This window comes from Python bivittatus, unplaced genomic scaffold (assembly GCF_059951505.1).
Source record: "Python bivittatus isolate LINGU-HERP-01145 unplaced genomic scaffold, Pbiv_v1 ctg000700_np1212, whole genome shotgun sequence".
In the NCBI taxonomy this organism is placed as follows: Eukaryota; Metazoa; Chordata; class Lepidosauria; order Squamata; family Pythonidae; genus Python; species Python bivittatus.
In genome coordinates this window covers 69709354-69853532 of record NW_028277098.1, presented here as the reverse complement: position 1 = coordinate 69853532, position 144179 = coordinate 69709354, and the positions used below count along the sequence as shown (strand labels likewise).

At 37.6% G+C, this 144179-nt stretch overlaps 3 protein-coding genes across 7 annotated transcripts in view; all 3 read left to right on the top strand.

Annotated features, from left to right (window-relative positions):
• The window catches only part of DENND2C (DENN domain containing 2C), a 54888-nt gene extending 5940 nt beyond the window's left edge, over positions 1 to 48948 (top strand). For 3 of the 5 annotated variants that reach the window (XM_007429869.3, XM_088153386.1, XM_088153388.1), the window contains exons 2-19: positions 13974 to 14932; positions 19061 to 19209; positions 19533 to 19639; positions 24552 to 24722; positions 28305 to 28401; positions 29025 to 29069; positions 31900 to 32087; positions 34370 to 34479; positions 35495 to 35564; positions 36354 to 36431; positions 38780 to 38920; positions 39178 to 39326; positions 39962 to 40139; positions 40652 to 40693; positions 41663 to 41768; positions 42030 to 42269; positions 43701 to 43787; positions 45293 to 48948. In XM_007429869.3, coding sequence (XP_007429931.2) covers positions 14136 to 14932; positions 19061 to 19209; positions 19533 to 19639; positions 24552 to 24722; positions 28305 to 28401; positions 29025 to 29069; positions 31900 to 32087; positions 34370 to 34479; positions 35495 to 35564; positions 36354 to 36431; positions 38780 to 38920; positions 39178 to 39326; positions 39962 to 40139; positions 40652 to 40693; positions 41663 to 41768; positions 42030 to 42269; positions 43701 to 43787; positions 45293 to 45324 — 2787 coding nt within the window. In that variant the 5' untranslated portion in view covers positions 13974 to 14135 and the 3' untranslated portion in view covers positions 45325 to 48948. Of the gene's footprint in view, positions 1 to 4036; positions 4117 to 13104; positions 13263 to 13973; positions 14933 to 19060; positions 19210 to 19532; positions 19640 to 24551; positions 24723 to 28304; positions 28402 to 29024; positions 29070 to 31899; positions 32088 to 34369; positions 34480 to 35494; positions 35565 to 36353; positions 36432 to 38779; positions 38921 to 39177; positions 39327 to 39961; positions 40140 to 40651; positions 40694 to 41662; positions 41769 to 42029; positions 42270 to 43700; positions 43788 to 45292 lie in introns of those variants that run through there. The other 2 variants (XM_088153387.1, XM_025167728.2) reach the window with 2 other exon arrangements.
• Positions 48949 to 53734: 4786 nt separating this feature from the next.
• Positions 53735 to 61093, top strand: BCAS2 (BCAS2 pre-mRNA processing factor). The gene is made up of 7 exons (XM_088153566.1): positions 53735 to 53921; positions 54017 to 54109; positions 55492 to 55562; positions 55998 to 56159; positions 58003 to 58053; positions 59733 to 59813; positions 60157 to 61093. The coding sequence occupies exons 1-7, from the start codon at positions 53829 to 53831 to the stop codon at positions 60281 to 60283; spliced, it is 678 nt and encodes a 225-aa protein (XP_088009692.1). The 5' UTR covers positions 53735 to 53828; the 3' UTR covers positions 60284 to 61093.
• A 13388-nt stretch (positions 61094 to 74481) lies between these two features.
• TRIM33 (tripartite motif containing 33) lies at positions 74482 to 143887 on the top strand. Its single transcript, XM_088153076.1, has 20 exons — positions 74482 to 75016; positions 94764 to 94882; positions 95021 to 95168; positions 97349 to 97481; positions 99856 to 99972; positions 103926 to 104040; positions 110174 to 110320; positions 117047 to 117164; positions 119935 to 120182; positions 120423 to 120593; positions 121083 to 121283; positions 123430 to 123562; positions 124279 to 124342; positions 127905 to 128064; positions 128530 to 128876; positions 130279 to 130402; positions 136202 to 136276; positions 136650 to 136802; positions 138867 to 138917; positions 139000 to 143887. The coding sequence occupies exons 1-20, from the start codon at positions 74497 to 74499 to the stop codon at positions 139210 to 139212; spliced, it is 3357 nt and encodes a 1118-aa protein (XP_088009202.1). The 5' UTR covers positions 74482 to 74496; the 3' UTR covers positions 139213 to 143887.
• Positions 143888 to 144179: the final 292 nt, after the last annotated feature.

The window sequence follows — 144179 nt, the reverse complement described above, 5'->3', positions numbered from 1 at the left end:
TTGCTTTGTAGTAATTTGGTTCACACATTATGCTTAGCTATAATGTTGTTGTTTGATTTTATCTTCATGTGTTGTGGACCCAGAGATGGTTGTTTGTCAGTAGTGATTTGTTCCTTACATGTTGTGCACACACAGCCATTGTGGTTTATTCAGTAAAATATGTTTATACTATGATTTGGTGCGGTGTGTGAATTCAGTCTGTGTTTGCATGGAGCTTGACCCTTCAGCCGATGATATGGGTGGGTTCCTAGAACAGTCTAAGCTAAAATGTAGTTGGCTAGTCTGTGATACAGTCTGCTGTGTAAACATAACCATGGACTGATTTATCAGGTCTTTGCTCCTCTGCAACACTTTTGGATTGCTTCCTAAATTAGCCTTTTTTGTATCCTACTCATTTTTGCCTGATTGTGCTATTTTTCTGCTTGCTTTGTGATGGAAGCACATTTTTCATAAAGCCTTATACTACAGATACAATACCCACCATGCAGTTCATTTCTTTTGCCAGCTCTGTTATAAAGCCAACTGCTGCTGTGAAACTCTGTGGGCTATCTCACAATTGGTGCCATGGTTACTCATGAGGCACAGTACTTTCTAACAAAAGCCCTTGGCTTTGTCCTGCAATTGAGGAAATGTTAGAATGCCACCAATGAGCCTAGGTCTCTTTTCCGCTCTCTGTAGTAGTTGCAGGCAAGTGTCCATTCTGCTTTAGGTTTAGCCGGACAAAGGTTGGGCTGGCTATTCTTGCCTCTAAGCTAGTGATCTACTTTTAAGAAGGGAGAGTCATGTTTGTTCTCAGTTCCTGTAGAAGAGAGAGGTGAGCCAGCTAACCATGTAGCCCTTACTGCTGATCACAAATGGCTGATATCTAAGCTGCTGTTTTCTCAGCTCAGGATGGGAAGTGGGGCTTCTGGCCCAAGGTTTTGTGTTACAGTCCTGATCAGGTATGGTGTGTTGCTATTGGATGTGCAGTTGTTCTGTGAACACTGAAGGAAAATAAATTTTACTTTGGTCACAACTGGTTGCGATTTTATCACATAGGAGAATTTCTTTCTCACACTCTGGCTTTGAAGACTGAATTTGCAACTCTTTTCCTAACAGAGAGTCAACTTTTTCTTATTGCTGTATTTCTATTCCATCCTAAGAAAACCTGAATGTTTTAACTTTTTGCTTACATCATTCAAACGTTGAAGGTACCATATTTTGGGGAGAAGGGAGAAGAAGATGATAATGCTGCCTGAAGCACATGGTTCAAGTCTCTGGAAGATTCTGCCAACTCAGATCTCCTTCTTCTCTCCTCTCTCCTTGCCTGCTACAATCCCTAGATGAACCACCATGAACAGTAGATTATTTTACATAATCATAATTGTTTTGTCCTCTTTGCATAGAATTGCATGGCCAGAGACAACAGAATAAAGAACTCCTCTACCTTATAACTGTGCAGAAGAGTTTTGAAGAGTATCACTTTTATCATGACCTAGCTGTCAGGTTCCTAGCTCTGGCTAGGTTTGTACAATATGTAGGGTTGAAATGTGGTTGACTAGTTGAAGCTCAGTGTGATATGCAAAAAAATGTAATTAGTTTATGGGTTAACATGTGCTGACTCAGGCAACTACAGTAGTTATTTCAGCAAACCATGGGTTACTGTATTGCATGAGTTCAGTCACTGTGCCATGGTATGACTCAAAGCATTGCTGAAATCTAGTTCTGTAGCAGTAGTCCTACAGCATGCTTACCCATGGTCTATTCAGTTTCTGGGTTCACATGGTGCACTGGATTAATCATTACAGGTTGATATAACACAATAGACTAAAAAGCAATTAGCTAGTGTGTAGCTCTATGAGTTGTACGAATACAGCTTATATCTTGTGAGGCTTGTATTCAGGGACAGTGAATTAACTGTGCAGTGTCTGCAACTGAAACTCCATAGTTCTTTTATTTCATTTCTCTTTGGCTGCCCCCAAAGAAACCCTGCTACAACCCTTCCTTTAGGAATCTTGCCAAGAAGTTGTACTGAATTATCTTAAGTTACTAACACCTGCTTGGAGCCTGATTTTTTTAAAATGAAGAATTAGAAAGGACATTGTGGCATGTTGGAATCCTTTCCATAGAGCAATAGGTTGGCGGACAATGCAGATTAGCCAAGAGGGAAGACAGCAAAGGCCTTGTTGTGAAAGTATTACAACTGGAGAACAAAGTTAAGTACTTATTTCATAGATTTCCACAGGATGGCAGTGCCATTGATTTTTCTTCATTCAGCTTGTTCTGAGGAAGGAGGTGAACATGGGAGGAAAATAAATGTAAGATGTGCTCTCTGTTTTCTTCAGGGAAAATGCTGCAGTATTTCAGGTATAATGGTGTCACTGGGGCAATTTTGTACCTCCAAAAGCCAGCAGATCCTTGGCTATGGGTTGATAGTAGTTGATGACAGCTACATGACAGAATAGGGGATTGAAGAGGGATGAATTCTGGGGGAGGAATAGTGGGATTGAAGCCGAAACCAGCTCCTAATATAGTGTCCTAGATGAATCACTCTTCCTGTTCCACACCTTTTCTGGAGATGAGTGAAACAGGGTGTTTCTAAAGAACTGTGTGTTTACTAACAGTAAATGATATTTTTACATAAACTTCTTATTCCCTCTGACAGATCATCTACATGAAGGAGTCATCATTGAGAGATCTCTTAATGCCTGTAGCTAGTTTGGCTTATGATGAAGGCATAAGTTGCTATTGAAATGTCTTCTAGTTTTCTTTGGTTCAATTCTCAAGATAGTTAGCATAGATTAGAGAACTCTTCACATGTTCTACCTTCTTTCCCACACTCAATATGGTGAAAGTATAATTAAAGTATAGTATATCCGCCCTTTCAATATATCATCAGACTGGTAGTAGAATATCCACCACTGTGAGAATTTTCTGAGTGAATTAGGGAGAGGAGGAAGATTGTGGCTGTGTTCTCATCTAAGCCATGGTTTACTCAGTTATCCCAGTTTTCTGAATTTGCATTAGACTGAACCGTAAACAAACAGTTGTAGTGGTTGGGTTTACACAATAACTTGTACAAGCTAGCCAGCCCCATTTCAGTCTAGCATGTTGTGCAAACACAGGCAGTTTTCCTGTACTCCCTATTTGGGGAGGACGTTTCAGATCTTTGTGGGAAGTAGTTGGTGTGGAATTGTTGCATCTTTTATGAAAAAACTGGGTTATTAAAAGTACCCCCTCCCTTCCATACTGCTATTTTGAGGACCTATATATTTTACCTAGTGGGGCAAATAACAGATGTGGGCCAGATTTACACTTAGAAAATGGCATGTGAGAAAAAGTTTGTCACTTGCCATGATCTGATCCTGTTGTCTCTTCATGTCAGATAGTTTTGAAAAGTGTGTCTAGAGATCTGAATTCTAATAATAGATCTTCAGTTCCTCATCCAGTTTCTTTGGTGTGTGTTTTTTTACTCCCAAATAATGCAAGTATCCATCTCCATGCCTAATCCCTTTTGGTACAGTGCTGAAAGTGTACACATAACCAGGGAGTACATTATAGAATCAGAGTTGAAAGGGGCCATTAAATCTAGCTCCCCAGCTTGGTGCAGGAATCCAAATTAAACTTCCTTAAGAAATGTCTATCCAGTCACTGCTTCAACTCAACCAGCAAAGGAAAACCAACCCTAGATAATTGTTGGCACTGTTAATCTACTGTTAGTATTAGGAAGTTTCTGCTAACATTTAATTGGAATATGCCTTCTTGCACCTTAAATCCCTTATTTTGTATCTTGCGATCTAGGATAATAGAAAACAGGCCAGTCTTTTCTCAAGACATGGGAAGTACACAGAGAACCCCCAAATTAACAACCAGCTTTTGTGGAGGGTGGGCTGAAGAGAAATGGCAAATAATCCACTTTGTTCAAAGATATATCAACTACATCATTGTCAACTCTAATGTTAGCCAGAATTGACAATGAGGAGCAGTTTTACTTTTCCCTACACAGATTTTTCTTTAAATTCCTTCCTGTTCCTATCACCAGGGGAAAAAACATGCCTACACTAATCAGAGGGAGATACAGGCACAAGACCCAATCCTGGAGCCTCATGGGAAAACAGGAAGACATTGGATTCAACGGTTAGTTCTGCCTCAACCCTAGGGCATCCTACAGTATTTGGGTGCTTACTGCTGGCTGTAAATATATGCCCACTGGATTTTCTCTAGGCACATTGGGGGCCTCAAAGCTAGATGGACATCCTGCCCTACTGGCAAGTTTCTTCTCTGCTGTGAAGAAATTCCACCCTAACCTAACTGCCCAAGAAGTTTGCGTTGGTTCTCCAAATCCCAAACAATATACTATCTAGAATGTTTTTTTTGACACTTGGTAACTCAAGGAAAACACTCCTAAACTATTTTTAAATGGAATGCTTTGTAACATAAGTACAACAGATCCAGAGACTGAAATCACAATTTTCAAATTAGAGTAATTTAAATTGGCCAAAATAAAGATATTCCACATTTTTATATACTATTGTATTAGGCTGGGATTTTATTTTGTCTTGTTTTTTAAACCCAGCTCTCTTTAGTGAGAGTAGAGAAAAGGGATGTTGTGTTTTCCCAAGTATCTAAATTTGTATGGTCTTAGAAAGCTTTAAAAAATAACAACATGGATAAGTTTTTGCTAGCACTGCTACAAGCTAAGTTTTATACCTGATTGCTTCCTTGACTTTTTCTTAGCACAATGCAATCTTCATTCAGCTAATTCCTTGTTCTGAAACAATATTAGTCCCTAAGTCCATGTCAGCACTATAACTTGGGGCTGTGCAAATCCTTTGAGAGAACTGTTGCAGAACATGCAGGGGCCTGTACAAACCATTTTTTTTAACTGGTGCACCCAGCTATTTCTGCATGCACGTGTATGTACACAGCTACTTTGCTCTATGTCCTTCCCAGCAAAGTGAAGAGAATGTGCATGCAGAGACAGTAAGGAGCAGCATCTAAGGCAGCTTCACAAGTCTGGAAAAAATGTGGCTAATTTAACAATGTGCTTTTACACATTTCTGTGCATTCTGAAGCACCACTTAAAGCATTTGCACAGCCCTATTTTAAAAGATAACTTGGTTAGGTGGCCTTCTTTGCAGAGACATGACATGTATGTGTATGGATTTGATTTTAGGGGATTCAAATGGAGGACTGAAACATCGGCTGGATTGCTGTCTGGGGTTTCCAGATAGTGAATCCTGCTTGAACTAGTTTCATTAGTCCTTCTTCCTTTTTACAACAAGCAAACATACTTCCTGCATATCTGAGGGGAACCTCCTGCAGAAAAACAAAAATATAGACCGCAACCAAAAGAAATCTATTCCTATTAGTATCCCACTAATTGAGCGGATGTCAGCACTGTAGCCTTCTAGGAGTCATGTTATAGTAAGTACACCCCAGGATGACTTGATGTACCATCTTCAATCATGAGTGTTTAACACAGCCATCTCACTATTCTAATTCAAGCAACTTATTCATTTAACAATTCTTGCCACTTGCAGCTTTAAGAATCATCTCAGAAAATCTTTTTGGTTCTCCTTGCCTGGCTGGTAGAACTGTTTCATAATTTGGAAACAGCTGGAGCCAGCAAGGTTGTTTTTTGACTCATTCATCTTTTGGATTTGATTCCACATTGGCAGCAAATGTTTCTGTAGAATGGTCTTCTAGACTGATACCACCCATTTGAGAATTTAACACTGAGTCTCACTGGGAGCTGAGTATTTATTTATAAATTATACAAGGAATCTTGAAATTGGATGCAGCTATACAAACTAATAAAACCATGTAAAATTACCAAAAAAGCATAGACCAACAAGAGCAACACACTAAATAGCAGCATTAATTTAATACAAAGCCTGAGTAAACATATAGGCCTTCAACTGACACCAATATCTACTAAGACTTGGCATCACCCATCCCTAAACAGAGAAACAATTGCACAGCTGGAGGACTTGTTTCTAGAATGGCCTCTATTGCATGGCCATGGAGCAAATATTTGGCAAAAGTGGCCTGATTTAAATCAGAAACAAGATCTGAGGTCCCTGGCTAGTCAGACAAATGAGATAAATAGATCAGATATTCCCAAATTAGGGGTCAGGAACCCATGGGGGTGGGTGGGTCACAGTTTTTTTAAACCCCATCAGGCTTGTGTAGGCAAAGTAGGAACACTGTCAAAACTTTCTTCAGGTTTCACTCCTCACTTTGCCTGCACCAGCCCAGGCAGTAGTGGACAGTTGTGATACATCAATGCTTAAGAACCCCAGTGAAACATAGTTTAAAATTACTACAAGTTGATGGAATATTTATTTCTTGCTCATATCTGATTCTAATGAAACATTCATTTTATTAATGGGAAGAGCGTTTTAGGGAGTTGTAGTATGCACAAGTTTGAGAACCCCTGGATTTGTATAAATTGTTCTGGTTGCACCATATTTTGCAATATTATACTACCATCAAGCGGAATTATTTATGTTTATTTGTGGTACATATATTGTGGGTAATGATTCTGTTATGAAAGACTGTGGTTAGGAAAAGAATCAGCAGACAACTTTTCTCCAACCTTTGGGTTGCCATAAGCTACCCTTGATGTATTCTTGAATAAAGGAACCTAACTATACATTGGGTGGAAGGTAAATGCAATTTTCAGATAATTCTTTGACAGCATGGTTGAAAGGAGTCTACTACTGTTGTGCAAATTCTTGTCAACTATATCCATGCATTACTCATTTCTTGCTTAATGTCATTTCTGAATCAATTAAAATATAGAGCAAAATCCTTTAGGGAAAGAGATCACAGGTCTTAAGAGCAATTGTTTCCTTGATGGTATAAACTGTTTCCATAATATGCCTTCCTGAAGATATTCCTAAAAAGTAATTTAATCTTCTTAATGCTGTTGGTGTCCTCTTTCAAGTCTTTCTTTGCTGACTAATACTGGAAGTTGCATTTCTAAGGCAAATAACCTGGTAAGATAGATGAGTTGGCTACATTTCACACTCTGTATTTCATTGTTAAAGAAATGGCAGGCAGCTTCCAGAGATGCATTATTGCCTCTAGATTCTCCCTCTTCCTACCTTGACTCTTCCTTTGGGGCAAGAGGCTGGTGATTTGAGGATGCTAAGCAAACTGGAGGAGTTTAGACTTTAATGTAATTTGCTGAACTGGATACAAGACCAATGAATACCTTTGGAGTGGAGGGCCCTCCAAATTCAGAATTACTTTGTATAAATGCTTTGAATTGGGTACATAGCATATGTGTACTCAAAAAAAGCATTCCCAAGGAAATTATGAGACTCACTTGCATTTCCTGAAGTGGGTCTCTCAACCTCAGTTTAAATAATTTTTGTAACTATAGTGAATGGGAGTAGCCTGTTTGATGAGCATTCTCTGCAAGGCATAGTAAGAATTCCCGTGGAACTGAACTTCTAATGGGGGTATAGAAACACTTAGCTTTGTTTTTATTGATGTATCTCCAATAGCAGGAAAACTTTTCTGATCTCAAATATTTAAGAAGACTCAAGGCTGTATTTGGATGAGGCATATCAAAACAATGACTTAGGAATCTCATGTGCTCACAAGCAATCAATTTCTATGAGCTCAGCTGGCTTCTTCAGATACAGTCCAGTACTGTGAGACAATGTGTACTGTGATGGCTGATGCCTTTGTTCTGCTACAGTATTCCACTGCGATAGCAGGATTGCAGCAACCTGGTTTATGTAGGCAAAAAGTACTTTCCCTGGGTGGGCTTGACCTCAGCAATGAGGAGAGCAGCGATATTCAATCATGCTGGCCGTCCTCTAGCTTTGGAACTCCTGGCTTCAGGAAATCAGATTAATTCCTGTTGGGAATTTGTGCATGGAAAACATTTAAAATGTGTTTTGGCTTGCAGTGCTGGAAAGAGGTTAGAAAAAGTACCTGTCACGTGGCATGAGCACTTTCCAACTGCCCTCTCTCCGGCAAAGAGATCAGGAAAGATGCTCTCTTTTTGAGTCCTGGCAATGCTGCAGGGGGACTTTTAAGGGAAAAAAGAAATTCACCTCTGGAACGATCTTTTGAGATTTAAAACATTATTGATATGTCTCTTTTCTTATTACTGATGCTCAGTATCCAACAAAACGTCAAAGATGGGAAATGTGTTTTTTGCAGCACCATGGAATAAACTTGTGCTTGCGCTTAATATATTTTAGATAGCTCAAGACTATCAAGGAAGACAGTGATCTTTTCAAAGATTTTTCAGAGAGAGGGAGGAAAGGAGAGAGAAACTGGGCTCACACACCATGCAAAGTCAAAACTAAACAAACCAAAATTTGGTATAATGTGTTATGTGAACCCAGCAGTGTGATTTATTGGTTAATGTGTGGGGAGAAACCAGCCAGATATATTTTATTTGGTAATCCATGGTTAAAAAAGGCTTAATTAAGCATGTTGTGTGAGCACAGCAAGAATGGGTGAGAAAGTTTATTATGAATGTGGTTTGGAGAATTTTAATCACTGTATAATGTGACTTGGAGACTGTGTTTATAATAATACGTTAGGGACAAATGTGATTGGCTAGCTTGTGGCTCAGTGTGTTGAGTGATTTCAGCCATTGTGGTTAGTTTACAGTTTAGTGTATTGGGTAAACTCATGTAAAATAGATGAGTTCAGTTAACAAAAAGTTTGTATATTGTTGTTTAGCAGCAACTGTTGATTACTTTTTAAAAGTGAAATTGGGAGGGCATAAAGATAACTTAAGAAACTATAAATAGATACAATACATTAAATTACTTCTGAAGCCAGCAATTTAATTCACATTATGATCCAGCTGTTCTTGAAAAAATGCTAACTACTAGTAATCAAAGGAAGGTTCAATATCTGTCTTCATTTTTATCATTTTGCTGTCTTCAGATACCATCAATTGACAATAGTCAGAGAATAGAGACAGGTGTAGTAGTCCAGTTTTCTATTAAGAATATCATGATTATGCAACCATTTGCAGGAGCTTGACACCATTTGAGTTACATGTGGCAGGGGGTTCTGAACACTTAGGTGGTTCAAGGGATTTCTTGATGGAATTTTTCTACTTAGAAGTAAAAGTTGGACATATATAATGAGAAAGATACCCTGCATTCTCTAGGAATGAGATGATCGTTGATAGATTTATTCTTTGCATTTTTGTCTTCAGATTTGATGAACCAAATAGCAGCTTAGTTTACTAAAATAAAAAGTAAAAAGTCAGATGTATGGTCCTTTAGCAGGGATGGACAACTTTTTTTGCAGCCAGGAGCTGCATTATTTTGTTTGTAAATACTTTGGATCTTTATATTAGATACCTACATGAAGCAGGGGATTAAATTCGGTGGGGTAACTCACCTCTTAAAACACGATCTTTCTATGAGCTCGGTGCATAAGGAAGTGGTGCAGTGTAGTCATACTGTCACTGGAGTGGGTGGGAATCAAATTGTTTGCCTGTTTTGGAAGTTTACACATTGCCCATTAAAAGCTTTAAAGAAAAAAAAGAAAGAAAAATTGATTTGGACAGATTAAGGGGAGAATTAGTGCCTAGTTTTTCTTCTTAAACCCTTTTGCACGTACAAAACCCCATTAAAATCATTTTTGCTCTGCCTAATTTGAGGAAATCACACTCGGGTTTGTGACATCTGTGGATTACTCATCCTACTTTAGAAGGTCACTGAATTTTAAGAGATTCCCAAAAACTTTCATAAGGCTGTTGCTATTTGTGATAGCTCAGTCAGTTCTTCTTGAGGGTAACTTCAGGTAGACCTTCTTCCTCCCTAATGGGAGAACTTAAATGCTATCAGAGAAGCAGCCAGTCTGACAGTCTGAATGTGGCCATGTTTAGCCAATATCCTGTATCTTTTTAATCCAGACATTTTACCATAAATTTATTGCCAGTTACAGCATCTGGGTTAAAGAAGTACAAGAGGGTGGCTTTTGATTCTGATTTTGGTAAAAAGCTGTGCATGGGGCAATTAAACATGGTTCCATGATGTGTGTCATTCCCTGTCATTCCCTTCTGTCGGTGTATTGGGTAGACACACCTTGCTGGTTATAGCCACAACCCTCCATTGAAGACTGGCGGAGTTACTGTCTGCTGAGCACCTTACCAGAACAGGATGGTAGACCTTATCAGGACAAAAGTCACCTATTTTGATGACAGCCACAGTTACCTGGTTGGCAAGCCTGTGCAAGTTCAAATACTAGTAGTATTCTATCCATTGGGTGTGGAGGCCCGTGGAGGGTTGTGCCTTGAACAAGAATAGCCAGTATTTCCCTTGAGACAGATTAGAATATGACCATCTTTGAAAACTTTATCACATTTCAAGAGCAACATACTAAAGACATTTAGAGAACTTTGCTTTGAAAAGGAAGTAAATAGCTTTTTGTGAGGCAGTGAATATCTGGGCAGAGTCACTGCTACCTTGTTGTTAGTAAATGCAGTGAAGAGTGGTATATTTGGTCTTCCCTTAAAAGCTAGATGTGCCATTAGACTGATCTGGGCTAATATTGCCTGTACCCAGTGTCTTGAAAAATCTTATAGGAGTTCAAGAAATGTCATTTGGGCAGGAGAAAATGTAGAAGGCATCAATGAAAGTTGATGAGAACCAAAAGATGAACTTCTACATTTAACGAAGACATGTGATAAAGCTTTTCTTTTTTAGAGCTGCTTTAAATTTGGATGCATGTCTACTTCCTCATGTAAAAACAAAAACTTCAGCATGTATAATTTTTCAAAGTAGAAAAAATTTACAGTAGTTCTTCTTTTAATATCAGTCTGCAAAAAATTCCCCCTTCCATGATTTTGTAAGAAGTGGCCTTGCTCACATCATACCCTGACCCATAAATTAGGCAACCACATTTGAGCTGACTATACTGTGCAAATCCATTCCATGTGGTTAGTTCATGATTCTGTTCCTACCGCATGTTAACCCATAGTTTATTGAATTTATCCGATTGCCTGGGTTTACACAACATACTATTGAAAGTGGATGCATTTGTACAACATACTGAGCCAGAAATTAGTTGAGTATATTTTAGCCTAGTGTCTTGTATGAGCAAAATTTGTGTGGTTAATTTGTAGTTCAATGTGTTGTACTAGCCCAGACATTGAGTTGATTAAACCATGGTTCAGTTAACTAAGCATTTTATGTGAATGGAACCAGTTTCGTAATGGAGGTAACAATCATATGACGCCTGCTCTGCAAGTTGGATGAGGACAGTCTCAAAAAGATCCCCAGGATTAGCTAAGTATGTGGGTTGGAAGTGGGAGTCAGAGTCTGGCTTTGAAAAGAGAAGTGACAGACATGGAAGCATTGAGGAAAGGAATCACCATAAAGATCTGAAGCAGACAGGCAACACTAGTTTCTTTTCCTCTTTGTATGAAAATCTTGCATTGTGAGTTAAAAGTTTTTCACATTTGTAAGGTAACTTCGACCCTGGCAGTTGCACTACACTTCTTCTCTTAGGTTTCCAAAATTTTCATGGATCTTTTAGAGATCATTAGCACTTGATGCCAGTCTGCTACTCTGAGGAATGGCCTTGCTGCTGCTCTATAACAAGGCAGAAGGAATGTAAACAAAAGGAATATAGAACAGGGTGTTTCCCTTGATTCCCACTCAAGATGTTTCCAGTCAGGTTTATTTATACTTAATTCTGTGTGGGGCTAGAGAAGAGCAAGAGAGGCTGAACTGTTCATGGGAACAGAACAGTCTGAGAGAGTAAGAACTGCTTCTGTGCTGCCAGGATGAGTGCTGTGAAATTGTGTGGGATCCCTCTGGGTTATGGCAGTGACATTTGGGCAGGCCTGGGGTATCTATAGGGGCTAGCGGTCAAGGGATTCTTTGCTAATTGGAGAGTGCTTCCTGTCACTGAGGACCCTGTTGTTAGATAAGGGCTGGATTTATTGATTTAACAAATTTATATGGCCGTCCAATTAATCATGACATCCTTACAGGATCTTTCCATTTGGAATCCTCATCTCAGTTTCCATCTGTACAAGGGGTTGGCCCATTTTTCATGCAAGGGCTACCTTCAACACCATTTTTGGTCCTCTAAAGGCTGTGGAGGATGTATACAGTGATGTCATCAAGAGCCAAAATATCTGGGCCACTTTTTATCTATTTTGGGGAAGCATCAAGAAACAAAATAAGTATGTTAAGATTTGCAGGGACTAAAATATATGTATTCCTTGTTTTCTTAAAAGGAAAAAAGATAAGTGTAATCTGGGATGGAGCTGACATGGGGCTGGATGAATACATGCAAGCTGGACTATATCAAAGAAAACTATGGCAATACTTTATCTTCTGAAAACTTCAAGAGTGAAGGGCTTTCTTAACTTGCATCTTGGTACAATGTTTCTGCATTTCTCTCTTCAGTTACAGCAGCTTGGGATCTCAGCAAGCAGAAAAAGGAGTGGCAGCAATGACTTTTGTCAGTTGCTGGTTGGCTCATGTAGCAAACCTTGTGGATCCAGAAAATGGGTAAAATCTAGAACTGAATGGTGCTTCAATTCCAAAATGGTGCTTTGGAATATGTCAGACTGCAAGAGTAGTACATGGCCACACTGATTGTGCCAGTATCTCATACTGTTTTTGTCTTTGTGAAACGAAGGTTTCCCCCACTGCGTAGTTAAAATACTATCCAACAGCCTTTGATGCAGCAGAAAACAATAGCAATATATCAACTGCTGCCTTTACTATAAATTCCTATTCTACTTATTCTAGGATGCCATCAAATGGTGGTGTCTTCATTTGCAGCGTGCAGGGCATTTTAAGGAAAGGCATTTGGTGGATTCCCCTGGCTTTGTTTCCTTTCCTTCCTGCAAAGCATTACTGACTGGTGGAAGAATATCCATCAATCATTGTCTTTAATGTAGGATTGGGATGGGGCTGGACAAGAGGCAAGTTTTGACAGATAGATAGGCTAGTGGGTTTAGCCATCTGTCAACCTCACTCCCCACTTTGCACAAGTGTTTTGTGTGGGTGAATTCAAAGAGGGCCAGACTAACAGCTGACCAGTATAGGTGGGAGAAATTGTACAGTGAAGCGATGGAGCCTCTCCATCATGTGAGTCTTATCCTTTCTTTAGAGCCAGACATCCAAGCCAGGAATTAGCTTGGAGAACTAGTTGATACCAGGGAGAGCCCAGTTTGCAAGAGTTGGACATCACAACAAAAGAGAACTTTGTTTGGGATGACATTTTACCCTGAGATCAATGCAGGCCTCTATCAACTTCCAATCTAATAGGTATGAGCTTCCAATCATATGAATTCTGCTGCTGAAGCCTACTGATTTCAACCAAGTAATCTTTCTGCCACTACTCTTTGAATTTCCAAGAAAAGTAGCGGTAACAGTGGCAGAGGTTCTACCTTTTACTTTTGCTCTCAATTTTACTGCAGTTTGATACTCAACTTTACAGGCAGGGAGCTCTCAGTGTGTGAGCCAAATGTAGACTTTGAGGCCACCCAGTTGTGGCTGACTTCCTTTCCCTAGGTCACATCTCCTTATCTACTGTACACTCCTGACTTCACTGAGGTGCTAAATTTCTAGATTTGGGAGTGATGGTGTACATTGATATAAAACCAATTCTGACACAGATATGAAGGCATTGGGCTTCTTTTTCTGTTTTAACATTGTTTTAATAATATGACAAATACCTAATGAGATACACTTAAAATGTATCTGTGTGAATCAGATGAGTGTACATCATACAATTTTGGTTGTTAAAATGCTTGCATTAGCTGCAACTTCTGTCAGATGTATATTTAGTTATAAGGAAAAGCTGCCAAACCTAGGTCTGCTGCTGTGTAGCATAAGTAGAGAGGATCGGAATATTTTTTTATTTGTTTTTAATAAGTGAGTCTTGTGGAATATTAAAAAATAATTGGTTTATTGTGACATTAGCAAATTGGGCCTTCTAGTCTTTTTGATAAATGTTCTTTGTCTCTTTTTCTACAGAATAGCATCAGGATACCCTTCTTTCACTGCAAGAGTTGGATCATTTCACAAACTGGATGTAATTAATGGACAAGGGTTTCACTTTTTGAAACTACTCATCTCTAACATTTATCCAAAGGCAGCATGCTGTGATGGGGCTCTTGTGAGTGTAGCTTGCCTGCCATGCACCCCACAGGGAGTGTAGATACCAGCTTTTCCCGTACAGCCGCGCAAACGTTGTCCCGTAGCCACTGCCGGAACATAAAGCAAAAGATTTCTCAGTGGGAGGGTCGGACAAAAGGGGGCTGCCAGGAAGAAAGGCAGAAACTGAAGGATTTTGGGGTCAAATATGGCCTCAATGGCAGGGAAAAGCCATCGGAATCTGCACATGACAAGAGTATAGAAGGGCTAGCAAATGTTCAGCGTTTAGGTTTAGATTTCTGGGAAAACTCTAATCTCTGCTCTGTGACTGAGGAGGAGGAGGACCGCCCCTTCCAAGAGGTTTCTGGGAACCGTGTAGTGGAGCAACTTTCTAGCAACGTTTTATCCAAAGCAGAGGATACTATAGAATGGCCACGGGAGAGGCTGCCCCCTGGGAATTTCTACACCTCACGGGACCTATGGAAACAGATAGAAACCCTTCCTTCTGATCAAGTAGCATCTGTCGCATTGGACTTAAAAAGGAAACGGGAAAGTTGTGGCTCGACTGAGAAGGAGTTGAATGTAGCTCCAGTAAAGAGCCTGGAGAACATATATTGCGATGTAGAAGTCCAAGAAAGGGAGTCAGCCATCAACCCAGTGCCCAAACCACAGAGGACTTTCCGTTACCATTCTGAGAAGGACCAGGCAGACTTTGCTAATGGAGACCACAGCAATAAGAAGCCATCAGAACATCAGTGTAATGGGAGCTGTCCTGCAACTGCCTCCCATGATTCTGAGCGCAGAGCAGCCAGCAGAGGAATCCGAGGCAGGTCTAAGAGGTGGGTTGTAGCTTGATCTCTTCTGTAGGAACTGGGGATGAATAAGCTGCTTTGTTTGTTACAAGCATTTATTAAGACTGCAGTGCTCGGGAGTAGTAAGTCATTTGTGGAGAAAAATCTATGTATGTGGGGCTCTACATGGGGCTGCCCTTGAAGACACCCAGAAGCTTCATCTGGTCCAGAATGCAGCGGCACGGGCAGTAATGGGCATGCCCATATAACACCTCTGCTTCATGAGCTGCACTGGTTGCCAATTTGCTTCAAGGTGCTGGTCGCTGCCTATAAAGCCCTACATGGCCTGGTTACTTGAGGAACCACCCGCCTCCCACAGTATTTGCCCAGCTGGTTTGATCTGGCAGGGTCGGTGTGCTCCGAGTTCCATCATTTAAACAATGCCATCTTTTGGAACCCTGGAAGTGCGCCTTCTCTATTGCAATGCCTGCTCTCTGGAGTGAGGTCCCCCCACAGTTTTGAATGGCCCCCACCCTACTGCTATTTTGAAAGGCCCTGAAGATGTGGCTTTTTGCCCAGGCCTTTCACGAGGATAATTGATGCCCTTTTTCTTCCTTGTTCCCATCTGGGTTTGTTTTCTCTGCCATCTTTGTTTATTTGTTTTGTGTTTCTTGTGTTGTTAATTGTTTTTAAATGATTTTAACAATTGGTAAACTGCCCAGAGTTGCTGGAAGTTGGGCAGCATATCAATTTAATAAATTATATTATTACTATTACTACTACTACTATTATTATTATTATTTGGTCGCTAAGTGTCGACACTGACTTGATGACACATAATCAATCAATCAGTAAGTCATCCACTTTGGGTCATTTTTCCTCGTACAAACTTCTATGAGGAAACCTGCAGAATTCTGGAGAAAGTACAAACATTTTTACATTTAGAAAATTGCTTCCATTTAATTAGATATTTTGTTTATTGGAGTGGAGTATATGAATGAAGAAAATATTAACTTTTAGCAGTGAAAAACTGTGTAATAACATCCATCCCTGTGGGTGCTTTATAGGATGTGCCTTTATTTTTCAACCTTTGGCATACAAAGTATTGCATTAAAATAGAATTTCAGCCTTGAAAGTAGAAACATTTCATTTGTTGCTGTGTAAGAGGAAGCTATGTGGTCATAAAATTAGGCTTAAAATGGGTAGGCAGTCCCTGATATGACTTTTGAAAGATAAACAAATGTTCATATATCAGATTCAGTATTAATGTATGATGCAGATTATCCTGGTGCAGAAATTTATTTCTTTTTTAAGTGGCATATGTACAATTTATTTCTCAGTGTGCATGGATATCTAATTTGAATACCCAACAGCCCTCAGAAATTGCAGATGTATTTCTACTTTTGGTCATGTGAAATGGAACATGATAAGAACACTATCACTGATGTGGTTCACGTAGTGCACTAAGGACTATTCCCCACTGTTGAGTTAAAGTGCTGTCTGTTCATCCTTGAGTTGGCAGAAAATTATACTGGCATGACGTTTTCTGCCCCTGTTGCCAACCCCTATCTTGTCTCTCTTGTCCACAGTGCTGCCTTAGTTGTGCATATGCAGTGCATTGTAGGCAAAGAGATTGGTTGATTGCTCTGGCTTTGCTATCCTTCCTTTTTTGCATGTCATCACCAGCAAAAAAAAACAACAACCTTCCAGTCACAGTGCTGCAAGAGGTATGGGGCAGGTCTGGCTGCAGCACTCTGACCATCATCTCTAGGTTGATCCCTGTGCTCTTTCTCCTTTACCTTAATCTATCATAATCCAAGTGAAATTAAATTAATTAAATTAAATTAAATTTTAAAAAACCAGGCTGGAGTATAGAGACATGAAGTAGCTGAGTCACAACCAGCGGTTTTACATAGAATATACTGTATCTCCTATTCCTTATTTTTTGTAGGCAACAAATTCTGACTTCCAGATTCCCTCATGCTGTGTTTTGGAGACAACGGGAGTATGGGATTGGTCCTGTTGTTTCAGTTTTGCTGTTCCATCCCTGCACTGAATTGATATGGTCCACAGAGTTAACATACTTACAGTATAATACTGCCAGCCGTACTATTATTTGATTGACTCCTGGTGGAGTGTTGCTATTTAGGGAGGCAACTGCAGAACGGCAGCAGATGAGGCTGCCCAGGAACTGGAGGGGAGGGGATGTGACTGAAACAACCAGTAAATGCCCTTTTCATTTCATTCTTACTGGTTATTTGACTGTTCTCTGACATTATGGATGGCAAAGCATAACAGATGTTACACACATTGTGGCTGCCATTGAAAGCAGTTGGCTTAAGGGGGAAAATGCTGCTGTAACACTGGTACAGTTTAGAATAACTTATGGACTGAGGACAAGATGAAGACAATATCATGGGAACTCAGCAGAAAAAAAATTGCATGGGTGTGTTTGAATAATTGTTAGGTATAAGAAAGTTGTAAGGTGTAATATGGTTTGCTTGATTTTGGCTAAATATATCCTATGAACCGAGCCATTATGGCAGATGTGCTCAACCTCAAACCTCAGGGCTTTATGTGGCCCTTCAAAGTCCTGAATGAGGCCCCAGACACCTTCAAAAGTTCTACCAAAGATTTGTGTTGGAAAGGAAACATTTCAAAATAAAATAAATGATTATGGAGTTCTTGGTGCTCTCTGAGCTCAGTTGTTTGCCTGCAGACATTTCATTACCCAACTAGGCAACATCATCAGAGCACCCTGAGCTGCAAGATATGCTCTTCTAATGAAAATAAACGATTACAAAGAATTACTGGAGAGTGATTGTTTTAGCTAGATTTAACTAAGTAAATTCAAATGTAAATGAAATGAAAACAATTTCCCTTTGTCTTGGTCCCACGTCTTAGCTTTTGGTTTATGGCTGCTGCACACAGTTCAAAAGCCAAGTATGGCTCTCAGTCCAGTCAAAATTGTGCATTCTCAAAACTCTGCAGGTTGTATAATCACATCCTACTATGCAAACCATGATTTAGCATGAAGTGTAAACCCAGTTGCTGTCTCAGAATTAAGGAGGCAGCTGGAGATACATCCTTTCTGTTGCACTCAACTTAATGGCACTTGTTTGAAGTTTAACACAATGTCAATGAAAATAAATCTATATCTCCCCTCATTTGGTAGGGATACTCTAAACAGCAAGGACACAATTTGCAGGAAACATTATTGTGCCCAGTTACTAATTTCAATTTGTTAAATAAAGGAAATTCCTTTGAGTGAAATAATTGTTTATCCAATGTGAAGATTGCCTGGAGTCATTCTGGAATCTGATGATGTACAAAACTTACATACATGCCTCAATACCTCCTACTTTCAACTTGGAAAACCCATTTTATTTTAGATAACTAGATAACTGAATAGTAGTTTTAATGAAAGAAAAAAAACAAATTTCATGAATCACTTGAAGGTTTATTCAGCTGCTCCTAATGCATAGCATGAAATTTGTACAGTTGTAACTAATTTGGGGCAGATGAGCACAAGCATGTCTAACTCTTTACTGGTTTGTGGTCTTTGAGTAAGAGTATAAGAATGAAAGGGATTAGAATTTTCATCTTTCTTCCTTATGCTGGTGCACTTATGATGCAGAAGAGCCTACTCCAACTGGGTGCCCTCAAGAGGAAATTGTCTACAAAAATGTAGGGGACACCAGGTTCAAGAGAGCTATCATATCTAAGATCTCTTCTTTTTCCTGCCTTAGAAGAATAAACATCGAACCAAGTAAAAATTAGGTTTGTTTTAAGGTACTGTTGAGAATCCAGTTTTTGTGGTTTTCAAACTATAGGTCATGGTTTACATTGTATAACTACAGTACTTCCAGTTATGGCTTGGTTAAGTAAATTGTGCTTTAGCACCAAGTAAAATTATCTTTGCTGTCTCCCTTGCCCCTTCCATCCTGCATTGCTGGTAGATGATCGAGAAAGACAGATTTTCCAAAATCATGCACATAATTTTATTTTCTAAAACATTCCAAAAACAATTTTATGCTCAAAATTATTTTAAAATATATTTTAAAAATTCATCTATTTCTAGGTAGCACACTTTAAAAAAAGCTAGGAGATGAATAGCTCTGCTATGCTTTTGCACGTGAGATGTGTGATGATAACATACCCTATTCTTATTTATAGGAAGTCCTTTGAATTTGAGGACATCCAAGGTTATCGAAACCGACTAGCAGCCATCGAGTTCCAAAAGCTTCATGAAGAACTAAACGGCACCACAAGTGTCTGTCTCTATTGCACACAGTCAGAGGACAACCTCTATGAGGATATTATTGGTAAGGTTCCAGGTCCATTTGAAAGAAACAAGAGTCTTCTGGAAGAAAAATATCTGCTATTGCTCAGTTCTAGGGAATTCCAGAATACATATTTGGATCCCCTGTGCTGATGCATTCAAGGATATCTGATGAAGACACATAATTTGTTCATTGGAAAGCAGGGGATTAAGGACAATAATTTGGGGCTTTGCTTTGATTCCTCTGTTTGTCAGTAGCTGGGTGAGACTTGATGCCAGTTTGTGCCTTTGAAAAAATGGAATTGTGAAAGTATATGGTTTGTTTGTCTACCCCATGCTCTGCTTCAAAAGAATTATTTTTCCTAGATCCTGCAAAAGAGAATCTCTACGAGGACATTAAAGTGAAGCCTTTGTGGAGGATCCCATCTATTTGGAAGCTGCCTCCCCCCCGAAATACCTTCAAGTCACCCAAGGTTAATGGATATTTAGTGATTGCTCTGTTTGTCATCTCCAGTTAATATTGGGCTTTCTGCCTGTGCTACACAGGGATTAGGCATTATTGTGCAGAAATCTGAATAAAATTAAGTTGTGTACATTGCTCCATGATTTATAAGTAAACATGTGCACTGTTGTGATGCTGTGGCTTTATTCATACCTGGATCATCACATTGCAGTTGTTCACTGAAGAACATAGAGGTATATAAACTCGCTTTTAAGAGAATGGATGTCCATGAAGCTGATTTAACTTAGTTTGGTTTCTCTTTAATCTGAAAAGAATACTTTGCCCTTCCATGCAGAGAACAAAGCAAAAAAAGGAGAAGGAGAAAATTGTACAGTATGGATAAGTGTTTGTGCATAGGTATTCCTTTTTGGATATCCTATTCAACTCAACCTTATTTGAACATAATGGGAAATGTTATAACGAATGATGTTAAAACAGCAGCTTACTCTGTTGGATAAAAGGAGGGATGAAAGGAGTAGAAAGGGCTGTAGCCTAGTGGTACACAGCATATATATTGCACATGGAAGGCCCCAATGTCAGTCCTTTTCCATCTTCAGGTGGGCCTGAGGAATATCAGCCAGGAGGAGCTCATTCAATATGAGGCAGTTACCTGTATTTCTCTAATGATGTGTGGGCCCGATGCTCTTTTCCCTTGAACTCTATGATTTGGTTTGATTTGATTTATAACCTGCCTTTCTACTCTAGTGAATAATCAAGGCAGCTACAAAATTTTAAAACAACAACAAAACAGAAGGTTAAAAAATTTAAAAGCAATGCTAAAATTAACAGTTTTAAACTCTGGTGAAAGTGATGTATCTTTATAGACCTTCTTAAATACAGTAGAAGGGAGTCCAAATGAACTCTTGAATGCTTTTCTTGGAATGCATTCCACAGCTTAAGAACAATGGAGGAGACAGCATCTGAAGTTGGGCAGCTTCAGAAAAGACTCACCTGCAGAGGTGGTTCATTAGATAGTCAGACCCTAAGTCATTTAGTGTTTCAAAGGGGGATACCAACACTTTAATTGTGCCCTGTGGATAATTGGCCACCAATGCAGATCAGTCAATACATGCATCATGTGATCTGTGTATTCTATGCCAGTTAGCAGTCTAATTGCTGCAATTTGCATTTGATGCAACTCCTGGACACCTTTCAGGAGTGGATCCACATAGATGTAATCCTTCCCAATTACTAGCATAGTTTCCCATCCATTCAACCAACCAACCAACCATTCCTCTTCCCTATCTACTAATGCTTATGTGGCCGATGTTATTGAATTAAATTTTCCAATATCTCTTCCTATTGGCCACACTAGCTGGGGTACTGAGATTTGTTGTTTAGTAACCTTTAGAGAATCAGATGCTGTGTGCCTATTTAGATGGCTGCCTAAACCAGGTTAATATCTATTACCTACCTGCTACTAACCAAATCTACTTACAATGATAGTTCAAAAATATTACATACATACAAACTGATGGTTTGGAGAAAAGGAGATGTTTCCTGGCTGATGAAATGATAATAGCTACTGTTGTTAGTGCCTATTTTCCTATGTTGTTCCTGAAAAAAGAATGAACCACACATTAATTTATAGGTGTTTAATGAAGTACTGACAGCTATCATTTAAAAGGAAGAACTGCTTTAGGCAGAAGCTGTTTTGCACAAAGAAGTCAGAGGTGGGGACATAGATTGTTCTCATGCAACTGCTTACTCTAATCCTAACCCTTTTTTCTTCATGATATTTAAGTCATCTTTTTATGGGTAGTTTAGCCCCAAAGCTGATTGTTGTTTTGTTTCTTTGTGGGATTTGGTTACTTGTTAGGCGTAATCAGATTGGTTTTGATTCTGAGTGACTGCATGAACCATCCTGCCCTATCTGCAATAACAACTTGTAGTTCTCCCAAGGACATTCCTGTAGCCTGTTTGATCCTGTCCATGTATCTAACCTGTTGTCTGCTCCTTCTACTTTCCTTCAATCTGTCAAGCATAATATTTTTTTTAATCCATCACTGACTTGCCTCATATTTTCAAAGTTCTTGAGTTTCTGCTTGCTGTCTAAAGGGAGCAATCCGCCTTTATTTGATCCAGAACTGATTGATTGCAGTCGATGGACTCTTAATAAGCATCTCCAAATCCATAATACAAGTTCCCTATCTTCTTGCTCTTGCTTTTTCTCAGTGTCCAGAATTAACAGGATAGATTAGCACTGGAAAAACTGCTGCAGAAGAAAAAAGCCTTGAATTTAAACTCTGGAGCATAAACTTATATATAGACTTAACTGGCTGCACTCTGTAGTAGGCAGATCTTGCAAATTTTATTTGCAAGAAAGCAGATAATTTAGCCCTGTTGTAGCTGTGGGCTTCTGCTGCAGGCAAGTTCCTGAATATGGGATTAAGTAGAAAGTCACAATTTATTGCCATGCCTGTCTTGAAGTCTTAATAGTATCTGTGGATCTTAAATTATTAGTGTTTTGACTTTTTCATTTGGTTTCAACTTTTTATTTTGGTTCTAATCCAACCGTTCTTAATGTATGCTTACTATATAAGTTACACAGCTATGGGAACAATATGCAACCACGTCTCACTGTTTTCCTTATTTTGAACTGCTATGTTTTCCTCCAGATTCAGTTCTTAGAGTAGCTTCTTGTTCATTAGAAAGTTTCCTCAAAAGAATAACTGGTATGATTGGGCAGAGTGGACGTGCTCCAGGTTCCCTCTATTAAGCAGTGCCATCTGGTGGGACCTAGAAGTGTGCCTTCTCTGTGACAGCATCTGTTGTTTGGAACAACCCCCACCCCACCCCGAGATTCACTCGTCCCCCACCTTGATTGTGTTTAAAACTTGGGTCTTCTTCCAGGCCTTGGGTCGAATGAGTGGTGGTTCTCTTCTTTTTTTGGCTAGGATGGCTGTTTTTTCAGATTTTGGAGGTTCCCACCTTTATCATCTGTATTTTGTTGGCAGTTTTATTGTGCACTGCCCAGAGTCACTGTAAGATTGGGTGGCCTTATAAATTTAATAACATTTAATAATGTTGTGAATGTAACATAAAATAACTCTTTATCTATTTAAATGTTTACCAATTAATGTTAACATATTCTACATTCTGGCATAATCTCCACAAGGTCTTCTCTCCCCATGTATTTTAATGGTGAAATCTTAACCAAAACCTGGTGAAAATTGGGTCAGTAATTTGTTATTTTTGCAACACTGTTTTCCAATCTGTAGATTATACAGTGTTCTTCCATATTTGTTGACATGAATCTGTTAAAACTTTAACTTCCTCTTCTTTTGTGACTTTTTAACGGTTCAGTAGATATTTCATCTGCACCTGGTATTTTCTTATTTGACAGCAGATCTTTGCCTGTCATATCTCATTGTCTCATAGAATTGGTTCTTGAATGCAATCTGTTTGTACAGATATTCCTGTCAATATATAATCTCATTTGTAAAGGATTTCAATATTTATAATATTTCTATTCTGCTTTTGGAGCAAAATCTATGAAATCTCTTCTTTGATTATTCTTGAATGGCCCAACCTTAGTTGTAAGTTTTCTGGTGATTTCTCTGATGCTCTTAAATAGATTCCTCATCTCCTTTTCTTATTATCTTACGCTATTTGTTGACATTCTTGATTGAGATATCTTTCCTTGCCCTTTCTTGGTTGATGCTGAAATTTGCATTCAGTTGTCATATGCCGTTCTTGTTGTTTAAGGCAATAGGGTCCTCCATCTTTCCCTAGTTTTCATGATTGCTTGTGCTGAAAGTCAGCTGGACTTTTTCCTCTGTGAAATTTTTTTCCATTTTAATTTTCCTTTAGTCTCTTATCTCTTCCTGTAGATCTTCATGTTCAGCACTTACCTGGCATAAAAGATACTTTTGTCAAGTTCAGCTCTCAAAGACTGCATCTATGCAGGTTTTTTTTTTTTTTTACAACATTATGAAAATAGTTTGTTATTTCTTTCTTCTGGGATGTTTTTCTACTTCTTAATCTAGCCTACAGAACTGAGATTTCTGGTAATTTCCCATCCAAATACTAATCAGGTCCAATCCTGCTAGTTTCTGAGATCAGCCACATATCTCTATCTGCTGAGGCTTAAACTGATACATTTGACACTAATAATTCCTGGTCTGTTCCATTGTTGTAGTATTTCTTTTTGCATGAAAAAGCTAAAAAGAAGAAACTGTGAGGAATTATGACCTCCATGGGATTTATTATCTTGATCAATCTATTTATACGTCTCCTAAATTTCTCTGTAATTTATAACCTGGCACAGTGGTTGAGGGCCATGATGTGTATAATGATGAATGCACTTCTGGAAGTTACATTTCTTTTCTTTCTCTCTTTTAATTCTAAATAGAATTCATGAGGGAAGGGACAGATTGGAACCATGGTTTACAAGGAGGGCTGATTTAACTTTTTCCTTCATTGCACAGTTCAGACAAAGAGCTCCCATACATTTATTTATTTATTTATTAAACTTGTCTCACTATTACTATACAGTGGTTCTTTAGAGAGAGAGGAGAAAGAGAGATACCCTTATTTCTAAGGCCTTATGTAGCATCACATGTGATTTGGGCCAGAGACCTAATGCAATATATAAAAAGGGAGGGAATGTCTAAGTAAATTTACCTACTGGTGCTGTTCTCTAATCCAAGAATTATTTTGATTCCCTCTGATTTTTAATTATATTTATTGAACATTTTCATATAATAATAACAAATGAAACTTTTTAGACCTTGCTGCTTTCACTCTCCTAAAAACCAGGCAGCCCTTTTGCAGTGTGTTGTATTGTTTTCCAGTTTGTATCTGTTTGTATCAAGTTCAGTAGGGATTGTTTTCTTTGTAAAACATTAGCATTCCTTTTTCCTTCTTTCAATTTTCTTTAGTTTCCCCAGAAGCCACACTTCTTTCACCGTAAAACCTTGGAGCTAAAGAACACACGGATCTGCTTGCGTGGGAAGTTGGCGAAAGATACAACGCTACCTGTTACGTTGACTGAGTGGAAGTTCTTCAAAGCAGGAGAGGCTGGAAGCAGGAAGAGAAAAAATCTTCCCCGGGTGAGGAATGAACCAAAACATTAATACTTAGTTGCTGGGCAAATTCCATTTTCTGTTGTCATTTTCCTCTTCCTACCTCCTCTGTACCAGAGCCTCCTGTTGGGTCATTCCTGTCATTTTTGAGTGAAAAGTGATGCTATTCCTACTTGCTTTCTTAAATAATACGTTACTGCATCACTTAAGTATGAGAGTTGTTGTGAATATCGGATGTTCAGAGATTATTATAGTTTTTCAGAGGTTATTGTATTTTTAATGGTTCTGTTTTTAATTATTTTGTTTGTTTTTCTTTTATTGTGTGTGCTGCCCAGAGTCACAAGCGTGAGATGGGCAGCTATAAAAATTTAACAGAGAGATAGAGAGATAGATTGGTCTACCCTGATCCTCCTGAGCTGGGTGCCCTCCAGATGTGTGGAGATGGCAATTCTTAGAATTCCCTGTCTGGCTGTCATTCAGCTGGCTGAATTGCGGGAGTTGCTATCACACTACATCCAGAAGATCTTGCAGTAACAGTGGCTTGTTACTTCATATGTCCTTTGTTTTGTATTTGTCAGGTTTATGTTCCATTCCTCTGTCATGCCAGTTCGGGGAAGAATATACAAGTCTTTTGTTATATAATCCTTTTTGTCAGTAAAGCTGAGGTGGTCTGGCTAGTCAAAGTGATCTGAAGTTGGATCTACTTAGGCTTCTCTAGTACTTTTATCTCCTGCAGCACAGGTGCCTACCTCTTCTTTATTTTTTGAGAGCTGTGATTCTTTCCCCATCTGCAGTATATATTTGTCTTTACTTTTTTGATATGTGGGGGGAGGTGTGTGGTTGTCTTGTCAGATAGACCATAGTCAATTAACCTTTGTTTAGCTCTACATAAGGCGATTTAAAAAAGCTATTTAAAATTGTTTTGTTTTCAGTCTGAATTCAAGATAATCCTAACAAAATAATTATTGGGGAAACAATATTACTTAAAAAGACCTGAACAGGAAAGTATTTGGAACTGAGTTAAGCTGGAATTACACTTTATTTTTGTTTATCTGGACATCCTGTCCTGCTCTATTTAGATTACCATGCAGGTTCACTAACAAGAAGGCACTGGCAAGATGTGGCAACATGCAGTTAATACACAGTTAAGTTCCCACTTACACTAGGAGTTAATTTTATATTTTTAATAGAAGGGTGTGTTCCTGAGTGAGGATGTTTAAAATGACCTTGAGTTCATTTTATTTTGCTTGGACTTCTTTCTCTTGGGTTGCTTATTCCTGACTCAAGATTTAACTTCCAACTGTTCTATATTTTAAAGCTGCTGAGCAGCTCATTAAGGATGAGACTGTTCAATAAAATTTAAATATAACTTTCCTGATATGCTTCTGGCTGCTCCCTTCTCTGGCTGAATGATTAGCGGAGATGTGCATGTAGGCAAACAGTGGAAAACTGAGAAGCATAATTTACCACTTAGAGTCGTATAGATTTGCCTATTCATTGAAGAAATTGGAAACTTGTCCAGTTGGTGTCTTTTCTATCGATCTTAATATTTTAGTAATTTATAATAATGTACACATGCACTGTCTTTTAAGCAATCTCACAATCATGAAACATCGCAAAGGAAAAGAACTGCAGCTCAGACATCGTGTCTATTTAAGAATTTGAGCAAAAGAAGGTCCCATTTCTGGTTACTAAATGTCAAAAAGCGAAAAGAGTCACATAGTGAGAATTTATTTCCATTATGATAGAAGGAATAGGTGGGCAGAAGGAAAGCTAGTATATAGGCCAAATTTGTTTTCTTTCTAAGTATTGCATATCAATTTTTCTTGGAGCATACAAAGATGATTAATTGAGCCAGGAAGAATTTATAAAAGTCCCATATGAGCATCCTTCCTTAGACAAAATGATCCCCCCAACCACATTCAGAAATGTGAGAGTAATTTATTGAGAGAGGAAGTGCATGTTATTCTCTCATCCTGAACTCATACAACTTGGCCATGATTGCTGGAAGAATGACCAAGCAAGCCAAAAATTCTTCTTCAATTCCAGCATGGAAAATAATGTGTTCTCCAGCACCGTGATATTATACATTCAGCTCTCAGCAGCATTTTCTAGTCATTTTTGAAGCCATTACAAATTTTGCAGCCACCAGAGTTTGCAACAGTCAGCTTAAAACATGTGCAATGGAAACAGACATTTCCAAAGTCTCTGTATGTAAATATATTCCAGAAAGCTTCAGTCTCAGCTCCCTGATATACTTTTACATGGTACCATATATTTCAGACTCCACTTCATTTTTTCATGTTTGACATCTAAAAGTCTGAAAAAGCTCTCAAATCAACCATTTGAAACCAGGGCTGGGAAAATTTGGGAGGAATAGAAAAAAAGCTAAAGGAAGGAATGGAAGAAACACAGAGTTTCTTGCATAGGTGCAGACCTTTCCTAAGGTCAAATGGTATGCCCTGAGCAGCAGACTGGATCTTTGAAATCCCATTTTTTAAAAATTCCACTTAGGTTGCTATGGTCAAGAAAAGAGTTGGAACTAGGAACAGTTTACCTGCTAGCTATCTTCTGCATTTATATATGACTTGCGGTGATGGGAACAACTGGACCCCACCCTGTTGCCTTTGTTTGGAATGCCGAATGCATTCTTGAAGCTGGGCAAGAGAGAACTTGGCCTGCATGCCATTGTCTAAAATAGCAAGTAGTTGAGCAGGAGCCGAGACTGTCAGCAAGTTTTGACTAGACATGTTGTGGCAAAGAACTTTCTGTCTTCTGCCTATGCTTGAGATACTTGACACTTCACATGATGTTTGATGGGCTGGGCAGCTATCACCACTCCTGTTGCGCATGTGGCTGTTTCTTTAGAAATGGTGGAAACCAGCCATCTAAGGAAAAGTGTACTTAAGCAGAGAATTATGCAATTATGCTCTAACAGTTTGTTCTTTACTTTCTATCTGGGCAAATGGCAGCATCTAGCTGACCTTGGCTGATCACAGAAGCTAAGCAGGATTGGTCCTGGTAAATGGGGGAATGCCTGGGAATTCTAGGCTGTTATCTAGATTAAGAAGTTTAAAAAATCCTGGAAAAAAGTTAGTGGCAAATCACTTCCATAATGCTTGTAAGAAAACTGTGTGGATGCAAACACAAGATCAAGCTGAGCTGAAGGACATCTTTAACATAAAATAAGTCTGCACCAAAAAAAAAAAAAAAGCCGTAACTCATGGAGGCAGTGCATTCTCTGCATAGCACCACTGAACCTATCTGCATAAATGTTTTGTTCAGTTTAGCTTTCATCATGGATTAAAATATTTTTGATATCCAGAGTAAAGATGGTGATCAAAAACGGATAGACAAATGATGAGAAGCATAGGTCTGGAGCATGGAGGTCCACTGGATGCTTCTTTAAGTTCATTCTACATTACTAGAATTATGCAGATGAGAACAGCCTTTTCTTCTGAGGCATATATGTTCCCATCAATTTTTCTGTTATAGCTTGGAATAATATTAGCCTGTGTGTAAATGTGATTTGCAGACTTTCTGTTTGGTGTCTGAGTGTTTGTGAAACATATCATCCTTCCTGATGATTGCTTTGTTATTGGATTTCAGCTTGTATTGAAGATACAAGAGATCTTTGATTCCAGACGAGGAAAAAAACGTGTGAAGTTGGTGATGCAGACTGGAAAAGAACTTTCTCCAGCCAGAGGTATAAATGCTGGCCTGAATGCAGTTCTTCTGGTTAATTCATTATTAATTATTCATTATTAACAATTCATTATTGTTAATGAATTCCCATGAGAAATACTATGGATCTATGATTTACTCCTTTTTTATGTATGCTGCCCATTTAGCACAGTATAGAAGTTTTGTTGCTTAAATGAGAAGAGCAAGGTTCCTTGTGGTATTTTGTGTCTGTGCGTATATCTTACCAATAGTACTTCCTGTTCTATATGACTTTCCTCTTCACACGTGCTGAAATACCAAGCTATAGCAAGTGCTCTTTATGTAATCTACATTTTACAAATCAGTGATGCCAACTTGCCTAGTAATGTTAAAGGATTAATGGTGATGCATGCTCCCTCAGTCCTTTGCATTGCATAATGGAGAAGGTGCCTCCCCAGAATTGTATAATGAGCTTGACTTGCTTTATTTAACACCTGACACATACGTATATGTACTTTCTAATAGATGTTTTTACTGGTTGGTGCAACTGTGCCCAACTTTCAGAGCCATAGGAACATAATGGATCATTGCCCTGTCAGATTGCTTCCAACATTTCCAGTTCCCACCCAGCTGGCAAATTCTGAGGGAAACTTTTTGTCATTTCAGGTGAAACCAGTGGATATGACAGTGAACCAGAGAATCTGCTGAAAAGTGAGTGAGTGAGTCACTGGGCCCAGCTCAAGTGGCATAATTATACTTGCCATATAATTGCTGAGAGTGCCTAGGCTCTGCACGGATTCTACCTAGTCAATGTTGCATTTCGGGACTGAGATCCATTTGAATAACTGAGATGTTCACAATTGGACAAAATAGATGCATTATGAGCATTTAAAGCCTTGAAAGATTTAAAATGTATTTCTCAGCACATGGAATAGTTTACAGGTTTGGCAACCATTTGGGATCAGAACTTTGGTGTGAGGACTCCATTCCAGAAACCCACTAAGAACTGGGATAATTGAGAGGAAGAACACTTGGGTTTAGAACTCCGGATAGTCACTTCTAAGCTGTGTTATCCTGGCGTTTCTGAAGAGCTTAATGGCAGTTGCTTGAGAAGGAAATCAGTCATGGGGAAAGGCTTTCTTGAAAGACAGCCTGTTTATCATTCTTAGTTTTTAGCTGCAATGTGTAACAGCAGATAATTGTTATGTACATCAGTAGTGAAGGATGATAGTTGCTTTGGATATATCTAGTAGCAGTTGTAGTAGTATTACTTTCATTTAGAACATGTTTGAACCCCTAAAAAGCTTACGTGGTATAGCAGTGAAGGTGTTGGACTAGGAGTGGGGTGACCCGGTTCTAATCTACCTTCAGCCACAAACTCACTGGATGGCCCTGGGCTCTCTCTCAGCCCAACCTACCTCACAAAGTTGTGAGGAAAAATAAGAGGAAGGAGCATTATGTATGCTGCCTTGAGCTTCTGAACAACAAAGGCAGACTATAAATCTTATAAATAAATAACTAAATGGCACTAAAGAATAAAGTGGCAAGAGGTCCTCTATGATGGGAAGCTTTTCAAATCTGTTCTTCAATTCCCTAAAAGAAGGGACCCAGGGTCATCTCTTTTCAGAAGTCTGAAAGGTGGTGTTCAAAAAAGGAGAGCATGTTGTGGTGTCTATCTGCTTCTGCCAAGAAGTGGATAAGTACAAGTAGTAAGTTTGATTTGTGTAGAGTGTTTTTTGAGATACTGTACCAAGGTCTGCTGTAGCGACACAAAATATAACATCACTTTGTTCAGACTACTGTGATCCTTCACGTTGGCACCTGTAATGATATGTGGGAATGACCCAGGGAGACAGGAGGGAGAGCTGCAGACTAGACAACCGTCATGCAAAAGATATCTCAGTCCACAGAAGCAGAGGGGGCGTAGGAAATGTTTCAGAAGGGACCCTCCCTAGTTCTCCGGAGAGTAAAAGAAAAGGAGTGGAGAAATACTTTCAGACTTGCAAGATTCTGTTAATGTAACTTTACAATAAAGATAGAGCAACAATTCTTTGTGGTGCTTCTTGTCTAGACCACCTCAAAGGGCTAAGAGCACAACACAACAGTGCCTGCTGCTTTTCAACTAGGCTCCCCGCTGCTCCTCTTAAGTGTTTCAGACAACTGCAATTTGCAACTGCATGAGACTCCCATCTCTCACGGCCCGTAGCTTGGCAGCTGTGGCTGGTTTCTGCAAAGAGCAAGAGAACAGGCAGCTGTGTTGCCAAAATGCTGGGGCTGATTCTCGGGTACAGATCTGGACCTAGCGCATAGAGGAGAAAGCATGTAAGAATGGATAGGCAGCAAGTTGCTCAGAATAGTTGTGTCTTTTGTCAAGGTGGAGGGAAAACAATCTGCCCAGGAAGGAAAGGATTATCTTGCAAGAAACTTGCTGTTTCATTGGGCTGTAATTAGAGGTCCTCTCCAGTTTATAATTACATAAACATATTAATAAGGAGTCGAAAATGACTTGATGGGACATAATAAATCATCTTCTGCTTCCGGGTCAGATGTTACCTCTTTTTGATCATTTCCAATGTTGCCTCTTGAGAATTTTTCTTTCGCTGAAGCTAAAGAAGCCCAGTCATGTCTGTGTCTGTCTCTTGCAACATTATGAAACGCCCTTCACTGGGAAAAAGGAGTAACTGGAGTGAAATTATATATAATGCTCGGCCCTTGCATGTAAACACTGGAGGAAGAACAACTAGAGCAGCAGGCTCCAAACTGGCTCTGCGTCATGACTCATCTGTCCTAATTGGCACCAATGGCCCTGGACACACCAGCATTTCCTGTTCACCATGCCTGGAAATTGTCAGAATTAAGCTTTGCATATAGCCTAACACAGCAACTCCTTGGTAATAATAAAGGCATAGCGCCAAGCCATGATTATTTCCCTCACTTCCTTCCTTCAAACAGATTTGTGAAGGTGGTCAGATCAGCATTTTCTCTAGAGAGAGGGAGACTCCTGCTTAACATATACTGTAGCTATTTATTTGGTGTCCATGTAGTCTACACCACTGCAATTTTCATAACTTTCACACTGCTTCTTTAAAGCATTGTGTGCATTTAGAATGAGAGGCTTTATGTTAGCTCGCCACAATGGAGGTAAAGAGGCCCATTCCATTTGGATGTCAGGCTTTGCAACTTGTTGGAAATAACTAAGTGGCACTAAAGAATAAAGTACCAAGAGATCCTCTATGATGGGAAGCTTTTTAAAGCTATTCTTCAGTTCCCTAAGAGAAGAGAAGGTATGAGTTTATTTGTATGCTTTTTGATTGGACAGTTAGGGTATTATTGCTGTCCACATTTTCTCTTGTTTAGAGGAATACTGTTATTTCAGTAACAGAGCTATTACTTTTAGGTAAGTTGGACGCAGCTCTAAAAACTGACCTGGGGAAACACCATTTCTGCAGTCTCCCTATCTGATTAATGGAAGCCATGTCATTTACCCATCCAAGATGCAAGATTTGGCAATTGAAGAACTGTTTTTTTTTTTTTCCTGTAGGTCGCCATAAGCGCCTTCTGCAGGTCCAGGCTCAGTCCAAACGAAACCCACACTACCAGACGTTGGAGCGAGATCTCATTGAGTTCCAGGAGCAGCAGCTCTTTGAGCTGTTTGTGGTGGTATCTCTGCAGAAGAAGCCATCAGAGGCAACATACACTCCACAGGTTATACAACAGTTTCCATGTAAGGTTGGTGCCTGTTTACTTCTATCCATGCTCCACAAAATTAAATTTAGGTAGTTTTGATTGGCCAGGAGGAAGGTACCTTTACTCCTGTTAAAATGAACCTAAGAACTGGCAGAGCAAACACAAGATGAGCCCTCTGCCTTTGCTGAGCTATGCTTCCGCTGATCCAAAGCCTGCTTTTGGATGCTCAAAGGGCCACATTGCAGGGGAATTTGTTATGGATTTAGATGTTACTGGACTCCCAAACAGAAATCCCTTGGTCTTTCTGGGCTCAGACTCTAATAAATGAGCAAATTAGTGCTTTGTCTGCTTTGACTGTGAGTAAGTATAGATCAGTCTTTCCCAACCTGGCCAACTTCCAGATGTGTAGATTTCAACTCCCAAGGCTATTGCTGTGAAGTCTGGGAAGTGAAATCCACACATTTGGAAGTTGGGAAACACTGGTTTAGGTGTTGTAGAATGTTTATACAGTAGTTGGGTTCTTGTCCATAGCAGTATTATTTATGCTACGATAAACAGAAAAACAGCATACTATCTTATATATGAATACTAACCATATTTCTTTGCATTTTTTCACCGTCTGCTCTGTACAGTCTCAGCATCATGCAAAAGAGTATGATTTTGTAGTTTTCCAGGGCTTACAGTGTACTGCAGAGGTGCACAACCTTTTCTGACCCTAAGTGGTGAATTGTCCTTTGAATGGGATGCTAGGGGCTAGATTCCAAAGAGGAGTGGTTGGGCTTGAAAAAACTCAAATTTGATTTTATTTACATTTAAAATTATCTATGTTCATATAGAGTTAATTTAATGATTCTCTAGGGATATAAGTAATGCCTTCTGTTGCATTCAGAATTACAATTTGGTAACAATTTCTGGAGGCATCATTCCAAAATCTGATAACATTCAAAGATTTTGGACAGATTTAAACCTTCTAAATGCACATTTGCATCCTCAGATATGTATTTGGAATCCAGTGAATTGGGGGGAGAAGTTTGAGGGAGGAACTATCTGGAAAAAAGAAATAACAGGGCAAGGACAGAAAATATTTTCCTATATTTGTTTCTCTCCTCCAAACCACCATTTCTTTTGGAAAAAGCCATCAAGTATACAAGTTACCCTGATGTAGTTGGTGGTGCTCATTCCCCTCTGCAGATTCTGGTGGACTGCAAAGTGGTTTGCAAAAAAGCCAGAAAAGAACCTTGGCGTCTTTGGGGAAAGCATATACTAGTTTCTTGGGCTGCATGGCAAGGAGTAGGCTCAAATGAGGAATGAAATACAGCTGAAAGCTGTGCTGACTTAATCCAAGCTGCTGTTGATCACCAAAACAGTGCTGGCCTACACTGCTCTGAAATGTAGTGAGTAATGATCCACAGGGTTACATGGTTGTTGCACTCTTTATGTCACTGCTGACAAAATGGATGATGGCATTTTGCCAACCCATTTGTCTTCCTCTGCCTAGGAGAGGTTTTTTAGTTTGTTAACAAGATTTGCACAGAAGAGTTTTTCAGGCTGGGATTTAGCAAGAAACTTTACTCTAGTAATTATGGGCAGTGATTATATAATATGAACACCATGATTATAGACTTTCACCAGCTCTCCATATAGTTCTGTTTCCAAACAGTCTGACCGTCACTTGCTTGAATAGGCCATGTAGTGAAGGAAAATGTCAAAAGGAATAATGCTGTGAAACTGATGAAACTATCTGAAACTTGTTAGCCTTTAAAAAGTTAGTTTTTTAAAAAACTATGCTGTGAAAAGTAGCTCACTAAGAACCTAGAATAAATGGTGAGAAGGCAAAAAGTTGGGATTTGATATTGCTCAAGAATTAGAATGTATTGATAGATGTATTTGGAATGTTGACAATAAATTGTGGACACTTTCACAAATGGCCACCTCAGATGGTTGCCCATTCAATAAAAATCCTAATAGATCTGGCAAGTCACAAAACATTTCCAAACTAAATTGCAACAGCTGCCATTTTTATTTTCTATGAATGCATATAGGGCCTGTATGTGATGCTCAGAAACATTTTTCAGAATAAATTCTAGAGGCATGTGGCTTGCCTTGCAGATGACAGCATTCCATTTATATTATTTAAATAATCTGTTTAATTTAAAAAGCTTTGTGGGTGTCTTGAAAGATTCTTTGGATAAATTTATGCCCACAGGTTCCAGATACTGTTGGAACATAGTCAGTGTCTCTGCATCTAATTTAGGTAAATCTGCACAGAGGAAAATATTAGCCTGCTTTTGTTTGGTGGCCTGACAATTTTTTTCCATTTACAGGCTGACCATCCTTTTCGTCAGTCTAAAGACACTGAAGACAGACTGAAAGTCATCCCCAAATTCTGTTTCCCTGACCCCAAAGACTGGTATCCAACATCAGAGACAAAGAGGTGAGTTGTAATGCCCAATTACTTACTCATTTTGGTCAAAGTATTTTGAGGCATACAGGAGAATCACTCAGCATTCTTTGGTGATTAATCCTATTGTTGGTTTAGTAACCACATTTTACAAGACTTATAAACTGGTGCAGTATTAAGCACAATTTAATTCACATCTGGTCTCCATTACTTAGCTACATTAACAAAATTTTCTCTGATGTCTTCATCCAAATAAATGTCTTAAACATCAGCCTTAAATATTAATTTCCAAAATGTCTGAGTTTCTTCATAAGATTGTATTGGTGTATATATGCCCCCAAATGGGGTGGTTGGTTTGTTTTGTGTTTTTCTGCTTTTACTTTTTGCTTTTTTTCGTATTGTTTTTCTTTGCTTTCTTTAACCTTGATACTGTGATTGTCTTGTTTTTCCCTCTGCGGATCAATTTGCTTTATTTTCTTTTGTTTGAATTGTAACTGTTTAATAAATGTATTTATTGTTTCAATAAAAAGCAAAGTCAAGAACAGGATGCATGGGAGACAGTGGAAAAGATTGGCACTGGATTTGTCTCACTCTCTTGATGGAGAGGTGGGCTTGCCTGCTTTCAATAAGGAACATTACCTCTCACTCTTATTCTGTTCTATGGCAGGAGAATGACATAAGATACCGTGCCATTTTGGCAAATTGAAGAGATCATTTTTTTAAAAAAATCCTTCAATAGCATTTTTTTAAAAATAAAAAAGCACCTTGTTGGCCTAGATGTTGCTGGCCCTAGCATTCTCCGTCTTATTAATCACTGTGGTGAAGTGGTTATTTCTAAGCTGCCAATTATGGTTATTTGTGGCAGGGTGGAGATCTTGGAAGGCAACATACTGATGAGATATCTCTTGTAAACTTTCTGAAGCCTCTGAACAATTCTGGTATACAGGAAGTTGATTGGAGAAGTATGTTTTATGTCCAGTTGTGATGTAAGAGCTCCCTGCAGCTTTGCTACTTTAATTAAACTAACAATTTTGTTTGTGTTGTCCAGTGAAACCTTTTCCTTTGTGTTAACTGGTGAGGATGGGAGCCGCTGGTTTGGATATTGCAAGAGGCTTTTGGTAAGTAGTCCTCTGTGTTGTTTGTTGTTGTTATTATGCCACCTGACTCCCAGCAACTCTTCAGTGTAGAAACTATTTGAAAGAATTTGTCAGGTTCCACTGGGAGTGAATGTAGGTATCCTGCTGCCCTGGAATTTTGCAGTGGAACAACATCAAAATCCACTAACATTAATCTTTTCCTAAATCAAAAAAATTCCTAAAGGTATCAGAAGAAAAAACCCTTGAATCGAAGTTAAATACAAACAGTGGTAGTTATCATTTGAAGAAGAGCTTATATTGAAGAAAATTGCATTTTAAAAACTTGCATCACATAAACTTACACATCAGAGAAAGTGATGGAAGGTGCTAGCCTAGGTAATTATTAAGTTAGTGGAACAGACATATAAAGCCTCCATATGCTTAGCTGATATTGTGAATTTTGTATGATTTTTTAAAAATAAACCCCTAAGAAAAGAAGCTGGATCCAAATACTGCCTTGCTAAGGTTGACAATAGAGCAGACAAAAATGTTTAGCAATTTGTGTTATCTTCACTGTGCAGGAGCTTATAAACAGCAATTACTTGTTAGCAATCTTATTAATAGACAGTTTTCAATCCACTCTAGTGCTTTGTACCTTAGATAAATGAGCCAGATGTAGATAAGAAGAGATAAATAGCAAAGGGTCCCTCACACTGTTAGTGAGAATGGCATGTCAAATAGGAAAAAGAAGATAGGCAAAGCCATTGTTAGATACTGGGATACTTGAGTAACTCTTTCTTTCTTTCTTTCTTTCTTTCTTTCGCCCTTTAGCCAGAAGGGAAAGGAAAGCGGCTACCTGAGGTCTACTGCATGGTTAGCCGCCTAGGCTGCTTCAACCTTTTCTCTAAGGTGAGGAAACTGCCTTTGGGTTCATAGCAAGTATTGCTACTTGCCTGGCAAAATGCCTGCATAGTTTGCTGTGGTCTGTGGGAGTTGCACTTCTGTCTGTCTGTCTGTCTGTCTATCTTTCTAATTTAGATACTGCCCTTCTCACAAAAAGTGACTCTGGGCGGTTCACAATAAAACAACAATAAATATTAATATTAAAATACTGATCGCTTTAGAGCAGGCATGGCAACCATTTCTCTTCAGAGGACTCCATGTCCTTGGGAGTGATCTGCCTTGGCAGCAGGATGTGAAGTTGGACAGAGCCCAAGCCCAGAAGTGGTATAGCTACCCATTCAGTTTTGTTCTGGTGGGCCCCTTTTCTATTTCCAGCTCCTGAGAGGAAGAACAGCTGTGTAGCTGGTTTTTGCCAGATGTTGGAACTGATTACTTGCAGAAGACGGGAGCATGTTGGCCACTTCAAGGCTGGTTCTAGAGCTAGGCAACCTAGGCAGTTGCCTTGGACGCCAAATTTTAGGGAACACCAAAATTGAAAAGATCCCAAAATACACAAACTCAGTATAAAATCTGATCATCTTTTCTTGTTGCTTTAGAACTTTTTCTTTCTACTTTCTACTTTTCAAAGACACTTACCTATGAAGTCAGAGTGATAGTGAACCGCACACTAACCAGATGTTGCAAGTCACCAAGTTACAGCTATGGACTTCAGGAAGCTGATATATTACTGAAGCAAGACAAAAGTCTGATAGGAAGATACTGAGCAAACGAGTCACATGACTATCAGCTTATCAAAGTTATACCTGGAAAAGTGGTAATGGCACACTCAATATTGTGCCAGTGCGCTTGCTCGAAGGTTAATTATAATTTCACAGAATTGTTGCTATGTGACAACAATTGGTGCTGATGTAATTAAAATACTGTGATTCACAATAAATAGGGTGAAAATGTCCAAGAAAAGAAAAAAATTGTCCAACACTGAAAATCATAAGCGTAAAGCTCAAAAAGTCAAAGAAAAAAAGAAACAAGAGGTCACCTTTCTGAAATTCCTAACAAAATTGGAAGATGAGCCAAACCATGGGGGGGGTGCCAGAATATGACTTTGCCAAGGGTGCCAAACTGTCTAGAGTCTCCCCTGGCCATTTTAATCTATGGGTCATGGGGAGGAAGAGAACTAGTATTAGTGTTTATGCATCAGCAAAAGTTAATTTCACTATCTTCAGAGTTCTCTAAATTGTGTCTAGATTTAAATAGACTTTTAAAAACCTGCTTTCAACTACCCATAGTTACTTCAGAGTGAACTAACTTGTCTCCTGTCCTGAGCAGCCAAGGGTAATTAATTTGATCTGGTTTTCAACATACCATTTCTCAATTTCTTGGAAGGCACAGGTGCCTATTATAGGAAATATGTCTACTGTGATCCACATGGATCCTGTGATGTTGCACATATTTGTAAGATGTGCATAAAATATACCTTACAAACAGACTGTACTCATAAATATATACTGTTGATGATTCTGAGTGTTGAGTAGCTGTTCCAACCTGGCACTTTCCAAAGGTGTTGGACATTAGCTCCTCACATCCCACAGCTGGAGAATTAAGGAAGTTGTAGTTCCAACATATCTGAAGGGTACCAAAGGATTTGAGTAGATACACCTGCTTTGACTAGATAAACCTGCTTTGGCTCTAGGATGAATTGTGTCCTGTTGCAGAATCTTAGATAATGCTTCCATAATGCAGAGTGGAAAATGCACTTTGCACTCTGAAAATGCAGAGTGTCAAATGTCCACCAAAATGCTGAGGATAAATTCTGAAAATGGTGAACATGAGTTAAAAATGAAATAACAATGAACAGAGGAGAGAAGGGTTGAGGATAACCTGGGAAGCTCTTGGGGCTAGGACTATCCATCTTGTGGATGGCAGCTCCATTTTCAGGTGAAATAACCTGAAAAACTGATTTCTATGAAGGTTTGAATTATTACAGCAAAATATATTGGAAACTATAAATGTGCACATTGAGAGCCAGTTTGGTGTAATTGTTAAAGGCATCAGGGTAGAAACCAGGAGACCATGAGTCCAGTGCTGCCAGCTGGGTGACTTTGGGTCAGTCACTGTTTCTCAGTCCTAGGAAGAAAGTACTGGCTAGCCACTCCCAAAAATGTTGTCAAAAAACCTGCAGGAGTCAAGATTGACTTTGAAGGCACCAAAAAATAAATAAATAAATAAAATAAAATTGCATTCAACCTGATATGCATTAAACTTACAAAATGTTATTTCAGTCCTCTCTTCTTTTTCCTTTCTTTTCACTGTCTTAAAGAGAACCAGTCAGATAACAGCAAAATCTTTTTATGCAGATATTAGATGAAGTGGAGAAGAGGCGTGAAATGTCCCCAGCCCTAGTACACCCATTCATGCGCAGTGTCATGGAGGCACCATTCCCTGCTCCTGGGCGCACCATCACTGTGAAGAGCTTCCTGCCAGGAGCTGGCAATGAGGTAAAAGCTAAGACATAATTTTCATCCAGCGAAGGCCTCTATGGTTGCAGTGTTCTAATATATACCAAAGAAGGCTTATTTCATCATCCAGATAGAAGTAATGGAATTAATTTGACTAAAGCAAACGGAAGGCTTGCACTCTTTATTCTGGATTCTATTTGTCTGATTTGTGTGTTTCTGCTGGCCATCCACTAAAGCAAGTGCAATAAGATAACTTATTTCTCATCCATGATTCTTTTTCATTTCTTTGTTTTTAGGTGATTGAGCTTTGCCGTCCACTGGACTCTCGATTAGAACACGTAGATTTTGAATGTCTCTTAAAGTGCCTCAGTGTGTCTCATTTGATTCAAGTCTGTGCTTCTCTTCTGCTAGAAAGGAGGGTGATCTTTGTTGCTGACAATCTAAGGTGAGGCTTCCATGCCACTACAAACTTGTGATTTTTGTTACGTAATGCATATATGGGCTAGACAAAATGTACAGGCAAACAGCCTTCAGCCCAAAAGCAGGCTAATACATCTCATTTGAGCGGGAAGAGTGTACATTAGATGGTGGGGTAACTGTTTTTGAAGCAGCTTTTCAAGAGGAAAAAAACCCCATGTCATTCTATCCTTACATGTATTTGCATAGAATATTTAGTACACATGGAACCAGAATTAAATACTGTACTGGAAATCAGGCATAGTCTGCACATTTGGGAGAAGTGCATAGGACTGCCCTCCAGGAACTGTAACACCTCCTAATGCTGGAGAGAGATATGTGAATGTTCCTCTGTTTAAAACAGTTTGCCCCAGGAACACTAGCATGTGAGAAGGGATTGGTCTGGAATTCTCCCAAGTATTCTGCCGTGTATCATCTAAAACATCTTTAATGCAGGACAACATTCAGTTTTGCACTTCACTTGGAACCTTTTCTGTTAATTTTCTTATGTAGAACCACTTCTTACATCACTTTTAGCTTGTACATATAACAAACTCTCGAGGGATTCAGACACTGCTGTTTCAGTTACTGATACAAGTTTCATGCTATGTTCTTTCCATATAGCACCTTGTCCAAATGTGGCCATGCTGTGGTTGCAGCCCTCTACCCATTTACCTGGCAACACACCTACATCCCTGTCCTGCCAGCCTCCATGATAGACATTGTCTGTTCACCTACTCCTTTTCTTATTGGCATCCTCTCCTGCTCCTTAACACATCTCCAGGACCTGCCTATAGAAGAGGTGAGATCTGTGAAACCAGTCCAAAGCATTCTTACTATGCTGTATAAGTAAGGGAGCTGCTAAAGGCTTGTGGTAATGACTGCATAACTTGCTTACTTTTAAAAACATGCGTCCATTTGTGTGTTCAAAGACACACATTGATACTGTGCTGTTTTGCCTTTTTAAATGTGAGACTGATATTTGTCCAAAGGCTATTCCCACAACTAATTAAAGCAGAACCCTGAAAGTCTTGCTTTCTCTTTTGAGTATTCAGGTGGCCCTATCCAGCTGGTTATCAGGCTTATAAGAGTTTTCTCTTATTTCTCCAAAGGAATTGAATTTAAATTAATGCTGTGAAATAGTAAACTTGTTGCATTCCAGATTGTCAACAATGAATGAGAACTGCAGAAATTTAATAAAAAAAGATACCCCTGTGGTTAGCTGTTAACATTTCATGCGATTGAGAAGTGGGCAAGGGGTTGCTTGAAGCAGTTGAACACTTGCATTAATTGCATGCCTCTTCCTTTTCTTAGGTACTGATCGTTGATCTCTGTGCTGATAAGTTTCTGCAAAAGGTGAATAAAATAATAGCTCCTACTACTGTCTGTTTTGCTACAGGAAGTAGCAGTACCAAGTTGCTGTGACAGTACTTTGGCTCAACCCCCCAAAAATTAAGCATGATCTGGCCTCGTTAATATTTGGATGGGAGACCAATCTGGCTCTAAGCCAGACTGGAAAATGAAAAAAACATCCCAGAAGAAGGAAATGGCAAATCTCTGTTGCCAAGAAAACTACATAGATGTGTCCATGTAGTCCCTAGGAGTTGAACTCCTATGCTGCAATTTGCCACTAATAAATAAAGGAGTTCATCCTTCCTTTCTGCGTTCCTAATTGGTTCAACTGCTGTTCACAAATAATCATATAATACAGAAGGCCACATCGTATATGCAGTGTAACATAGAGTGTGGCACTTAGGAAAATCTTCAATGCACTTCTCCCTCTCTACTTCCCTTCATTGTCTAGACAGATGTGGGTTTTTTTGTTTTGTTTTGTTTTTTGCTCTGGACAGCTATTCTTAAAATAATCTGCTGGTGTCCATTGTCTGCTGTTGACTGAGGTGCTGCCTTTGTAAGCAAAGCAAGTAGAGACTGACAAATTGCTCATTGTCAGATCCTGCAAAGCAGAAGTTAAAAGGGTGTTGGGTTTTGTTTTTCTAACCAATTGTCTGAACCCATTGTTAATTTTAGCATCAGGATGCTTGCAAAGAATCCCTCCCTTTGCAGTTTCTAAGACAGAGTATTTTGTTGTCAGCTTCCACATTTTTATATTGGCAATCAATATTGGACCCTGTTCTAAATCAATTTATTCGTGGCTAAATTTGTTTGCACTTTATAGTATGTGGCCTAATCATACATCTGTACAGTGACAATGAAGTTATTTCATAGAGTTGTAGGTATGGATGCTTAATACAACATTTTGTTTAGTTTTCAGCACAGCAAGTTCACCCCATTATCTTCTCATCCACTCCATTTTTTATTTCCAAGGTTTCAGATGAGGATGAAATTCTACCTCACAAGCTTCAGGCTGCACTTGTACAGATCTTAGAAGAAAGGAATGAAATCTTGCTTCAGGAACGGTGCTACACACAAGGTGACATTGGTTGAAAAATAATTCTGCCTGTGATCTTGCTTAGAGGAATGGATTTTGTGTTTGTGCTCTGAGTGAATCCGTGATGGGGTGAAAACTAGCAGGAATAAAGTCCAGCTAATGTTTGTCTTTCCCCCCAAACACTGAACTTTTAAACATGTTCATTCAGCTTCAATTCTCAAAAATGCTCCTGCACACTAACAGCTTCTTCTCCATTAGAGTACTTCCTGGACTGACTGTGTAACACTGCATCTCTTTTTGTAGGTGATGTGACGCTGGACTCTCTAGTATCAGAGGCCTTTGTGCGCTTCTTTGTGGAAATTGTGGGGCACTATTCCTTGCACATGCAAGTCACTGAGAAAGGAGAGAGAGTATTCCAGCGGGAGCCCTTTCGGAAGTCCCATACGTCCCGCAGTGTGCGTCATTTCCTAGATATCTTCATGGAGACACAAATGTTTGCTGGTTTCATCCAGGACCGAGAGCTACGGAAGAGTGGGGTCAAAGGTGAGATGTTTGTGTAGAACAAAAATAATACAAATTCAAAATGGGGTTCTCTCCACAGGTATCTGCTGCCTTTCTGCTGGGATGTTGAAGGTATTGGTGTCCTCAAACCATTTGTTGTTTTGAGCCTTAGTAGGTTTTCAGCTGGGAATCTGAATGTTTATTGCTGCCACAAAAGCCAAAGCATTTTTATAACTAGACATGGAAGACTAGCATGATTTAATAGTTTAATAAGGGCAAATACCTCTTGCTTTTAAAAGATTCTGCTAGTTGCACTGGAAATATCTATTTTCAAAGCTCCAGCCTTTGACAGCTTAAAAAGTATCTAGAACAGGATTTCTCAACCTTGGCAACTTTAAGACGTGGGGACTTCAACTCCCAAAATTCCCCAGCCAGCATATGCTGGCTGGGGAATTCTAGGAGTTGAAGTCTACACATCTGAAAGCTGCCAAGGATGAGTATGCTTAACTTGAGCTTGACTCTTGGTGACTACTTCAACACATTCATGTTATTTTTGGGGTAATAAGAGGGAAGTGGGTTGTCATTGCTTGCTTCTATGATTTTTTTTTTCAATTTCCTAATCTAGCTGATAGCCTTGGGATTTCCTAGGGTTATCCTATCCTACTACTACCTAGGTCTGACCCTACTTAGCTTTTTTGAAATAAGCAAGTGTGACCAGGTGCTGTGACATTGTAAATTTGTATAATTTAAACGCCTTCAGAATTAAATATATACACATTTAAATGTCTTCATTGGTTTATTAATGAACAAGTAAAACACTTGCAAGCTCAATGAACAGATGCAACTCTTTCCCTTCACTTTTGACAGGTGTGGGAACCTACGATCCTCCAGATACTGCTGAACTAAAATGCCTTCCAGATGGTGCTGAACAAGCAGCTCTTGGCCATGTTGCATGGGAGTTGCAGTTCAACATCTGGAGGGTCTCAGATTGCTATCCTTGACTTACAACAATGTCAGAATCTGAGAGTCAGAGAACCCACAAGAAGTGCTTTTTATGAGTTCTGTCTTGACTTCAACATTTGCTTCCATAGTTAGGAAGAACAAAGGGGGGGGGGGGACCCAGAAATATTCAGCCTTGTGTTTTTCCCTGAGAAATAACTGTGAAACTCCATCTCAGAATATGGGATTTGTTTGCATCCATCCATTAATCCATCCAAATTGTATAATTTATTTGTGTGTGTGCGTGTGCATATTTCTGTAGTGAGTTATACACTGTATATTTGGCATAACTTTGTTGCTGGAGAATTGGGAGATTTTCCTACCCTTGAGTTTCAAATATCCTCTACACATCTTTTTGATTTTCTCATGTGTATTTTTGCTCCTTCAGAGCTGAACTTTTAAAAGGTAAAAACAGAAAATGAGAGTGCTTTCTGTAACAAAGGCACCTACTGAAATGCTGCTTTCTTTTTCAAGGCTTGTTTGAAGTTCGTGCCTTGGAATACTTGGAGACCATTCCAGAGTCTGAGCCAAGTGGAATGAACAAAATCCTTCGCAGTCTGGGTGAGTCACCCTCAGTTTTGATCTTGGCTAGTCTAGTTGTTTATGATTTGTATAACTGTCCACTCAGATCTTGATAATATTACTGTTTTCCTAAGATGGTACTGGAAACTAGACTGATTTTCATGGTGTGACTTTCTGCTCCTCTGAATTTTGTTTTGATGAAGGCTAGAATCCTACATTTGAAAATGGTTAACAGTATCTTTCTGAAGGAAATTCAGTATTGTGGTTGCAGAAGACCTTTTGTTTCTTACACTTTAACTGGGTTTGCACTTCAGCTAAGCTACGTTATTTATTCTTTGTTACATTTATAATCTACCTTTCTGTCAGGAGGTCAAGGCAGTGTATGGCATGCTTGCCCGCTTTGCTTGCAGTGGTTCGGTGTGGTAGATCAGGCTGAGAGAGAATAAGTGGCCCAAAGTCATCCGGCAAGCTTCTGTGGCTGAAGGTGGACTTGAACCTGGATTTCCCCAATGCCAGTCCAGTACCTTAACCTTTAAGCTGCACTGGTCTCTTGATTAACTACATTTAACTGGGCTCACATAGCATGCTAATCTATAAACCACAGTGGTTGAGTTTGCAAAATCTTTTAAGTCAAAACACATAATCTTTGTTCTGGCTTAGCACAATATATTAACTTAGCCTTTGACTGATCAAAGCACTTTTTGCTTCTTACTAAGAAACCAAGTTTGCAGTATGATGTAAATGAAGCAGTTAACATGAAGGTTCACTGATCCCCAGTCAGTGTCATTGGACATAGCTGGATATTTTCTCCCAGTGAGAATGTATAGCATTGCACTGGAAGTTAATACTGGGATCCGAACAAATTGAACTTAAAGCAGCTTCTAATAGCAGTGCTCCTATTCAAGGTCTGAGGCAGCCATGTTAACCTCTGAGCGCTGTACGGGGTGAGAAAACTGAAGTGGGGCAACTTCACTCCCTCCTTCCTGTGGCTCCTGACTTGTACTTCTGCAAGTCTTTGGCATTTCCCCAGCCATCCTTCTGTCCTTGTCTTGGTTTTTTTTGCCTCATTTGACTATAATCCAGGCAGCAGTATTTATTGTTAAGTGTGTGATTTGTCTCAAATTAATTTAATACTAAAAAATTACATAAATGAATGCTCAAGACTGAAAGAACTGTTTTGGGCATATTCGGATTGCATCAGGCAAATTTCTTGCAGAAGACATTGTATAATTCGGGTGCTGCTGCTAAAGTAGTCCCTGCATCTCATTAATACAGGCATCTGGAGAAGAGCCACAAAAGCTATTTTTAAAATTTGAGTGTAATAGGAGACACTTTTAACATATATTATTCCCTTCTACCATTCCCTGAGAGAGAAGTTTCTGTTCTGAAAAGCCCAAGCCTAAAATTCCACTGGTCAAAACTAGCCACTTTGAATTCTGACTCAAACAAACCTGTTCTGTTCTTTTCATTTTACTTGTAATTGTCTCACACATGGTGACATATTACCCTTTACGATTTCTTTTTAATCTCCTGCTTTATTTCAGGTAATAAAATGAAGTTTCTACAAAAGAAGTGAGAAGCCAAATGCAGAATTGCTGCTAAGCTTGATTTCAAGATCCTGGCCAGCTATGAGGAGGTGGCTGTGTTGCTGGGGTGTCTTACTGGATTTTTCAGGTTCCATTTAAAGGAACTTCCAATGACTGGAAAAATGAGCACCAAATCTGAGTGGCATCCTTGATCTCTGCTCTGCTTGGTCTGGCTCGAGTATTACTGAGCAAAAAATGAACCTCTGTTTACAGAGATGGTTGATTAAGCAGAAATAACAGTAGAAACGATATCCTTATTTATACTGCATGGCCAGAAAAGATTCTGCCTTTACCCTCATGTTATTAAAAATATGCTCAAAGCAATACCAAGGATTAAGCTGGTACCTTTTAAAAAGAGGAATGAACCAGGAAGGAACCAGGAATCCAGCAAAGTGGTCTGGGCCAATATTCCCCAAACAGATCCTTTGCACAGGAAAGCTTCTCCTAAGGTTGGTGGGAGCTTATCATCTCTCCTTGACTGTAACACCATCCCATCAGATATTCTGTTGGCTTGATCATTTATGGTTGTTAGCTATTGTTTGGACATGTTACTGCAGTGTAAAGCCTTTTATTTTCTCAATATCGAAAGCAAAACAAGAAATCTGTTTGTTTGCTATGTTAGTCTTAATTGTTATGAATGTACACGCTGTCTAGTTACAAGTGCATCTCATATATGACAGAGGATATACCTCACACTAAAGTACTGTTTACTTGCCAGGAAAAGGCTGTTTGTTCCCAAATAGACCATGAACATTTTTCAGTGTAAAGATGTTGACATTGAAATAGACTGATTTAGTTTGCTACAGAACTGTTGTGAAGGGACAGATGATAACTTTAATGCAACTGCATTTTGCAGTAAAAACTGGAATAACAAGTGATTCTTCCCCGAAGCATCATTCTGCCCTTTTCCCACAGCTGAATATCATCAACAATATTCTTCCTCACCTAAAGTTAAGTCTGTTAACTGATTTCAATAAACACTGAATTCTCTTATTAGCCACTACTGGAGGGTGCCTAACATTTGAAATAATCTATTTAGGGGTTATAACCTAAATATTGGATTCACATAACACATTAATCAAATATGACAGAAAGTCTAGATTCACACATTGAGCTAAGCCATAATGCAATTTGTGTTGTGTGAATCCAGTTACTATGGTTTTTAGACCATGGTTATTGGCTTGTTGTAGTGGATATACTCAGCCAAATGTGATTTATTCAATAAATCATGGTTAAATCATGGTTTACTATGATGCAGGCTTACATCAGTCTTATCATTAGTTACATTCACCACTGCAGATCTCTTGTGCAGTATATAGCTAATGGCGCCTCTTCAGTAAAATGTTGCCATATGTTTACAGTAGCAAAAGGTTTTAGACTATGTTATGTTGCCTCAGAGTGAACAAAAATGTCCTAAGTGAAAGAGGATTTTTCTGAATCTTTGAAGTGCAGGATGCTGAAGTACTGGGCTGGTTTCTCTGCTGTGTGGTTAAATTGACCTTTGGATGAAACAAGTTTGTGGCTTGCCTGTATCCAAAAATGCTGCTTTTAATGAGGAACAGTTCCTGAGTCTTTGTTCCCTTGCAGCATGTAAGGGAGATCTGTCCAAGGAGAAGGAAGTTCAGTAAATACATAGGAAGATAACATCAGAAAACTAGTGAAATTTTATCAGGAATCCAAGCTTCTACTGAGTATGAACACCACATCTATCTTTGAAGCAGAAAGAATTGGCAAAAGTTTGACTTCTTGATTCTCCACTAGGAGTCAGACACTATATCAAAAGGCCTAGCAAATGTGCTTTTTATCTTCATTTGGCAAAAATCAACAGACCACCCAAAGTAAGCAAATTCAGAAGAACACTTTTTGGAATCTGGTGAGATTTACTCCCAGGTTAGTATGAATGGGATTCAGGGTTTTTCTGCACTGCAGCTTTCAGCTGCTTGTTTCCCATAATAAACAGTCTGAAAATGAAGCTGGCTTAAGAAATCTGGTTCTGGATTTCAATCTCCATTTTGGTATCAGTGGTGGTCAGCTATTCTATTTGGACTGCAATTAACATGGCCCATGATTGATCATTTATCTTCTGCTTTCCCCTCTACCTATGCCGTGAAAATGGGTACTAGTTGCTTCCAATTCTGTTTTGAGGACTGGGGAAAAAACAACAGATTGCAGTTCTTCCTGTCACTTGATCTAAAAAGGGAAAGATGGCAAAAGTCTTGTCAGTTTCACCCAGTTAAAACAAAAGAAAACCAAGAAATGCCCAGCATTTCACCATCCTATGGCTGAACATGCATCTCCACAGTTCCTGGCTCTTGGGCTAGAAGGGAAACTGCCAAACCTGTTAAAGAGAAATGGTCAGCATTTACTACTGCACTGATGAACTGCTGTATAAAAGATCAAGGTCTATCCTTTCATTGCATGCACTCCAGTAGAAAATGGCCTCTAAGTCAAAGAGTAGAGAAGTGGGGGGGCATACCTGCCACAGCAACTGGAACAGAGGCTCTTGTATAAGACAGAATGAAGTGCAATTGGTGGACCAGACTGCCCTGCTTGTGCCAGAGGAGAGGGGAAAACACTTTTGACATGGATCCAGAAAACTCAGATGGTGGTTGCCTTCCCAGAAGCCTAGGGGTTTGCTGAGGATGATGCTTTCCATTCCTGCCCCTCCCCCCCCCGCCTAAATTCTGGCTCACCTTTGTACTGGGCAAAGAAGAGGTGTGGATCAGCCCCTGGATGGGGTCAGCCTTCCTCCTTCACGGCATCCTCTAGATATGTTGGAATTCATCTCCCAGAATTCAGTCACCATGATCAGTCTTGCAGTCCAATATATCTGGAGGACAACAACTGGGGAAAGCTATACTGGAGAATACCAGAAGCACAATATACATATTTTTGAATGAGATGACAGTGACACAAGCAAGTCCCAAACACAAAGAACATAATCTGATTTGGTTGCTTTGCAGGTTTCAGAATCTGGCTTACCACTACAGTGGTTCTGAATATGCTGCACTCTTCTTGTTTCTTGAGTAGCAGCAGTTAACAACTGATTTTTGGAGCATGCTTCAGCACCTAAACTATTGCTCTTATTCAGAAGAGCAGGAAGAAAACCCCTGATGCCTTGAGCTTTTCTGAGCCATGCCCACTTTTGAGAAATAATTGGGTTAATCTAGCCTAGGCATGTTCTTTGAGATTTTGGGTACTTCTCAGTGGTCATTTTCCTTCCTTGTCACATATGTGTGGGTGTTTGTTTTGCTCATTCTTTATAAAGCCTTAATTTATGATGTATAGATGAAACCAAAACTCTGTGTACAGTGATCAAACTATAAGAAATCAAAATCTTTTGGGAACTGGTTTGAATAAAGTGTACTATTTTTTGTGTTTTGATTAATCTTTGTTTTATCTGTTGGAGCTGTGTGGCCACTGTCTTGTAAACTTCTGTTTTTTTGTTTTTGTTTTTACTTCTTGCTCAACCCACGAAATCAGGGGGAACACACAATGGTTTCATTATAAGTGTAACTTCTGTATTTTAAAGTTTTTTATGAGCTTTGAGAGGTGCAAATTGTACAGTGACCACCTCATGAATAAAATAATTTGACAAAACATTAAACCAAGATAGTTAGAACTTGCTGTAAATTTATGGACATAATTCAGGATGACTGTAGAGAGTAAGGAAGATCACCTTGATGGAGATATGCAGGTGCTGTTGCCAAGGCAAAAGGAGCTAAAGCATTTTTTCTAAGTCCAGAATATCCAGATAACATTCAGAAGTGGCTCAGGCAAACACCTCCCTAATTCACTAAACTATAAGACGGAGGACATGGTACAGCCTAATCAGACTTGCAAGATACTCTTATGGCCAATCTCAATAAAAGTAGTTATAGCCTTCCTGCAGAGTTGATTTTATGGTCTGGTCTACATAGTGGGGCTGACAGTGATTGAAGATAATTACGTGCCATCAAGTAAGGGTCTACTCTTAGTGATCACATAGATAGATTTTCTCTGGGAGAATCTATCTTCAACTTGGTCTTTCAGATCTTCCAATGGTGTGCCCATCGCCAGTGTACATCCACTTTGCTGCTGCTCATCCTCTTCTTTTTTCAATCACCTTTCCAGTATTATAAATTTCTCCAGAGAGCTAGGTCTGCATAACATATCTGAAGTATGATAATTTGAGCCTGGTCATTTGTACTGTGAATGAGAACTCTGGGTTGATTTGTTCGATGATCTATTTGTTTTCTTGGCTATACATGGTATTCTCAGGAGTCTTCTCCAACACTAAAGTTCAAAAGCGTCAATACTCTTTCTGTCCTGCTTCTTCAAAGTCAAACTTTGGCTTCCATAGAGAGTCATAGGAAAAACCATTGGCTGCATGATTCTGATCTTTGTATAGACTTCCCAGCATCTGAATATCCTTTTCGAGGCCTTCATGGCTACTCTGCCAAGCACTAATCTGCAACATATTTATTGACTGTTTGTTCCTTTACTGTTGATACTTGCCTTAACTATCTACCACTTCAATATCTTTACTGTTGTCATTAGTTCTTTATATTTAATTTTAGTCCCATGTTTTCACTGTGCTGTTTGGCTTTTATTACTAGAGCTTGCAAATCCTTTGCATTTTCAGCTATTAGAGTAGTATAGCACAGGTTATTGATGTTTCTTCTTCCAGTTTTAAAACCATGTTCATCTTTTTCCAATCCCATTTCCCTATATTCAACATATAGGTTGAATAAGGGGAGAGTATACAGTCTTATCTCACTTCTTTGCCAACTTGGAGCCACCTGGTTCTTGTAAGTAGGGAATGTCTTCTAAAGTATCTTGGAAGTTGATATCTGTCAGCCTTGCCAGGTAGACCAGACAGGAAACACAGCCAGGTGAGCTAATTCTACTTCATGATGTTCTGTCCATACTGTGGCTTCCTGATCTGTATATGATTTCACAAGGAGACAATGAGATGTTCTGGGATTCCCATTTTTCTAAGCACATTCCACAGCTTGATATGATCAACACAATTGAATACATTTCTATAATCAATGAAGCACATGCTGACTCTTTTTTTTGTTTGTTATTCTTGGCTTTCTCAATTATTCAGAATGTATAAGCAATAACGTTTCATGTTCCTCAGCCTTTTCTAAAGCCAGGTGGAACAACTGACATTTCCCTTTCCATGTAGGGCTTTAATGTGAGTTGAATGCTCTAAGCATTATTTTGCTAGTTTGTAAATTTAAAAATGTTGTACAATAGACTTAATAGTTTCCTTTCTTTCACATTGATATGTAGATCAACCTCTTCCAATCTGTTGGCCACTATATCATTCTCCAGATTTGCTGGTATAGCTTGGTTACAACCTTTACTAATTCCTTTTCTGTTACTTGCCATATTTCTGTAGATATTTCATCAATTGCTATAACCTTCTGACTCAGTAATGACCAGAATGGTGATCTAACTTCATCTTCTAGTATTGGAGGTTCTTGTAAGTAGGGAATGTCTTCTAAAGTATCTTGGAAGTTGATATTTGTCAGCCTTGCCAGGTAGACCAGACAGGAAACACAGCCAGGTGAGCTAATTCTACTTTATTGTTAGGCTACATTAACAGAATCTTGCAAGTGTGAAAGTACAAATCTCCCACCATCTCTTTTTACAGCCCCCCTCTCCCTTTTATCTGATCATTCCCTAGGTAGCATCTCTTCCCCCATCTCCCAAGGTCATTCCCACATAGCATTACAATATCTCTACTCTACTGAATTTCAGTATATTCTTTCCATCTTTGTTTGATCTTCTTTGAATCATTTACCATCTGCCCATTGATATCCTGTAGCATATCAGTTTGAGGTTGGAACCTCTTTCTGAGTTTAGAAATCTTTTCAAAGATTTTCCTTGTTTTTCCATGTCTGTTTCCATATTTAATGTCTGTACCAATGCTATTGTAATGCTGCTTCTCATCTCTTCTAACAGCTCTCTAGAATTCTTTGTTAAGTTTCTTTCTGAGATCTCTGTTTTTTTTAGCTTTGGCTTCTCTTTTCTTCTTGGCAATTTCCATGGTTTGTTCTGACAGCCAGTTTGCCTTCTTCTGTTTCTTGATTTTGGCAATCACATTCCCCTTTAACAATTTATTTCACATTCACATTCCCCTTTAACAATTTATTTAAGTTCATTCCATAGTTCTTCTGGTTCCCAATCAATGAGGTTCAGTATTTAAAAACAATTCTTGAAAATGGTGGGTATATTCTCAAATTATGTTGTGGAAACTGGTTGGCTTTCTTCTTCCACTTCAGCTTAACTTAAAATTTGCACATGAGCAATTTGTGATCTGTTCCACAGTCAGCCCCTGGCTACATTTTGCTATAATACCCAAGCTCCTTCACTTCCTACCAATAATATATATAGTCAACTTGATTTCTGTGTATTCCACCTGATGATGTCCATGTATATAGGCACTGTTTTGGTTGCCTGAAGACTCTTAGCAATGAAGAAATAATTGGATTGGCAGAAATCGATTAGCCATTCTCCTGCTTCATTTCTTCATTTCCTAACCATATGATCCAACTACATTTTCTTCCTTAATATTTCAAACTTTGGCATTCCAGTCTCTAACCACTAGCAGCACATCGTCCTTGCATGTTCTGTCAATTTCAAATTGAACTTTATCATAAAACTCATCAACCTTCTCTTCTTCTGCATCAATGGTTGGAGCATAAACTTGGATAATTGTCAAATTAAAGGGTTATTCCCAAAATCTAATTGATATTATATGGTGATTGATTGCATTGTAGCCCAGTACTGTTCTTGTTATATCCTTCCTGACTAAAAAAGCAATGCCATTCCTTCTTTGTTTTTTATGTCCTGAATAGTAAACAGTATGTTTTTCTAATTGAAAGTGTACAATTGTAGCCCATCTCAATTTGCTGATGCCTAAGATATCAACATATAGTCAATTCATTTAATCTTTCACTGTGCTGAACTTTCCCATATTCCTGCTTCTTATGTTTCATGTTCTCAGTATAATTTTGTCTCTGCAGCTTCAGATTTTGTTTTCCTGCATGGCAACATCAGCAGCTAATGTCCTGAAGGCTTTAATCTAGCCACATCATAAACACCATTAGTACTCCCAAAGATCCTCAGCTCTTTCTCAGTGTATGTTGAGTGCCTTCTGACCTGAGGGACCCATCATCTAACACTATATCGTCAATCATTTTATATTTTTTATCCATGTGGTTTTCTTGGTAAAAATACAGGAGTGGTTTACCATTGCCTTCTCCCAACACAGTACGAATTGATGTCTTTGCCAATGTCACTCCCAGCATCTTCCTATATTACTGCTGCCCCATATAGGTACCTGCTTGCTTTAGCTGGGCAGCTGGGATGACCTTCACATCTTGGGTGACCCTGCTGGAAATATATATTCTTGGCATACACTCTTAATGTTCTTTGCTCATCTCTATCGGGAACATTTCCCTTGACATGATGAGGCAGTGCAGCAAGATTTGGGAGGGATCATTCAGGCTACTGTGAAATTAATCTCTTAAATTTTCAGTACATATAGAAAAGGTGAGATCATACAGAGGGGTCATACTGTAATGTTATTTAGCATATCACATGAATTCTATAATATATAATTTCTATCATGCTACAGTATTAATTATAGTATATACAGTAGTACTATCATGATGTTGAATAACACGTTTCTCTATGTGAAGCAGCCTTTTGATTTGTAAAACAGCAGCAACAAAATCCAGGGGGGCGGGGCGGAGGCTTTTGGCACTTTAATGACTTAACAAGACATAGAGCAAAATGTCCTTATTTAACGTAGGGCAAGCCATAAATGGAATCCAAAATATGCTAGACCAATTTAACACCTAATATCCTTGCTTTTTCCCATTTTCTTTCCCTGTAGAGCAGTTTTTTCAAACTTGGCAACTTTAAGATGTGTGGACTTCAACTCCTAGAATTCTTCAGCCAGCACAGTTCCCCATGCTTGCTAGGAATTCTGGGAGTTGAAGTCCACACATCTTAAAGTTGCCAAATTTGAAAAACACCGCTGTAGATGATAAGGGACATGACTCCTTTGCAGTTAGGTCCCTGGCCTACTAGGGAATGTCTCATTCTTTTTTCTTTTAAGCAGTTGCCTACGTAATGTACTTTTCACCTACATTTGGGACACGCGGGGCCCATTCACCCGGGAATTCTGCAGAGTGCTTTCTCAGCCGCTTCCTGTGTCTTGCGTTTTTCAAACGTGTTGGACTGCAACTCCCAGAATGCATTTGGCCAAGCTAGTACGGAACTGCGGGAGCTGAAGTCCAATCGCCTGAATAGCATGAGCTGGGAGGAGCGATGCGCCCGCACCGATTTGCGGTAGGATTTCTTACACGGTGGATCATTGGCAGAGGTGTACATCCGCGCAGGCGCAGTGAGAGGAGGAGAGGCGCAGGCGGAGCTTCGCAGTCGCGGGGCAACTGAGGTTGAGAAGTGGAAAAGGCTCGCGCGTGGTCCAGTTATGGCCGGCCCGGGCTTGGTGGCGGGCGAAGTCGCCGTAGACGCGCTGCCCTACTTCGACCAAGGCTATGAGGCGCCGGGCGTCCGGGAGGCGGTAAGAGTGGCGCGTCGGGCCGGCCGGGAGGCGGGCCCGGGTCCGCTGCGCTTGTCAGAGGAGCTAAGCGAATCGCTGTCCGCTTCTCTTCCCAGGCCGCGGCGCTGGTGGAGGAGGAGACGCGGCGCTACCGGCCTACCAAGAACTATCTGAGCTACCTGCCTACGCCGGACTACAGCGCTTTCGAGGTGAGCACGGCTTGGGTTTCACGCGGGATGAACCGATCGAAGCCGGAGCACCCTCGGGGCGCTTTCGGTGGCTGGGCTGCGCCCGCCATCCGGGGAGTGTAACGACGGCTCCCCTAGTTCGATCCAACGGCTGGGAATTACGGAATGGCTCTTCTTGAAGCCATTTAGACTTTCCGGAGCGCGAGCCACGGGAGAAACTGGTGGAGGATGAAATCTGCTTGGTTGACCTGTGCTTATTGACACTTTTCCTGATGCAGGCTTGCTATTTAGAGATATGAGCAGTCCTGCCGTTGCCCACAATTCTTGTTTTATTTATTTCTTCCTTGCAAGGATTTCTGATAAAACAGATTTTGCAGGCTTAGTAGAAATCAGAAACTTTTGGGTTGGAGAGGGGCAATAGTGCTTCTGCCAAACGGAATAAGCACCGCAGAAATGGATGTGGATAGAGGAAATGTTACATTACTGTGTAGCTGAAATGGCCTTTTGGCTCACAAAAACTGAGAGTAGTAGTATAATATTTATTCAGAAGTAAATTCCACTTTGTCCCATCTAATTTCCTCTCTGGCAAGTCTGCAGAGGATTACAGTCTACATTCATTCACCAGAAGTTTTGTCTCTTGCATTTTAGGTTAAACTACCTAGCAAACAACTAAATAAAGAATTTTGTTTTCCAGTTCAAATAATAGACTTCAGGCCAATAATTTGTGAACTATGTGCTTGGCAAACTAGCATAGCACAGGGAAGAAATGAAGGGTTCTTTATCTAGAATATTTTTCCATAGATAGTACAGGTAGTCCCCGGGTTACATACACCCAGTTTACGGACAACCCGTAAATTTTGCAATTTTGTGCAAAATTTGAGTTAAATACACAATGGTTCGGGTTAATTACACAATACAGTATTGTATACAGTATTATACAATAATACTGTTCCAGCTTACGTACAAATTCAACTTAAGGACAGACCTTGGGAACGGAACTCGTTCTTAAACTGGGGACTACCTGTATTGCGCTTTGGTTTTGTATTCATCTGATCAGCTGTGAATGGATGGTTCAGTCCAATCTCTGCATCAGATGTAGTGAAACTTTGGTTGCAGAGATAAAGTATATGAATGAAGTCTGCCTCTAATTCAAGAAAAAATGTACTTCTGTTGTGTAAACCTATTTTACACAAACTGCTGACCTCTGGACATGTTAGACTACAACTTCCATCATCCCAATGTACTGACCAAGGAGTGATAAAGCTTATAATCCAAAACTTCTAAAAGGTACCCGATGGGGTAAGATTGCTATAAGTTTATGTCTGTTGCATGATGTGTTGATTATAAACTTTCACCTACTGCTTTTTGGGACATAACTAATTTGCCATTAATTTGATTCATAGACTGAAATCATGAGAAATGAGTTTGAACGTCTAGCAGCTCGACAGCCCATAGAATTGCTGAGCATGAAAAGGTAAGGCTTGCTATCTGTAGATACAATGTCTCATCTATGTTAAGGCAAAAGTTAGAAAGAACTAAAGCTTGGGGGGGCGGTGTTTTGAAATATTAAAAGGTAACATTTCAGTTCTTGCCTCATGCTGACAAGCAAAAACTGGGTAGTAGTCAATAATTCTCTGCATCTTCAAAAATTAGGAGATCTTGTGGAATTATAAATCATCAGTTTATCAAAAAAGATGGATGTGCATTTTGCCAATATCTTTGGAAAAAACAGACAGTGGGTCATTACTTCTGCTGTTAGAAGCCCTGAAATCTTCAAATATTTAAATTGTGTTTAACTCTTAAAAAATGATACATTCATAATTTTAAATCTTAAAAATAATTAATGGGTTATGTATCACTTATATTCTTTGATGAGATTCAGTGGTTTTTCCTCTCATTTTTATTACAGATATGAGCTGCCTGCACCCTCCTCTGGGCAGAAGAATGACATTACAGCATGGCAGGAATGTGTTAATAACTCAATGGCTCAGCTGGAACACCAAGCAGTTCGAATTGAAAATTTGGAGTTGATGTCTCAGTATGGTTGCAATGCCTGGAAAGTATATAATGAGTAAGTTGTTTGTTGTAGCCTTAAAAGGGATTATCTGGAAGACTTGATATTTCACCTCTATTTTCTGGGAGTTTGTGTTTTTGCTTTTTTTGTAATAAAGGAATGCTACCAATTGACTTAACTGATACATTAAGATGATGTTACAGCCACCACCTGGCTACAGGTAGTCCTCCTTTAGCGACTGCCTCATTTAGTGACTATGCGCAGTTACAGAGGTGAGGAAAAAGTAACTTTACAACTAATCCTCGCAATTACGACCTTCCCAGGTCTGTAAAGCAACGGAAAGCGGAAGTAAGGTCATAACGTCCGAGTTGCCGGTCCCAATTGTGGTTGCTAAATGAGGGTTACCTGTACTGCTATGAATCTTGGCTTTCTGTTGGAATGGGAAGCACATATTTTCTGTTGAGGCTGAAATCTATACTTATTACTTTGTACCACACAGCAGGTACTCATTCCTTTTTACTTGTATATAAAAATACAAAATATGTTCTGTAATTTCTTTCAGTAGATCAGATATATTTACCACTTGAATATTTTTAGTATAAGGTTTAAAAGTTGGTAAAACTAACAACAGTATTATAAAATACAAAACAGATTTGGGAACACCGAATTACATAAGCTCTGTTTGTTTATTTTATCCAGGTAAAACATTTTAAATGACAAATATTGAATGTTCAGTTTTTATAAAAATGAGTCCCCAGTCTGGCACTAAGACCTCCAGTGTACCGATAGACACCTTTGTTGGAGGCTGCGAAGGTGCCTGCCACAGCTAACGTTTTACGTTGTTAAGAGATATATTTTAATTTAAGATAGGTTTATAGCATGCTAGCTTTCAAAGCATCAGTCTCCAGTGTCGTTTGTATTTCAGACTATTCTTTTCGTCTTCGTAAGGCTTCTTAGAAAATAAAAATGATGAGTAGCTATAGCCTATTGTTTAGTTTGGAAGAAAAATGCCCAAAGCAAGCAGGGATAATAGGGAGTGGCCTACAGGGAAGTGGCGAGAGGGGATCAAGTTCTGTTCTGGTAATCAGTGCCATGTAACTGATTGTGTTCCATATGGGACCAATTTTGTGGGTAGGGGCAGGTTCCCCAGCAGCCATTTTGCAAGAGCATCCATATCTTCTAAAAATCCAAGATTAATTCATCTTCTGTGAATAGGGGAAGATGGCTCTTCCACTATTCACAGAAGATGTTTTATCAGGACAAGTTGATTATAAGTCCAGATCCCTGCTTCACACCCAAAATGAATTCCAAACTTCACTGGGCAAAGCAGATTATACTTCCAATTTTCTCTCCAAATCCTTTCAACCCAAGAGAACAAATTTCATACAAACTAGAGGTTCTCAGGATGCTTAGAATCTGCAGTGAGCAAATGGAACAATAGCCTGTTTATCTCACATAAGACAGGTGACTGGGGGAGGCAAATAACATCCTTCTTAAGCAGGTGGGACAGGAAATATATCTCACTGACCTACTTGGCCAGCAATAAGCAGCCCTCCTTGGATGTCACAGCCCACTTGGGTCAGAGAAGCAGTTGCTACAATATCCCTGTCAGCAGGGATCCTCTTGATAAACATTTGTAGCACTGCAACATGGCAGAACTTACTACCTTCATTTGACACTGTAAGTTTGTTTTTACAGACGAGCCTATGGCTGTTCCATACAGCAGGGGGTGCTATAACCCTTGCTCTCCCCATAATGCTGCTATAGTAGATCCCTTTCCTATTGGTTCCATCTTCAGATGACCAAGAATGGTACTTGGAATTACTGTAAGGTAATACTTTGTTTTACTTTTTTTATATTTTAATAATATTAAGAACTTGTACTTTTGTCCACTGATTAGGCATTTAGTCCACATGATTGAACAGGCACAAAAAGAGCTGCAAAGTTTAAGGTAAGAGCTGCTTTTTGCTTTGAGTTGTAAGAAATTCTACTGTGGAGTTTGTTTGCATCATTTTTATCCTGCCCCCTTCAACAGACTCTTCAGGGTTCATATCAAGCTATAAGTATATGAAAATGATAAAGTAAAAATATCCAGGAATTAAACATTATGTTAAAAATTAAGCCCCAAAGGCTGAACAGAACTGCCACATTTTTACCACTTTCTGAAATATTAAAAATATGGCAACCATTTAGATCTCAGGTGTAGCAGATTTCAGAGAGACACATCTGCTGCCAAGAATGCCTGCTCCCAGGCTTCCATCCTATTGACATCTCAAGGTGATGGTATCCAATGTATCTATTCCTACGCTGCTCAGACAGGATGGGCAGATTTTATTTGGAGGGACCAGTCCTGTAGGCAGCTTGGATCCAGGACATATAGTGTTTTGCAGATCAGAACCTCACTTAAACTGTATTCAGAATATATTGGTAGCCAATGTAGTGCCCACAATATGGGTGTAATATTTGTGAAGTAACACTGACTTTCCAGCATGCAGGCCATTGCTTTCTGGATCCACTGATGTTTCTGAGTAATCTTCTAAGGAGCCTCATATAGAATGTGTTGCAGTAATCTAGTCTTGAGGTAATAAGGACATGATTAATTCAGTAGGGTTTCCCACTCTAAAAAAAGATCCTAACTGGTAAATCATTTGAAGCTGAGCAAAAAAATTTATGGCCAAAGATTCCACCTGCTGATCCAGTAGTCTTTCATTTATGTAAGGAATGCACATTTATATGAAAACAATTTAGTTAGATTTCGAAACTTTTTTTCCCTAACTTTTTCTAGATTTTTAGAAACTTTTTTCTAGAAATTGTTGATTGGCAATATATTCAAAATTGATGAATTTTTTTTTCATTTATTAGGATACAAATAAATAATAGAATTATTTATAATGATTTAAAATTTATTTATTTATATATAAAATTTGTCACTGCCTATCTCGTTAAAAAAAACAACTCTGGGAGGTTTACAGAGAAGCTAAAATCACTTAAAATATAAAATAGACCTAAATAAATAAGAAATAAATATAGTCCAAGAGTTGATATTAATTGACAAGTAGCCCGGGGAGCGTCATCAGGGCTCCAGCCATCCCCAGGATTGCTTAAAATTCTTGTTGCCCCACGCAAGCTGGCAGAGTCAAGTCTTTAGTCCGTTCTGGAAAGCTGGGAGGGTAGGGGCCCGCCAGACCTCTGGGGGGAGAATATTCCAAAGGACAGGGGCAATAGCAGAGAAGGCTCTCCTGGGTTAAAAGTTAAGTTAGAATAATTTATATAAAATTAAAATAGATGATAGATACAACAGGCATCTACATTCTGTTAGATTTATGAGGCATGTCTATATGGTGATAGTCCAGGTTGATTGCCATTCCCTTCTGGCTAATGGATCTAAAATCTAAAACTATCCTGCTTTTCTCACTGCAAGCATTGTGAAATGCTCTGAGTGTATTCAGTGAGCTGTTTAATTGTTATAGTGTCATTTTTAAGACCTGTACTATGAGTGTTCATAAATCTAAGGATAATTGTTCTTAAGGTAAGCATGCAGTTGTACAGAAACCTTTGTTCTTCTAATTGGGGCATTTGGCTGCAGAATAAATAACTATATAATTTATTATGCCATTTTCTTTCTTCCAGGAAACACATCCAAGACCTTAACTGGCAGCGGAAGAACATGCAACTTACAGCTGGTGCTAAACTTCGGGAAATGGAATCTACGTGAGTAGTTTTTCTCACCAGTATCCTGTGCTGCTCTTAAAACAATTTCTATAGAACCGCTGCATTAATCTCTTAAGATGTAACTGGATTTTTAGCTTATAAAACATTTCCATCTATAGAAGTACAAGTAGAAGTTACCAACAGTAATGTCGTTTCTGTGACCTCAGATAAAGTTTTATCTGTTATTCACATTCTACTAACTACTGTGCTACTTTGCACTCCTTTGCTATCTTTCTGTTTTATTGACATTATAGTATTGCATTCCCCAAGATGAATATTCCTTCTTTCAGCAATAAAATTAACACATTCATATAAAATGTTTTTTTCCTTTTCTTTTTTCTAGATGGGTGTCCCTTGTCAGTAAAAATTATGAGATTGAACGAACTATTGTGCAGTTGGAAAATGAAATTTCTCAAATTAAGCAGCAACATGGAGAGGCAAATAAAGAAAACATCCAGCAAGACTTCTGAGTTTTGCTTTAGTCTTTTGTTGCCCAATGCAACATTGCCTGAAGCCTGTGCATGACTGAAGATCTTGATTTCTCTATGTGTATAATGATACAGAAGCCATCATCTGTATTAATTGATTCCTGAACTTTAGCTCAAACTGATTGCAAAGTCCAAACTTCTTCAGAAGATTTATTAATTTTTCAGATTTTTAGCATGAGGGTTGTGGGGGGAGGGATTTATTTTTATGAAGGATTGTATCTTTTTTTAAAAGGAATATAAAAATAAAAAAAAATCAATGTAATCTTCTAGCAAGAACAAAGCATTGCAGTTGAAAAATCCTATGGCAAAATTTATGTTGCCAATGATGATCAAAAATACTTTCAAATGTCACAAAGCAATTAGCAAGATCTAGAAAATGGAATAATTTACTTATATTTTATATTTGCTCTTGGGCAAAAAAATGGATTACAGTATGTGTGTATTGTATACAAATATGCATAGTGGCAGCAAATACCTTTGTTCTAAGTGTCAAGTTTATATATCAGATTAGTCAAAATGGTATAATGGGATTTTTCATGTATTGTTACTTAGGGGATGTGGGACATTGCTCTGGTTATTTAATTTGAAATACAGTAAACCTTTGGTTTAATAGAGCTTGGTTTTGCAGACTGCAGATACAATGGACACATTTTGTGTTTGAACTTCACCCTATTTAATGGACTAATGTCCTTCAAATCAAGGTTTTGGTTTTACTGCAAATGATGTCATTCATATCGGTTATACAATTACACAAATGATGTAAATTGAAATAGACTTAACAGATACCTCTTCCTCCCAGTGGTCTGTTAAATGAAGATATTGCTGCAAATAACATCATTCATGTCATTTATATAGTTATGTAAATGATGTAAATTGACATAAATAACAAATTTAGATTTAATAGACATCACCCCATAGTACTTAAAAATCGAAAGCCTTCCTAGCATAGTAACTGCTGTGCATATTAATGGCAAATTCCTGATAATAACATGCTGCTAGGTAGTTTTAATGGACTGAGAAATATAGTAATGGTCCCAGAAAGTGAAATTTTCAGAAGGTTGTGTTTACTTCTGTTGTGCTTAATGTATGCAGGTGCATCTTGTCGCGGATCAGGATTTCATATAACATTCTAGTTATCCATGGGAAAAAGTATCCAAAGATGACTACGTGGGTTGTTTACTTCTCTGTGTTGCTGGTTAGCCGATAACATCAGAGGATGATACAAATGTGTTTTTCTGCTCCTAGATGTATGTGTTTGGTAATTTTTGGTTGTTATAAAGCCTTTAGAGTCAATTACACTTCTCTCTCTCCAAAAGCATGTGGAGTGCAGCAAAGATTGTTAGGGGGCAATATTTCTGTTTGTTCGATCGTGCAAGTAGATGTGTTGATCCTTGTTTTTCCTGTATTGTCACTGGTCTTTCTTTACTTGACCACAAAATTTGTATTTAGTCTTCTCTTAGAGTAATGGTCAGTTGGTGTTCATTTGCAGCTTCTGTAGCAGTACCTGTTTGGTTACTAAATATGAGTAGTCAATATTATCTTCTGGAAGTGGAATGAACTCTATGGCAAAGCAGTTCTTTCTCTTATGATAGTTGGGACAACAGGGTGTGTATTTTCTTTATCCCCTTCATCATTCTGACTAAGAGATGGAGCGCAGTGTACTATAGAAGGAATGGTTTTTTCAGAGGTCTTATAAGAAACACTTCTAAACTATAGTTAAGAAGCAGTGAAAATGTAGGCAGGAAGAAAGGATAAGTGGAGTAAAAAAGAGTACTGAATGATGGAAAATATTCCAGTTATAGTGTAGTATAGAAATGGTCAATGAAAAAGTAAGAAAATCGTGAAAGATGAAGAAAACTGGGGGAGTGAAGAAGGAGATGGGTGGGAACATTCATTCTGGTTCATTGTTTTTGTCCTTGCTTCTAGGATCTTGCTGATGTTACTACTATTTCATCTATTAAAATCCACTTAGCTATATTAGCAGCTTATCACCTAACCAGTGACAAGCCATCTTTTCACAGTTCCTTTTCCAGGGCTTTCTTAAGAGCTTGAGGAATTTTAATTCTCCATCAGCACTGCCTGCGTCAGCAGGAGATCTGGATTTCACCCTCTTAAGGCTAATGCTTCCACTATCCAAACCTCAGCCACACTTCTGCAAGCAGGAGTATAAGTTGCAGGTGGTTGTGCACGTGTCACTCAGCACAAAATTAGAAAATGTACTGGAATATCAGATTATTTAAGTCACGTTTCCAAAGTGTTTTGATAATATTTGATTATTGAGAAAAGGAGAATGTTTTGATGACTGGAAACCAGCTTTTAATTCCCATTTTTCTATGATACCTAAACTGGTTTTTTTGCCTGTATATTTGTACTATGCTATTTTGTTCATCACTTTTGACAAAGACATCAGTCATTCTGGTCCTGATGTTTTTAATATATGTTTGAGGTTCTCTAAAAAAAAATCTGGGAGGGATTTTGGAATGCCAGATAAATTTGGTGCCTGTAATCAAAAGTATATGTGTATGAATCCAGCATGGGTATTCTGAAAAAAATATATATCGTTTTCTAAGTTCAACAATTTAGCAAATCTATATGGCCAGCCCAGCTCACAAAAAGTGACTCTGGGCAGCATACAACAATTAATTAAAACAAATATATAAAAACAGTCATTATTAAAAATATAAAACAGTCATTATTAAAAAAAAATAAAAACCATACAGCATAGGAGAGAGGGGATAGCCGCAGTGATGGAGTGGTTTTTAATTCTGCTGGTACTTTTAAAGAAGATCCCACAACCATACCAGTAGTATTTCATTATGCATACATAACTGGTTCTGTGTCCATGGATTTAACTCCCATTCTGAAGAATCTCATTTTCTGTTGCAACATGTCATCTGTATTTTTCCAGTAGGAAAAATGTGTGTGCATATTTAAAGATTAGATTACAGTGACACATTAAAAAGAAAGTTATGTAGAAATGCTCAATTCCAGGCTACAGGGAGGAGGGTAGGACTATGTCAGTGAGCATTGTGTGTAATATTACAAAATACATTCACTATTAATTTAGATAAACTTAAAAAGCTAGGGCCACTTCAGTTAGCAATAGTGATGAAAAAGGTATTATTGTAAAAACTTGTAAAACTCTACAGCTAGTGTGCCTTTGGTGGCAAGTTTAATGAAATAGGAATAAAAGAACAGTGGCAAGTGACATTTTCAAACAAGTTTGGACAGGGATTGTATAGAGTAAAGGAAATGAGCAGGACAAATACCGCTTACTAAATTTTTTGAATGGTATGAGCAAGAATGTGCACAGCCTAACAGAAGAATGGATTGTAGTAAATTCTAAATTATGGCTTAGGAAGGCTGTACCTGCTGCTCCTTTTTTCATTTGGAAAGAGCTGGCCTTTCCACATGTCAGATGACTGAGAATCTGGGTCCCAGTGGCACTTGCTAGGGCTGACACTTTTCCATTGTACTTGCTAGATTTCCTGCTGCACCTTTTAAATTAAAAAAAAAAAAGATAAGCTGCCATATTGTAAAGTGAAGCATGACAACATTTTTATTTTCAATAATGTCCCTGGGTTCCAAATGTGTTAAGCTTTATCAGGAAATGTGAATAACCAGCATTATTGGGAAGTGCACCTACCTGTCCAGGAAAACAAACAAAAAAGACATATAAGCTGGTGGTAACAGAAGCATCCTATGGAAGGGCTAGAAAGAGTGGCAAGTGGCATTCCCAATAAAGCGTGCTTTGTAATTGGTCATGTCCCCATGGCAGCCATTTTGTGAGCTGTCACGTACAGAAATACCACACAGCCATTTTGCAAGAATACAACTGACTAGCCTTAAACTGTTACGCCAACATCCAGTTAATAAATTGCTTCAGGTACAATATGGAAAGTAAGATTCGGTGCTGGGATTCAAATTAGGTAATTATAGTTCTGCTTTTCAATCAGATTTACTTTCTTCTTCACATTGCAACTTTCCAGATCCCCTGAAAAGCACTTGAAAGTCTTTAAAGTTATTAAGCGTGAACAATCCACAAAGTCAAATGCCACAGCAATTGATATGTAACTAGTGAAATAAAAGTTATTTGTACAGGGTTAAACTGCATTACTTTCTTAATTTATATATCCTCTAGGTATTTGTTCTGAAATTTAATATAGCTTCAACATGTACAAACCTAGGGAACACCTGTGGTGTTGATAGTAGACATACAGGTATTTGCCAGGATTTCAGTTCTACCAACTTATGCATACTCCAATACCCACAGTGGGCTGTCTAAGAAGAGCTAAGATGCAAGATCCTCACCAGTGGTGCGGATGATCTATTTTGGAGAGTGAGATTACAGAGTTAATCCTTCTAATCATTATTTTTTCCATCCCATTCATTGTCAAGCAGGGATGCTCATTCACTAGATTCAGGGTGCTATACTGCTTCCTTTTTTTTTTTAATGCTATGCAATATTTTCTCTTTGATGCTCAAGACTTTCATTTTTTACCTACTTTCTATCACTATTTTCAGTTCCTGATAATAGCCCCAAATAGGGTTGTAAAGGGGCCTTTCTATCCTTACAAAGGCAGAGGTAGCTATTATTTGGGTTCATCTTGCTCATATGGGCTTGAAAGGTTCACAGATACTACCTGTCTGTTGCATTGAAGTGCCATGCTTGGTTGAGGCCCTTCAGTTTCATTCTGGAGTTCAAGGTGAGGATCAAAGTACTTCCATTTGAGGATGGTGGATTATGTAATTATAAATGGGTGACACATCTACAGTATGTTCAAAACCTTTGTTTTATGGCTAATATTGCAAAGCTGCAGTCCCTAATTGGCCAGTTTAATAGGTGGAATAATCTGCAGGCAACCCTTCAAGATAGACCAGATCAGGAAATAGATACCACAAAAAATGCTAGTACTATAGATTATTGATATAGCCTATAGCATCAGAATCTTTACAGCCTGACAGAGTGCTTCCCTCTTATTTATTTAATTTATTCATTTATTTAAAACATTTATACGGCTGCCCATCTTAAACCAAACCCTGGATGGCTCACAACTCAAGGATAAAACAATACATACCACCAATGGAATAAAAACAGTAAAACAAAAAATGAAAAAAACCTGGCGCCACAGCTAAACTTTCCTAAATCAGCATTCGTTAGCTATTGGAGAGTAAAGATGTTCCTTACCTTATTTCTCTTCTAATATATTCTATATTGGAGAATATGCTTCTGTCAGATGCTCATTCTTTTTTTTCCTTAAGAAGATGAAGCAGAGCAGCTGAGTGGTGGAGAATGCAGAGAGGCAGTGGCTCAGTGGGTTGTGACCTGGTCAACTGACTGCCGGAAGGTTGCAGTATCACTTTGTGGGTCTACGCAGACCATCAGAGATCTACAAACCATACTTGAGAATCACTGCTATATTAGGAGACACAGTGAGTAGTGGTAAACACTGGGGACAAGTGAATTTCTACTACAGTGAGGTAGGTAAGAAGTCTGAGAAGACAGTGAAAAATAATCTGTACTGTAGTGGTTATTTATCAAGGAAGAAATCTCTCTGAACCTGTAGTAGTAGTCTTTTGATGTAGTCAACCTTTTTTGTCAAACTCATAAGAATCCACCGTTCAGTCCGTTTGTGAATATAAGCTTGTGTGGACTTATCAGAAGGAAACAGCTGGACTTTGGGAAATGAGCTAGGAAGGTTGAGTATTAACCATTGGGAACTAATTTTATTTAGTATTATTAGGGACAGAAATATGATTTGAAGAATCAGCACATTTTGAAGTAGCTCTTCCTTTCTTCTCATTTAGCTCACCAGATTATCCACAGTTTATGACATAACATATGATTTTACTTACATATTTTCATTGCATTACTTTGTTACTAATAAATTAAATTTTGGATCTCTTAAAATCCGTCTCTGATTATGCCATCCTTATTCCAGAGTAACTTGCAAAGCAGAGTAAAAATAGTATTTTTGGAGTAATTTCCAAAGAAAAAGAAACTGCAAGTGAGTTTTAAAACTTTGGGAGTTTATAAAGGGGAATTTTGTTTAGAGACAAAGTAGGGATGAAATTCCTTTGCTGTTTCCACAATCCCATTTTAAGCATAACATGCCATATGAACACAGCCCAAAATTGGTTTCACACAATGTACAAAACCATATTTTGTTGAATAAATCTCCGTTTGCTGGGTGTACAAAATATGCTAAGTCACAAACTGTTGTTGCTTGAGGCTACAAGAGCAATAATCTGAGACTGAGAAATCAGAATCCAAGCTACTTTAATTTCTCTAAATCTATTGAAGTTATTTTTGATTCTCAGAATCAGCTAAAACCTTTATCCAAAACCATCACATAATTTCTATGTAGAAAGGCAAAGAAGTTTTGATACTAGATTGGTAGATCAGCTTGTTATCCATTTATAGCTTCATCATAGATTTGAATTGTACCTCTGATTCACACCTGGTCTCTTCTCCAACATGAGAAATATCATTTTCAACCTCAGTTTAACTAATGCATTGTCAAAGCAATTATGAGTATTTGGGTGAAGTAATACATAAAGCCACATCTTCCTTTGTATGAAAACAACTAACAATTTAAATATGTACAGTACCTTACATAAACAAAAACAAAAATCATCCAGCATGCTATCTCACAGCTGATTTTCATGTTAAGAATCTACATATTTTCTTAGACAGATATACAACTGCAAAATATCACCATTTTAAGCAGCCTTTCTGCAATTACTGTTTTCTTCCTAACACCCACATTAATTCTATGTTCTACAGCTGATTTTGAAACTTTCTGGAATAGGGAGAAAATATGTTGACTAGATCATGTCTTTGCTTGTGCTTTTAATGATGGATAATATAAATAAATATGGAAGTTTATTGTTGTTTCATTTATGTTTATGCTGCTTCTTGCTGTTTTCAGTGGTTTTAGCCTGGAATATTGGGTTTAAGTTTTAATCTTGAAAGCTGCTTGTGAATCTTCAGTTCTAAGATATATGAATTTATTTATTTATTTATTTATATTTCAAATTTAGATACTGCCCATCTCACAAAAAGTAACTCTCGGCGGTTCACAATAAAACAGCAAGAAATATTAAAATACAATAAAATATAAAATACAGTAAAAATAGAATAAAACCAAACACATATACAAGTAATATCTTCCAAGAAGTTGGTCAGTAAGATGTTAACATATGGAAGCATCTTCAGGGTGCTAGCCACCCCCAGGGTTGGTTGCCCTTTTTTGTGCCCCATGCCAGTTGGCAGAGCCAGGTCTTGACTGCTTTCCGGAAGGACAAGAGAGTTGAAGCCTGCCTCAGCTCTGGGGGGAGAGTATTCCATTGGGTGGGGGCCATGGCAGAGAAGGCTCTCTTTCTGGACCCCGCCAGTCGACATTCTTTCATCGACGGGATCCGCAGCATACCCTCCCTGCCTGTCAGGTTCAGCCCAAAGAACTCCACAAGACAATGCAAATACAGTTCTGTTGCATTTATTAGCTTCCACCTCAAGACAGAAATCTTTCCAGACTGAATCTAAGTTCCCAAGCCAACAAGTCACAACACTGTGAATTCCTTAGGGTGGTGCCAGTCTCATCTTCTTAAACTTCCCATGCTTCTGTTGAGGGCTAAGGAAACGCTTATCTCCCTGAGTGTGGCCTTCATAACATCATTCCATCATACTGCCTGACCAGGTGGGATGGGTAGATACAATGGGGGTAAGATGGTCCCTCAGGTAACCTGGTCATATATGAATAGATATGAATATATATGAATATATATTAAATCAATGGCTGAATGGTTGACACCTGCATGCCTAACTTTATTGTATATGCTCTCAGAAAACAGTGTGGTATGTGTGATTTTTATTGTTTAAAGAGGTCCACTTACAGCAACAGTTTATTATTCAGGAATGTATTTATATACTTTCATACTGGTTCCTATGCTGAAATATCTCAAATAATACATGAAAACAATATTCAGTAAAATTCATTTAAAGGACAGAGCATTCTTCCAAAAATCATATTATGGAGGCCTGGGAAAAGAGGAATTTTCAGCAGGCCCCAGATTTCAGGGACAAAGCATTTTAGAGTGTGGGTGCCACCACAAAGAAAACCTACCTCTCCATGAGCAGTTGCCAGGTGGCATTCAGCAGTTCTCAGTATATGTAGCAGAACCTGCCCTGATGATCTCAGTGACTGACCAGGTCTATAATGGCAAAGGTGATCTGATAGGTATCCAGGTCTCAAGCTGTTTACAGACTTTTGTGTTGAAATGAAAACCTTGAACCTGGTTTGGTAGCTAATTGGCAACCAATACAGTTCCTTCAACAAAGATGTAACATATGTGATGTGCCTAACTTAGCAACCTGTCCACACATATACTGCACCACCTGATGATGAGGCCTTATTGTGAACTCACCTGGTATTTTCAGGCAACATCACTACAGAAGGAGGAATACGGTCATGCCACTAGGTACCTAATATAGGTAGAAGGGGCCAGGAAATGATGGCCCACAGCCATTTAGATTTATTTAGTCATTTTACTTGGCTTATATGCCACTCCAGTTGCAAATCTCCACATGATTTATATTCCTAAATGCAGTAGTAAAATTGAAACAGTAAACCACAGTAAAGTATGATTGATTACTTTCTAGCCAAGGAACAAGCAATAACCCAGTAATAACATTATCCCTGCAGGTGGGATCAGTACGATCACATCAGAATATTTGATCTCAGGAGGAATGATGTTCCAGAAAAGGGAAGAGTAGGATTTGGAGGATGCTTTCCCTTCTGGTTCTTATAAAAAAAGGCTGGGAGTAGGAAATCTTGCAGATACCCAGGTTCATGAGCCATATAGGGCTTTAAAGGTGACAATCGACATTTGAATTGCATCCAGAAGCCAATTTGTAATAAGTGCTGCTCTTGAAGTAATGTTGGTACCTTAGCAAACTGACTGGTGACCATAACTGCTTGAGCTGATGTATTTTGGACCAGCTGTAGCTTCTAGGTGGTTTTCAAGAACACCCTCATGTACAACATGTTGCAACAGTCCAAATGAGAGATGATAGAGAGCAGATGTTTCTAATCTTTGATTCTCTAGTCCTTAAATGTCTTCTCACTATTATGACCAGTGATCACTTTAACTCCTCTCCCATGCCTCCCTATTACAAGAACATCCCACACTCTCCATTCTTACACATAAATCTACTTCAAGAAATCTGAAAGAAAATATTAAAATTCCATAGAATAGTGTGAACAATCACAACACCACCGAACACATAGGTATGAATTCAAAGATATTGATCCAGCTCTTTTGCAGGCCGCTGCCTGCCCGTCTAAGCTCTGATCAGCATAGGGCTGAACTTAGCACCTTCCCCAACTCTGAGGTTAAGTCCTGGCTCTCACCTGATAGTATCCACACATAGTCTACACTCAACCTTTAGGGGAAAAAAAAAACATATTACAGCAGGGCAATACTTTATTTATTTATTTACAATGTTTATAACCTACTCTAATCCCATGGGACTCTAGGCAGAGGTCAGCAATAAACAAAAATACATAATTGAGGAACCCCAAAATTAAATAGAGAACATTTAACTAACTCTTACTTAGAACCAGTAGGGGCTAAAACTTGCTGAAAAAAAATACAGCATTGACTTGCTTATGGAATATTAACAAGATACTTTTGCAGGAACAGTTCAGTAAAGTAGGGGCTGCCACAGAGAAAGAATGTCATTTTCCCACACTCCAAGCCTCACAAATTAAAAAATTTCTCCTGATGATCACACCAGACAGGCAGATTCTGATAAGGTGTTGCCTGATATAAGTACTACATAAAGTGCTGTGTACAATTTTAAAGATAACAAGCATAACCAGCTTGAATTGAGCCTGGAATCCTACTGGTAACTTCAGGATGTTATTCTACATTGGCAGTGTTATTATTTTATTTATCATTTTTTATTTGATTTAGGTGTTGTCTAACTCCAAACTGATTCTAGGCAGCTCATTATGTAGCTAACAAAATAAAAACACAATACAGAAATAATATAAAAGGTGGAATCTGACCGCTCAGTCCAAAAATACGTACAAAAAACACATCCAACAAGGGGCTCTGTTCACCCTAACCCAAGGGTTAGGGAGAACAGCTAAATCTTCAAGACTTTCTAGAATGCCAACATGGTAAAGGCCATGCAGATCTCAGGAGGGATCTCATTTGAAAAGTCAGGTGCCATGACAGAGAAGGCATGTTTCTGGGTCCTGATAGATGGCACTGTTTAATCAAAGGGACCTGGAATGTGCCAATTTTGCCAGTTTGTACTAGCAAGGCAGAAACCATGGGAAATACATGATCCCTCAAATCCCCCCTGGCCCTGTGCTATGTGATAACCAGCACCCTGAACTGCACCTGGAAGTATACAGACAACCAGTGCAGTTTGTGAAGCAGAAGTATCACGTGGGCATACCAAGGTGTCCCTATCATTGCCCATACTGCTGTATTGAAGCTTCTGAGTGATCTTCAAAGGCAGACTCATGTAGAGCTTGAGTACCTGAGCCATGAAATAACTAGGGCATGAGTGACTGAAGGGCCTCTTAGTCCAGGAAGGAGCACAATTGGTGCACAAGGGAGCTGTTGCAAAGGCCTTCTTGATCACAGCTGCCACTTGCTCTTTAATTCATTAAAGATTAATTAGATTAATTCATTGGGGAATATAAAGCAAAGACCCAAGTTTTATTGGTGGGTGGACTGAGTGTGATAAGTCTTATTTTCTTCTCTTCACAGTCACATTCAAAACACAGTGTGTCATTTCTTACCATCAGCAGTCAATAGACACTAGGCTTTGTAGAATTTGCTTTTGTTAATTCATTTGTATTTTCTTTTATTAACATTTTTGAATTTTAACTTTACACTTAGAATTAAATAAATTTGAACTCAGGAATGTTTGTTTACTTGAGTACTTCTACACAAGTTCTACTTCTAGTTCTTTGTATGAGTAATATTGTTGAGAGTGAGAATGTTTTTATATGATAAAACTAAACATTTGGGTATCAGTAACTTGCAGAGTCCTTTCTTTTTCTTCTTAATTTAACAATCCCATCAAGTCTAATCCTAACTGACAAATTTTAACTGTTTCCAACATTCCACTCTCCAACAGATTCCTCCCTCCCCCTTATTCTACAGTTTAGGTCTGTGCAGTGCCTTTCCTGGGATTGCTTGTTGCTTAATCTCACAACACATGGACAAACTCAACCATAGCTTCAACTGGGGAACTGTGAGCATCCAAGACCAAGCCAAATCCAAAAATGCTAAGATATTCCTGGAAGCTTGGCCTTCAGAGAAATCAGCCATCAATAGATACACAGAGATAAACCACATTTACACACCATTCAAAAGAGGCAATAAAAAAGCTAGGAAGGAAACAAAAAGACCAGAATGCACCCTCTCTAGCGACCAACACCAAGATAAGCAGGGATTAACACCAGACAAACAATCAAGCAGAAAACAATGCCCTAATCAAGGAACTACCAAGGAGAAAACTGTACCCCCACCAAAACTGGCAGGGCAAGCTACTGTATATAAACAAGGGGTAACTCCACACTCACACTGATGATGCTACTAGTTGGATAACGAAACATCTGCAAGCAAATAACCAAGTTCAGAGAGCACCAAGGGCTCCACTACTGTACTTGTAAGCATCTATTTGGTTGTACAGGAACACAAAGCTAGGTTAGATATGCCTTTTAGACTGAGATTGACTTATTGTATATAGTGCTGTGAAGGAAAAGAGGCAGGGAGGTCGTTTTTCAATTTCCCTTGTACCCAGCAATGTGCTGTGTAACAAAGATCACTGTTTAGCCCCTTCCTCCAGGAAGAACTCTGATACATTCTAGCACCTTTTTCAAGATAAGTAGGAGCCCTTTTATTCACTAAATGGAAAACCTGAATTCAATCTATTGTCTCTACATTTAGGATACACTTTTATTTATTTTACTGTATTTATAACCCATCCCAATCCCAAAAGACTCTGGATGGTGTACTACATCAAACAAAACAGCATAATCTACATGAATATCAAGAACAAAAGATAACCACAAAGAAAATCACATATAAAACCCCAAATAAAACCCAAGATAGACATCAGCAATCAGTTAGCTATTAAGCAATACCATTTTTCAAGTCAAGTGGAAAAGCTATATTAACTGGAACTATTTTCCAGAATGTACACTGCATCCAGTCTTTATCAATACAGGGTGAACAGCAATTGCTCACAATGCAAGCACGTTTATGCTAGAACTCAAGTGTGCAAAGCATACATAACCCTTTTAGATACACTGCCCCTTTAATGGTTCAGGAAGGGGCTTGATTTGCACTAACACGATATCCAAAACATTCCTTTCAAATGGCTTGCACAGCCTTAATAAATATCTTCTACAATTTGAAGGGCTGTTACACAGCACTTTTTTTACACTGAAGCTTTTCTACAACTCTGTTTTCCCATATGTAATCTGCCTGAAAATGAAGGTAGCTAAAGAAATTCCTTTCTAGATTTCAGCCCTTCCTAAGTGTTCCTCTGGACCTTGGTTAACACAGCCTCCCACTGGTGGATTCCCCTGCTGCTGTTCCCCCATTCCCCCATGAAAGCAAGAGGTACCAAGTGCTTTCTCTTCTGTGGCCATGTGTTTTGGGGTCTGCTGAAAACAAGAGTTTTACAGTTCTGGTCAGTTGCACTAGAAGGGGGAAAGTGGGGAGAACTCTTGTCAATTTCACCCAGTTAAAGAAACACTCCAAGAAATTGTCAACATTTCATCATTCTACCGATGAACTTGTTAAAAGGAAAACAACCACAACAAAGAAATGGCCAGCATTTCACTGATTTGTTATGGCAGGGGGGGGGGGGGGGTTATACTTTTTCAGGCTGTAGAACCTGTTAGTTAAAAAAATATTTTCTGGAACCCCTGATCTAGAGGCAAACTTTTTGGGACAGAAACTTGGCTGTGTTTGAATGACTTTTTTTTTTTTTAACCCTCAGTCTCTTATGGAAGAGTTTGAAAAACCGTGCATTACTGACCCTGTAAAGAGAGCAAAAGGTTCAGACTTTCATGGCACACAGTCCAATAAGAATGGCCACCAAAGGTAGAAAGTGGAGACTGTGTGTGTCCGCCACAGCTAACATCAGGCAGTTGGAACTGAGGCATTTGTGTAGGGTGGAATGAAGAACGGCAGATGGGCTGAACTATCCTACTTCTGAGACAGAAGAGAGAAAAACACCACTTTTGACCTGGAGCCAGAACACTCAGATGGAGGTTGCCTTTCTCTGGACAACATCAGTTTCTGCCATCCCATAACAGTAGATGGCTTGTCCTCACGCGGGGCATGTAGGAAGTGCTGATCACCCCACAGATGACTTAACAAATTTGTTCTCTGTTGTTCAGAGCGTATTCCCCGATCTAGCACTAAAACTCCAGCCTTATTTAAGAATTAATTATGCCAGCTCGAATGTGGAAGACACCACCTTTTTAAGTAGAGACTAAAATATGTGTAATATACCAACTTTTTAAGTAGAGGCCAGAGGGATGCTGTAGCAGCAAATCCCTTTTGAAATTTGCGCAGACAACCCCAGTTGCGCAGAAGTGGCCATGCAACTACACCTGCTGAAATTCCATTATCTATACAATTATTAAAAGTGCAGCAGTGCTGTCATTTCTTGCACCTAGACAGACGTCTCTGAAAATCAAGTCCCTTAGGAGCAAATTAGGTTGCTCTTTCATTGTAGCATCTGTGATTTAGCCCATGTGGTTCAGTTCGGACGCTTCAAAGTATCACATGACTCTAATTTCCTTCCAGTAGCCAGCCGCCAAAAATTGTCTAGCCATCCACGTATAAGACACTGATGCGCGTGCGCCGCGCCGTTTCCTTACAGGTCCCCAAGAGTTGCGCGCCTGCGCTCCCCTCTACGTGCACGCCGTTCGCTTATATATTGTAGAGGTTGCTGACCACCTCCACCTCGTTTTTTTCCTTAGAGCGCGCACGCTCGTACGTTCTCTCTACCTCCGCCCCCCCGCTCAGTCTCCGCAGTCCACGCTCCAGAAGAGTGTCGGAGGCGCGCGCGCAACCTGATGGCGTGCGTGCGGACGCATGCGCGATCCGATGCGTGAGCAAAGCGGGGAGTCGGGTTCAAAGGAGGAAATATGGCGGAAAACAAAGGAGGAGGAGGAGGAGGCGGCGGTGGTGGCGGCGGGGAGGGGGCTGGGGAGGCCGGGCCGACGGGGGGTGGTCCCGAGCCTGCCGCTGTGGCGTCGGCTGTTGTTGTCACCTCCGTGGCGGCAATTGCGTCCCCGTCCCCTCCAGCCCCTACTCAGCCCGAGGAGAGGGAAAGCCCCGCCGCGGTGGTCCTGGCTGCGGCGGCGGACAAGGGCCCAGGGGAGGCGGAGGCCGCGGCTCCGGTTGTTGTAAGCGTAGGCCCGAGCTCCACCTCTATCCCGGCGCCTCTGGGCCCCAGCCCTGCTCCCCCCGCTCTGTCCAGCGCCGCACCGGGCCCGCTGTCGCTTCTAGACACCTGCGCAGTGTGCGCGCAAAGCCTGCAGAGCCGGGAGGCCGAACCGAAGCTGTTGCCTTGCCTTCATTCCTTTTGCCGGCGCTGTCTGCCGGAGCCTGAGCGCCAGCTCAGCGTGCCGGTACCCGGCGGTGCCAACGGGGATATTCAGCAGGGTGAGTGCGAAGACTGCGGGCATAGGCGGTTGATGTTGGTGACGGAGGTCTGACTGGGAGGAAGCCCTGCTAGGTCTAAGGCTTCCCTAAGCCTAAGGGAAGGGGCTCTGAGCAAGGTGAACGAATGGAGAAGAGTAGGTTATTAGAGTGCTAGTGACTAAACTGGCACCATTTTGCTGTAGATCAGATCGATAACCCCGTATGATGCAGCGATACATGATGGGTTAGAAAAGGAATTCCAGGACTGAACTGCTTTATAGAAGGCTTGTGTCAAGGGCAATATAGCTGTGGGCATAAATATTGTCCTGATAAGGTTGAATAGTGGTGATAGGATGGAACTGGTCTGGAGCAGATCTTTTTATAGAATTTGGCATATTTGTTACTGTACAGCATCAAGCCTGGCCTTGGAGAATCTTTGTGTATCTAGATGGTCAGTTGCAGAGAGGCCATATTAGATTGCATTGCTTTGAGATATATATTTAAACCATATGGATTCTACAGTTGTCAGTAATATTTAATTGATTTTATTTATTGGTGAATATAAAACAAAGACCCAAGTTTTATTGGTTGGTGGTCCAAATGTGATAAGTCTTATTTCTTCACAGTTACCTTCAAAATACAGTATATCATCTCGTAACATCAGTGGTCAATAGACACTAGGCTTTGTAGAATTTGTTATTAATTCATTTGTATTTTCTTTTATTAACATTTTTGAATTTTAATGTTGCACTTAAAATTAAATAATTTTGAACCCAGGAATGTTTGTTTACTTGAGTACTTCTACACAAGTTCTACTTCTAGTTCTTTGTATGAGTAATATTGTTGAGAGTGGTGAGAATTTTTTTATATGATAAAACTAAACATTTGGGTATCAGTAACTTGTGGAGTCCTTTCTTTTCCTTCTTAATTTAACAATCCCATCAAGTCTAATCCTAACTGACAAATTTTAACTGTTTCCAACATTCCACTCTCCAACAGATTCCTCCCTCCCCCTTATTCTACAGTTCAGGTCTGTGCAGTGCCTTTCCTGGGATTGCTTGGCTTTCCTTTGCAGTTGCTGTGTGATCCTGGGAAAAGATGTATTTTTTCTAAACTGTTACATAGAGATACTATATTTATTCTTCAAAGCATCTTTTGGAGATCAAATTCAAATGCTGCAGCCCTGCCTGCCTGCCTGCCTGCCTGCCTGCCTGCCTTCCTGCCTTCCTGCCTTCCTGTTTGCTTCACGGATCTTTTCATTTCAATGGCTTGCAATTTTTTAGGAAAAACAAAATCAATTTTAAGGATTGTCTAGCACTTTTTGTCTGTCTTTTAGTAGCTAGTTATCTATGTTACAAGTGCTGGAAACCTTTAGGAAGTTAACATTGGTGCTCACCTTGACCATAAAATAATATTAGAAAAGAGGTATAGTTTTTCTAATTTCAACTTTACCATTTTTTCCCCAAAAATACAATGAATTTAGAAAGTTTTGATGTTGTTCTATGTCAGGTTGATACTGGTACAGGTAGTCCCTTGATTAAGAATGCCCGGTTTAAGGATGACTCATAGTTAAGAACAGAGCCTATTGTAGCAAAATTGGAGTTAAATACACAATAATTCGAGTTAAATACACAATGGTTCAAGTTAATTACACAATAATGCTTATACAGTATTATACTATAATACTGTTCCGGCTTGCATACAAATTCGACTTAAGAACAGACTTTGGGAATGAAACTTGTTCTTAAACTAGGGACTACCTGTACAAGTTCTTAACAAAGTATCAACTGATTATATAGTATTAGTTGATAATTACTTTAAGAACTTGTACTAGTATCATTCTAATATCAACTAATGAATCAACATATCAACTAATTATATAATATTAATGAGCCAGTTTGGTGTAGTGATTAAGACATCAGGTTAGAAACTGGCAGACCATGAGTTCTAGTCTCACCTAGACCCGAAGCCAGCTGGGTGACCTTGGGCCAGTCACTCTCTCAGCCCTAGGAAGGAGGAAGTGGCAAACCACTTCTGAAAAACCTTGCGAAGAAAACTGCAGGGACTTGTCCAGGCAGTCTTCGAGAATCGGACATGATTCAACAGATCAAAAAAAAAATTAACTTACAAATAGTCATATCAGTTAATTCAGTAATCTGTATTGTCTCTACATCGTAGATGGGAGAGAGAGTGGCTTAATAAAGACAGCTAACTGTCCTAATGACAGATAGTATACAAACTGGACTTCTTGGGCATGGGAAGAGCAGTCTTAGTGGGAACTTGGGGCACTCCAGTGATCCAAGCTCTGCCAGCAGCAGGTTGGAAGGGGTAGTATTTGCTGTCCTTATATTTTGTCTTGTTCCCTTTTTTTCTTTTTGGTTAAAACACACCTTCAAAAGAAGGCAGTTTATTTGCATCTGCCAAATGGCTGTTCTAAATCCTGCTTTCAATCCTGCCTCACTTTTAGAGGCTTCTTGAGATCATGATTTTGTGATTTCAGAAAGGGCCAACTATGGAGATTAACTCTGATGTCCAGTTCCCTTCTCCAAGGTCAGAAACTTGTTGCTGATATTTGAAGGGGAGCCAACCAATCTTGTGGCCTTGGGACTGTAGCCTTATTCTCTTACCTAGTCCTTTCATCAGTTAATACAATGTTTTTACATTCTACCTCTTCAAATAGACTTAATTGGGTACTTTCAGTAACGTAGCCTTGAAACATTGAGTGTGAAGCTGAACTTCCTAAAACTGGTTTCACAGATTTCAATACTGGAATTAGGATTCATTGCACGTTAGATTGATGACCATGTTTGTATATGTTTTATGAAGAATATATGTAGCTAATCCTGTTTACTTGAAGTATTTGGGTGTGTTGTGCTGAAAATGTTGAGATTTGACAACTTGTTTTGGACCTAATATTAGACTGTAGGTTAATAGTATGTAAATATTCTGTATGTAATCCAGTTTCTCTCTTCACTGTTTGTAGTGAGAATATTAGCATTGTTTGTCATTATACCCAAATTGGCGGAAAATGTAATCATCTCTTTTAGTATGAGAAGGTTTTATAATACTACAGATAGTCACAGGCATGTAGAGGAAAGACTGCTCTTTGAAAATTATAGTATACAATAAAGTGAGGTTTAATCTATTTTTTATCTTCCTGACAAAGTATCTGTATCATCTATAGATACCAAACAAATAGATTGAATGGCAGTGTATCATGGTTTCTGCCTTGATTGAGCCTCTTTTAGAAAAAAAAATAGCAACATTTCAAAATATTTGAAATATAAATTAAAAAATTGAAATATAAATAATAAATAAATAAATAAATACATATCACTATCTTATTTGCTCATAACTTATAACCAGACTAATCTAGTTTATGGGCAATTAGAAAGGGGCTGAAGCTTCATCTACTGTAAAGAACTCTGATAAAGTGGACTGTATTGTAGGAACATTTTTAATCAAACCATTGGTCTATATTAACTTTGTATTGTCCAGACTAGCCTTTCTCAGTTTCATGGCTTCCAGGTATGTTGGATTTCTATTATTTCTATTATTCTGAGCCAGCATGATCAAAGGCCATATGGCCTGAAATTAGAGCTGAGTCCAGGTTGAGAAAGGCTGCTTTAGCCTATACAAGTTTTAATAGTTTTTCCCAGATCTGTTGGAGTATGCTTAATGTTTAATGTTTAGGCTTCTTCACAGATAAGAGCTTATAAATTGTTCAATAATAAATTAAAGTTTCTACCTTCAATCTTGAAATCATTATTTCAAGAAAGAGAATGTCTGAATGTTTCTGAAGTTCAAGTCCATTTTCTTCAATGGAAATTCACTGAATGACTATTGGCTAGCCATTATTTCTCAGTCCAACGTGGAAGAAATGTAGGAAGTGTATATATGTTGTTTACATACATACATAAGTATATATGTTGCTTTGAGCTCCTGTGGAAATGTCAAGACTGAATAAAAATGCCAGGTCTCTTGTATTACCCTTTCCTATGCAAAAGTTATGAAGGATTTTTCTTTGAAATAAAAAAATTGGAATTGAAGTAATTCAAATTAGCAAAGTAATCATATATCTACTATGATTTGGATGGGGTTTATTTTAAGATGGAATGAAACTTAGTATGGCTTAGGTTATTCTATAATTAAAATAATTTAATTTATAATTGCAAACTAATTTAAGAAAAATTAGTGAAGTGGTCTTGGTAAAGACTATGTTATGAATTGAAGCAAATGGATTCCTGTTGGTTCAATCTGATGAGTAAGTAGTAAAGCTGATTGTATGATCTGTTCATATGTGTTCAAAAGGAGCTGATATTCTGTAGAAGTTACTGATTAATGTTTTAATAAATTATAACTCACAATTCTGAAACATAAATTGGTTTAAGAATTGTATTCCCATTAGGTACTGAGACTAATTTAACAGCATCAACAACTAGTTCAAATCTCATTTGGAATGTAAGTCACTTGATTGAAATAATTAGCAATTAAAATACACTAAATGATTTAAGTTCAGAAAAATGGTTGTGTGAAATTGGACAAGGGGGCTGCTTGTAGGATGTCAAGAGTGTTGATGTAGCCGTTTGCTCCTAAAGGGTTTGGTTCTATAACACCTGTGTTTAGGCACATCAACCTGTAATATTGATACCACTGATACTGTAAAATCAATACCATCGATCATGGTATCCTTCTGGGCTGGCTCTGGGAATTGGAGGTGAGTGGCACAGGTTGTGCTGGTTCTCCTCCTTCCTTCAGGGTTGGTTCCAGTAGGTGTTGATGAGGGAGAGAGGTCCAGCCTACAGCCCTTCCTTTGTGGGGTGCCTAAGGGCTTGGTACTTTCTTCCCTCCTGTTTAACATCTACATGAAGCCATGGAGGTTCTGTTTTGGTGCCTGGAAGCTGTTGGGGTCTGGATGGGGTGCAACAGGCTTCAGGTCAACTCAAGCAAGCCCAAGTGGCTCTGTGTTTTTGGACCTCCTAGTTTTATGGATCTTCTGTCTTTGATTCTGGATGGGTGTGCAATCTGGGGGTCTTCTTGGACTTGCAGCTCCTGCTTGAGGAGCAGGTGGCAGCTGTGGCTAGGAGGGCCTTTACACAGCTTCAGGTTGTGCTTCAGTTGCATCTATTCCTGGGCCCCTGCCCTTGTGCTCATGGTCACTCATGCCCTTGTGATCTCCAGACTGGACTATTGCAATGTGCTTTATATGGAGCTGCCCTTGAAGAGCATTCGGAAGCTTTAGCTTGTGCAGAATGCTGTGGCACAGGCAGTTAATGGCATTGGTTATTTGGTACATGTAACACCACCACCAGTTCTGCGAGCTGCATTGGCTCCCGTTGTGCTTCTGGGTACAATTCAAGGTGCTGGTAGTCACTTTTAAAGCCCTTCATGGCTTGGGACTGGGCTACTTACAGGACTGTCTCTCCCCAATTGTTTCTACCCAACCTACCTGGTCTGGCAGGAAGGGCATGCTCCAGGTGCCGTTAGCTAAGGAATGTTGGCCAGCAGGGCCTAGGAGGAGAGCTTTTTCTGCCATGGTGCCTGCCCTTTGGAAAATAATTCCCTCTGAAATTAGGTTAGTCCTCATCCTGCTGGTCTTTTGCATGGCCCTGAAAACTTGGTTTTGTGCCTGGGCCTGGGTCCTCGGATATGTGATAGAACTTGTCACTTGGCTTTGTTGATGATCATTTTATGATGCTCAGCTATGTGTTCTTATTTTTATATTATGTATTTTATCTGTTTTATCTATTGCATTGTAAGCTGCCTAGTCATGTATGTGAGATGGGTGGCTATATGAATGAATGAATGAATGAATGAATGAATGAATGAATGAACAAACAAACAAACAAACAAACAAACATAGATAGATAGATAGATAGATAGTCTGTAGTACAAACAGGGAAATAGGCTAGCATGGGAAATGGTTTGAACTGTTGATTAAGTAATGTACATAGGATAAAATTGGGAAATTTTCTGATGTTCTAAGAATGATATAATTTAGAATGTTGATTTTACTTATATTAAGTGAACGAAACTGAAAAGGGAGTTATATGTTAATTTTAACCCAACAGTGTAACAAGTATTTGACCTGAAATATTTCAGGGGAAAAAAACTAAGGCATACTTAATATAATTTTCACATAGATTTTTTTTTAATTAGAAGGTTTAAAGTTAACGTATTGCCTTACATCATTTAAATATAACCCCCCCTAAAACTAATACTAATAATGAATTCTAGGAACCAAAGAAGATACGCTGACAGACATTCATGAATTTCAGAGAATTCTTTAAAAGCTTAGCACATGCGGACAGAGCAAAAGGCACCATTACTTTTATTTTAAATTCCAGAATTGGAATAAGTGCAACTCAAGGACATCTTTCTTTCCTTGCAACAATCTTCCTTTCCATAGTATTTTGATACAGGTTTAAATATATTTCTTGTACATAGGTCAGCTTTAAAAAGTCAGTCGGAACATGCAAACAAGGAGAGGAAATTATAGAAACAATGGCAGAGGGAACATCTTGATGGGCTTTAATGATCAGGAGTTTGAGCTATTAGCAGCAATTAAGAACAGTGCTAGACACAACTATTCACAGTACTATTTGAGTTATAGGCACTTGACAAGCCTTGAGGAGGATAAATAAGAAATTCAAACAATGCATGCTTCTAATCAGGTAGAAGTGAATCTTAATTGAGCTCATTTGAGAGACTTAATCAGTTAAGTATCAAGTGATGGGGGAATGATCCAGCAATATTGAGAATTTATTAGAATAACAATGGAAAAGCAGGGAAGGAAATTCTAGGGTAGAAGAACAAAAAGGAAGAAAAATATAAAGGTAAGTTTGTCCTTTTCTGAAACCCAAGAACACTGTGAGTAAGTACAACAATATACAGGTAGTCCCCAAGTTAAGAATGCCTGGGTTACAGATGACCCATAGTTAGGAATGGAGTCTATTGTAGCAAAATTCAAGTTAAATACAAAATGATTCAAGTTAAATACACAATGGTTTGAGTTAATTACACAAAACTACTTATACAGCATTATACAATAATACTGTTCTGCCTTACATACAAATTTGACTTAAGAACAGACGTTGGGAAAGGAACTTGTTCTTAAACTGGGGACTTCCAGTAAATAGAACAGCAAGGAAAGGAAAAAGGGAAACAAGGGGAAAAGAAAAGAGGCTTTCTTCTTAAAGCTACAGTCGCAGGAATAAAATGTAACAAAATGAAAGGGTGTAATGGTATGTGGGAATGACCTTGGGACACAGGAGGAAGAGCTGCAAAACTAGATGACAGATAAGCGACAGCTGAGTCTGTAGAAGGAATGAGGGCGTGGCAAATGTCTCAAAAGGGACCCTCCCTAGTTTCTTGGACTATAAAGTTGGGCGGGGGGGGGGAGATGTACTTTAAGATTTGCAGGATTCTATTAATGTAACCTTTATTTACTTAGTTATATGTCACATTTATATAGCCACCCATCTCACACAAAGTGACTCTGGATGGCTATATAAATGTGACATATAAAAAAAAAAGGTTACATTAACCTTACAATAAAGTTAGAGCTAGTACTTTTGGGTGTGCTTCTTTTCTGGACTACCTCGTAAGGCTGACATTGGCACAAGAAACATGAAAATTCCATAGCAGAGTTAATTGGTTTTCCAATGAAGTGTAAGGGTATTTCCAGTTTTGCTGTCATACTTATTTCTATTTTTTCACATTAATTATGACATTACATTTTTAACAAATGTGATTCAGAACTAGTGCGACTTTGTATTTTGCTAATTTTGTATTGGTAGTTGACTTCCTTTTACAATTATTAATGAATTTATGAAACAGATAATTTCCCATTGGAAAATTTTACAAGCCACATCACTTAAAATAGAATAACTTCTGTAAACCTCATAGAGGTTGCTTTATTTTTAAGAGAATGACATCAACTACTTGATAATTGATGAATAAGAGCAAAGCCATTGATTAATGTGTTAAATGTCAGTTTCCTCTCTGTTTTATCTTATTAACTTTACTTAATAAGTTTTATTTGCTTGAAATAAAATTTCAAACTTATTTGTCTTATTTATTTGACATGACTGTGGTATAGTCATAAAGTTTTACTTGCACATTATGTTATGCCTATGTTTCATAAATACGATTTGTCCCTTTTATCATAGGTACTGGGAAGAGCACAAATAGTTAGGCAATGGCAGCAGGAGATAGTGGCATCTTTGTGAGTTTTCTCTTTGATCAGTCACAATTATTGCTCATTCCAGAAAAGAACCTGAATGACATATGTTATGATTATTGCTTTCAACCATATATTTATTCTAAAATTCTATCCAAGTACTGTACTTTCTCTTACTTAACTTTTTTTTGTATTGATATTATACTGATACTTGCCCTATGCAGTATACAACTACTGTAAATGTTATTTGTAGTTCAATATTGTTGAATAATACCACTTGCCCCATTATCCTTCCAGTTGCACATTATATATCTTTTAATGGATTTCATTATAAAATGTTAAAGCACTCTTTTCCAGATGTTGGTTGCCAACTTGTTGATTTTGTATATTTATGAAAGAATTTCATGTACTTAACTCGCTCTTTCAAATAAGATCTCAAAATTGTTAGATCAAAATGTATTACTAGTTTGCGTGTTCCTGTGATTTATAGATATAAAACACAGAGAGAATGTATTTTACTTTTTAAAGTTATGAATATGCCTTTAGGTGAATAAAATATTAAGAATGAAAAAACTGAATGGAGAAAAAATGTTTAATATTTGAAGTTTCAGAGAATGAATCCAATCTTAATGTTCCATAAGAGTAAAATAATAATAAAAAACCCACCTTATATTCCCAACCTAATGTGAATCAGTTTCATTGGAACCAATTTTTTGAGGTAGGGCTGATCCTGCATAACCTTAATTCAGCCCAGTGCACTTTAATAATTCATGCATATATGATGGATTTACATATGCCAAGGAATTTTTTTCTGTAAAGGATTGGATTCTGCAGATAGGATAATTGTTGGTTTCTTGTGACTTGGGAGCAATTTATTCTTGCCTTATTTGACTAGATAAAGATTGATGGGAAGTGTAACTTAGGCTGTCTTCTTATTGTTTAGTCTGTTATGTTTAATATAACTTATATTTGCAACATATCCAACTTTTAACATCTATGTTGGCTGTGTTTGTCTTCTGGGAGATTCCCCTTCATTGGATAGTATGCTGACACATTTATTTCTTTATCTTTACTTTTTAAAAAGTAGGTGGGATGATTATACCAACTTTTTTCATAAAGGGAACACATGATTGTTCCTTCACTATTATTAAATACAGTGGTACCTCGGGTTACGAACGCCTCTACTAACGAACATTTCGGGTTACGACCAGCTTCGGCAGGAAAAATTTACCTTGGGTTACGAACTTGCCTCGACTTATGAACCGGATCTGCGGCCATTTTCCCTGCTGCCACGCGGTCGTGGCTTCCTGTGGGCGAGGTCGCGGTAGCAAGGAGACGTTCGGTGAGGCTTGTGTGTTTTGCGGTGTTTTGCGAAGGTTTTTGGTGTGCGTGTTAGCATGGCTCCAAAGAAAATGCAGAGCAGGCTTGGCGGGAGTAAGGCTCTGAAGAGAAAATTGCCTCGGGTTGCGACCAAATTCGGGCGGAGGGCAGAACGGATTAACCGGATTTACATTGAACCCTATGGGAAAATTTGCCTCGGGTTGCGACCAACCCGGGATATGTCCAGAGTCACAGAACGGATTAAGTTCGTATCCCGAGGTACCACTGTATTGTTTTAATATTAAACACAATTTTTAAAATCAAAAATGTTCACCTTCTATTGCAACAGAAGTATTTTTTCTGGAGAAATGCTGGAATACTGCATACATACTTTGAAATCTATATAACATAGGGGAAAAGGCTTCTTTGCTATCTATAGTTTGTCATAGTCTTATAAAAAGAGTAACCTACTTGAAAAATATACAGATTCTAAGCTCATAAAATAATTTATAGGATGATGATGTGAGCTGGCATGTAAGTTGAAGTAAATGAAAATATTTAATGGCTTTTTATGGCTGGCGTTGCATATGATAAAACATAAGATCTCTTGTTTTATATGAGTACCTAGTCATTTAATTATAAATAAGTGAACATGGTACTTATTTGTTTAAAAATATACAGCTAATGAGGACATTGTTATAACATTATTATTGGAGGGATGTATGTTTTTTAAGTTTAACTGCATTTAAACTTGATAGCTGCTAAAATGTCTTCAGTACCCTGCCCGACTGAATCTTTAGTAAGTTACATTTAAAAGTACCTTAGTGTAAATTTGTTTCAAAAATCCATATATTGATGGTTGACCATTGGGAATACCAGATTTGTTGGTAGACTGGGAAGTTAAAAAAAAATCCCGGAAGAAAGCAATGACAAATCCCTTCCATATTGTTACCAGGATCTTCATGAATGCAGTCACCCAGAATTAATATAAATGAAACACTTAGTCTCTTCATTTACTTTATTTCACTTTTTAAACTAGGGAAGACAGTAGAAATAAGTTTCTCATGACCAGGAACAAATTTAACACATAAAACTTAAAGACTGGATTTCTGACAGAATCCTGTCACATTCAATAAAACTTTGTCAAGATTTATTTTATTTATTTAATTTCTATAGCCGCCCATCTCAGCCAACTGTCTCTGGGCTGCAAACAATTCTAAAACAATAAAGACAATTAAAAACAATACAAAAATACATATATACAGCAGCTGAGAAAATTATCATAATTATCAATATAGCCAAGAGGCAGGGCCCTTAACACATTCAGGCCCCAGGCCTGGGCACATAGCCAGGTCTTTAAAGCCTTACAAAAGGCCAACAGGGTTGAGGCCATCTAAATCTCTGAAGGGAGGATGTTCCAAAGGGCAGGGGCTACAGCAAGATTGTGGGCTTATACTTGCCTGTACAGGTAGTCCTCGCTTAACTTCCATTCATTCTGTGACAATTTGAAGTTACAACGGCCCTGAATGAAGGGACTTATGACCAGTCCTCAAAGTTCCGGCTGTTGCAGTGCCCCTGCGGTCATGTGAACAAAATTTGGGCCCACTCGGGCGCACCTGCATTTATGGCCTCCTTTTGGCTGCCTCCCTACCCACAGCTGCCAGTTGTCTCTGCTGCCTGGCCCTACTCACCTCACCACATGCCACTCCTGTACTGGTGCAGCTGGCCCTTCTCATACACCAGCCAGGCCTCCCCATTCAGGGTCTTGTTTTGTGAAAGAAGCCCAGTGTGCGAAAGAAGGAGCTGGCTGTGCCAGCGCAAAAGAAGGGTCCTGGGCAGGATGCAGACAGAGGCCCTGGCTGGTGCACAAACAGAGGCCCTGGTTGGTGTGCAAGAGAAGCCCCAGCTGCACTTGCGCAAAAGAAGACCCCAGCTGGTACAGTAAGGGACAGCTGGCAGAAGCAGGTAGGTGGGTGGCCAAAAGGGCAGAGATGAGGGGAGATAGGTAGGTGGGGAGAGTTGAAGAGGAGGCAGAGGAGGCAGTTCCTTACCTTACCGAGGCTTGGTGTTGGGAGGAACCAAGCTGGGAATGGCTTGGATTGGGGTGGGTCCTCGCCTAATGACTGGTGGGATTTGGTTAACAATGGCAATGGACTGCTGGGATTGCTGTCACTAAGTGATCTGGTCACATGACTTTGTGCTTTACGACCGCATTGCTTAGTGATGGAAATTCCAGTCCCAGTTACTGTCGTTAACCAAGGACTACTTGTATAACAGAAAACTTTTCATTTGTGAAGCTAACCTTTGGTTAACTTTGGTTAACTTTGGGGCAGAATTTTGAAGCCTGCATCCTTGAGAAAGTAAGAATTTGTGTGGCGCATTCTGTAGGAGATAGCTTCTGAACTTAATAATACTGTGCTGGTTACAGTGTTTTCAAAGACTGAACTCTATGTATTTTCTAATCAACAACTTTTCTGTTATTGAATGTCACCAAAGGCACAAAATACTAAAACAATATTTAATATTGCAAAACAGCATATAAAACTAACTGCTATTTACCAAAGATATATTAAAGAAATGTGGTTTCTCTTTTCTGAAACATGGAGACCTTCCTCCCTCAGTAAGATCATCCTTAGATGCTCTGTGTTTTATTACTTTGAAGTATAAGGATTATTTCTGCAAGAAAAATGTTCTTAAGTGATTATGTAGTGGTAGAGAAGTGTTCTGGGGGAAAAAAAGCCAGAATGATAAAAAGGCATGCACTTGTATGTAGATGCATAGAATGGCACCTCACAGTAAGGCCAAGCACCAGTGTCCTCTGACATTTCTCAGTAGCCTAGCCTCATAGGGAAGAAAAGTGTATAAAATCTAAGACTGTTTGGAATGAGTAGGCTGATTCAGTAAATAAATTCTATTAAGTATATCAAGGTTGGAGAATTGGAGTGAAAAACAAAGGGAGAAAGGAAAAGAGAAAAAGAAAATTGAAGTACTAATCAGAACAGTTTCTCACAGCCATGTTCGTAAGAAATCCAGCTGTCATAGAGGATCTGCTCATTCTGATTAATTTATATAAGAAAAAAATTAGGTTACTTAAAATCATTGGTGTAAATCAAATTTCACATTCATGTATTCATTCAGTTTTAGACAATAAATGTGACTGTTAAATCACATTAAAGTGTTTTTGCTGTTAGGACTGCTTTTTCTAGCAGTCAACTGACATGGGTCTTCCTATAATTTAAAGCCATTATTCCGCATCCTGCCTTCTTGAATGAAAGAGAACAGATCTTGCCCCTTTGTGTGATATTTTTCCTCCCCCTCTTCCCAAGGTTTAACATTCTGAGATCCTTCAGTCTCTCTTCATAGTTTATAGTCTCTGATAAGCCTCGTGGCCCTTTGTTTGCCTGAATCTTTCTTAAAATATGCTTTCCTGAATTGGATGCAGTACTTAAGGTGGGTTCTGACCAGTGCAGAATAAAGCAGAGCTATTAATTCCCATGATTTGGAAATCATTTTTAAAAATATATAGTTACATTTGCTTTTCTGGCTGTCACATCAACCTGATTGCTGATAATTCAGTTTGCAATCAACTGTTATTCCAAGATCTTTTCATGAGTACCATTATCATCCCATCCTGTACTTGTGCATTTGATTTCTGTTTAGTGAATGTTGCATTTGCCTTTACCAAATTTAATTCTGTTATTTTCAGTCTGTTTCTCTAACATATCAAGATCATTTTGAACATTATTTCTCTCCCCCTCTTTTCTTCTCTGTACCCCACCCAATCTGCCATCTTCAGATTTGAAAAGTATTCCATTGTGCATACCTTTTAACTAGTACCAAATTCTGGACATTTTCAGTTACTGCAAATTCTCCTTCCTAGGCCTTTTTGAAATATACAGATATAACATGTATAACGGGTGCAGTGATGTAGCGGCTTAATGACGCTGGAAGTTGCTGGCCAGAAACGGTCGACACTTCACTGGTTCAAGCCCAAGCTCCGTGTGGCAGGGTGAGCTCCCATCTTGCACCCTTAGCTCCTGCCCGCCTAGCAGCTCGAAAGCATAAGCGAGCAGATAAATAGGTACTCTCACCCTGGTGGGAGAAAAAACGCTGGCGGCACCTTGCATGGGAAAATGGGAATCGGTTGCTGGATGCAATACAATGGAAGAGACTCAATTTCCTGCAATTGCCAGCTAGGCTCCGCCCTAGGAAGGAGGCAGTGGCAAACCACTTCCGAAAAAGCCTTGCCAGGAAAACTTCAGGGACTCATCCAGGCAGTCTCCGTAGAATTGGTCACGATTGAAAGCGGATTAAAACATCCGCAATACACACACACACACACACACACACACCAGTTAATTAGACTGTTTTGAGTTCATAATAACTTTATTGTATTTCCTATAACTATGCTGATTCAAAATTGTGGCATATAATTTCTGGAGAAATGCTTTTTGTTCCTTTTCTCATGCTTAATTAGTGTAGCATTGTGTAAGGTGACAGTCAGTGTATTTCAGCCTTAGTTGTTTTTAAAAGAGACTAACTTAATTCCTTAAAAATAAATTTTAATTTGAAATTACAGAAGCTGTATGCTCAAGATCATGCAGTAACACATCTCATCTTTCATTCTTAGACAAAGTTATAAAATATTTATTTCATTTTTCTTTGGGATCAAACTCCTTCCTTAATTCTATCATTTTAGAAAAGTTCCAGATTCTATATCCTGCTGTGAAAACTTCTCATCCTTGTGGAATTCAATGGTGATCATGTTTATCAGAAAGAGACTAATACAGAATGGTAGTACAGAAGTTTTTGAAAAGTGGTTTCATCTCTGCTGATGTTACTATGCATGATAATTACTCAACAATAATTTGTTCTTAAGAGACAACCTAGTACATATCTAACACCAGCCTCTTGAACAGTTGTTATCTCAAATATAGCCAATTCATTAAGTCTTCAAAAACTTGTTTCAGGATAAATGTGCCATAATTTGTGGCTTGACCCATGCCAGTGTTGGCTACTTGGAGGATCGGGGGAATATGATGAGTTGGGTCCAGGAAATAGTCAAGGCTTCTTTGGGCAAGGGGTGTTCCCACAGATATTGAAGGAGGTGATGGTACTCCTCTCCTCAAGAAGCTATTCTTGGACCTGACAGTTTTGGATAATTAATGTTTACAACCTTCATTTTTTAGGGAAGGTTGTTGGAGAGATGGTGAGGTGTCAAGTACAAAGTACTCTCAAATTATCTAGACCCATTTCAGTCTAGATTCAAACCCATTCATGGGATGGAAACAGCATTGAATGTTCTGATTGCTTACTTTTGTTGGAACATGGATGGGGAAAGTGCAGCCTTGGTCTTTCTAGATCTCTTGGCAGCCTTTGATACCACCAACCATGGTATCCTTTGGACTACCTGTGAGAGTTGAATGTTGGGGGTACTATGATTCTGCTCCTACCTGAATGGATGGTGCCAGTCAGTGAAAGTGGGGGAGGGGAGAGGTTGGCTGATGGTCCTGGGCAATCCTTCAGGTTTTGATTATTTCCGTCCTGCTGTTTAACATCTATATGAAGCCACTAGGAAAGTAATTTGTGAGTTCAGTGTGCTGATGAAGTTTGGCTGTACGTTTCTATCCTGTGCCAAGCCAGAGTTGCCATAGAGGTCTTGAACTGGCCTTTGAAGGCTGTTCAGGTCTGGGTGGGATGAAACAGGATCAAGTTGAACCCAAGTAAGATGAAGTTACTGTTTGTTCAGAAAGGTTTTCTGTCAGCTCCAGTGATAATTCTTGAGTAGGTGGGGCACACCCTGTGAAGAGCACATTCATGAGGTTTTTATTTATTTTTTATTTATATTTCCCATTTGTCATTGCCCATCTCCCTAGAAGCAACTCTGTTGGAATCATCTCGGACTCATGGCTTCTTTTACATAGAAGCCATGGGCAGGAGGGCTTTTACTCAGCTTTGCTGGTGTGTCAGTTGCAGCCCTACCTAAATTGGGAGGCCCTAGCAGTGGTGTTCTCATGCACTTAATACAACTCTTTTTAATTACAGCAGTGTGTTGTACATTGGGCTGCCTTTGAAAATCTCTCAGAAAGTACAGTTGCTACAAAATGCAGTGACCTGTATATTGACTAATCAAAATCTCCATAATATTATCTGTTCTATGATTGCTGCATTGGTTATCAATAGGTTTCTGGGTGCAATGTAAAGGCTGGTTTTAACCTATAAAATCCTATATAAGCACTGCCATCTCTGTGTAGAAGCAGCTGCCTGACCCACTCAGTACATATTTATTAATAGTCCCTCTGGCTCACAGAGGCTTGCAAGCAGTATTTTTCAATTGTGGGTCATTATTATTATTGTAACACTGTTCTTCTGGAAGTTAGGTTAGTATCCTTATTAAGTGGAAGCCACTTGAACTTCTCCAGAGAGCATTTGGGGAGTGAATACTCACCATTCTGTTTAATGCTTTTGTATTATGGTATTACGCTGTTCCTCATGGTTTTATTTAATTAGTATTACGCTTTTATCTTGTTCTGTTTTATGTTATAAAGAGTTGTGTTCTGAGTCTGGTAAAATAGAAATATAATAAACAACCAACTTACTTCTCTTTAGGCATCAGGAAAGTAGCAATTGTGAGGAGGGCCTCCTACTCCAGGAATGGGCACAATTGCTTACAAAGTGAATCTGTGCAGGCCCTCCTGCTCCTTGAGCAGGAGCTGTGAGTCCAGGTTTATCAATCCAGAATGGGGTAGTGCAACCTCATTTAGGACTAAAGATGGAGAACCCCTGGATCCACATGGTCCAAATATCCACAGCTACTAGGGTTGAGCTTGAATGTATTCCTCCCTATCCAGACCCCAACAGCCTCCTAGCACTGGGGCAAGACCTTGACAGCATCACCTGCTTGGTGTGAGATCAAATTGTACAACTGGGTATCACTGGTATACTGGTGATATCTGGCCCCAAACTGATGGATGATCTCACTTAGCTTTGTTACACAGGAGGGGCAAGAGTTTCAAACTGCAGCATCCCATACATCAGATTCATCAAGCTTGATCTTTTCTTCCCTGTCAAAGGAGTAGAACCATCCAATACGGTGTTCTCCCATTCTGTAGGCAGTTCAGAAGAACAGCATGTTGATGGTATATAATGCTGTTGAGAGATGAAGAAAGGTTGGGAGTTTCACTACCCCTGTCCCAGCTCTGTCAGAGATCATCAACAGGTGCAGTTTGAGTACTGTGCCTCAGCCTGAAACTTAACTGAAAACAGTCTAGGAAATCTGTTTCTTCCAGGGCCTTCTGAGTCTGCAGCCTGACCACCTTCTCAACAACCTTCCTTGTGAAAATTTCTAGGTGAACATTATACAGGACTGTTGGGTCCAGTGATAGTCTTCAAGACATGTGGAACCACCCCCTCCCTTAAAGAAGCTAACATGGTACCACATGGACCCAACCATATACCACCTCCTGGGGAGCCTTCACTAGCCAGGAATGGCATGGATCTAATAAACAGGTGGCTGGGTTAACAGTTGTGAGGATCCTGCCCACTTCCATAGGAATTAGAGGTTCAAACTCATTGCAGTTAACGATATAAGGCATGCTTCTGTCACTCAATAAAACTTGCCCACAGTCCAATTCTGAATACCTCTGAATGACTAACTGCCAGATGCATAGAATATTCTTCATAGCAGCCCTGCAGAGGATTTGGGGCCTATTCCTTCCCAGTAAGGAGCAAGTCATCTTAAAAAGTACAGAGTGAGAGGCTGCATAGGAACTTATACATGGCCTTTGTTGCTTGACCATTCCACTTGTAGTGGGCTGTTGTAATAGGACCTATCTTCCTGCCACTGGCAGGACCATGGGAAGCTGAAAAGCAACCAGAGAATGATCTTTGACAGAGGACTGATGGTAATGTCATCTACTACCAGATCACATTGCAATCATCCTGAGACACAAACCAAACTGAAAGTATGACCCCTGTTGTCTTTTGGGCCCCCAATTACTTATGTCATGGTAGATGAATTCCTGAGCTTTCCCATACTCCATATCACCCAGGGGCAGGTTGAAGTTGCTAAGAACCATCAGACTTGGTGATTCCACTGTCAACCCAGCAACAAAGTCAGCATTTCTGGCAGGGATGTTACTGTATAGCAAGGAGGCTGGTATAGTAACAACCTAACTGCTCTCTAGAGCGCAGCTTCAGCAGACGGTCTCACATCTGGTTAACTGTGGAGCAGAGGTTTTGAAATCCATCAAGCTTTCCTGGATGACAATTGCCACCCAGCCTGCCCTGGAATCATGGCTGATGCCAGATTTGCAACCCAGGTGGGTACAGCTCTGAGAAGGAAATACCCCTCTGGGCCTATCCAGGACTTTGCCAAATCATGAATGAGAACGGTTTTATTACATACCTACTTGGCATTCAATAGTAACAACTGGATTCCAAGGCTACCCAAGATCCAGTGACCTGGCATTGGGGGTGAATACTGAGGGCTGGAAGTTGGGATTGGTCTCAGCCATTGACTCCCACTGATTCTGTGAATGGCCATCCTCAGATTCCTGTCATATTTTCTTCTGCCTGTGAGGATCCTGATCTTAATTGCCTGTTCTCTCTCTCCCCACATAATGTCACCCCCCACCCTCTGAGAACTTGGAACAAGTTCAAGCACCTTCTCATTTCACAACTCCCCTGCCTGTGTTGCTCTATACTCAGTACATCTTGGGTTCTGGGTGGGGTTGCAATACCTAGGCAAAATTAGTTTATTATCTGGGAATCCTCCTGGAGTCTGAGCTTCTGTATTTGGAGCAGATGGCAGCTGTGGTTAGAAGGGTCTTTGCTTAATTACATATTGCCTGCCAGGTATGATCTTAGATAGACCCAGAGGCCCTATTTAACAGTAACATATTACTCACCAGTCATTTAGACTGGTACATGGGGCTGCCCTTGCAGACATCACAAAAAGAATGTACTAGCCCAAGTAATAATGGATTCCATGTAACACTGGTTTAGAAGCTGCACTAATTATCAGTCATTTTCTGGGTGCAATTCAAGAAGCTGATTGTTACCTATACAGGTATTCCCCAAGTTAATGCCCGGACTACAGACGACCTATAGTTAAGAACAGCCTACTATAGTAAAATTTGAGTTAAATACACAATGATTTGATACACAATGGTTTGAGTTCATTATGCAATACTAGTTATACTAGTTATACTAGTTCTGGCTTACATACAAATTTGACTTAAGGACAAACCTTGTGAATGGAACTAGTTCTTAAACTGGGGACTACCTGTAAAACCTTATATGGCTTGGGATCTGGATGTCTGTTCTAGTGGTTTCTGCCCAGCCAATAGGAAGAGTAATATCTCTTTAGGTCTCTTCTTTAAGACAGTGTCATTTGTAGGCATCTCCCCTTTCCTGCCACTCCCCAAGGTTAGATTAATTCCCTTCCTAGTAACATTCTGGAAAGCCCTTAAGGCTTGGCTCTTGTAAAAGTCTTTGAATGCATAAGTGCTATGAAGAGGAAGACCCTTTGCTATAGTATGTGCTATAGTTTGCTATAGTTTGTTTACTCCTTTGAAATGGAGTTTATTGTAGTTGTACTTTGTTTATTTGCTTTCTTTTTTTAAAAAAATCCTTTTGATGTTTTTAATCTTCTTACAGGAGGTAAGATGCTCAGTTTTGTGGAATAGAGTGGCATAAAAGCCACAGTAAATAAATAAATTCCTTTACACTATTACACAAGTGACTCAAGCAGTGCTGATTGAAAATTTATTTTAGGAAAAAGAATAAAAATGGCTGTTCCTTTTTTACAAGAAGGTTACTTGTGGCTATCTGGGTGATGCTGGACTCACAGTTTTGTTCAGACACAAGTCAGCATGGTCAGTGTCTAGAAATGATGAGAACCAAAATCCCATAAAATCTGGAGGTTGCAGATTACCTGTCCATGTCTTATAATATGGTTTGTCTTATGAAAATGATTATAAGCTAATTGTTGAGTACTTGATGTACCAAAAAACCTCTTAGTTGCCTAGTTATCCACATACTTTAAACAGTGTTCCTGTCAGGGAATTTGAAATATTTTTTGTTTGGTCTTTGCTAACACAGAAGACTATTGAAGTAAAAAGTATTCTTACATTTTTATCTTTGGGCACGCTTTGCTAATAGATTTAGAAAAATATTATTCAGTTTAACAAAATCAAGTTCAGAAAATCTAGAAAAGTGTAAAAAATCTAGAAAAGTATAAGAAGTATCCTCTTTTGGTTACAGTTGGTGTGATCAGATGCCCAATTTGTCGCCAGGAATGCAGGCAAATAGATTTGGTAGATAACTACTTTGTCAAAGATACATCTGAAGCACCAAGCAGCTCTGATGAGAAATCTGAACAGGTATGACACTTCCAGCTCTTCCTCTTTACAACTTAGTTTGATTTACATTCTGTGTAGGACAATATGTTATGCATTTTGATAATTTCCTGAATACCTCAAGATTTCACCATTTGAAGATAACATTTTTCTTGATTTTAGGTATGCACCAGTTGTGATGATAATTCTAGTGCTGTTGGGTTCTGTGTGGAATGTGGAGAATGGCTTTGCAAAACATGCATAGAAGCTCATCAACGTGTAAAATTTACAAAGGACCATATGATCAGAAAAAAAGAAGATGTCTCTTCAGGTGAAATCTTTTAAAAATATTTATTGAGTAGTTTACTGAGTAGTTTACTGAGTAGTTACAATGAAATATTTCGAGACATGCCATCTACCTAAAATAATGAAAATCCATACCATTGTCATTTTGGTAAAATGTTTGAGGTATTCAATTTAAGTCAATTGAAAAATAAATAATATTGAATGTTTATATTGTGGATGACTTTATTCAGCTGGGATGTTCATGGAGCACAGTGCAAATTGCCATTGCTACCTTATAATTTCATTTATAGAAATATTTTAGGACATTTTTTGAATGTTGTCCTTGAGAGATGCTTTAAATAATATACATCTCTTATATTTAAATACCCTGTTTTACAACATCTACCGAACAGTTTAAAATCGTAAGTCAGAAATAGTCTGACAAATATAGGTAAAACCAGCAATGCTAAAACAGTCTAAAACAGATGAATATTTAAGGCTAATATAAATGTTTATTCAGAAAAGGCCTGTCCTCCTTCTGAACCTGTTACTGTGATGTATTAGAGGATTTATTAACAGTTGATCTTAAAATATTTTAAATATGTCCAGGTTTAAGAGGGAAGCAAACACATTGATACCTAATATAACTAATGCAAAATGGAGATCAGATACTCTGATTGCTGGGAGCATTTTTCTTCAGTTAAAATTTCTAAACTCTCTTAAGAGGCAGTCCTGCTTGATTCAAGCAATTGGTATCCATCAAGACAATCTGGAATTGTGAAATAGTCCACTGTACAATTCCAGCATTTGTGCTACTAAATTTCTGTCTCTAGATACCTTGGATTTGAGAACCATTCTGAATGGCTAAAATATTGCTTGACAATCTAATTTCAGCCACTTTCATGGCTTTGTAGTAATGTCCGCTGTTGGGCAGAAAAGAGGATTCCTTTAGGAGAACTGAACAAATATTAGATGTTGGTTAACTTAACATCAATAAAAATGTAATTTGACAAAAATGTTCTTACAGTTCCTTGTTTTCTTAATGTAGATATTGTACAAGGAGGACTATGCTAGTCTATAATAGCAAAACATCAGAAAGAATCTGGTAGCATCTTTTCTGATTTTATTAAAGGGTATAAGCTTTTGTGAGCTGCGGTTCACTTCATCAGATGTATGGAGTGGCTTGACTGATGTAGGATTTAAATTAGGGTGAGGTGGATGGGGAAGGGAGCAGAAGACAAATTAATTGTGCAGATTCACGATACATGTGAGACAGATTAAAAGTACATTATCAATTAACAATAGTAATGTGTTAAAAACCCACTGACCCAATTGAGTTTGTGAAAAGATCCATTTAGCTTCCACTTTAGCACTGAAGTCTAAGGGTGACTTATGAAGCAAAAACTACATGAAGTGCGTGCACGCGGTCTCTCTCTCTCTCTCTCTCTCTCAACTAGATAGAGTAGTTTAATGTGTTGCGTGAACTTTGTCAGTGTCTTTAAGATACAGTGGTGAAATGCAGTTTTCTTACAACTGTTGTATAATTAGCAAGGTACATTGTGTTTTAAAATATGCATGTAGAGACATCAATCTTGCAGGAATCACTTTTAAAAGAACTTGAGAGTAACCAACTAGTACAAAGGAGCTATGTAATATAGAGGGTGGTATCCACATTCTGCAGGAGTTGAGAAAAATTGAAAGGTAATTCAGATTAAGTGATGATCTTAGAGACAAAAAATTAAAGAGAGAAAAGTAGTTATAGAGGTAAGATGGGACAAAACAGGTTAGTTTTGTAAATGTGAGTAATGGTGGCCTATTTACAGCTTACAAATAAATGTGGAGACCCCCTTTGTCACCTTTTACTGCAGTTGCTTTGGCTGGCTAAGTAATTAAATAGTCAGCCATGAGATATTGCAACTCATCTGTCCCCTTAATCTATGTATGAAGCTAGCAATTTATAGTACTGTTTTGCTGAAAGAAGGTCAGTTAGTTTTGCATCTCCATGAGTGTCTGGTATATTTCCTGAGGGAGGTAAACAACTTAAATAGATGGTCCTTGTCATACTAATGAGAGGTAAATGAAGCATTATTTCAGTCAGAAGAAATAGAAATAATGGTAAAATAACGGTCTTAAACTAGCTTTCTTTGTCTACATTACAAATTATATTGGATTCCTTGGAATTTTGGTTTGTGCAGTGACTTGGACAGTCTGTCTCTTTCAACACAGAAGCTGTTGGAGCATCTGGTCAACGTCCTGTTTTTTGTCCTGTGCACAAACAAGAACAGTTAAAACTTTTCTGTGAAACCTGTGACAGGCTGACGTGCAGAGATTGTCAGTTACTGGAACACAAAGAACATAGGTATAGTTGTCTGTCTCTTCCTAATCTACCTTTTCTTATAGCAGATAATTTTAAAAATAATCCTCAAACAGTTATATTTAAAGGTCTTATTTCCTTTTTCTTTTGTGCCAAATAGGCTTGTAGCAATTTGGGCTTTTGTTTCCAATTCTGATTCAGTTAGATTGTGTGACAAATAAAAATAATAAGCCATCTGATTAAAAAAATCTTTGTCAATCTAATCATAACTTTTAATTGTTAACTTTATATATGCTTGTACATTAGTAAAGCAATATTCTTTGATTTTAGATGATGCATGAAGCAGGTGCCATTTTAGAAAGAAACATTCCCTCCAGTATGGTGGTGGTGGGTGGGGAGAAGGAAATGTCTCTTCTAAGTTAGTACCAGTGCTTTTGGTTCTTGTAAGTACACTTGTTTAAAAAATAATTTTTTTCTAAAATATATTTCCTAATTAATCAGGAATATCTTTTTAACAGATCAAAATTTCATAAATAGCTTAAAAATTGCATCACTGAACTTCAGAGATGTTTATAGTTTTCTTTTGCATTGTCTTTTTTTAGATCAGCATTAATAAATTGAATAAAATAAGGATAACAACAAATGTTAATGGTAGTTTAGCTGCAAAGTTTTCATTATATGATCTAGGTCTGTGCAGCACTTTGGATCCTGAGGGAAAAAGGTGTTTTGGAGCACACATAGGTATGCATCTGTTGGTAACTTTTTAAACCAAATACATATTTTCCTGGATTCACTCTGAACTTTGGAGGATAGCAGCACGATGCCAGGAATAGACACAAATGTTTTAATTGTTGCTGACAGATGCTTTGTGAGCACTCCCATATCCTCTGAAGCATTTCCCCATTCAAAATGGAAGCACATCTCCAATATGATCCTTGAACTGTTTAACAAAATTTCTGGAAGAAGTTAAATTTCATAAATCAATGAATTATTACCTGCTAAGTTGTTACTGGTATCATGGTACTGCTGATATTTTAACAAGAATTGAAGTAATCTTTGAGTTCAGCCCATAGATTATAGCCTAAGGTTACATTTTAATTGTTTTCAACACGGTTATAATGTGTAATGAGATGTAGTGGTAGAGTAGTAATTAGTTCTAACAAATTCATTTTGTTGAGTGGGCAGAACATAACTTTTATGCAAAAAGTGTGTTCAAGTCATGTGCAAAAATAATACAAAATCTGTTCTGCTAAAATTACAGATTTGGAAGTCTATGTACTTTATGAGTTTACTGAATTTACATCATTTTTGTCTATGATGTCTGTCTATAAATGAACAGGCTATATATATGTGATAGCATAAAAATATGGGAAGCATTCTTCCCTCCCCCTTTCCTAATTCTCATTAGAGATCTTAACCTGCATTAAGTAGTTACTAGCATTAGTAAAGATATAAATAGCAATATATTCTTACTATGTTTATATTGTTTAAGGTTGTCATCTTCTAGTTTGGATATAAATATTCCCCTGTGCAAGTGAATTAGAGATTGGCATCTTCTCAGGTACAAAGTGAGACAGATGAAGATAGAAGTGAATGCATGGAAATACCTTTAACGATTTGCATCCAAGCTATTATCTTTCTATTTCTCCCCTTGATTAAATACTTCAAATTTTTAAGAACATTAAATTATTTTAGTACCCATCTGTTTTTAAAATAAGGTATTGTCTGTCTCTTAAGATACTTTGACAATCTGGATATTAGCATTGTATAAATAATAGATATGTATCATATTATGTAATCTTTCTTGGTATTTGTTTTTAATTAGCTTAGTACCTAGAATATTGAAGTAGCAATAGGGAACATGTGGTGGACCTCTTTTTGATGGACTATTGCAATAGTTTATCTGATGATAACAATATTAGATTGTAATCTAGACAAGCACAGTAGACAGATTTGTGTGATATAGTTTCTGTTGATAAAAGAAGACAATATGTCTTCAAAGTTCTTATCTACCTTTCCCAGTTAAATGTTTAGAAAGAATATTTCCATGTATTAGGAGCAGACAAGATTATCATCAGTCTGCAAAAACATGGCTATTTTCATAGGCCTGGCTCTGGATTTCATGTATGAGCTGTTTTGATAAAATGTGCAGAATACAAATAAAGTTCTATCATTGCTTAGGCTCTTAAGTTCTTGGAGATAAACTATTTTGAGACATGAGACAAGCTAGGGTATGTTTATGATGGCTTAGAGATGTATCTGTTCATATGCAATAAAAATATTTGTTGGAAATGTCTAAATTCAGAAGAACCTGTTTCTTAAATACCTGTACATATGTGGTGGTTTGCCATCTTATGAATAAAACATAATAATTCTCTGACCCTTCATAGTAAGTGTGTTGTGTTTTCTGGTTTGAAAGGTATCAGTTTTTGGAAGAAGCATTTCAGAATCAAAAAGGTGCTATTGAGAATCTCTTAGCCAAACTCCTTGAAAAGAAGAATTATGTTAACTTTGCAGCTACTCAAGTACAAAATAGGTAAGTAACAGTTTCATTAAAAGTGTTGATTTTATGTTTAAATTGAGTGAACCATTAAAATTTCATGGCTTTCCTCAGAAGTAAAACAGTTCGTAACAGTGATAACCAAGTTTCTACAACTGGATCCACTATACCAGCTGCATAAAAGAGTGTATAAGGTTTCTCCACACAGATAAGCATGTAGAAGCATCTGTACAAATATTTATTTTCAGGAATACAGCTACTTTGATGTTTCAATCTCATGTGAAATTTATGTTTTTTCTTATTTGAAAAGTCATTGGGAGGCATTGCCAAGAGGAGTCAAGAAATATTGGCTCACTTAACCAGCCATTTGAAATTCTACTTGTCAGAGCATCTTGAGTCCTGATGGCAAAGAGCTGTATCATCTTGCTGAGTGCAAAAAAAGTAAATTTACATTAAAAATATGGTGTGCATGCTTGCAGTGACCTGTATTACAGATCAAGAGATCCATAAATGCTATTAAAGAATTAATATTAAACATAATATACTAAATGCGAATCTTCCCTACATTGTTTGGCCTTTATCCTTTCCTGTATTTTACTGCTATTGGCCATCAGTGGCCTTTTTATGATCAAAGTCTGCCATAGAAGATCCATCTAGATTTTCTTTCGAATTGTTTCAGCCTATGGGAAAGAGTAAACCAATGTATAAACATTGTGGTCCATGAGATTCCTACAACAGTGATTTCTAGGTAATCTGCCAGATTGAGAGTATTTGCAATTTTCAAGAGTCAGCGTGCATCTTCATTTATATTTGGTACTTGTTTTAGACAAACATTTGATTGAATGCCCTAATCTTACCTCATTATGCTTCTAACATACCATTTAATACCCAAATATAATTGATGTACAACTCTGTTCTGATAGAACCCTCTTGCCCGCAAAAAAATGGTGGGAAGGAAGAGAGGGAGAAAGGAATAATGAGGTGAGGAAATACAAAATTGATTTTTTCTTCTATTGGAGTCTCAAAAACAGCTAGCTAGAGCCTATTGCAAAATGAAAGTTGGGGAAGCAAAACCAATCACAAAATGGCAGCTTTATTTTCTGGTGTTCTAACTTCATGGGTAGATAATTCACATTTAAGTTATTACAGTTTAGAAACTATAACATAACACTCTCTGGTTACAGTGCTGACATTTTTAGTTATTGATTTGTGCACTTGAGATTCATAGAGTTTCAATCGTATTTGTGTTTGTAACTTGTAGTTACAGATCAGAATTTCTTCTACCAAATAAAAGAAACATTTCTTTCACTATGACCATTTTCCTTCTAGGATCCATTCCTTACTCTATTTGTAGCTTACTTAACTTTTGCATTACTTTTAACAGAACCCAATCATATCAATTCTCATTCTCGGCTTCTGTTATTTGATGTAGACCCTTAGGTTTCTCATATTGTTTTCTTCATTTTAGTATATGTCTCTCCAAAGTAAACCAACCATGAGACCATCAGCAGATAGATGCTGTGCATACACTGGATGATATTTCAGGAAAATATTCCCTACTAGTGATTCCATTCCTTGCCTTTGTTTCAAATCAAGACTTTACATTGCCTCCCAGTACTCCTATGCACATGCTTGCATTGTATGGGTGCAGCAGTCCTTTATAACTAATACCCAGTTAGGGTCCTGAAGTAAGTATGAGAGAATCTGTTGCAACAGCAACAGAGAATGAAATGCTGGCAAGAAGTGAGGGCGGAAGATTAGGAGAACCTATGATCATGTGGAATAAAGAATGGAATGAAAAGCAGTTTGAAAGAAGTGTTGTGGATATTTTTAACATACAGTGTAGCTTCTCCCTTTCAGTTGTTTCTATTCTCTTTGTACAGATTGTTTCCTAGTCTAGAATAGATTGCTCTGTTCTGGTTATGGCTTTGCCTTACTGGTTTGTTTTTTATTAATGACTGTTAAATCATATTTGTCTTGCTGTATTAAGAATTTAAGATCATTCTCTATATTCTGGGACAATAGAGGCTATGAACAAGGCAGTATTCTTTCTAATTTACAGATAACTCAAGCCATAATTCTAGGAACACATGTCCCTTTGGGCATCATTTGTAAAGCCTTTACCTACAGTATTCTTTTCCAGTGCTCTGCCATGAATTGGAAGGATGGTAAACTATCATCTGAGCCCCAGATTCTTGATCCTCTTTCAGAGTTCAAAGTGATAGGGCTGTAGCTGCTTTTGGCAGTCTCATAGATTACATAGTATACAATTATTCCCTCCTCACATAGATTGGCAGGAGGGAATAACTGTCAGTGGACATAAGAAGTCCTGGAACACATTTTGACATGTCCCTTATCTATTCTTCTGAGAATCCAGTAGGCATAGGTTTGTTTAGGCTCTTCATAGCAGAGACACCAGCTACCACAGCTTTTCTTTTTGCCATTTTGCAGGGCATAGCTGCATCCCTTCAGGGATCCACTGCTCTGTCTCGTATTCTGCAGAGTCTTTTTCTTATTTTGAAGACTCAAAGCCTGTTTCTTTTGTGAAGGTCACAAAGCTGTTTCTGAATTCCATCGGTAAAGAATATTTTCTGTGTCTTTTACTTCCTTGCTGTTCTCACCCATTAAATATATTCCTTTGATTGATCTTCTTCCTTCTGAAGAATTACTTTTTTTGTCAGGTTGTTTTGTTTGTGAATAATCTTCATTCCTGTCTTATCACATGGTGTTGCCACTTGCCGCTCCAATACTTAGTCTTTTTCTTCAAGCTTTACTACAAGCTTGCACTTCTGCAAATATGTGCCTGGATCTTTTCAAGAAGAAGTACAAACATGCCAGAAGTTTTGCTGGTCATGGCTGCAGTCCTGTCCATTCATTTTCACTTTTTTAAAGTATAAAAGCTTTTAATTCTTATTCCAAGATCTCAAATTTTCTTACGTTGTTGATTTATTGGGGGGGGGGGTTATTAGAATCAATCCTTGTCAAACTCAAATGGCAAACCTGTATTAGCTGTCCTTGCTTGCTCACTCAGTTTGCTCTCTAGAAATTTGTTGACTTAATATTTCTCTTACAGACTTTGCAGCAGGCTCTCCTTACTCAGTAGGAAGCATTCAGTCATGCATAATAAGCAATCAGTAGTTCTCAGGACTTAATTCCAGCAATCTATAGTGATTCAGGAAAGGAACTTTCACCCCATACAGCTGAGAACAAAATTCCTCAAAACACATAGCTTTTCTTTGTTTCTTCTTCCTGTTAATTCCAATAACAAAGTCCTGTTAGCTTTTCCTGCTCATTCATTCAGTTTGAGGAGAATTCATGAACCTCCGTACACATTTATATTTAGGATCTTTCTCAGCCTCCAAATCTAATATTGTTATGTGATGTGAGCATGCCATTTTGACTGGCATCCTTATATCCTTTCAGTTTACAGCTTTGATAAGGAGTTTTTCCCGTCTCAGAGAAATATGAAGTACAACACCTTTGCTACCGTAGATTAAAATACAGTGTGTATACCATGAGTGCAGTCACCACAGTACTCTGTACTTCATGGCAGACTGCTATGGCAATAATAGCAGGATAGACAGCTATAGGAGAATAAATGGTTACCTGCTCTGGAAGGAAAGTGAACAACAGATTGCTAGGTGAAATAGCTGGGGATTATTAGTTGTAATAAATTATTTTTAGTTTAGTTTTACTCCTTTCTTAATTATGCAGAAAATCCAAAAAAGCATTATAATTCACAACCTGTAAAAAATACTTTAACAAACTCAGAAGTAGATTTAAATGTAGAAGACTGCTGTTACAATGTAGTAAAAAAACCCACCCTTAAATATTTTATTATAAGGAATAGCTGTTTTATCTTTACTTAAGATAATGATACCTTGAATGAATCTGCATCAATTTATATGTTTAATTTTCATTTGAGTGAAAAAAATTATTTTTAAGATGTTGTAATGTAAGTGCCTGATGACAGATTTCTCTCTTTTCAGGATAAAAGAAGTAAATGAAACTAACAAACGAGTAGAACAGGAAATCAAAGTGGCTATTTTTACCCTCATTAATGAAATCAATAAAAAAGGAAAATCTCTCTTACAACAGCTTGAGGTACAATCAAATGCATAAGTGAACATAATGTGATTATGGATGTGTATTATTTCTTTGATTTAAATAACCTTTTAATAGCACTTTTTTTGATATTGCCTGTTGTGAAGTCAGTGGCAGCAATATTTCCTTCCATTTTAATGTGGTCATAGGAAGATCAGAAGCATCCATTGTCACTTTGAAGCAAAACTCTGGGAAATTTTATTGATTTAATTTAAACTATAGTTTCTCCAAGCAAGTCTAGAATTGAACTGGTTTATAAGTGTGGTATATTAGCATCCAATAGTTTAATCCAAACTCTGCAAGGTTTAAGGCAGAGGGTTTTGATTTACCACCTCACCCAAGATTGAAAATGTTGGCCTATCCAGTGGAATAGGTGTTCTAAAGCCCGCAAAAGAGTTTCTGGCAAATGACCACTCTTGATCTGAATGATAGTGTGGTTTCTTTGGTTTTCGCTCAGCACTGCTGGGGCTCAGTGGCCAGAAAAGTCCAGGCTAACTTGGTGGACTAAACTGAACATGAGAGTAGGAATGCAGAGAATATAAAGAAGCATCTATCATCAATAAATACTAGGAGGGCTAGAGAAAAGAGGAAATCCAAGTCTCCTCTTCAAAGGGGGTGGGGCTGCAAGACAGTGCAAAAGGTTTGAGGCCCAGATATAAATTCTGAACTACCATTCCCACCTGCTCGGAAACTATCAGCTGTCTGTTGTGGTTACTATTCCCTGGCAAATACTATAGATATCATTTCTGGTTGTGCATGTCATAGTCTTTGTGGGAGTCTGACAAGAACATTATATGAACCCATCCAGTTGTGACTTATTTAACAAACTGTAGTTAAATGTTGTAGTACAACGTATAAAATAGAGCATAATGTTAACTTCTGCTTTAGGGTTGTTTGAAAAATTCCACCGTCTCCCTTTCTCAATATGGCAGTGGTCTTTATTCATTAGCTATCTTGTTTCTGTGTCTGCAGAGCCTTAGTCAGGAGCAGTCTAGATGAGATTATTGGCTTGAACTCTCTACACTAATGCAAGTGCTATGGTTATGCCACCAATCTGTTCAGTTTTGCTGTGTTCACTACAGCAGCTGCCTTGTACGGAATATTCTTAATTTCTCTTCTTGAGGGCACTTGACCTGAGCTCTTTTTCATTTAATTTTTACTCAGACTTAACATTAAGTTTTATTTCCTCTTCATTATGGTCCATGTGTTTATTTTACATTTTATTTTTTTGTTGTCTTATAAGTATATCCTTAGCCTTGACCTTATGACTTCAGGGGCCACGTTTAGAAAATCAGTTTGTGAGAATACGTTGCCCCTTAGAGAAGAGAAAGGATTGCTATAAAGTTGATTCCTGTTGTTTTTGTCAGGTATTCAAGAACACATTTATTGTAACAAATTATCTAGTCTTCATATGTTTGAGAATAATACTTTAAGATGTAAATTTGATAGTTGTCACTGCAGGCATTTATACCTTATTCTTCCACTAAATGGTTAAATAAATCGCAGTTAACAAATTTAAGGCATGGTCCAGTTGGGTCTGGTTGTTTCACTGACTGCCAGATCCTTTATTAGTCACTATGATATTGATAAATGAATCTGAATTAAGAGTGCTACTGATCTTACTATAAGAAAAGACTCCAGACCGGTATTTTATCAAATTTATATGGCCACCCATTGCATCGGAAGTGACTCTGGGCAGCATATAATAATCACATAAAAATAACACATATATAAAAACAGTCATATAAAATATTAAAAAATCAGTGTTAAAAATTAAATATTATTAAAATTAAATTATACAAACTACACAATATACAAAAATATACTATATTACAAACTATAAAATATACAGAAAATATACAAATATTACAAAATAAAATATAATTATTATTAAAATTAAAATATACTCCCATAAAACATTGTAGTAAAAATTATCCGTATCTTTGACTTCCAAGAAATTGGAGACCATTTCTGGATTCAGAGAAATAGTTATTAAGTATATTTTTTAATCATTTGACCTCAACTCCTTCATTGTTCAGTTTGCTCAGTTAAAAAAAAAAGACTGAAGAAAAATCCAGATTGCTGGATGGAAAAAGGCAGAAAGTAGATTTAAGAGGTGTTCTTTGCTACATCCCTACTGAATTTTGTTTTTCTAATATCAGCATTTCTTATTAGAGAAGATGAACTGTCTTCTGGAGCACTTCCAGAAAACAAAGGTACTGAGATAAGGTGTTTTTACAGTAAGGCCATGAAGTCTGTTAAGCAGCAAATTAATACATTACTCACTGAAGTCATGGCTAGTGCCAGCACTCTGCCAAGTAACATTTCAGCTTATTATGCAGATATGACACAAAAGTCTAGGTTGCCTATAGATTTTTGTTTTCCTGAAGAGGGCCTATTCAGTATTCAAGCTGTATAAAAAAATGTTGCATATCACCAAGGAGTTGAGTCTGGATGTGTAGTTGCCATCATAATCCAGGTTCTGGAACAGATACTGCTATAGTACACTAACTTCTTGATGCTGTTTCTTCTGACATCTCTCATCTTTTTGAACTCCAAGGGATTTTGTGGACTAAGGCTGCATTTGGCCTTTGAAAAGCATATTAGAGACAACACTCTGGAAAAAAAAATGGATAAAGGCAGAACAATTACAATATTTAATTTAAATGTTTATTGATTTAAAATAAAAATATGATTTCTCCCTATGTGTTTAATAGTTTTCCTGTTCTGCCACTTTAAATATTACCATTTAATAGAAACATTTGCAATTACGAAGGGACTAAACTTAATTTTTTTTTTCTGTCACTAGTGTCGCAGCCTGTTTATATCTCTGGTGATGTGTTTAGATACTTCTGCTGATTCTTGGGTTTTTGAAGTTGTCTGGAAACTTTTCTTACACAATTGTACCTTTCTTCCTCTCTGTTGGAAAACATCCCTGCTCTACTGTGCAAAGGAGTGATAGAAGAGGGTTGTTGTGATTGGCTAGTACAGTTCTTTAACATACTTCACTCTTCTCAAAAAAGTGATGTGTCATGTTAAATTTTCAGGATGTCAACATTTTATTACACTGAAAGAACCTATGTAGCCAAATGTTCTCTCCTCATGCACACTGAAGTCTTATTTACTGAGAAGTAAAGTCACCTTCAAGTCAATCTCAGCTCCTGATGATTTCAGGGACACATCCACTCAGTTTTCTTGGCAATAAGATGCAAGTGTTTTGCCACTGCCTGCTTCTAGAATGTCTTTTTTAGCTTCCTAGTCTGGTCTGTAGCTTTGGAATTCCTGGAAATCTCCCATCTAGGAACTAATTAAGCCCAACCCTGTTTAGCTTGCAAGTCAAAATTGGCCAAGTGTTGCCACCTGCTGAGACATTTATTATACTATATTTTAAAATTTGTTTTATCTTCAGTTGAGTAGCAATCATAGCAAGCCACACTTCCCGTTGATAGGATTTTTACGATCTTATACATATTAACATAAAAGCTAATAAAAATCTTGGGAAACTTCCCCCCTCATTTCAGGTTCCTTAGTTGAAATTTACCAGTGATTCCCGCAGAATTTTCATCACCACTACTTGAACTTTTACATGACCTCTGACTGCTGACTTTTAAACTATCTTTCTTAGTGACAGTCACATCAGTATAATAGCCTAACAATATCTTGTGTATTGATCGTATATAAAATTCCACAAAATAAAGTAGTTCTTTGACATGATTTAAATCTTATGAAAAATACTTTTTTTAAAAAAAATCCATCTCCCTACTAGTGGTAAATCAGCTTGCTGACCACTCATGTATATAATGCAGAGACCATTGGGAAGAACAGGTTACTTACTTGCAGCTGTAGTTGTTGTAGTAATCTGTTCTTTTCTTGTTGTCAGTGTCAGTTGGCACAGTTTCTGACCTTTCTCAATGAGGGCCTGCCAAATATACTCAACTATACAATGTTTCTTCTTGCGGTTTGACGTAGAACCCTAACTGTGAATAAACCAATGTGTAATCAAAAACCCGTAGTTACAGGTAAGCAACCTGATTTTCCTATCTAAAACTGTTTACATGATTGTAAACATTCATTCTAGAACAAAGTAAAGGCACCAGTTGCAGAAGCCACTTGACTGTGTAACTCTAAGTATGCTTCTTTCTTGTGATGTCTTATTAAAATCTTTGCCTGTGTTGAGTGCAGTATGATTCATTTCAGATCTCTTACTAGTACTATTTTGCTTTTTTGGATTTATGTTTTCTTTTTTTATCTTCTCTTCTTTCTAAGTGTAGGACAGGTTGCCTGATGGGAGTTAGAAGCATATTAATAAAGCTTCTCAGGCAAAAAACAAAACAAAACAAAAAACAGCCCATCTAGTTAAAGCATCTCCTGCAATATTGAAGAGAGAGATTAGAGCAATGTTAGAAATAGTTGTGCTAAGTATTACATACAGTAGTTTATTCTATAACTGTATTCTCTCAGTAGAAATTTGAGGCTAGAAGGCCATCTATTTCAGTGTATTAATTGGTTGTGGTACTAGATTTGCTTCCCCCAATCTGATGCCCTAATGTGTTGGATTACAACTTCCAGAATTCTAATAGAAAGCCATAATACTTGGAAAGGCTGGACTAGACCATTTTGAATAAAGTCTCTTTCAATACCATGGATCTGTTGAACACAAAGTTAGTAAAATAATTGCAGAAAATAAATATTGAGCAGAATACAAATGAGAAGAAAAGCATGATTAAATTAATATTAATTATGCTGAATGATAAATATTTATGGGTTGGATGTAGAGTTACAGTCACAGTAATCATTAAGCTTTGTCATGCTTATCATAATGTCATTGGTTTTGGCTTTAATCAGAAAATGGTGAGATCTTAGATTAGGCCTAATGATGGAAAACATTACATATTTTATCTTACATTGTAAAGTTGCTGCTTCTGAAGAATGAGTTGAAATACTGTAGGATTTTGATATTGCAAAAATAACTTATACATTCTACTGAGAAATCATACTTCTGTTCCATGGTATCTACCATTGTATTTCCCAGAAGTGTGGGGTATTCCACTTTCCCTTTTAATTTTAACATGACTTGCTATGCTAATTAAGAGACATCATTATAAAGCTTAGTATGGAAAACAATTACTAAACTTGTTTTTAAATAAGATAACCACTTAAGGATGTCTATTTTGTTCATTGGTTAGCAATGGACACATACAGAATTTATCTGAATTCTGTCAAAACACAAGTGAAGTGCTATATTAAGCACTGAAAGAAGCAATTCCTAAAACAAAGTAAGTATAATGCAGTTATATGTTTTAGTATTGATCTTCAGTATACATTGCTTTGAGCATTTTTAGGTAGCAAAGCTATATATGTTTTAAATACAAAACAGTAAAGTTGTAAGTAAATGGTGTTATTAGATAATGAGACAGATGAGGAAGATCAGGTATTTGTAACTAAGATTAAAAGTATTGCTGTATTTTGTTGCATAAAACTTCAATATTGTTGTCTCCAGATTTTAGAGATGGGGCTTAATTGTTGAACTCATGTCAGTGTTACTGTCTGTGAGACTTTGGCTTGTGGATTTGATTTGTTAGCAGTCCCTATTGTTTTTGAAACTGATAGTATTCTGAAGTGATATTACAGTGGGATTTGCTGTTTAAAGAAAGTTAAAATCTCTGAGTCCTGTAATCGCTCTTTGGATACCATTATTTTTTAGAATAAGTGGTACCATTTTGAAATAGAAATCTTAAAAGAGAACGTTGAAAACTGCATGATCAGAAGGCAGATGGTATTGAGCTTGTCTAAATCTGACCAGTGCTTGGATGGGAAGAAGATGGTTATAAAAGTGGATATAAATGCAATAAATAACATTAAGGCACAGCAAAGTCACAATTTTAATTGAATTGCAATTGTAACTTTAGTCTTACTAACTTAGGAATACTACCTTTGGAAAGCATAATTGTTAAACTGCATGTGACATAAATATGTTTCCATGCTGCAAAATTTAAAAAAAATAGCTTTGTATTATTATTAGAATACTTACAGTGTCTCAGCGCCTGCTAGATCCCAACATTGTGATAAGAGGATTTATTGTTATTAGGGATTTTTTTAATTGATTCACTATATGTGTACTCTCTCTGTTCAGACTGTCACAAAGGAGAGACAGATGAAGTTAATACAACAACAGAATGATATCAGTGGTCTGTCAAGACAGGTGAAGCATGTGATGAACTTCACTAATTGGGCCATTGCAAGTGGCAGCAGCACTGCATTGCTCTATAGCAAGCGACTGGTAAGAAAATTCAGGCTTTATAACTGCAGTTTGGCTATAAATTCTTTTCTTGCAGTGAAGCAGAAGAATCTTTATTATGGAAATCCATATTTTTCTTATTCTTTAGTTTTGAAGGTAAGTACCTCTGATGAAATTTTGCCTGGATTTCACAATTTTTTCAACATAATACTTTATATTCCAATTATTGATATCTAAATTACTGTTGTATGTTTGAAAGTCATCTAACCCTTGATATATTTGGTTCATCAAAGCCAAGCTGTAAAATCACAATCCAGGATGTTAGAGATTTTGACTGCTGAAATGGGGTGGATATTCCCTTCTAGCAATTACTATGTTTTCTCACCTGTGACCTATTCCCAAAGCAATGCAAGAGCTAATATTAAATTAATATTAAAAGTTCCATTACAAGATAAATGTTAAAATAAAACATCTCAGCTGACCAATATAAAATTTGACTACCAAATTTTATATCGGTCAGCTGAGATGTTTTATTTTAACATTTATCTTGTAATGGAACTTTTAATAATGATAAAGACAATGATAAAAACTGAAGACATAATTAAAAATGTCAATATTAGTTGTTTTCAGAAACAGAGGGAAAAAATCTTATTATTTCATTATTCTCAGATTAAACAATGAGACTGGAGGTTTCCTAAAAGGCAAGAAAAATGCCATAATAAATCCAGAGTTATACAGATACACACTCACACAACATATTTTCTTTCTTCTTTTCACTTTCTGAATGAGATTTGAAGATGCATAGAGAGCTACAGAGTGGAGAGAAATTATTTGTCAGTAGTATCTCCTGACAAAAAGATACCTCTGTGCATCCTGAATATGTTAGTATATTGATTGAGCGTCCTGATCAATGAAATGTGGGCAACGGGGTGTTGATTTACAAGGTATTCTTAGAGATCCTAGCTTGCATAGAATAGTGTTAGCATACTTGGGATAAAATTGAGCCTTGTTTTGAGCTTGTGGCTTACTAGCCAAAATGTGCCCAAGGTGACTGATATTGTCAGGGAATGTTACATGTGGCATAGGTATGGCAAAGGCTTGGAACCCACTTTGTTCATTCTTTATCTTACTAAAATGCATTTTATGAAAGCCTCAGCTGACTGAAGCCATATGGGCCATGAGAGGTCAATATCTGTGGGACTATCTGTTGATTATCATGGTGTAAGGAATATGGCAACTTGGAATATGAAAGGAATATATGATAATGAGCATGAATTAATGAATGAAAAAAATAAAAGGAAAATAGATATGTTTCATCTTTGTAACACTAATAGAGGGAGCATGTAGTGGGTCTGAATGGTAATCTGAGCTTGTGGAGTAAAGTTGTTGAATACACACATAGAATTGAAGGTGTTTAATTCTGAATGTGTGGAGGAAAGTTTTCTGTTAAGTGACTTGGTTGAATGGAGATGAAATGAAAGTACAGAAAGAATGATTGGACTATACAAAGACCCAGAATGGATGGAAATGGTGATTATTTGGTGAGTATCTACTTAGGAAAAGATCTGTTTGTTTCAAATACTTGGTTGAAGTATGAGTCTGGTCATACATATGCATGGCAAAGAAATAAATAAAAAAGCATTATTAATTTGGCTGTTTAGGATGAAAGATTGAGAAGGATACAAGGATGCTGAAACCTTCTGAATGTGGGAAGGCTATTTTTATTAGTGTATGGAAAAAAGGAAGGAAAGAAAATAGAGTGAAAGGAGGGTTAGAATTAGGGAAGATAAATTATGAGTCTTATAAAAAAAGTACTTGACAATAAATCCCAAGAGTAAATAGAAAGTAAATCTAAGGAATGATTATGTGAAAGTAGCTTGGAACAGAGTGAACAGAATTATGCTACAAGGTGCCACAGAAATGTTGCAGTTACACTAATGGGAAGTATAAAAAAGGATGCTTTGTGAAATGATGAAGTGAAAGACGTTATGAATGAGGAAATATTCATATATAAGAGAATGATTGCTGCAAGAAATGAGAAAGGTACTGGATTATGGGCATAGAGAGAAAAGGATAATTGTAAAGAGTGTAATTAGAGTATGGAATAATTATGATTAAAAGAGTCAGAGAAAATGAAGAGTGATTTTGATGGAAATAAATAAAAATTGATTTGGGAGTAGGAGAAAAGGCTCCTTTGGCAGGATGAATTACTAATGAAAGTGATTAAATGATTTGGCATGAAACTGAAGTGTGGGAATGTTGAAGTATTTTAGAGATTTTTATGGGACTGAAAATGGTATGTCAAAGAGTAGAATTGAAATTATATGAATGCTAGTGTCCCCCCAAAAAAGGTGAAAAAAGTCACAAATACTTTGACAGGTTCTGAATAATTTAATCAAGTTCTTTAAACAATACAAGTAATATCAGTTAAGAATAAAAACAAAAACAATGCAGACTAAAAGGAGAAAAACAGAAAAAAAACAAATAATATTAAAAATATAGTAATATAAAAATAGAATACAATTAAATTTTCAGAATTTTTATTTCTGTGATATCAGAATAAGATTACTATATTTATACAAACCATTACAATTCAATTTTAAACAACACATTAAACCGAGTCTATATGAAATCATATCGTCTGATCCTGCCTCTCTGTCTATATAAAGCCAGTTCAAAGGGTGAGAATTGAAAGTTGAGCTAAACTTTAGACACTTATTCTTCTAGGAATACATAATCACCCTTTTCTCTACTGTCCAGCTATAATTGACTGTATCTTTGCTAAAAAGAGATGGAGGAGCTCAATTATAGCATCAAAGACATGGCCAGGGGCTGACTGTGGAACAGATAACAAACTGCTCATGTGCAAGCTCCAAGTTAAGCTAAAGAAGAAGAAGAAAGCCAGTTAATTTCCACAATATGATCTTGAACATATACCCACCATTTTCAAGGAGGACATCAGGAATTGCTTTGAAGTCCTGAACTTCTTTGATAGAAAACCAGAGGAATTATGGAACGAACCTGAAGAAGTCATTAAAGATGAATGTGAAAAGAGACTGCCAAAAATGAAGAAAGAGAAGAAGGCAAACTGGATGTCAAAGCAAACCATGGAAATTGCCAAGAAGAGAAGAGAACCCAAAGCCAAAAAACCAAACATCTCAGAAAGGAACTTAGCATCTGTAAAGACACTGAAGATGTAAACAGGCATGGAAAAACAAGGAAAGTCTTTCAGAAGATCTCTGAACTCAGAAGGAGGTTCCAACCTCAAATTGCTATGCTAAAGGATGCCAATGGACAGAGAGTAACCAATTCAAAGGAGATCAAAGGATGATGGAAGGAGTATACTGAAACACTATACAGTAGGGATGTCAACATCCAAGATACTTTAGAAGATATTCCTTACTTGCAGGAACCTCTAATACTAGAAGGTGGAGTTATATCAGTACTTTGGTCATTACCAAGTCAGAAGGCTACATGAACTGATGCAATACCCACTGAAATATGGTAAGCAACAGAAGAATGAGTTAAGGATCTTAACTCTTAACCAAGCTATGCCAGCAAATCTGGAGAATGATATAGTGGCCAACTGATTGGAAGAGGTCAATCTACATTCCAATACCAAAAAAGGAGACTTAACAGAGTGTGCAAATTATCATACAATATCATTAATGTAACATGCTAACAAAATAATGCTTAGGATCATCCAATGCAGATTAGAGCCCTCCATGGAAAAAGAGATGCCAAATGCTCAAGCTGGCTTTAGAAAAGGCCAAGGAACACAAGAGATTATTGCTGATGCATGTTGGATAATTAAGAAAGCCAAAGAATACCAAAAAGAAGTCAGTATGTGCTTCATTGATTATCGATTATAGGCCTTTGATTGTGTCGATCATGTCAAGCTGTGGAAAGTGCTCAGAAAAATGGGAATCCCAGAACATCTCATTGTCCTCATGATAAACTTATATACATAAAAGGATAAAAACAGGAACATACATATAAAAACAATAGAAAAAGCACCATAATGTGCCTGATAAAAAAAAGTCAACCAAAGCAAAAAGCAAAAACGGACTCCATTAACATCCTAGCATTAAGGCCTGAAGGAAGACCCAAGTTTTTAAGGCCTTCAAAATACTCAGAGGTTTAGAGCTGTCCAGACTTCATGGGGGAGGCTGTTGCACAAGGCAGGTGCTGCGACAGAAAAGTTCCTCCAAGTGCCTCCAAGTTCCATAAGATAACACTGTTTCACAGAAAGAACCTGGAGCACACCCACTGTTCTGGTCCTGCCATGACTAGTTCTTGGCGTTCCATCTGTTGCAGTGTCCCTGCAGTCACGTGATCGCAATCTAAGCGCTCAGTGCCTGGCTTGTGATTACAATGTGGCAGTGACTTTCGGTCATATGATTGCAATTTCTGACATTCCCTGCCGGCTTCCCACAAGCAAAGTCATTGGGAAACCTAGCAGAAAGTTGGAAGTCGCTCCTGCCCCTGCCACTTTTTTGCCCATCCATGCTCCATGGTGCCTCCCCATGGCACCCCCTATCCCCGCAGCACCAGCATATCTGCCTGCACTCTGGCTGCTGCCTGGGACTCCTGCCTCTTCCCACTTAATGACCTGCACAGTCCTGGCGCTATGATGGCAGCCGGGACTGCCATCACTAGGCAATGCGGTCATGTGACATCGTGCTTTACGACAGTATTGCTTAGCGATGGAAATTCTGGTCCCAATTGCCATTGTAACTTGAGTGCTACCTGTATGTGTTTCTTGTAAACAGACAATATCAGCATTATGTTTTTTGCAGTTTATTAAAAATTATGTTTTGTTAGGGGTGAGTATAATCCATTTACATTCAATTAATCCATTTAAATTCAATTCAATGTTGCTGTTATACGTAATTTCCTTCTTTTTCAATTCCAGATATCCTTTCCAGTGCTTTCCATATCTGAAGAGTTCTGAGCAATTAGCTTTTCATATAGGGAAGAAGCCTCTGAAGTCATCTTAATGATTACCTTTTTTGTTTCCAAAAAGAATTCCAGTGCAAATCGGATTTTCCATTTGTATCTAATTTGTTTAGGTCATTGTACACTTATACTAGTGCAAATTGTTTCCTTTTTCCTAGCATTCTTGGAAAGACATCTTGAAATATTTAATTTGCTTTCCTTTTATAATCAAAGGTGTCTCTCTTGTTTAAAAAACTGATGAGGATATCCCAAGGCATTTTTTTCCTTTGTGCAGTTTTTAAAATTTATCCTAAAAATATACTCGATGTTTGGGAAGCCTCCACCTATTTTTAAATAATCTTGCATCAAAGATTTTGAAACCACCTTTGAGATCCACTTTTCTAAAATCTTCAGGGATGCCTCTAAATCTTAAGTTGTTTTTAGTATTTATGTACAGGGTTTGTTTTTATACTTGATTTTTAATGGATTAACTTATTTTATTATTTATGGGGTATTTGTAATTGTTGATGGGGCTTTTGATTTTAACTGTGAGCCGCCCAGAGTCACCCGCTGTGGGGAGATGGGCGGCATACAAATTTAATAATAAATAAATAAAAAAAAAATAAATGTAAGTGGGTGGCCTGGGTTTTGTTAATACAAGTGAAAATAGCTGGGTGTAAGAGTGTGCTTTCATCCACTTTGTTATATGCAAGTAAGAGTTGGATATGTCAGGCGAAATATATAAGTAAGTTGAAAGCAATGGGAATGAGTTACTTAAGAAGTGTATGTGGTAAAACAAGAAGAGACAGGAATGTATGAGTGATGAATAAATGTAGATTGAGTACAAAAACGAGCACTGAGTAGGAAAAACATAAACTGGAGTGGTTTGTTTCTTATACAAGAGAATGAATGAGGATTGAATCTCAAAACAAATATATGGACACAAATGAATTGGAGTCTTAGGAGGTTAGGTTAGGAGGGAGAGGAAGATGGAGAAATGAATAGTTGTCTGGAATTGATGAGATCCTCAGAAGGAGAGAGGTAAGAAGTATAAAGAAAAAAGGAGTGTATAAAGCAAGGCTGGTTTACAAGGACTGAAAGGTATGGAGAGGTAGAGCAAGTAGTGTTGGTATAATGTAGACTTAATTAGATTCAATTTTATTTTTTATCATCTTTGGCCTTTAATTTCTTTTGCTAATTGCTGCTTACTTTTTTCTATACTTTGTATAATGTTGTTGATTCAAAAAGGGAATAGTGTGTTGGGGATGAATGGAACTAACTTGTTGCAGTGAAACAATGAAAGAGTGGCTTTTAAAAACCTTTACTCCCTTCCCTTTTTAATGTTACAGCTCTCACAACTGGTAATTCAAAATAAGAGTTAGTATAGCATGTATTGAGCATATTTTTGTTGCTAACCCATTGGGAGGGAGGATATTTCTTGGGATAATCTTTTTCTATTCAATATTCCCTGGTTTGGTTTATTTTGCTATAAAATAGTTTAATTCCAATTGTTTATCTGTTTCTGAATGTGGGTTCAGTTCAAATTTTACAAAATATTACAGTACTTATTTAGATTTATTTAAAATCATGTGAAATCTATTGTTTGAAGTTAAATCCTCCTATTTGTATTCTTTAGCATTATGAATATTGTGATAAATCGAGAAATCCTTTCATCTAAGGATGTAAAGTGGAAATTTAGTTTCATAATTATCCTACAATATAGATAAGAAAAGAATTAATTTTTCAATCTCACCCGTTTGCAAATAGCTTATATGTTAATATCTTCTTTATGCTTTGCATAACAGTAATCTGAGACTATTTGTATTGCAGATCACTTTCCAGCTACGGCATATTTTAAAAGCACGGTGTGATCCTGTTCCAGCTGCGAATGGAGCAATTCGCTTCCATTGTGATCCCACATTTTGGGCAAAGAATGTAGTAAACTTAGGTAGAGTGTTCATTTTTTTGATAGATTTAATGTGTAAAAATTTGTAATTATAAGCGTCATGTTCTCTGTAGTGTTCCTTATAGATCTAAGAGACTTCCAGTAAAATAAGTGGAGGTGGTTTGTTAATTGAACTGTTCATATGGGGAACAATGTGCCTTCTTTAAGATTAAAGGTATCCCCAGGAGAATGTTCAGAGGCTTTGTGAACCTTGATAGTCCATATACACATGATGAAGTGTAACTTATTTGTGTAGGTCTGGATTTAAACCAGTGATACATATGCAACCACAACCCAGATGTGTTTCTTTTTCTACCCAGTTTGCTTGCCTTTTGCAATGTACTTCTTGACCCTAGAATATTTTCCTTTAGAATAGATCTTTGTTCACTTGGTAATTGACCTTTCTTAATAATAGGTAGCAATGCTTTTCACAGAAAGGTACTGAACAGTGAAGTAAAAACATTGAAAAAATTCTCTGTATAGAGAAGTGGTGTTTTACAAAATTGCGTGGTCACTGTCTTTGACTTCTAAGAATATTTGAAAGTCAAGTGTTTAATTAAAGAGGAAAGTAATTTGGAGTCAATCCAACTTAATTTTTAGTGTATCAGTTACCGTTGACGTATTTTTTTCAGTGAGAAGAAGTGGAAAACTCAGTGGCCTATAGATTTAGCATTATAGATAACAATGAGACCATCTACAAATGTACTGAAAGCCTTCGTATTCTAAAAGATAATCAGAAATCAGATTCCAAATAATCCTAAGCTATTTTGCTTAGTTCAGGCAGGAACTTTGTCTTCCTTTCTTACAAAAAAAAAAGGTCAAAAACAAGATATTACGTGCAAGGTTTACAAGAACAGATACTCTCTCTTTCAACAATAATTTTCTTTGCAGCCCTTGTGTGTCCAGTATAAATTCTGGAGTAATGGGGTGGGGACCCTTCAAACTAAGGTTCTTTCAACAAATTGGTGGCTGAGCAGAATGTATGAGGTTGTTGGCATAGAGACATTCTAGCTTCCAATGAAAAAGAAAAGTCCAGGGGAAATCAGAAGTCTTGTCTTCCATTAGACCATGATAGGCTGATTCCAACAATTTAGCTTCACAGGTTTTTTTTAAATAAAAACACATCAGTCCATGTATTTCATTTATATCTTCTCAACATGTATCAAATATATATTTCTATTTCTTATAGTGAAATAGATCCCATGGAGAATACCTTTAGATTGAATAAGTAAGAATCAATAGGGCACCAACTAAATTATAAACAGACTTGTAGGTATGTGCGAAGGCTTACATGTCCATGCCAGGTTTTTCCCATGTTCTTCTCCATCAGCAGTTCCTCTTACTCTGTTGGAGAACACTTTTGAGGTTCCCCAAACTTCAAGGCAGTGTGAGAGGATGCTTGTGGAAAGGGGGAAATACCAGAACTCCCTATTACATGTGCAGAGGACCATATGGTCCTTTGGATTGGGAATATACATTGGGAACTGAAAAAGGTATTGGAAATGAAATATTACAAAACTGTTTCAAAAGATCCTAGACGGTGCAGAAATTTTTAAACATGTATTTTATTTTATGGAAATATATATTTTAAGTGCAATTTTTGATAAACTCATATGACAATAATACAATGCCAAGATTATTTTAAAACTGAGATGACAGTGGGTATTGTCAGATTCTTAAACAACAATGAACTTTTAGAGAAGAATCTTCCATTCTGATAATTGGAACTACAGTGCAAGAATAGATTACATTCCAGTGATAGTGAATATATTTTTTAAAAGAGCCTTGGGCATTATCTGGAGAAAAGAATATTATTTTATACAAGAACAAACTAATACTAAATAGGGCTATGCAATATTTCAGATTTAGTTTTAACTGCAGAGGGCAGCCATGCAGTCTTGGGAAAAATGCAGCTGCTTTAAAGAGTTGCAGACAAGTACCTTTTTGTAATCAAATTGAAACACTGAAGAGCCATAATATTAAAATATTAGAATAGTAAGAATAAGAGAATATTCAAAATAGGGTTTTTTAAATATGAAGATTCCTGGGAATAACTCAGAATCCATACTTTATCCCAGTGACTACAAGTATTAATGAGATTTTGCTGATGTAAATTAAAATCACAGTTGAGTTATTTTTTTCTTCCTTTTTAATTTTTTCAGTAATAAATCTCCTTAAGGGCTTAAATGAAAATACATAATGGAACATATTATACAAAATAAATAAGATAAATAAAAATTTTTCTGCAACTATTCATCAAAGTTTATATAAAATCACACATATATTGAAATTATATGCTACTTTTGGGGGGAAAATGTTCCATTAACTTGAGTTAGATCAAAATAAATAATAATGCAGATACATTAAAATGTACATACCCATTATGTACATACCCATTAAGTAAAAAAATTAACTTTGAATCTTTTAACATATAAAAAATACACTGAGTCCTTGGTGCTCTCTGAGCTTGATTGTTTGCTTGCAGACATTTCATTACCCAACTAGGTAACACCATCAGTGCACTGATGGTGTTACCTAGTTGGGTAATAAAACATCTGCAAGCAAATAACCAAGCTCAGAGAGCACCAACGACTCCACAGTTCAACCCTGAGCTACATATATTCCTTTCTATTGAAAAAATACACTACTTATGTGTTTTCAAAGCTTCATCCCTTTCTGTGAAGCTAATGTATTCTACCATAAATGTTTCACTCTTAAACTTTATTTAAAGTACAAGCTTTGTAGTTAATCAATTCTTTCTCCTATTGTCTAGGTAATCTTGTTATTGAAAATAAGCCAACACAAGGTTACACTCCTAATGTAGTAGTGGGACAAGTTCCTCCAGGAACAAATCATATCAGCAAACCTCCAGGGCAAATTAATCTTGCACAGCTTCGGCTCCAGCACATGCAACAGCAGGTGTTTGCGCAACAGAAACACCAGCAGTTACAGCAGATGAGGATGGGGCAGCCTGCAGGGCAAATTGCTCGCCAGGCAGGTCCACAGATGTTGCAGCAACAGGCAAGTCTTTAGACTCTTTAAATTAAGATACTCATATAAACCCTAAAATAGCTTTCAGGCATAGAATTACATACATTTAAAGTTTATATAGCGATACATTTTGTTAATTCTAACTTATTCTTCAGTGCAATGCAGCTCATTTTCCTGCCTTATAAAGAAGGGGAAAAAACTTGGGAAAGAGACTAGCATTTTTCCTCATTTTAAGAGCAAGAGTTTTATAAAATTCATTGTATTTTGTAGCCTCCACGGTTGATAAGTATGCAGACCATGCAGAGGGGTATGAATTGCGGTGCTTTCCAAGCTCATCAGATGAGAATGGCTCAGAATGCAGCTCGTCTCCCAGGGATACCACGCCACAACGGGCCCCAGTATTCCATGATGCAACCACACTTACAAAGACAAGTATATGCTGTGTGCACATTTTGTTTCCCACCTTTCATTTTAGAAAAGTGATTCAGCTTGGTTTATAACATTTACAACATATAATTTAGATATGAAAATGCTTTCAAAATTAAAGGCCATCATTTCTATTCCTATACTGCTTGCTATTTAAGGATACAGGAGATTTCAATCTTGTTATAAAAAATCTGAAATTAGATCAACAACATGCAGAGTTTTCAGACATAGAGCATGCAATATTTGTGGCTATTAGTTTACCACAATTTTTTATTGCTTTGATTGTTGGCTGGCCAATTTATTAATTCAGAAGATATTGTTCTCTGATAAAGGAAGAATTGTAAGCTTCCAAAAAACATCAGCATTAAATTATGAACTAAAAAAAAAAAGGCTATGGTTATTTTGACTTATTAAAAATATAACAGGTGAAATATGAACGTTGCCCTCCTTTGTAACTAACTTACTGATAATTTCTATTTTTCCCCTCCCTTCTCTACTTGTTAGCATTCAAACCCAGGACATGCAGGCCCCTTTCCAGTTGTTTCAGTACATAACAATGCTATCAATCCAACAAGCCCTACAACAGCTACTATGGCAAATGCTAATCGTGGTCCAACAAGCCCATCCGTAGCAGCAATAGAGCTTATTCCATCTGTAACCAACCCAGAAAATCTACCTTCCTTGCCAGATATTCCTCCCATACAGGTTTGTAAATTATATCAAACAAGAATGAAAGTTAATTTTTACTGAAGTTAACATTTAACAGTTTACGCTGTTGTACAAACGTTTTAACATTTGCATTAAAAAAGGTAACATCCTATGTATTCATTCATTTCTTTATAGAATGCCTCTTTTCGCACTGGAAAGAATAAGAATGATTAATGAGATTTGTGTTTAATTCTTCACTCAGTCATGAAATTTATTGGACAAATTAATCTGTCCCAGGTTAATATCTCTCATGATCAAGGGTGTCCACAGGGGATATTAAAAAAAGTCAAGATGGCGGATGCAACTGTGCGTTCTCTATATTCTGATGATTTGGCTTTTGCCCTCTTTGGTATTAATGGTTTCAAAGCATACCCCGTGTTTTTCTCCCACTAATTTAAGTTTCCGTCAGAAGTGGGAGGAAAATGGCAAGTTTTTTTCTCCTTAAACTCCTGATGTACATCCTTAAAAGTGTCTCCAGAGGCTGAAGGAATGTGAATGCACATCTGCTTGCACAGCTTTGGGTTCCACTCTTAGTTGCTCCCTAAATTTATTTTGGATTGAAACTAATTACTATGCTGTTTTGAATTCCTGAGTATCTTAAAAGAGAGCCTTGATTGAAAGATACATACAGTATTTGCAAATTGTTTCCTTTTGTATATTGTGTTAATTGGTTCTCGGGGGGGAAAGCATTTTAATTTGTTTGTTTTAGCAGTTTGGGAATATATGGTTCCTTTGTCTGCTGTCCTTGTCCTATATTATGTATAGGATAAAGAATATAATAATGTATCTTGACTTTAGCAAAACATTGTGGGCTAGAAGGGAGGTTAATTAATTGGATACATATCTGGCTCAAAAATCTTACTTGGTATGCGTCAGTGGTTTCTCATTATCATATTGGAAAGAGATATCAAAGGGCGCTGCAAAGATCTGCAAAGATCAGGGTATTTTTTATTAATGACCTGGATGAAGAAAGAGAAGGGAAGCTTATCAGATTTGTAAATGACAGAATTGTATGGAATAGCTAATAACCTATAATACAGAAATAAAATTCAAAAAAATCTTGTTTAGTTAGTAAAATAGGTTGAAAGTAACAAGTTTAATAGAGAAAACCACAAAGGTTTTCAATTAGGAAATAAAAATAAAATGCCTGAGTATAAGATGTGGGCATTAGCTTGGTAATGTTATTTGTAAAAAAGATCTTGGATTTGCAGTTGATTGTAAATTGTAAACTGAATATGAATCATCAGTGTATTATAGCTACAATAAAGGTGACTGATTTTAGGGTGCATCAACAGAAGTATAATTTCCAAATCATAGGAACTAAGAGATTCATTTTATTCTGCACTGGACACAGCTGACCTCAAATAGTGTGTCCAGGTCCGAGCATCACATTTTAAGAAAGATTCAGACAAACTGGAACATGTTTAGAAAAGAGCTATTAAGATGATCAGAGACTAGAAACTAAATATTATGAAGTAAGGGTGAAGGATCTAGAAATGTTGAGCCTTGAAAACACTGGGGAGCTATATCTGTTCTCTGTCCTCCAAGAGTGTAGGACAAGGCTTTAATGGCCCTAAGTTACAGGAAGACAGATATCAGTTGAACACATGGGAAAACTTTCTAACAGCATGAACAGTTTGGAAGTGGAACCTATTACCCAGAGAGGTTGTAGTTTCCATTTGCTGAATGTGTTCAAGCAGAGGCTGAATGTTATCTGTAATGGGTTGGTTTAATTTGGATTCCTGCACTGAGGAATTGGTTGGGGATTGGTTTCTTCTAACTCTGTGATTCTAATTAGGACATGGCTCAAAGCAAATAATTTAATACAAATGCGAAACAAGGAATTTAGATTATAAATAGGGAGTGGAAACTTCCCTCTATTGTATACCAATACTGTAGTACTACCAGAGTTTGTAACTTGCTTGTGTCTTAAACATCCTTGGTTCTTAAGATTTTGTAAGAGCTGTTATATTCTGAGCTGAGTTTTTACTGTTCAGTTATAGCCATGCTATTTCCTATGTTCCTAAATATTCAGACAGGAATCAAACAAATAGAAATATTGATAAATATTTATCTTTGTTTGCCCTATTATATTGCTGGCTGTAGGTTTTTTGATATTCTGTATGACTGTCCTTTATTTCAGCTGGAAGATGCTGGTTCCAGTAACTTAGATAATTTACTAAGTAGATATATCGCAGGCAGCCATCTACCCCCTCAGCCCATAAGCAGTATGAATCCCTCCCCTGGACCCTCGGCCCTATCTCCAGGCTCATCAGGTAAGCTAGGAAAGATTCAATGGCCATTTTAATGTCTGTATTTAAAACAACCAACACTTATTTTGAAATTTTATCCATCTTTTTCTAATAACTTTCACAGTAATATTGGTGAATTTAATCAAAGTATTTCTTTTCCATTAATAGGCAGATTTTTTTCTCATGTAATAGAGTGTGTATGTGTGTGTGTATGGACCATAAAATAATCTTATAACCTCAGTCTCAATAGAAAGAAGGGTTTAGCTAGTGCAGTTAAAATCTTCCTGCCCCAAAAGGGCTAAAAATGGAAGCCAAGAGTAAATAAAATGCTATAATTTTTAAATTTATACCAAGACCTTTTATCTCCAAGATGTTGTCTTCAGCGAATGTGCAAAAAGGTATTCAGAGTAAATGTCATTAATGTAAAGCCATTGTTTTTCCTTTTAAATAAAGATACTTTATATGGTAAATGGTAAAGTATAATACTTTATATGGTAAAAGATAAATCTCTGCTTCCGCAAAATATTGAATATAGTTTCCATTTGTTAAGTGAGGATGACAGCTGAATTAAATTTAGAAGGCTATAGGATTTGAATGCTGTTAGGCTTCTACTAAATTACATAACTGCTGGGATTAAAAAATGTAACACTGACTTTAAAGTATGAACTGCTGAATCTGTGTATTGCCAGAACTGTTCCCTGTGATATGCTGTTGTTGTAAACTCATTCATCCTTCCTTAGGTTTATCCAATTCTCATACTCCTGTGAGGCCACCCAGTACATCTAGCACAGGCAGTAGAGGCAGGTGAGTTAATTGGCTTCAAAAACTGTCTCAATTCTAAAGGCATATTGAAGTTTCCAGAGAACTGAGTGCATAGATAGGAAAATAAATTCCAGTTTAAGAGAAAGATCAGGATTTTACAATTTATCTGTGTGTCAAAAGGTGTGAAAGACATAACTAAAGATTCTTTTAATTTTTGCATCATCTAAGAAGTAAAGTCATTCTTTAATGTATTTATTGTGCTCATTTACAATTTGAATATATACCTACAGTGGAAGAGAGTACCCTGAAAATTGGGTTGTTCCATTTGCTCCAGTAGGTAGGGCTAAAATATTTGCCATAATCCTTTGAGTGAGAAGAATGCCCCTTCCTTCCATTTATGTTTCGGCCTAGCCCCATGTGCAAGCTATTCTTTCTCTTTGTGCACACATGTGTGTATACATTCTTCTCTCTCCTTCCAGCAGAAACAGAAAAAAAAAAAGGCAGGTAAAAAGAGGGAGATGAGGTAAGAGGAATGGATAACTGTATAGGAAAGGAAAGAACAAAGGGAAGAAGAAGAAAAAAGTGGATGGAGATAAAGTGAAGGGAAGAGATAACTGGATAGAGAAGGAAAGAAAAGATATGCTCTATTTAGGTGTTACAAAAAGGATTAAATAGGCTTTCCCAAGTAATAGCTATTCCAGAAAGGCATCCATATTTTGCAGCAGCTTGGTCTGCAGCCATTTTTCTACCTTTTATTGATACCTTTATTTTCAACAGCTTCTTCTATTCTTAACATGGAATGTATAACCCCCTCCCCCCAATTTAATTCACTAGTAATTATTTGGGGGAAAAAACTCATTTATTTCCTAGGTAAATATAATAGGAAAAAAATTACAAAAAAAGGTACTTGTGACATCATTCCACAGTGCACGTTCAAGACAAAGCATGGTCCTTCTCAGACTAAATTTTCTCTCACTGTGTTTTTTCTTTTTTAATGCAACATTCACATTAATGCTAGATTTTTCCTAACAGAGAAGCACTCCTTCTTGCATTAATAGACCTATAGAAAGGAAACTACAATGCACATCTTGGCCTGTAGGGTCAAGGCCCTGTAAAAGGGTGAAACATTCTTTGTATTTCAATGAGATCCTTACAATAACGGTTATAAGTTCTTTCAGGTTTTTTCTTTGCTACCTGTTTGTAAGTGGGAGGATGCTTGCCAACTGGATTCTTATCATTTTTTATTTCCTGTAGCCATAAACGTATTGGACTATTATTCCACTGGGTTGCCTCAGTCTAATGGACAGAGAAAGAGTGTTTTTTCTAGTATCCAGTCACAGAATCATGTTGTATTGGTGTCTTCTTTAGGCTTTAGACTCAGAGATTGCCTTAAGTATTCATAATTCTCTGACTTATGCTGAAATACTCCAAATGAAGGAAAATAGTATACAGTTTTATACACACACACACACACACACACACATGAATGGCTCAAATTATAAGAGGATTAGTTTTGATAAATCCCTGGATATTGTCATTGTAATAATTTATGTAGCTTGAAAGATTCCCAAGGTAACATTTGTATTGCGGACCTTTTATATACAGATAGTCCTCACTTGCATTTCCTTAGTCTTTCAGCCCCAATCTTTTTTTTTCTCTGGAGATTGGGAGAAGACTGGACTAAGTATATGTTTATACTTTGTACAGTTTGATCTAGTGGTTAAGGTACCAGACTAGAAAACAGGAGACTGTGAGTTCTAGTCCTGTGTTAGGCATAAAAGCTGGCTGGGTGACTTCGGGCCAATCACTCTCTCAGCCCAACTCACCTCACAGGGTTGTTGTGGGGAAAATAGGAGGAAGAAGGAGTATTACGTATGTTTGGCACCTTGAGTTATTTATAAAAATAAGAAAGGCAGGATAAAAAATCGTTAAAAAAAAAAGGATACATTATTCTAAATTCTAATCTTTCTGTTGATTAATCTCATGCCAGGCTTATAAAGCCTGAAATTGTGAATGTTGAACTAGAAATAAAAATCAGCCAAGGGATTCAATCATTATCAGAACATAAGAGTTTCTTATGTTATAAATGCTAAATACTTAATTCATTTAAAACAGGCAAAGGTAATGTTTTGATGGCTTGAGAACTTAACATTTTTTTAGGTGTCCAGAGCCCGCAGTGGGTGGGCTGTTTATTCAAAGCGGCTAAGGTGTTCAGGAGTTATATGCAGTCTTGGGGCCACAGGTTATCAACCCCTGATTTAAAATGAATTATTCTCTTGTAAAACCCAATCTTGTGCACATATATTCAACTTTAATTTAATGTTGATATGTGTTAATGTTGGATTTCTGCACCTCCTCCTACTGCCCCTTCTCTTTCTTTTTATGCCTCCCCAAAAAGATCAGAAGCTTTGCTATTAAGCCAGACTACCTAATTAAATTTTAATTTGGGGATATTTTTGTTAATTCAACTATGATTTGTTCAGTCAAATGATGGTTTGATCATAGTGTATTCAGGTATAACAAGGAACTCTGGTTTAAAAGAGGAAATTAAAGCTTTTGATCTCTTATGGCCCTTCCAGAGGGAGGAGAAAGAAGGTGGAACATGAAAATGCAAGGCTTGTACATGTAAATCTGAACTATTATTTGGCTATGCATTTAAAAGCATCTGCATTTGTTTTCTCTCTTCCTGACCTTCTGCTTTATACTATCAAACCTATAATCCAGTGCTGGAGTTCCTTCAGTACTGTGTTCTACATCTGCATTTTAACACCTTGGTTTCACGGTGCCGCTATCCCATCACTGTTAATATGTGTGACTTTTTCATGTATGAAAAATAGGAGTTGCTACATAGCAAGGGGGCGACTGCTTCTGTGGTGATTATTGTCTTCATTGTTGCCTCTGATTTACAGAGAACTAAAAGATCAAGAGAAGGTGAAGATATTTGGAATCTAAATTGGAAATTAGCACAGTACTGTATGTGAAACTGTGTAACATCTTTTCTCTGGGAACTTTTGCTTAGGGTCCCCCGTGGGTTTTTTGCCAATAATAATTTTGTAAGAATTTTAATTAATCACATAGATGAATGCCTTCATGAAGAAGAACCAGCTTAAACAAACTTTTTGAAATAAACCTGACTTTAAAACACAAAACAACAAATGAAAGGTTCAGTGACATAATCTACTTTTGAAACTTTTTCTGTTGCTAAAACAATTTGAAGATATTGGCAAAATAAAATAGAGCTGGAAATAAACTTTGCTATTCCATGCAGAATGTTTACATTGCAGGTTTTTTTCTCAATAGTTGTTTTAGATGTGGTCATTTTCAGGATTCCACAAACCAGATTTCATATTAAGTAGAAATCATGCTTTAATATATTAAAAAAAATTAAAATGTATACATTTATACATTAAAAATGAAGAATCTAACAAATTTCACAAATACAATAAAAAATTTAATTGCAGAGTAACTTCTGCTGATTTTGTTACTGCATAATGATGTTCCTTATACACTACTTGGAGGAAGAATTTTATTAGACTAGAGAATGTTCATTTCTCAGAATTTGAGCAGAAGGATATTTAACTTGTTTAACTTGTATACTTTTCAGTTGTGGCTCATCAGGCAGAACTGTTGAGAAGAACAATATTAGCTTCAAATCTGACCATGTAAAAGTTAAGCAAGAGCCTGGCACAGAAGAAGAGGTTTGTGGTTTTTCAGGACCTGTGAAGCAAGAAAAAACAGAAGATGGCAGGAGAAGTGCCTGCATGGTAAAATTCTATTTGTGTGTAAGACCATTCTGACACAGGATTGGTAGCAGTGGGAAGAATTTAAGACACTTGTAATGTTCCACAAAACACACATCTTTATATGTAAAAATAAGTAGCTTTTGTTTCCCCAGAGGTTACTATAGCACTAGAAATATTTAACTTAATTCTACTTTAGTACCATGTTTTGTTTTCTTTGAGCCTGTCCTTGACTAGATAACTAGATAACCAAGCTGATTTGGTTCACAAATCAAACTAAGACAAAGTGCAAACTAAGGTTCTTGGCTTAATATGAGCCAATTGTTGTTTATTCATAAGCCATGGATAAACCTTGGCAGCATGATGTATATCCTAGAACATTGAACTCCATACTTATTCATGTTTAGGATAGCTTATTGAAATAAACAGGAAAAGAAGGGACATCCAAGGAAATGTTTCTTAATCTTTCAACTTGTGCCTTTATTTTAGCTTAGCAGTCCTGAGAGCAGTTTGACGCCACCACTTTCTACAAGTTTACATCTGGAAAGTGAGTTAGAAGCACTGGGAAATATAGAAAACCATGTAAAAACTGAACCAACAGAATTGAATGAAAGCTGTAAACAATCTGGACATGGTCTTGTAAATGGAAAGTCTCCAGTACGTAGCCTCATGCACCGGTCTGCTAGGGCTGGAGGAGAAGGCAACAATAAAGATGATGATCCGAATGAAGACTGGTGTGCTGTGTGCCAAAATGGGGGAGATCTATTATGTTGTGAAAAATGCCCTAAAGTTTTCCATCTGACATGTCATGTACCCACTCTTCTCAGCTTTCCAAGGTATGAAAATACTATTGTGCTACACGTCACAAGAGCTTTGTATGGTTATTTGCAGTAAGGTATAATAATGAATATTAAAGGTATAATATTGAGATGGAGATGGCCCCTCTGCGGGTGGTGACTCTTTATATTGGAATGATGTGTTCTTGGTGCATTAGGACTTTTGATTATTAGTATTAGTGGTTTTTTATGTTGTTTTAAAGTGACCTAAAAATAAATGCATAATAAATAAATACTGTTATCCTACAGTGAGTTACACTGTAGCAGTTATATACTTACATAATCATTACAGGAGATTTTGCTACTGGCCAACATCCAGTGTTCTGTGTGAAGCAATTATACTTGGTTTCAAATTAAACAGTGCACAAGAAACAAAGTATTCTATCACCTCTTAGATGCTTTGGGAAGAGTTGGTCCTCATAATCATACATATGCACGGCACTTGGTTAAAAAGAAATGATAGGTTGCAGTATGTTAGGCACAATCTTGTGGCATTAAAGCAACTAAAAACCCTGTGAGAGGTGAATTTGTGTTTCAGTTATTTTAGGAAAAAATGTTGGACATAATTTGTATTTTATTTCTATAGTTTTTCTACAAAATCCTCAACTTTTTGCAAGGCCAGTACTGATTATAATACAGGTAGTCCTTGTTTAGCGAACACAATTGGGACTGGCAACTCTGTCGCTAAGTGAAACATCACGTGAGTGTGATGAACTTACAACATCACTTTCTATTCATAGTTAAATGAGTCACTGCAGGTCATTAAGTGAGACATGATGTGACTGTGCCTTGAAGTTTTATTGCTGGCTTCTCCATTGACTCTGCTTGTTGGAAGCCAGTTGCGAAACACCTAAATGGTGATCATGTAGCTGTGATAGTCGTGAACATCCGCTGGTTGCAAAGTGCCTGAATGTCGATCGCATGACTGTGGGGACACTGAGATGGTTCAAAATGTGAAGACTAGTTGTAAAGTTACTTTTTCAGTGCTGTTATAACTTTGAACAGTCGCTAAACAGGACAGTTGTTAAGTGAGATCTACCTTTAATCAGCATCTGTATCAGGTCTTAATCAGTCTGCATTAGATACATACCATCATAGATTCTCATGGGCTTCAACTAGCATTGCTGGCCTTTGGAATCTCTGAAACTTCCTTTCCCATTTCTTAATATTCTAGTTTTGGGGAGAGGAAATCTTAAATTCTGATTGAAAGAAAGAAAGGCTTTCAGAAAAAAATGATAGAATACATTGTATCCCTGTGTGCGTGTGTGGGTGTGTGTGTGTGTATGCATGCATGATTTTATTAACTGGAGTTTTAAAAATTGGATTTTCTATTTGTAAATATTTAGGGGATTTATAATACATTATCTAGATTTCTGGATGAATTATTTCTTTTCTTTTATAGTGGAGAATGGATATGTACATTTTGTCGAGATCTTCTCAAACCTGAGGTAGAATATGATTGTGATAATTTGCAACACAGTAAGAAGGGGAAAACTGCGCAAGGATTGAGTCCTGTGGACCAAAGGGTAGGTGTCTTGTACTTCAGGTATCTTGTCAAACCAATTTAACCCAATGATCTTGCCTTTTCTGTATTATATGTTCCTTTATTTAGATTCTATCTACATAGTCAGCAACTGTCAGCCGCATTATGTAAACCAAATTAAGAAACTAATTCCATGTGAAGGCTAAAACTACCTTTATTAATATTGGCTACAGTAACAGAATCTTGCAAGACTATCTGTGCTTTACTCTCCCCCCCCCCGCCAAAAACTCATGTAAATTAGGGAGGTGTCTGCCTAAGTCTTTTGTGCATGCCTTCTTGTTTTGGACTTAAGCCATGTTTTCCCCCTTGTTGCTTTGGTAATGGATCTGGCCTATGTCTGTTCTTCCTTAGTTTCCACATCTACACTAAATATTAGGCATCACAATCATTATTACTGGAAATGATCTGTTTTTAAATTGCACTTGATTTTAATCTTTATGGCTATAGTAGAGTGTGCTATAACTCATCATAAATATTTGACAATTAACATTATAAATTTCCATTAAAATACTTAAAATACAGCATAGTCTGAGGGCTTGCCATACGTTTTCTTAAATGTTTTGTGCTTACTTATCAATGATGTAATTTGGATGATGAAGATAAACTATCTGACAGTTGTACTTGTAAAATATGGATCTAACTTAGAACCAGCTTTTGACTACAGAAAAGCACTTTTAAATAGCAACTGGAATGTGCAAGATTTTATTTTTGTTAATTATTTATTTTGATTATTTTTTTATTGGTTATGCCAATTTATATGGTCACCCATCTGAGTCAAGTAACTTTGGGTGGCTAACAAGGATTAAAAACAGGAACATACATATAAAAACAATAGAAGCGAACAATCCAAGAAACTTGGTAAAAAATTTCAGTCAACCAAAGGAAAAACCAGAACCTGGCTCCATTAACGTCTTGGCCCTAGGCCTGAGGGAAGAGTCAAGTTTTTAAAGTCAACGAGACTAGAGCTATTTTTGGTCTTTTCTCTTCTTCCTGCATGCTGTCTTTTTCTTCTTTTTTTTGCTATATCTGTTACAACAAAGGGAGAATTTCTGCATGTGAGAGAGAAGAACTGGTATATACAGATGCAGAAATCAAATAATTTTATAAATGAGATATTATCACCATAGTTATTAATTCAGGGTTTTTTTTTGTCCTATCCCATTTTTGGTACGAGGTTTCTGGGAGGTGTGTATGCATGTGTGTGCATGTCATACACACATTTATTTGGAGAGTGGGATTTCCAGGACTGGATTCAGCTAAATTACCAAGGTTGAGTAGGATGTTGTGCAGGATTTTTCTATGTTTATAGAATAAATGTTCTGTCTACTTTTCCCTTTTCATGGGCTAGATCATCTTAGATTCAGGACTTTCTTCTTTTTGAGTAACCGTGGTACTTTAATTTGCTATATGAAATTACCTGAAGTGGAATTAACTAAGCATACTTTGTGGGAATGGGGACAGCTGAAGGGTATGCTTAAGATATACCGTATTTTTCTGACTATAAGACGATACTTTTTTCTAAAATCCTTACGCTAAAAATTGAAGGGCCTCTTATTCAAGGAAGTCAGCCGAGGAGAGAACCGTGCGGTTGCAAAACTGCCCATACTTTGTCTCTGCAGACAGGCTAGCCTCCAATCATGAGTGAAATAGCTTGTCTCCCAAACGGACTTCCTCCAATCATGAGCCTTATGTAACTGATGTCAGCTGATGCTGAACAAACCAATTAGAGGAAGTCTGTTTGCAGAGACAAGGTATCGGCAGTTTCACTCGTGATTGAATGTAATCAGTTATGGAAAAGAGCATGGAAATAGAGCTGCAGAGAGACAGTTTGGACCTCCTCCCACCGAGTGTATCAGGTAAATGTTAACTAATTACTAAATAAAAATGTGTTCTGCACTATCTTTAAAATATTGATTTATTAATTTTGGGTTGGAAAAATGGGGGTCGTCTTGTACATGGGGGCATCTTATTGACGGAAAAATACGGTACTTGTTTCTCTCACAAACGGTAGCAGATAAAACTATTAAAATTTGGCAAAGAATTACGAAAAAGCCTTAAGTATTTTTAATACAGAAAAGTGGGGACATGCTAAAGGCTTCCAACATTATGAATAGGTCAGATGAGGATGAATAGAAAGTTTTGTTATAAGTTTTGAACCAGTATCTAATGTCAATAATAGGCATGAGGAAAGTGAACAAATCTATTCAGAATTTATCTAAAAATACAGATGATTCTGTTTAAGGAAAATGAATTCATGATATTAAAACATTCTTTCAAAAACTCTTGATTCCCATTGTGCTGGATTCAGTTTCTGAACCAGTATGCCAAAAATTCAGTAGTGGCCAGAAGTACCTATGCATATCCACCCAAGTGTTCCAGCTACATCCATTCTTTAAAATGCTAGATGGATCTGATCATAGTGTTGGAAGGGGTATTTAAGCATCTATTCTACCTATCTATTGAGTGCCAGAATCCAGGTTAAAGTATATCAGCTTATACTTAAACACATTCAGTGACAAGCCCACCATCTCCCTATGCAAATGTTTCTCTTTTTACTTAGCTCTTAACATTAAAGATGTTTTTCCTAATACTGTATTCAACTGTCATCTGCCTTCTATAGTTTAAGATGATAATTCCTCGTTCTGACTTTTGATGGGAGGACAGGTCATGGTGTCCTTCTGTGTGACAACTCTTTTGGTATCATAACTCTCCATAGTTTTCTCTTCTAAAAGTTAAACTTACCAGTTCCCTCAGTCTGTTTTCATATGACTTAGTTTACAATACCTTTAGTTTACAATGCCAATTCTTTATTGTCCTTTTCTAAACTCATTCCAGTTTTTCTGATACTACTTAAGTTTGAGGACCAGAATTTGACATTGTACTCAATGTGGGGTCTTCAAGTAAGAAAGTTGCATATCATTAGGATATATCTCCTTCGGCTGTCTTGGCTGAACCAAAGTGGCATTTGCTGTCTCTGCTGTCGCAGAGTATTGTATTGTATTAGATTAGGAAAAGTGTGCTTTACCTACCCAGCTCTTTCTACCTCAGATCAGCTTAGACATGATTTTATACCAAATGGCAAATTAAATAAGTTTTTTCATATTAAAATTGCAGGATGATGCTGTGTGGAGCTTGACAGATCCCTTCTAGGTCTGAGAGAAGGAATTAGGAAGGATTCCCTGTGTTTGCTCTACTGTTGCACTTCATGTATTAGTTATTTAGGTTGTAAGAGATCAGGATATTTTTGCACATCTCCATCTCCATTATAGGATCACATCTGCTATAATTCCTGGAACCATTTTTGGACTAGGATATTTTTCCTCACTGAGATTCCTGTTCACCTCTGACATGATAATTACCATGATCCAACTTACTAGAAACAAGATTTGCTTGGTTCTTGAGTGTTTATAGCTATGTAAAGCAGAGTTTTGCCAAAGTAACTGTCATGGTCTTGCACCCTTCAGTTTGAGAGCACCTGCAACAAGCCCTTCAGAGGCTTATTTCAGTTCTACAGACATAATATCACCTCCTGTGGTTCCCTACACTTTCCCAACAAAAGATAATAGAACCTTGGCTACCAAATCTTTGCACTGGCATATTGCTTCCCCTTCACTCCAGCCCAGTCATTCTTTGCTGCTGCAAGAGAGAGGTTATGAGCCTGTGAATTGATCTGAGAGAACCCTTACTTCTCTCTCAAGCTAGCAATCAGAAATCAGTTAAGTCTTCATCTCTAAATATACTCTGTGACAAGCAAATGCTCTGCAAGGCAGAGGAACTGTGCCTAGTTGTTCTTAACTAGTCGTATGTGGCCCGGTATATGGCACTTCTAAATGCAGCTAAGGACAAATGGTTCCATTGCTGCTAAAAGATGTTCGGAAAATGTCAGTTGAATGTGTGGATAAAACTGTTGGTACATTTTCAGCATTCTTCCCCAATTCTATGGTGGCTGAAGCAGTGCAGGTTGAGGCCTATATGGCTTCAGTCAGCAGGGAGAGATATGAAATTAATGCTGGGGGTGTCATTCTACCACTATTGTTGCCATTTTCTCTCTAGGGAAGCAGGGAATACAATGTCCTGTGTCCTGACTACTGTATGTATACAGTGGGGCAAAAAAGTATTTAGTCAGCTACCAATTGTGCAAATTCTCCCACTTAAAAAGATGAGAGAGGCCTGTAATTTTCATCATAGATATACCTCAACTATGAGGGACAAAATGGGGAAAAAAATCCAGAAAATCACATTGTCTGATTTTTAAAGAATTTATTTGCAAATCATGGTGGAAAATAAGTATTTGGTCAATATCAAAAGTTCATCTCAATACTTTGTTATATATCCTTTGTTGGCAATGACAGAGGTCAAACGTTTTCTGTAAGTCTTCACAAGTTTTCACACACTATTGCTGGTATTTTGGCCCATTCCTCCATGCAGATCTCCTCTAGAGCAGTGATGTTTTGGGGCTGTTGCTGGGCAACAGGGACTTTCAACTCCCTCCAAAGGTTTTCCATGGGGTTGAGATCTGGAGACTGGCTAGGACACTCCAGGACCTTGAAATGCTTCTTACGAAGCCACTCCTTCATTGCCCGGGCAGTGTGTTTGGGATCATTGTCATGCTGAAAGACCCAGCCACGTTTCATCTTCAATGCCCTTGCTGATGGAAGGAGGTGTTCACTCAAAATCTCACGATACATGGCCCCATTCATTCTTCCCTTTACACGGATCAGTCGTCCTGGTCCCTTTGCAGAAAAACAGCCCCAAAGCATGATGTTTCCACCCCTATGCTTCACAGTAGGTATGGTGTTCTTTGGATGCAACTCAGCATTCTCTCTCCTCCAAACATGACAAGTTGAGTTTAGACCAAAACATTCTACTTTGGTTTCATCTGACCATATGACATTCTCCCAATCTTTTTCTGGATCATCCAAATGCTCTCTAGCAGACTTCAGACGGGCCCGGACATGTACTGGCTTAAGCAGGGGGACACGTCTGGCACTGCAGGATTTGAGTCCCTGGTGGCATAGTGTGTTACTGATGGTAGGCTTTGTTACTTTGGTCCCAGCTCTCTGCAGGTCATTCACTAGGTCCCCCCGTGTGGTTCTGGGATTTTTGCTCACCATTCTTGTGATCATTTTGACCTCACGGGGTGAGATCTTGCATGGAGCAAAATACAAAAATGTGAATAAGAGAAGCAGTATGCTCAGGTTTGTGGAAAAAAAATGATTACTGATTGAAAGGGTGTCCTATAACTTGCTTGACTGCTCATTGTGTCTTCCCTTTTAAGCAAAACAAAGTTGCTTTAGATATATTTTTTAAAAAATAAGACAGCAAGTGTTCCACAATTAGGTGAACTGGAGCATCTCAGCAACATTTGCAACAGAAGTGCCCAATAAAATTACTTTATAAGCAGACCTATGAAGGGAGCAAGAGGAAGCCAAGGTCTATTTATTGGTGTTAATAACCTAAAAACTATAAAGAACAGAATATGGGTGGATGCACCTCTCTGATTATAACTTGCCTCACTTGTGGTATTGCTGCCAGAAACAGCAATAGCTTATACATGCACCATTCATGTTTATCATACTGCCTGACAAAAAAAGTAAAAGCACCAGAATGTCCCTCTGTTTATTCCAAGTAATCTAGATACTGGTGGTTTATTTGCAGACTGAATTAGGCTTTGAGAATGTTATTTTTCTGACATTTGCAGGATAAGTATATAACTAGTTAACAAAAATGCTGTCTTTTAAGAATGAAGCAGTATTAATTCAGTTTGTTTTTCCTCTGCAAGAAATGTGAGCGCCTCCTACTTTATCTATATTGCCATGAGCTGAGTATTGAATTCCAAGAGCCAGTTCCAGTCTCGGTGAGTGACTTCATACATATTACTTGGAGATTATAAAATGCAGATTTTACTTTTAGGAATCTGAAATTGGTGATTAGCATTTGACTGTCATAGTTGCTATTATGTTATGAATGTTATTTTGCAGTCTGTACTTCTTAGTATCTGTTCACAAAATCCTTTGGATCAGAGTTGAAGGAGCTATAGACCTGAATCCCCACATTTAAAAATAATATCACAATTTCACATTTTCTATTGTATTTTTTCAAATAGTTTTTAAAAAGTTTGACTGTCTGATTTTAAAAATGAGAATGCTTCACATAGACAAAATTCTACCATAAAAGCATGCTTCTTAAATTTTCTCTGTTATAACTTGACTGCATTTTTTTCTGAACAGATACCAAACTACTATAAAATAATAAAGAAACCCATGGATCTATCTACAGTAAAGAAAAAATTACAGAAGAAACATTCACAACACTATCAGACGCCTGAAGATTTTGTGGCAGATGTTCGGCTGATCTTCAAGAACTGTGAAAGGTTTAATGAAGTATGTTAACTTCCAACCTGTAGAATTGTTTTGGCTGATGAAAAAGACCTGCTCTCTATCTTCACACAGATATTAATCACAAGTGTTTCCAAATTCTGTGTGTGGGATGGAAGTAGATTAGTGTCCCATGTGTGAGCTGTACAAAGATATGGCTGGGCACAGATGGAGCTTCAGGCTTATGGTCTCTTATTATATAGAGAAATAATAATGTGAATTGGATCCTGAAAACATGCTTGCTCTTCTAGTTTCTTTACTCATTTTAATGGTGAACCAATTAGATGTTGGGTTGCATTAATGTATGTGCACAAGCTGTTTCACATCGGGCCTCTTCTTCTTTGTGGGGAAATTTTCCTTTTATTAGCACATTTTTACCTAATGCAAGCAGCTTCAAATGAGAAATTTGGCCCAGAAATTCTCTTTGGGGGAATGATTTCATTGATATGTAAAAGGCATTAAATGCAATGGAAAACAAGATTGGCCATTAATAAATAATTTTACTTGTGGATTAAATACATGGTGTGTCCATAGATTACCTTTAGATCTAGAGCCTTTTTTGCTCATATACAAAATGGTAAACAGTTTTGAAAATTTGTAATCTTAAGATTACATCAAGATTTTGATATAATAAAATAAATCTTAGATCAAGATTTAAACAAATGCAGGAAGGCTTGGGCTATCATTAGCTAAATGAACTGTAATGGGGCAGAAATTGTGATGGAAATAGCTGGAAGAGGATACTGGCCTTCTAATGACAACTGAGTAGCTGTTGTTTAAAACTGGACACTGAACCAGATGGATCTTCTGTCTGCCTAAATAACATCTTTTAAAAAGGCTGGAAACCATTCTGCAAGGCAGTCTGTTGGGCTCCATGTTTTGGTTGCATATTTTAGTTAGATTCCTTATTACAACACTTGAAAGTCTATCTTGCTAATTTAGACAGTTTAGATATCAAAGTCCTCTTAAAATAAAATCAAATGTTAATGATTGGTAATTTTAAATATATAGAGAAAAAATATTACCTAGATGGCAATGTGGGTATAAAAATGAGCTCTGAAATAATATGTGGTTTTTGAAACATATTTTATTACACATACATCAAAAATGTGGCATTTAACTTCAATTAATACACAATATTTGTGGAAAAGGAAATATTTAATAGGCACCTAAGACAATTGGTACAGATTTAATCATACTTAAGTTAGACCTGTTAACATCTGTAGAAAGACTTGGATCCAGTTCATATCTATATTAGCTAACTTTAAAACCATTATTGTTTACAACACTCAGAAGTAACTCCCATTGGTTAATACGTTTTATTTAAATATGCTTAGAGACTCTTGAAAAATAATCCTGAACTCTCTGTAGGACATAAAATCTGCAGTTTCATTTGTTCTGCAGTGAATTAAAATCTTTGTCCTTGTTTGATATTAATATCTGCAAATAAAATTCTAATAGTAAAATATCAGAAATGTAAAAGTCTAAAGTTTTAAAAGTATTGAGTTATCCTAAGCAACTGGAACTTGACTTTTTAAACTTGATCATAATAGGTGAGGCCAAAGAATTGTATTTTTCAAATAACATTGATTTTAAGAAAAGTTAATGCACTCATTGTGAAAGGAAAATTTCATGGGCAGATAAATGCAGCTAGAACTTCAGAACAGACTAGGAAAGATAATTGTCCTCTTACTGTGGTAGTTACATTTATATAATGACAAGAAGATCTGAACTGGAAGGTAGTGGGTTAGCACTTTCTTGAGAAGAAATGACAGAGGAGTCCTGATGGAAGAAATGACTATGACCATTTATAACACAACTGTCCCTATTTACTGTGAGGCTTAACTTTGCATTTCTGTGCTTGGTATCAGTTTTGCAGGACTGATCACTTGTTAATGGATCACATATCCAAAATTCAACAATGGGGACTTATGAAGTGTCACCTCTGTGTCACAGATTTTTAGAAATAAATTGCCATCATGGCTGAGTTTAATCATCCATTCCTGTACAGTCTCATAACTTTAGAAGGGATTATAATTTCCTTTTTTTTGACTCTGGTATCCTTTTTAGATGATGAAAGTTGTTCAAGTTTATGCAGAAACACAAGAGATTAATTTGAAGGTAAGCTTTTCAGACCATGCACACTTGCTGAAGAGATGTGCATTACCAATTGGTGAATGTTGCTATCTTTTTTACTTTGCAGGTTGATTCAGAAGTAGCACAGGCAGGGAAAGCAGTTGCATTATACTTTGAAGATAAACTTACAGAGATATATCCAGGCAGGATCTTCCAGCCTTTACCTGAATTTGAGCAAGAAGAAGATGATGCTGAAATAACCGATGATTCAGATGAAGATTTTATACAGCCACGTAGAAAACGTCTAAAATCAGATGAAAGGCCGGTGCATATAAAGTAAACTGATTAAATGGACCCAAACTATTGTAAAGAAAAAAGTATTTAAGTGTTCCTGGGATATTATCATGGCTTTAGTGGCCATTTTATTGAACGGATAGTGTTCAGACAGTATTAGATTACAAAAAGCATTTGTACAGAAACATTCTTGTCTAGGGGGGAAAAGCTTTCAACTTCTGTTACTGCTTTTCTGTTTTGTGTATTTTTTTTTAGTGCTGGATTTTTATTTCACACTTTCACTCCTTCATTTACAAAGGTTTGAGATTAACAACATTCATATAAGAAGCAAGTTTTTATATGATGACACTTGTATGAACAATGAACTCTTGTCACTACTTAATAACTATTTCTGCGGGATTGGACCAAGACAAGTCATATTTCACTTTCATACTGGGCTGCAGTTTAAATTCTAAGCAACTTTCATGCAACCACAAGTGTGATTTTTTTTCCTTTTTCTTTTTGAGATTCAGCATCTCATCTAAGTGATAATGGAAGTATCATACTCTGTTGGGTCAAATAGCTAGGTTCTACAGTCTTTTACTATGTATAGAAGTATCATAACATCATTAAATCATCTTGAATTGGTATCATAACATGATCATTAAATCATCTTGAATTGGAGAATGCAGGAGTGCGAGTTCTTCATATGTGCTTTATTGACTTTGGTTGCAATTCATGCTTTTAAGTAGGATTCATGATATTAAATGGAAGTCCTATGCACAGTACACCTCAGCACCCTTTTTGTATTTCGCCTATTTTTCTCCCCTTATAAGGCAGGATGTTGGCTGCAAAACTGGTTATATAGATTTTAGTACTTTCAGAACTAGGCTATGATGTTGATAACTGGTGACTGTCCAGTCTTCCCTACTAACAGTTTCTGATAGACTGCTGTCAGCAAACTATAACTTTGTCAACTACCAAATGTGTAAAATTTCCTGTATTCACTCTGTCTTACTTGTAAATAATGGTACTGTAAATTCTTTCAGGCAGCAACATTTGCTGGACTGTTTTTAAGCTAATATGTATTCTTACTAATGTTCCTAATCAAGAACAGATTTGTAATATGCTCTTTATTTCTTAAACTGTTCATAATTTGAAGTTATATGTTATTTTGTTAGAGCTACTCAGTTTTCTTCAGAAGCAGCTTAAATGAAATATTGAAGAGAATAATGTGCCCTTTGAGGCTAAGTTACTTGTCCATCCTTAAATCTAGAAAATGGACCAGCATATCAGACAGGTAACTAGGTGAATAATAATATGCAGTAATCTGTGCATAAGTAAGCTCTTCAACCTGCCTTGATAGCAACTTTAGGAGAAGAAAAATCTGCATTATTGTAATTCAGTGTTGAACAGGTAAAAATCCTTATTTGCTTGGCTTAGGTCTGTATTGAACTATAAAACTATTTCAAACCCTTGTATAAAATATTTTATTTTTATGCCAGTTTCAAAAAGTCAAACTACACTGAGGTGACCAAAATATAACTTTTACTGTGACATTGCGTGTAATTCATTATGGCCAATAGTTCACAGTATATAAAGAATTGATCTATACAGTAGAGTGGAATAGTTTCTATTATACAGTGTATTCCCAGTGATTCCCAAAAGAGTTTTGATTCAAATGCCCAAGTTCCTTTTCCCTGTACAGATAAAGAGGCAGACAGGATGATTCTCTAACATGAAAAGTGATTAAAGATATTTATGACTTTAATTCACTTTTTTAGATAATCTTTAGCAGTATATTCAAAATGGAAGGATCCAAGAGAGTCCAGGGATTTATTAAGTATTTTCACAAAAGGTTTTATTTAACAAATGAAGTAATTCTAAATTGTCTGTTATATGAATATATATTAGTCTATATTATGACCAAATTAAACTTAGAGCAGAAGTCAGTTCAGAGAAGAAGAAAGAAGAAAGTTTCATGATCATGGCTGTCCTTTCCATATATAAAAGGCAACATTCTAACTGGGCTGTGTTTTGTTTTCTATATATAATATCACTGATTATCTATTTCTCCAAATGTAGAGATGAGATTATTCAGCTAGAGAGTTCTTATATACAGGTAATCAGTGTAGCCTAGTTTGAATTTCATTTTTTATTTTCAGTTGAGAATATGAGGGTGAACAAGAGCTTATTCCCTCTCAGTGTGTTGACTATCCAACAAGTTCCCACAAAATATCAATCCATGCACTTATTACAAGCATTAAATGCAAGAACAAAATGCTAAATAACAGTTGGATGAAATAGTACTTCTTATGTATATTCTGCAGTTCTTCGTATCTCAATTTATAATGGATCTGTTACTCAAGTAAAATGTATGCAGATACTTTTCTGCAAAAGAGAATTGGTGTTGAGCTAAATTAGATTTTTTTCCAGCTTTGAAACTGCAATGGAAAAGTAAATAATAATATATTCAGATTTTAGTGTACTCAAGTTGTATGAATGCCTTTTTATTTTTTGAAAAACCAGAATTTGAGACACGTTGATTTGATTATCTACTATCTGAAACATAATAGATAATAGCATTCTACATAGACTCTACAAATTGGCAGAGTCTGTTCTTGAAGAATGTATTCATAGATGGAAACGCTTTGTGGTCTTGATGAAATTTACCCAGTGATGGTAAGAAGTACACTGCAAAATAACTGTTCTACCACCTGTACAGTTGAAGAGAAGCCTGTGTTTGGCGGATCATGGATGCCTGTGCATTTATTAGGCTATACTGGGTTTGAAAACATGCTTTATATTGGAGTATGTTCTTTTTATGTATCTGGTTTCTAGTGGATAGTGGAGCTTTCCTTGCATGTAAAATGGATTTACCTGGGCTTCATAAATTACAATGTAACTTATATCAGATGTGGTCCCAAAATTGTCTGTCATATAATTTGACTCTTAGGCTATGACTTCAAATACTCTTGTTAAAAAGCAAAAGCAAATCTCTTTTCCTCATTGTATAGGTTCCAAACATTTAAGTTAATCCAAAGAAGAAAAAGGCAGTTTGCTTTGAAACAGGAAGGACAACAAGTGTACAGCGTGCTGATTGTGGACTTCTCAATTACCTCAGCAGGTCCCCTGCCTTGTAATTACTAGTGATTAGTGTTAGTTTAACCAGCTAAGTATGTTCAGGTCTTACTTAACTGTGCCCTGCAATTAAGTGTCCTATCATATACTATTAAGGCTGATTTACTATCCAAAAAAGGGTGTTTTTGCCCCTAGCTTTTAAAGTAGATACTGTATGCTGTAAAATGTAGATAGCCTTTTTCATGAGAAAAATTCCCATTAATAATATTTGAGGTGGCATTGACTGTCGGCGTACTCAACACTGGATAGAAAAGCAGAATGTTTTATAAACATTTCTGCAAGCCACTGCATCAAAGTAGTATTTTTTAACAAATCACCCCAATTTGCCATTCTGTTGTATAATGTAGTTTTATTAGCCAGTCCCATTTACGTGAAAGTTATGGCAACACTATCTTGAAGTTGAAAATGTAACGTGCTGGATGTAGGCTTTCTCTCTTTCTTTTTCCACCTCTTCTTAGCAAAAAGCAATAAAACTGCTTTGTCTGTTGCCTGTTTAGCATGGCAGGAATCCATTTCCTTTGGATAGTGGTTTTATAGGAAGGTTTTTGTATGTGTATCACCCAAGTCTAGCTTTTAACAAATAAAGTGTGCAGTTATAGTGTGGCATTTTATTTTAAAAATTGGGGAAAGTTAACATATTTTTTTAAGAAGTAGGTGTTTCAGTAAATAATGGAGGTACTTTTTTAAAAACTTTATATGCCACAATTTACATAGACCTATTTCAAACTAATTCATGAGATTGTGATTTCGGATATGGCCACCACTTCTTTGTTTCAATGGTGCATGTGCAGTAACTCCACCCACTGTAGGTTTTTATGTTTCTCTCTCCACCCCCTCACCCCTGGCTATTTGCTACTCTACTTTTAAAATGCACCCTAATTAAAATTGTTTTGAAAATTGAAGTTATTTTGATCTTTAATTTAGTAGCTGATTGACAATGATAAAATATAGCTTTCTCTTTTCAATTCTTTTTCAAGTAGGGAGCTGCTGTTTTCTTTTAAAATGATCTGTGACTTTGTACAAACAAATTCAAAGAATTTTATAGATCTCACACGTTTCAGCATTCCCCTTAGTGTGAACATAAATTTTGAAATGGAAAGTGATGCATGTTAAAGGCCTGCCGATGTGGGCGTTTGTTCAATTCAAAATGCCATTAAACATGTATATATCAGGTCGATAAAGATTTGTGCAATTGAAAGCCTGTTTTAATTTTATATGTAAACATACAAATCAAAGGGTTAAATTCCCAGTATTCTTTCTTTCTGGTAATTAAAACTGGTACTTTTTGCACATAGTTAACTTTACTGATTCTTTTAAAAAAGTGCTGTTTCTGTGGTATTGTATTCTCTGAATAATATTTAATTTTTTAACAAGTTAACGTTTCTAATTGTTCAGTTCCTGTGTTTTTTGGCTGGTGTGTAATAAAGGCATTTTTCTTTACATGATTATTTAATACATTTAGCAACCTGTAAATATTTCTTGTTAAGTGCTCTGGAATGTGGTGTAGCAATTGTACTAGAACAGTTTTAAAAAAGCATTGTTTTGAAAACCATTTTGTTTTGGTTATTTCTATTAAATTAGAAAAGGAAGAACTTTTCAAATGAGTATTGTTTTGTAAACTCAAGGCCTTCCTGGACCTATTGATACTGTTTATTTGATAAATTATTAGCATGGGAAAATTTTAAAAATCTGGGCAGCATCTACACAGTGTCTTAAGAACATGAGCCTTTTACAGGGTCTCTGTATGGGTGGATGAAATTCATTTTAAAAAAGCAATTTAAACATGCATACAGAAATAAAATCCTCACTGTACACAATATGGTGTTTCACTTTTACAAATGAATGAGACTGAAGAGACAACATTGCCTCAGTTATTTAAAAAAAACCCCATAT

Coding starts and splice junctions, on each gene's coding strand:
- TRIM33 (XM_088153076.1), top strand. CDS start 74,497: ATGGCGGAAAACAAAGGAGGAGGAGGAGGAGGCGGCGGTGGTGGCGGC. Junction 104,041..110,173: donor CTCTCTTACAACAGCTTGAG/GTACAATCAAAT, acceptor CTCTCTGTTCAG/ACTGTCACAAAGGAGAGACA. Junction 136,277..136,649: donor AAGAGCCAGTTCCAGTCTCG/GTGAGTGACTTC, acceptor TTTTCTGAACAG/ATACCAAACTACTATAAAAT.
- BCAS2 (XM_088153566.1), top strand. CDS start 53,829: ATGGCCGGCCCGGGCTTGGTGGCGGGCGAAGTCGCCGTAGACGCGCTG. Junction 53,922..54,016: donor CGCCGGGCGTCCGGGAGGCG/GTAAGAGTGGCG, acceptor TTCTCTTCCCAG/GCCGCGGCGCTGGTGGAGGA. Junction 59,814..60,156: donor CTTCGGGAAATGGAATCTAC/GTGAGTAGTTTT, acceptor TCTTTTTTCTAG/ATGGGTGTCCCTTGTCAGTA.